The sequence below is a fragment of the Cervus elaphus genome, chromosome 3 (assembly GCF_910594005.1).
Source record: "Cervus elaphus chromosome 3, mCerEla1.1, whole genome shotgun sequence".
In the NCBI taxonomy this organism is placed as follows: Eukaryota; Metazoa; Chordata; class Mammalia; order Artiodactyla; family Cervidae; genus Cervus; species Cervus elaphus.
Genome location: NC_057817.1, coordinates 25,448,331 through 25,589,998, shown reverse-complemented (window position 1 = coordinate 25,589,998; position 141,668 = coordinate 25,448,331). Strand labels below are relative to the sequence as shown.

The window sequence follows — 141,668 nt, the reverse complement described above, 5'->3', positions numbered from 1 at the left end:
ATCCTGGGGACAAGGCCAGTCCTGGGATGCTCAAGTTCTCTTGCTCTAGGGCTCTGAACCTAGGGCTTGAGATTGTGCTCAGGTATTTCCCTTAGGGACCAAACTGGGAATTTTTCCAGGCTGGACTAGGTTTGGGTGGGACAGAGGGACAGGGATTAAGGGAAGGGCATTGATGGGAGAGGGGCAGGGCTAAGGGAACACTGGGGTAAAAAAAATACAAGACCCAGGGGTCCAGAACAAGCAGATTAATGGGAAGGAATTTCCATCATTGAAGCTAGTGTCTTCTTTTCCAAACCTTCAGTTTTTCTATTCTACTTTTTAGCCTTTTTTTTTTTTTTTTTAAGGCGACAGCAAAATGTAGCAACTTCACATAGGAAGTTAAAAGGGAAATAAGATTCTCTGGGGCGTCCTAAACAGTGGCCTCATTTTATTTGCTCACCCACCCCACCCCCATTATTTTCCATCCTTTTTCTCCCCTGTGTTGCCTACCTTTAGAGAAGAGAGGAGTGTCTGGAGCTTCTGGGCTCAAGGGCCTGGAAGCTGGAGGAGAGAGCCATCCGGGGTGGGAGCAGTGGGCGGGAGCGTCAGCTTCCTGGGATGGCCTTCCCAGATGTAAGCACATCTGGAGCCCATCAGGGAGGGACCTGGAACACCAGGATCCCCACTGCACACCCGACTGGGGCTGTGAGGAGCTGAGGATGAGCCAGGCGTTCCCTCCCACCCCCACGGTTTGCCTGCCGTTTCTAGTCCTCTTTTGGGACGGATGACCAATCTCAAACAGGAAGTTCGGGCATTGGAAGGGGCAGGGAGGAGGGCAAGAAGGCCAGAGATTGCACCCAAGATGAGGAAATACTATTTCACTAGCTTTGGCTCTTTCTGGCTCTATAAAAGTGACAGTGGGAATTCCCTGGTGGTCCAGTGGTTAGGACTCTGTGCTTTCACTGCCAAGAGGCTGGGTTGGGGACCTAAGAACCCACAAGCCTTGTAGCATGGCCAAAAAAAAAAAAAAAAGATAACAGCAATGATGGCATCCCTGATCAATTTGGAATCAGAGTGTATGTGTGTACAGCATAGGTATGCCATCTGTCCTTAAACACACAGTAAATTGACTGTGGTGTCAGGCTGGGGATGGGGGCCAGCCTGTCCTCCTTCTTGCTTTTCATGAAAAGGCCCAAGTCCTCCCCATGAGTTCTCTGGGCTTCTGGCACGTCTCACTCCTCCACCCGCAAACAAACACAAACACACTCCTTCCTTGGCTGCAAATTCCTCCCTGTCCATCGTCACCTTGTAATGAGCACATTTGTTTGCCAGGGACCGTGTACAAGGCTAAGAATAGGTCCATCCCTGGCCTTTCTCTTCAGGGACATGTAACATGTTGGGGTGCTGAATTAGAGGGTAAGCGGGGGTATACAGCGACCCCTGCAAGGCATCCAGGCATTCCCAGAAGCCAGCCCCAAGGGGACAATGAGAAGTCTCTGGGGCTGAGATTCAGGAGTTCAGTGATAGGGAGAGCTCCTCCACACAGTCCCTTGGTCACAGCCACAGCTGGAGGGAGAATCAAGCCTTAGAAGATTAAAAAAAAAAACACGATTTTCTTTTTAAACAACCTCTGGACTTCAAGGTTGTGGCTTATTGAGTTGAGATATCGATATAATAGAAGGTAGTGGTGGATACAGTTTATTAGTCTGACATATAAAAAAATATCGGACTTCTCATGGACTTCCCTGGCGGTCCAGTGGTTGAGGCTCTGTGCTTCCAATGCATGGAGCTCAGGTTCGATCCTTGGTTAGGGAACTAAGATCCCATGTTCCTGCCATATATATATATATATATATATATATTTTTTTTTTTTTAATATGTATTTTTGGACTTCCCTAGTGGCTCAGATGGTAAAGAATCTGCCTGCAATGCAGGAGACCCGGGTTCTATCCCTGGGTCTGAAAGATCCCCTGAAGAAGGGAATGACTACCCACTCCAGTACTCTTGCCTGGAGAATTCCGTGGACAAAAGAGCCTGGTGGGCTACAGTCCATGGGGTCGCAAAGTGTTGGACATGAATGAGCAACTAACAGTAATATTTGGGGAAGGGGGCTTCCTAAATTACCTGCAGCAAAGGTCTAATGGACTACGCACTTTCAGCCTCTACCTCTCTCACCTCTGGCTTCAACCTTAGATTGGACTTCAAAGCAGAAGCCAAAGGGAGGAGCTCCCTGACCTTTTGCCTTAGATCTCTTTCAATAGCTGTCCAGCTGCTCAGAAGCTGGGCCCTGGAGTCCTGTCTGGTCTAGGTTTGAGTAGATCTGGTCCCAGATGACAGAATTGTGGGGTCAGGGGTATGGCTAGGGACTTCAGGATCAAAGATGGAGGAGGAATGTGTGGTATATTGACAGGGGAAGAAGGAAAAGTTTGGGGTTTGGGTGGAGAGCCAAGTGGCTGGGGGAGGGGAAGGTGGAATGGTGCTCTAAGCTTTTACCTCCTGGAGACCAGCCCTCCCTCCAGGCCACACCCTCACACCCAGCCTGAGGCTGGCCACACCCCCACAGCTGGCTGGGAAGAGCTTCCCCCCCCCAAGACAATTGCTTACAGATGTTCTAGGAAAGGTGGGGTTGAGAGCAGGGAGGGCAGAATGGGGGTGCAGAGAAGGAAAACTGAAGGCAGGAGGGGGTAATTCATGGAAGGAGAGAGAGAGAGGCTGTGGTCAGGTGGGGAAGCCTGTGAAGATGAGGAGGAGTCAGGGGGAAACAGCTGGAGAGAAAGGCCCTCATCTCTGTGCAGGTCACCCTCCTCACTGCAGGCAAATTCATCTTCTAAAAGCAAGGCTCAGAGGATGTTCCTTCTCAACTTAAAACTTTGCCTGGCTTCAACCTTTCAATTAAGAAAAATCTGTCTACTCTAAAGTGACATGACTGAGCGACACACACACACATTTCTAGGTATATTATTTAATGGCTTCCCTGGTATAGCTCAGTTGGTAAAGAATCTGCCTGCAGTGCAGGAGACCTGGGTTCGATCTCTGGGTTGGGACGATCCCCTGGAGAAAGAAATGGCAACCTACTCCAGTATTCTTGCTTGGAGAATCCCTTGGACAGAGGAGCCTGGCAGGCTCCATAGGGTCACAAATAGTTGGACATGACTGAGCGACTAACACACAAAGTGCCCAGAACTGTGCAAAGCGCACAATAAGTGCAGTGATCCAATTCAGTGTACATGTTTGGGTGCTGTGTGTGCATTAGTCGCTCATCCGTGTCTGTCTCTTTGTGACCCCATGGACTGTAGCTCACCAGGCTCCTCTGTTCATGGGATTCTCCAGGCAAGAATGCTGGAGTGGGCTGCCATTTCCTTCTCCAGGGGATTGGGCGCTAACTATGTACAAAGCTCAGTGGGTCGTGCTGGGGGGCATGAAGAGGGAGAAGAGGTGGGGAATTGGGCTGGGATAGGACACAAATAAGAGCAAAGAGATAGGGAGAGGCTTCCCAAGAGAGGACAGGCAGAGAGTGAGCCAGGAGTGCTGAGTGGAGAATGGAGGAAGTAGGAAAGAGGGTCCCTGAAAGAGGGTAGGAGGGAGGGAAGGGGAAAAGAAAGAAGGAAAGAAGTGGGGTGGGGGGGGATGGAGGGAGAGGACCACGAGAGAGGGAGGCAGGGTGCAGAGCATGGGGGGTGAGAGATGGGTAGAAAAGGGGAACACTTCCTGCTGGCCTCTGGTCGGCAGTTTGGATGGGCAGAGAACCCACAGGCCGCCTGTCTGCTCCCCACTCCCTTCCCATTGAGGACTTTCTATATCCTTTGTCATTTTGGGGGTCCTTGAATTGACTCTTCTTTCTCTGGTTCCCATCCCTCCCACCCTCATCTCCTGGGCACAGATTTCTGAAGTCAGCTTCATTCCCACTCATCATACTGTGTGGCCCTCTTCTCTGGGTTTCTTTTTCTGAAGTGGGTGGGCAGAGATGAAGCAGAGCGGAGGTGCTTCCAGGACTGGTCTGCTCGGCACTCAGTGGCCCGCCTCCCTCTCCAAACCCGTGCAGGGCTGAGAGCGTGTGTCAGGAGTCCCTCTGGCCCCTTTCCTGCTCCTGAGTCTCTGGGGTGGTATTTGGGGGTGGGGGGAGGAGAAAGGTCCGAGGTGGAAAGTCTGACGCTGAGTCCAGGCCCCCAGCCCCACTCAGACTGGCTGAGCTCATCTCTCCAAGCAACCACAGCTGGACATTTTCCATGTGATCACCTCAGGGAGGGGAGCTGGCTTCCAGAAGCCCAGACATCACTGACTGAGTCTCATAGCAGGCTTGCGGACGGGCCACCCTCAGGTGCCTCTCACCCTACCTTTGCTGGGCTCGGCAGGGAAGGCCCTGAGGGAGGACCAAGGGCTTAGGAGAGAAAGGCCTGGAGAAGAGCCAAAGCTGGGACAGATTTTGGGCCCAAGTTGGCCCAGGTTTCTTTATCCATTCATGTGAATGTTCACCATTTGCACTGGCTAGACAAGGAAGATGCAGTGTGATTGAATGTTTGTGTGAGGTGAAAACCTGTGTGTGTGTGTGTGTGTGTGTGTGTGAGGTCTGAATGCCTGAACATGCTGGGTCCAGGTTGGTGTGTATGTATGCATGGGTGGGGGTGTCTGTCCTGGGTGGTCAATAGGCCAAAGCTGGGGTGTGTGTGTGTGTATGTGTGATCGCCTTGCTCCCTCCACAGTGCAGTGGGAGGTTAGACAGCTGCCTGCCTTGCTGTCATTTCATCCTTTCCCTAACCCATAGCCTTCTCTTTCAATCACAGATAACGGGAGGGTGAGAGAAAGCAAGCCAGAGGACACAGAGAGGAATGGGTCCCCTCCTCCCCAGTGGAAGAAATAGGGGGAAGGGGCTTCCGAGCTGGCCGAGGAGGGGGTGACCACTGGGCAATGGATGCAGAGGCGCTGGGAGAGTGGCCCCTGGCCACTTGCCTTGAAGGCTGCTGAGCTGGAAGCGTTACAGGGTGTCTGGTGTGGGTCTCTGTACCCTTTTCCTCCTTCTCCCCAGCCCCAAGATGCTGGGACAGGCTGAAGGCGGTTGGTGGGGAGGCAGGGGTGGGGGTGGGCAGGAAGCCCTTGGCTGTTTTTTCTCTCTCTTTCCTGACTCCTTTGTGGCTGCAGACGGGCTTCCTTCCTCCCCAAGGCACCTTGGCTCCCAGCTCATTTCCTCCCTTATGCCCTTAGCACAAGCTCTCTACTTGGCACAGTGGAGCTTTTCCAAGCTGGGTTTCTGGGCCTGGGGATCCCTTGATGAGTGGGAATAGGGGCTGAGGAATGGAAATGAGATGCCCATCTGCCCCTCCCTCAACCCATTCAAGGTCTGTTACCTGATTAGAGTGATCATGGGAGGGGCTCATTGGCCAGTGAATGGGAAGCGCTCAGACAAAGCAGGGACCCAGGTGTGTGGTTACCTGGGGGCCGACTCTCCTCCAGCCTGGGATGTGGAGAGAGCCAGGCTGGAGAGACACCCCACCCCCACCCCAGCCTGGCTTCCCTCTCTGCGTCCCTACTTGGCTGTCCTTGCTTCGGTCTGCCCCTGCCCCACCTCCCACCTCCATCCACTGCCCTACAAGTCAAGGAATGTAAGTTTCCTCTCTCACTCTCTCATTGATTAGTCATGGGCACCCCGATCCCCACGGGAACCGTTACTCACCCTTGGGCCCCCCTTAACGGCAGTCGTCTCCCCAGAACTGGCTGAATTCCTGTAGGAGGAGCTCACAGGGTTGGACGTGGCGGGGAGGTAGCGGTTCGGGGGTAGGGGAGGTGTGAAGGGGGTGGGGGTGGGCAGTGTCCTAGAGACAGCCCAAGCAGGAGCCCCTCCCTCCCCCCACACACTGGTACTTAGGGAGGTGGTACTCCTGAATCTAGCCACTTTAATGGCCATGGAGATTTAGGCAGAGGGGTGGGGTTGGGGTAGGGGACTGTGCTGTGACTGTGTGGAGAAGGGCCCAGAGCAACTGAGCATCTCGTCCCCTCACCGGGGCTGCCTTTGGGGCCAGGACCGGGGCCTGGGGCCCACTCTTTGGACTTGGCTGTGTGCCCAGGCCTGGCCTCTGTCTCACAGAATCAGACAGGGGCCTTTCCCAATAAGGAGCCTCAAACTCTGGGTCCACTCCCCTGCTGCCCCCACTCCTTCTCCCCTCCAACAGTTCCTCTGCCCTAAAATGGCCACGTTTTCCCTCCTTCCCTTCCCAGCACCCCGGTCTGGGCCCCAGGGGAGAGAAGGGGGCTGGTTAAGGGTAAGACTGCACAGGGGCCAGATGGGCAGGTTTGGAGAAGGGTAATGGGATCCTAGGGAGAGAGACAGGAATTGGGCCGCATGATCCAGGTATGTATGGGGGTGGGGGTGGAGACAAAGCTTCCTGGAGTTATTGTCTTTCCTACAATGATAATAATAGCATAAGCTATTTTATACATACTATATTATATATATATATATTAATATAAATATTATTGGGCTTCCCAGGTGGCTTAGCAGGTAAAGAATCCTCCTGCAACTCAGGAGATGCAGGGGATGTGGGTTCGAACCTTGGATCAGGAAGATCCCCTGGAGAAGGAAATGGCAACCCACTTCAGTATTCTTGCTTGGAGAATCCCATGGACAGAGGAAACTGGCAGGTTACAGTCGATGGAATTGCAAAGAGTCAGACAGGACTGAAGCGACTGAACACACACACACACAGACATAAATATTATTAACATAGCACATACTATGCATTCTAAGAGCTTCACATGTATTAACTCAGTTAATTGGCACCGCCACTCTGTGAGGGAGGTACCATTGACCTCTCTGCTAAGATGAGGAAACCTGGGCACAGAGAGTTTAAGTAACTTGGTTAGGGTAAGTAGAAGAGCTGGAATTCAAGCCCAAGCAATCAGGCTTCTCTTAGGAGAAACCAGCCCACTTGCGCTGTCTATGGAATAGTTGAGACTCACTGGTGGAGGCGTAAAGAATGCTCAAATGGCTTATGGGGTGGTGATACTCACAGAAGTTGCCGGTCATGTGTGCCTGACTACGGGCCCTGGGGTGTTTAGATGGATTCAGATTATTCACTCCCAGAGAGCCACTGATTCATTAAAAATAAAAAACAATAACCAAACTGAACCCAAAATCTATTGTTGGGTGACAGGCAAAGGATATGCAGGTTAGCACAGAAACTAAATAAATGTGACTGGGGGCAGGGAAGAAATGGAGGGCAGGGGATGAAAGAAGCAGTGAGAAATGAAAGTTAGGAAAGAGCTAGGGAATGAAGAAGAAGCCACAGGATGTGTGTGGAAGGACTTCCCTGAGCCCTTCCCCAGCCTTTGCTTATGTTCTAGGCAGTTAAAAATAGTGACTTACTCTCCCCACTGAGAGGGAGAAAGAAAGAAAGGGATGAGAATTCTAGCCATGAGGGCAGACAGGAGCCACAGGAACCCCCTGGGAGAAATCCAGGTATTTGACTTGGAAGTACCAGCTTAAGCAAGACTGCCCCCTTTTCTGGCGCTCCATCTGGTCTTTCCTAAGCCAAAAGGATTGAACTAGATTATCCTTGGGGTTCCATCTCCAACACATGCAGATTCCTCTATGGGAACTCAGTGGGGAAAACCAGTGTGGGGGCTGGAGTCCTTGTGTGGGGCCAGGACTAAACAAACATTTGGTAACTAGGATGAGCTCAGGGCTCTAGGGGAAAGGCTCTGCAGGGGGTGATGAGAAGGCAGCCAGGCCAGGAAAGGCCAGACCCCAGAACAGTGAATGGAGGATGAACTCATTCATTCGTTCAACTGTGTCCCTTTGAAAACCTAGAAAGCTGAGCTTCCCATTTGAGGAGGCTGTATGAGAGTATGAATTATAGATGTCTAGGAAGGGCAAACTCTTGGATCCCTCCTCTATTTCTGAGGTATTACAGGAAAAATTAGCTGTTACCAAGTACCAGGGACAGACCTAAGCATTTTACATGTATTACCTCATTTAACCTAAAAAAAAAAAAAACTCTGAGGCAGCATATCTTTCAAATTGTTGTTCCTATTTCATCTTAACAACCCTCTAAAGTTAACTTTAACAAGGCCATTTGGTTGATGAGAAATCTGAAAAAGCTGAGAAGGGGGAAGTTAGATTTCTAGGGGGATTTTCTAACGGGTAAAGGTGGGAGAGCCTGGAGTTAGGGGACTCTCACTTCCCAGGAAGATCTTTGCTGGCTCTGGGTTTCTAGACTGGTTTGGCAGGAGGGAGGGCAGGGTGTGCCTTCCAGCCCTTGACAATAGGGGGAGGAGGCTATCACCAAGGTCACATGACATGTTAATGATTAGGGAGAAAATGACACTCTGATATTTTGGAGAATGCTTCTTAGAAGTCTTTAGAGATAAAAACAACTATGGGGACGAACTTAAATCTGTGAAAGGAGCTTGAGAGGAGGCCAGAGGGAGAATTCTCAGTGAGCTATAGTGGCTCTTTGTCTCCACCACCGACTTGTCCAACAGCAGGAGAGAAGGCAATGCGATACATAGAAGGACTTCACTATTGTTTGGGGCTGATAGGGGAATCTTGTCTCCTGTGGTGATTGTAAAGTCTGCCAGAGGTGCGGGGATAGTGGTTGCAGTGGTGGTGGGGGGGGATGGTGGAGAGGGAGATGCTAGTGGATGCAGGATCCATCGCCTGCTTGACCTCTGACCAGCTAGAAGAGCCTGAGATTTCTAAGGAGGAGGAGGAAATTTGCCAAAAGGGCACTTGAGGGGAGGGTCCGTATGTTTGGGCTCCAGGGTGAAGTCAGAGACGTAAATCACGCCTCCCAGCTGCCCATTTCCTCTTTGAGCTAAGTTCCCAGCCAAAAGCCCAGCTCTCCTGCCAGAGGAGGGAGTGCGGTGATGGGGGAGGAGCCAAGGAGCTGGGAGCTGGTGGTTGGGAATGGAAATCTGCTGGGACCTCGAATCTGGTCCCCTCTGGGTCATGAAATGCACTCAGGGTCAGGGCTGGTAGGACCGGGAGGCCAGAGATCTTAACTGAGTAATAATGAGAAATGCTCATGAGGGTTGTAGATCGTCATTCCACTCAGGACACACCCACTGCACACCCAGTCTGCTGAATTCTCCCCCACAAATAAAACCACTCTGACGTGCCTAGAGGCACAGATACCTGCATAGACACGGCCCCCATCCAGCTCTTCCCCCTTCCAGCTGTTACTCACTTCTGCCAGAAAACCCCAGATCTCCCTGTGAGCTGCACTAGAAGAAGAAAGAAGTGGTGGTTGAAAGAGATAAGAGTATCTTGGATCTCCTCTAAGATCTGGAAACAGCCTCCCCTTGTGCTCTGTCACGTCTTTTGCCCCTCCGCACTGGGGACAGGCCTGGAGGATGTTCCCTCTCACTTTAGGAGAAGCTTGGCGGTCTGTTGTCCTGTATGTAGTACCTGGGGACCGCAGTGATGGAGCAGGAGGCCTGATGGGGTATGCATGTTGGGAGGGGGGCAGGAAATTGAGAAAGCAACTCAGACAATGGTGGTTTCCGCTGGCTTGGGTCCAGGTTGCTGGGTCCTGTCTGACCCTAGCAGCACCTCCTACCTTTTCCTTTGGTCAGCTTCCTATCAGTGCTTATCTGGGGGGAGAGACGGGAGAGGCAGGGTTCCTTTGGAAGAAAAGTAGCCCTCTCTCAGCCCTTTTCCAAGTGACTGTTCTGGATTAAGAACCTCATCCAGCCTGGAGCCATCCCACCCCTGTCTAGTCTTCTCTTCCATGTAAAGAAGTTTGCCATGGCCCCTCCGTGGTGTAGCTATAAGTACTCTGACATTTAACGGGAATCATGATGCTCTTATTTTGTAATACGTTTACCCCATTCCGTTCTCTGAATTGTCTGTTTGCAGTCCCATTAGTCTGGAAACTTCAGTGGAACAAAGACTGTGTGTCTGTCAGTTGGTACAGGCCCCAGACCAGCATTAAGAAAATAATATACTATACTTGGTAGGCAAAGTGACAACATGATAATAATGGGGCAGGGGGGATCTTGGGAGTGCTGGGATATATATTTTTCCTAGAAAAGGGGAGGGGTTAGGGCCATAGCTACCAGGACCACTTAAATGGGGGTAAACTGGCATGAGGCCTCCCTCCTCCCATACCTGTGAGGACCTGAAAAAGTCTCTTTCCAATACAACCTCTATTCATCACTTGAATCTCCCCAGTTCACTCTAATTTTCAATAATGTCCCACTGTTCTGAATTCCTGCACTCATAGTCTGGACTATAGTCTTGCACTTAATTATACAGGGTATTTACAAAATCTTTGTGCAATTTAGAAACAAAATACATTTGGATGTACATATGAAACCATTTATCTCAGATTGGGACTTGAATCCATGTGGCCAGGACTTGAACCTGGCCAAAACCCACGGTCTTCCAACTGAGATCACAGACCTGGTTTCAGAACCTAATGAAGCTCAGGTTCTTGATGTCTCATCACAGAAAGAATTCAGTGAGAAACAAAGGGATAGGTAAAAAGTGCATTTATTCAGAGAGAAACACTTCACAGACAGAATGTGGGCCATCGCAGAGGGAGACTGCTGCCTTGAAATGTGGCATGGTTAGCTTTTATGGCCTGGGTAATTTCATAGGCTAATGAGTGGGAGGATTATTCCAATTATTTTGGGGAAGGGGTGGAGATTTCCTGGAATTGGGCCACTGCCCACTTTTTGATCTTTGATGGTCATCCTTGGAACTGTCATGAAACCTCTGGGTGTGTCATTTAGCTTGCTGATGTATTACAATGAGCATAAACTGAGGAGCAAGGTCTATTTGCATGGTCAATCAAAGGTTAATCGAAGTTGACTTGTTTGCCATCTTGGACCCATTTGATTCTAATCAGTTTATATTGTGTCCTTGGGTTATGTCATTCTTTCAAAAGTTGTGCCCTGCTCCCTTTCCTCCTGTTTCACATATGGTAGAAACAATTAAATATATTTTATGAATGCATATTCCATATAGAATTTCTAATGCTAATGTTTGCTTTTTGTTGAGTTGGTGATGCCATCCAACCATCTCATCCTCTGTCACCGCCTTCTCCTACTGCCTCTTGTTTTTTGTTAATGTACTTCTAATTTGCAAAGGGAAAGTGCATTCTGTACTGGAAAGACCTAGGTTTGAATGCTGCCTCTCTCACTTAATCGATATGTGACCTTAGCAAGTTAACTTTCCTGGGTCTCAGTATCTTCATCTGTAAATAGAGAAAACAACTTCCTCATAGATTTATTGGAGAATTAAACTAATATACTGTATGTAAAATTACCTCCCACAGTACTTGACTGCACATATTAAAGCCTCATTCAGTTTGTCTGAGGAATCTGAAATCTATTCAAAGTCTGATGTGCTCTCTGAATGGAATGGAATGTATTTTATAGGTCAGTTCTCAGCACAGATATTTCTTCCTCCAAGAAGCTTTCCTTAATCCCCAACCCAGTACCCCCGATTTCTCTGTCAGAGCCCTTACCTCACTGTATGGTATATCATTGTTTAATTGCCACTCGCACTGGACTTAATTCTGTGGGGATCTTGTTTACTTTTGTTTTCCCATTGCCTAACACTTTGCCTAGATCAGTAAACATTATGTGAATAAACTAAGTCTTTAAAAAAAAAAGCAATGGTAAACAACACAGTGATATTATAAAACTAGTGTCTGAACTCTATGACAAATAATTTAAATTAAAAAAAATCTATTTATTTAGTTGGGTGCATTGGGTCTAAGTTGCTGCATGAGGGATCTTTAGTTGTGGTATGTGGGGTCTAGTTCCCTGACCAGGGATCAAACCCAGGCCCCCTGCACTGGGAACATGAAGCCTTAGCCACTGGAGCAGCAAGGAAATCCCACAATTTTTTTTTTTTTGACAAGATAGTTTTCCAGGGACTTCCCTGGTTAAGACTCTGCACTTCCACTGTAGGGGGAACAGGTTTGATCCCTGGTCAGAGAACTAAGAGACCACATGCCACATGTGGTACGGCAAAACAAAACAAAATAAAACAAGATAGTCTCATAGCAAGATAGTACTTCTTGAGATCCTGCTTTTAATGTACATCCAGTTCTTGATATGTATCTGAAGATGTGATCCAATTACTTGTTAACCTCAGGCACCTGACCTATCCCCAGAGAACTGTGTTTTGTAGGTGTAGCAGCACTGTCTCCAAGAATGTAGACTCCTTTTCCTTTTAATAATATGACCCCTCCACTCTGCCACCCACACAATGAGTCTTAACAGGGTACATGGCTGCTGGGTAGCATACTCTGCCCAGTCTCTTTAACAGTTAGGGGTTGGACACACAACTAATTCTGGTCAATGGAATGTGAGTAAACCAGTGTGTGTCACTTGTCAGTCATGTTCTTAAAAAGGAAATGTGATCATCTTCTACTTCCTCTTCCTTCTGCTTGCTGGGATATGGTGACAGACTAACCAGCCACCTTGGATCAGTGATGCAAGCCTTCTTCACCAGTCAAGGACTATCTACTCCATCTACTTCTGGACTGTCACTTTATCTGAACCCTTCTCTTTGCGGGTCCCTTTGACATAGCAGCAGGGCCTACATTCTTTGAATGAAGATTGAGATCACAACAAAATCATGAACTCTCTTAGCTCACTCTGAAGAATGTTCTCAAGTAGTTTAAAGGTAAAGCAGAACCGAGTTTCAATGAAAATAGAATCTCCTGAAGTTGTTAATTTAACAGCATTTTGTGAAAAACTATGAAATTTGCCCCATCACAGCATGTTCAAATTTCTTGCAGGTTTATATACATTCTATATATTCTACTTCTTTTGGTTAGCATAATATATTACTTATGGTAATTTTGAGATCCAAGATGTTTTATATAGCCAGACTCCAAGATGGCCCAAAGAGCCTCATCTCCTGGTATCCATGCCCTTCTATGTTCTCTTTCTACACTGAATCATGGCTGGCCTGTGTGATTAGCACAATACTGTGGGAGTGACATGTGTAACTTCTGAGGCTAAGTCATAAAAGACATGGCAGTTTCCACCTTGGTCTCTCTCTTGTGTTATTTGCTGTGAGGAAGGCCAGCCACCATGTCAGGGGGACACTCAAGCAGGCCTATGGAGAAATCCATATGGAAAAGAATTGAGGTCTTTCAACAAAAGCCAGCACCAACTTGCCAGAATTTGAGTTCACTCCCATGTACCGAGTGAGTTATCTTGCAGTATGCAGTGGCCAACTCCATTCAACTTTCAAATAACTACAGCCCCAGCTGATGTGCTAACTACAGTGACATGAGAGACGTCAAGCCAGAGTCACCCAGCTAAGTGGCTTCTGAGTTCCTGACCCATGGAAACCGTGTGAGAGAATGTTTCTTGTTGCTTTTAAGTCACTTTTGAGGTAATTTGTTATACGTCAATAGATAACTATTGTTGTCATTCAGTTGCTCAGTCATGTCCAACTCTTTGCAACCCCATGGACCGCAGCATGCCAGGCTTCCCTGTCCTTCACCATCTCCCAGAGTTTGCTCAAACTCATGTCCATTGAGTCAGTGATGCCATCCAACCATCTAAACCTCTGTTGTCCCCTTCTCTTCCTGCTTTCAATCTTTCCCAACATCAGGGTCTTTTCTAATAAGTCAGCTCTTCACATCAGGTGGCCAAAGTTTTGGAGCTTCAACTTCAGCATCAGCCCTTCCAATGAATATTCAGGATTGATTTCCTTTAGGATTGACTGGTTTGATCTTGCTGTCCAAGGGATTCTCAAGAGTCTTCTCGGACATCACAGTTCAAAAACATCAATTCTTTGGCATTCAACCTTCTTTATGGTCCAACCCTCACATCCATACATGACTACTGGGAAAACCATAGCTTTAACTAAATAGACCTTTGTCAGCAAAGTAATGTCTCTGCTTTTTAACACGCTGCCTAGGTTTGTCATGGCTCTTCTTCCAAGGAGCAAGCATCTTTTAATTTCGTGGCAGCAGTCACCATCTGCAGTGATTTTGGAGCCCAAGAAAATAAAATCTGTCACTGTTTCCACTGTTAAGAAATAACTATTATAGGCTATCAATTCCTTGAAAGTGAAACTCTTTTTTGGTAAATTTGTTCTTAGGGATTCATGTTTTATACCTATTTTCCTTCAAGTTATTGCATCTCCCTACCCCCTCCCCCAAAGATTATAGCATATTCAAATATGTGATGGAGTATGAGCTGTGAAGGGCTTCCCAGGTGGCGCTAGTGGTAAAGAACCCACCTGCAAAGCAGGAGACATAATGGGACTTGGGTTTGATCCCTGGGTCAGGAAGATCCTTTGGAGGAGGGTGCAGCAACCCACTCCAGTATTCTTGCCTGGAGAATCCCATGGACAGAAGAGGCTGGTGGGCTATAGTCCAAGGGGTTGCAGAGTTGGACATGATTGATTGACTACCACTCGCTCACTGACAAGGTGGAGGGGAAATCAAGAGAGTAGGACTCAGGCCTCATGTAAATATTGCTATTTGTCATTTTGGAATCTCCCCAGGCTGCCTGTTCTCCATTCTGCAAAGGAATATTTTCTTAAGTCTGGGTATACTGGAAAGTATATCTCCTTTGGTAAATGAGGAATTTCCAATATCCTATGGAAACTCACTTGGGCAAAAGGAGTGAGACAGTGTTTGAAGGGGAAGTAAAGAGGTACCTCTCTTCACAGAATAAATTCAGGCACAGGTCCTTTTCTAGGGACAAGGTGAACCCTGCACCAGCAGCCAGAGAACCAGCAGTCAGCCCAGTGAATGGGCAGGAAGGGACCTGAGGATGGGCAGTTCTGGGGGCAGTGGGGCAGAGATCAGACACTGATCTGCATTAGCTCCAAACTCGGTAGACAGTAATACAGTGGATGTCACCCAGATGAGCCGCACTTTCTTTTTGACACACAAGTTTTAGACTCTCTTAGTTACAAAGTTGACAAGAGTCTCCAGCCTTCTCAGTATACAGAAGATAGGGAGGTCTGGACCTCTGATCTTCAAGTCTCTGTGGTGGTGGGAAATCCCTGTGGCCTAGTGGTGGGAGTACAGACAGTGGGTCTGGAGGGACATTGGAAACCCAGAACTTTCACTTCCCCCTCCTCTAGTACTTGCTTCCCTTAGCGTAGACATAACTATGCCTGGTCACATGGGGATCTCTGATGCTAGACTGGTCACCCTCAACAAGGGAAAGTCAATAACTTCTTGAAATTGAATAGCACATGTTGGAAGAGGAAGATAGTCTAGATATCATCTAGCCCAACATCCTCATTTTACAGACAAGAAACTGAAGCCCAGAAAAAAAAGAAATGACTTGCTCAAGGAAATGCAGCTAATGAGGGATATAATCCAGGTGGTCCTTGTCCCAAATTAGCTCCTTCTATCACATCACACTGCCTTTACTCGACTTCCATCTTACATTGTTTTATCCTTTTAACTTCTGACTTCAAGTTCTGGGTCATATTCAGAAAGGTCCATTTCCAGACTTTCTTTTTCCAGTGGAAGAGTAAAGAGCCCCTCTACTGTTTTTAGATAAAGTAGGGCATTACCCCCGCTCCCTGCCTCCCTTTCTCCTGTTGCTCTCAGTGAGGAACTAAGTGTATGGAGGAGGGCTTTCATAAGTTCTGGGCTCCATTCAGTTTGTGTGGGGGAAGCTGACGGGCACAATGTTCTGGGATGCCCTTTGCCTTGGTAGGCTGACTGTACCCAACTGGATGTCATGGCCTAATGCCCAATGGCAGGGAGGGTGCCCGCCCATGCATTAACTTGGTGCCTGGCATGCACAGATGATAGACGATTGGTTGGATACCTATGCTGAATCCTGCCTGGTCTTCCAGTTCTTGTTTGTGTCACTTTGAGATTCATGTATGTGTGGGAGTTTTAGAAGGGTCATCCCTCCGTGAATTTAAGATACTGGCATTTCCAGATGGGCAGGAATGACACCTCACTGTCAACACAGAATCTGTGGTAAACAGCACAGATAGTGGATTTCAAATGTCTCCATGATCCTCCTCTTCCCATCTTCCCCCCACTATAGAGTTCTTCGTATCACCCCTTCCTAACCAGAAGATGACAGGTCACAGCTTCAGGCTAAAGTTTCTGTGAAAAGAAAGGAAGTGAAATATATGGGTTAGACTGGGGACTGGAGAGCAGCAAAGGCATCTTGCTTACTCCGCCACAGACTTCAGAAGACTCTGGAATGTACTTGCTGCTGCTGCTAAGTCGCTTCAGTTGTGTCCAACTCTGTGCAACCCCATAGACGGCAGCCCACCAGGCTCCTCTGTCCCTGGGATTCTCCAGGCAAGAATACTGGAGTGGGTTGCCATTTCCTTCTCCATTGGAAGGTACTTCAGTTCAGTTCAGTTCAGTCGCTCAGTAGTGTCCCGACTCTTTGCAACCCCATGAATCGCAGCACGCCAGGCCTCCCTGTCCATCACCAACTCCCGGAGTTTACTCAAACTCATGTCCATTGAATCGGTGATGCCATCCAGCCAACTCATCCTCTGTCGTCCCCTTCTCCTCCTGCCCCCAATCCCTCCCAGCATCAGGGTCTTTTCCAATGAGTCAACTCTTCGCATGAGATGGCCAAAATATTGGAGTTTCAGCTTCAGCATCCCAGTCATTTCCACTGCAGTCTCAGGCAGCCTTAGACTGTATCGCCACCTGCTGGACACCAAGGAGATCGACAACCCTGTGTCATCTCTTCAGACGGAGAGTTAACTAAAACTGCACAATTATGCCACCTTTATTCCAAGGTTAAATTCTTCCTTCTCAGAACCTATTGGGGTTACAGTTTTCTCTCTTGGAAGTCTGCCTTTTCAGGGCTGGAGTCTAGGGAGACCTGGGAGTCTCCCTAGGACTGGAGTCTCTAGGGAGACTAATTTCCCCCATGTGCTGTCCTTTATCAAAAATTCTCTCAGAGGCTGAAAACAGAGCCCTGTGCCCTCACCCAGCTGCATGAGGTGGAGGGAGGTTGAAACTTATGTCCCTCCTTATACAGGTTAACTGTGTCCACAAACAGAAAGTAGCAGGCAGATGGGATTATGCTTGGCTCTAGATCACAAGGTCCCTGCTAGCCTCAGAGGTGGGAGGAGGGGAATCATAGATTGCCCTTATTTGACTCTCCCCTGCCTGATCGAGGTATGGGGGGAAGTGGGGGAGTCCTCCACTGTGCTATTCGTACTTACTGGCTGTTCTCTTCCCCTGTCCTAGCAGAGACAATGCCACCAGAACCCACTAGCAATCAGTCAGTCCATGCTGAAATCTTGGGTGAGTTAACTCCTAGAGTCCCCAGGCTACATCTTCAGAGGTGAAGGTCATTTGTAAGCAGTGTGTGTGTGCTCAGTCATGTCCGACACTTTGTGACCCCATGGACTGTAGCCCACCTGGCTCCTCTGTCCATGGGATTTTCCTGGCAAGAATATTGGAGTGGGTTGCCATTTCCTCCTCCAGGGGATCTTCCTGATTCAGGGATCAAACCTGCATCTCCTACACTGCAGGCACATTCTTTACCACTGAGACACTGGGGAAGCCCTTTATAAGTAGTGACAACTCTCAAATGAATCTTTTATTGGTAAAATGGGACATCAATAGATACGCTCAGAATTGATCAGGACATATAATAATATCAATCTCTGGAGAGTAGAGGGCTAGGCAAACAAATGACAGCAGATCTAGAAATCTACTTTCTTTCCCCAGCTGGCATTGTGATTTACCCAGGTTAAGTAAAGAGCAGCCATTTCTTTTTTATTTTTTGGATGCCTGACCTTGACTGCAGAGAAGGCAATGGCACCCCACTCCAGTACTCTTGCCTGGAAAATCCCATGGACTGAGGAGCCTGGTGGGCTGCAGTCCATGGGGTCGCTAAGAGTCGGACACGACTGAGCAACTTTTCACTTTCATGCATTGGAGAAGGAAATGGCAACCCACTCCAGTGTTCTTACCTGGAGAATCCCAGGGACGGGGGAGCCTGGTGGGCTGCCGTCTATGGGGTTGCACAGAGTCGGACACAACTGGAAGCAACTTAGCAGCAGCAGCAGCAGACCTTGACTGAGGAGGATGTCCTTTAAGTGTCTTTCAAATTGCTGTTTCAGAAGAAAGAGATCGAGGCATTAAGGCAGTGGGTGGGGAAAATCTTGCTCTGCGTGTCGTGTTCATCATCCATGTCATCTGCGTGCTGGGTGCCCTCAGGTTACTCGTTCTGGCTAAAATGTAGAGAGTGCTGACTTAACACTCTTCAACACTTTAATGCATTTTCCATTTATATCTTTAAATGATCTTATGATTTGGGTACTGCACTTTATTATACGCTTGTTCTTAGTCGCTACTAGTCTATACTCTTTGTGGTGAATGTACAGTTTTTTTTTTAAGGACCTGGGTCCTTAAAACTCAAATAGTGTAATTATCTTCCTTGTAAATTCCTTAAAAACCTTTATTCAAAGTAATATGTGGTTTCAGAAACTTTATTGTACCTAAGAATTATACAAGGTGTATTGTGTAAAATAGATTCTTGAGTGCTGCTTCCAGATAACCTGATTCAGGAAATCTGGACCAAAGCCCAGCAATCTGCATTTTAAAATAGGCACCCAAGTAATTATGATGTAGGTGATATTTGGATTATGCTTTGAGAAACACTGCCTTTGACGATAAATGGCTTGAGGGTAGGGCTGTAACTATAACAAATCTTCATGTGTACATCCCATTTAGTTCGGCTGCATGTAGCAATAGATGTAATGCTGGTGTTTGTATCATCTGTGGTGAAGAACTAAACCCTGTTTATTTACTCTTATCTGTGTGTGTATGTGTATGTGTGCATGCATGTGTGCACACACTGAAGAGGCAGCCCTGGAGCCTCCCTGTCTGTCAAAGGCCCTTGGGAGAGAGGCTATATGTTTAGTGGCTTTTCCTTTTGCTAACCTGAAATATCTCTGGGCAAAGGTTTGGAGAAAGCTGTACAATTTGACACATTGGCCCTGCTGTTTCTGCTGCCTTCACTGGAGAGGGCTGAGAAGAGGCTGTTATTTTTCTCTACCTTTTGAAATGCACAATGCAGGGGGCGGGGTGAAGGGAGGAGAGTCTGGGGACTAAGCTAGAGTTGGTAAACAAGCTTTGAAGCAAACTAAGGAAGCATATTAGCAGGGGAGAAATGAAGGGCTGCACAGGGCTCCTGTAATGCCTCAGCATTCTCTGAAGACAGCATCAGTCACTGCCGGGTGTCTCTTATTTTGAAGGAAATAACAACAACAAAAAACATTATTGGCAACTGACCCTTGGCTAACACTTGAAGATTTGTCTGGAAATTGTGTTCCGAAAAGCCATTTACATCAGAGAATCGAGAGAATGAAGGACAAGTCTTGCAGGGAAAGAAAAAAAAAAAAAAGGCCAAAAAAATACAGCAAGCACCTCAAATAGCCCAACGGAGGTAGCAGGGACCTGGGGAAAGCTGTTTAATCTTTGGCCTAGCTACCAGAGCCAGGAGGATGCTTTTTAATGCAGTCTTTGTAACAAGCCTGCCTTTTGAGGTTGTGATGGGCCCTTCTAGCTCTAGAATCAGTGATGGCTCTTTGAAGAATTTCTTTCCCCCTTAAACTCCTGGGGACAGATTAACTAAAACTCCAAACGGGGAAATTAGGGAACCCCGAAACTGCTCTGTGTGTTTTAAAAGGCTGTATTTGATTCAATATGGTGAAGGCAAAATCCCTTCCACTTTCTAGGTTCCTTTTTTCCCCACTGCTTCTCTCCTCACATCTGGATAGCCTCAAAGAATGTTTTAAAGTTAACAGGGAAATTTTACAGAATGATCAAAATAAAGAAAGCCCTAGAGATGGTTGCATAATCTTCTTCCTCTTTACTTTAAAAATGTTTTTTCAATTGAATAACTAACAAATCAAAAATTAGGGTTGCATTGAATCTTGGAGGTCAGAGAAGAGAGGAATGAAGTATAGAGTTTAAATGACGTTTCCAAGGTCAAAGGTCTGGTCTTAGATTCAAGATAAGTCTGTGTGGACTCCTAGTTCAACATTCTGTCTCTTAACTCCTTTCATAACCACTTTACTCAACTGGTTTTTGCCTGCCCCGCCCCCACCCCCGCCCCCAACCCCATCACTCAAGTACAGTAGCAACAAAAATCTTGACTTTTTTTTTTTTTAAGAGGGGGAGAGTTTGGCATATGGTATCTTTTCCTGTGAACTTTGAAAATAACTATTTCCTTAAAAAAAAAAAAAGGGCTTACCTCAATCTTATTTTATGAAAGCAAACATTCAAAAACCCCAACACACCCTAAAGCAAACCCTCAATGCTCCAGGTTCTGATTATCCAGTTTCCTTCTTCCTCCCTCTGCTGACCATGCATTTGGATGTTTATGTTGGTCAGTAGCTCTGCAAAAAATCTGATACTATATATGTTGTGGGATCATTTGTCCTGTTTGTCAGCAGCTTCCTGATCCCTGGGTGGTACTATGGCGCTGTGTTCTCACACTCAGCATTCCACTGGCCATCAAGGCTGTAGTTCTGTTAGTGAGTTGGTTTGGTAGTATTCTGAGAGTCATTCCTAGAGGTCCCAGTTACAGCCTGCTTCTCCAGCTATTCAAAGGATTTGGTAAGCACTCCATAACTGTCTTACATTTCTGCTTAAAATACCGAGATGTTGAGAGCGGTTCCTTTTTTTTTTTTTTGGCTGCACAATGTCTTTGATCTTAGTCCAACCAGGATTGAACATGTGCCCCCTGCAGAGGAAGCTCTGTCTTAACCACTGGACTGCCAGGGAATTCTAAGTGGTTTTTTTTTTCCTACTGTAAACTGGCTGATATGGGCATTTAGAAGTTAATCACAAGGCAACACAAAACTAGTACTAACAGAGAACAGCAGGAGGCTAGGTCAGAGAGCCTAGAGGTTACTCAAATAACACTTGAGTTGGAACTTGAAGGTGGAATAAGCTAAATGGAGAATCATTGGGAAGGCGTGGGAACAAGTACATTTCAGGAAGCAAGATGTACCAAGGTGTGTTCATTAAGGAGCCCAACGTGTTAGAGAGATGGGGTGTTCACTATGTCTAGACTATTAACAGAGTCAAGAGAGATGAGGCTGGAGCAATTGTAAAATGGGGTGGGAATAAGAAATACTGCCTTTGCAGGGGAGCAGACCTGACTGCAATTCCAGTTCCTCCATGTAGAAACTAAGTAATTCTGGTCAAATCTTGTATAGTCTCACTTTCCTTATCTACCAAGTAGGGACCTAAAATATCTATTTCATAGCGGGAACCGAATGTGATAATGCATATAAAGTGTTTTGTACAGTGCTTGGCACAGACCAAGTGCTCAAAAAGCCTTTGCTATTATTATTAGGTAACTGGAAACAGATTACTAAATATCTTGAAGGCAGGTGGAAGATAAACTGAAATGGGAAGAACCTAGTGGCTAAAAGACTACTTAGGAGGTTGTTGTAACAGTCCAAGCAGGGATGATGGTCTGAAATAAGGCAGTGACAGAACAGATACAAAGAACTGGTTGGCTTCAGAAGGCATCTTTTGTACCAATGTTCCAGGATTTGGTGATTAACTGAATGAGGAATTCTGAAAAGACTAGGCAAACAGTAACATCATTAACCTAGATTATGTATGAGGAACAGCAAGTCTAGATAGTAGCTGAAGTTCAAGGCCTGTTCCAGGAAAAGTGGTCTTAAGTAATTCTTTTGTGCATAACATTGATATGGCTCTTACCACAAGCATCACAAGCAACAACTTGCTTCTCCTTGAATGTTCAAGGGAGTAGGACTAAAATAGACCACTGGTCCTGCAAATTAGTAGGTTGAGTTGAGACAGAAGAGTGGGCAGAGTGCAATGGATTAAGGAGTAAGTGGGAACAGCAGACCAAGGATAGACTCTTTTTCAATAAATCTAGCACTGAGGGGAAGAAGCAAGCAAACATTAGTTTGAGAGGCAGTGGGGAGGTTTCTACGTATTGGTTTGCTCAACATGATATTCTTCTAGTGTATGGATCTGGAAATCCGGACTACATTTCCCACAATCCCTTGTAGCTAGGATTCAGATACTATTTCAGATCTGCCAATCAGATGTATTATGTTTCTCAAGTCAGCAAGGATTAAGACAGGGTGCAGGGCATCCATTTGGGGATGCTGACAGTGGCAGAGGTCGTGTGCTTCTTGAACTGGCAGCTTCCTTACTGTAGTAGGAGCAGCACCTTCTGGAGCAGTCTTTGTTATTTCTGGAAGTCCAGTCTAGAGTTTATTTCTTCAGTCTTCTCAACAATTCTGTGATCCATTTAATGCCCTATGACAAATCCTTTCCTGCTTAGACTGGCTCAAATGGATGTTTTCTGCAACTGAACCTGATTAATATGGTGGATAGGGTATGTGTTTTTTTTTTTTTAAATGAATGTAACAGTAGAATTTTTATAGCTTTAAGAGTTAAAGACAACTTACTTATTACTGAAAAATATAACATACAAAAAGAAAGAAATAGAAGTGAGAGAAAAGAGGGAATAACTTATGGAAGATATTGGAAGACAGAAAAAGTGAGGTGAGAGAGCCATCCTTCAAGACAGCCCCAATAATTCTTGCCTCCTCATATTCATGCTCCTTTGACTTCTCCTACAGTGTAAAGGGCTCACCAGCGTAACCAAAAGCATGCTGTGGAAATGATGGAGTGTGACTTCTAAAGTTAGGTCATTAAAGAATTTATAGCTTCCTCCTTGCTTTTAACTTACTCACTCTGGGGGAAGGCAGCTGACATGTTGTGAGGCCACTCAAACACGCCATGCAGAGTCCCTTATGTGGAGGAACTGAGACCTTCTGCCAACAACCAATACAGACTTGCCAAATATGTGAGTGAGCCACGTTACAAGTAAATCCTCCAGCCTCACTTCAAGTCTTCAGAAAACTGTAGCCCTGCCTGACATCTTGACTGCAACCACAAGAGAGATCCCAAGCCAGGATTACCCAGCTAAGCCACTTGTGAATTCCTCACCCTTAGAAACTGGGAGGGTAATAATGTTCAGTTGTGTTTAAATCCAGGGGATCCCCTGGAGGAGTACACAGCAACCCACTCCAGTATTCTTGCCTGGAGAGTCCCATGGATAGAGGAGCCTGGTGGGCTGCAGTCCTTAGGGTTGCACTGAGTCAGACACAACTGAAGCAACTTAGCACGCACATGTTCTAATCCACGGTGCTTTGGGAATATGTGTTATGCCTCAACAGCAGGGGTATCCTATAGGGATGAGGTTAGTCTTGGAGATGAAGTGTGCCTCTGAGATAAAAGGAGAAAATGGACATCACAAGCATTCAAATCTAGGGGTGGGAAAAAGAGGAAGTTAAGTCTGATGACCAGTTATTTTCTCTACACAGAGGCAAAGCCATCTGCTGAAAGTAAGGGTGGAAAGTAGGGACTGTAAAGTTGAGAACAATAAAAAGAATGTAATAGTTACCAGGTAAAGCTGAAAGAAGCCAAATAGGAATGACTGCTTCAGTTAGAAAATCATACATCTGCAATGGAGTCAGTTGGTATATTATGTGATTTCCTATCACTATGCTTGATAACCCAGAGGGAATAGAGTTAAGAGATGGTAGGTTTCTCTTGATTTGAGAACTGGTGAAGCAAAGATAGCAGAAAAACAACAGGGTCAAGGGAACTCAGGGTGCTGACTTAGGCCACTGAAGTGACTAGCCATGCAGTCCAAGCTGGTAGACATGGAAACAAGTTGAGGAGGAAACAGGTGGCCTGAAAGAGTAAGAGGCTGAGTGCAGAATCAACATTGAGAGAAACATAAAGGTTATAGAAGTCCAAAGCAGTAATTCCTTAGGAATCAGAAGTCCCAGGTTATGGTCATGGCACACTATTAACAAGCTTGGTATTCTAGGCAAACAGAAAATTTTCAGGGCCTTTATTTCCCCTACCCTTGGTTAAAAATATTCAAAATGTTAAGTAAGAACAGTGCCTTGCTTACAGTAAGCCTTCTGCAATGATTTTAGCAATTATTCTTAGATGTTTTAAAATTACACTGTTTAATACACACGTATGAAGCATAGTTAACACTGGGAAATCCAAAACCCAATTAAACTGACCAGTACTGTGTTTTTTCCTGATCCCATCCTTCTGACTTCTCCCCTGGAGATAACAACTATCTTGGATTTTGTGTTTATCCTTCTTCTTCCTAAAAAAAATACGTCGTGTTCCACATTGGTACAGGGCCTATTTCTTTACAGGTAAGATGAAGCTTTAGATCCGTGCTCTCTGAACTCCCCTCCAGTTCTGAGTATATGAGGTATGACAGGTGGATATCAAACCCACACACCTAGTAGAATCTTATCAATGTTTGTTTTTCGAGGCTTTATAAAGCTAAAACACTGACTCTTCTGTTGAAATCTCCAATTCGACAAAAGGATATCTCAATGGAACTTCTAAAGATCGAGACTTTCCATCACTTTCAATTTGCATCTCTGCTATAAAGTTCTACTCTAGAGAAAACCAACACAATGAGCTAAATAATTTAAGCCCCTAACCCTGTCCAATGAAATCCTGAAACTCAAGCCTGAGGAAACAGGACAGAAACAGATGAGCTAGGGAAGTATACTTTATTTCAGTGACAAGTATTTTAATAAAAATTAAGAGGCATGGTTGGGTTCATATGTAATAGTTTTTAATACAACATAGATTTATTTCTTCCATATATATGTGTATATGTAGGTAGAATAAAGTAAAACAACTGAATGTCTTTTTAATGTTCATCAAAAGTGCTCCCTCTTTTAGTTTCACAAAAAACTGCCTTTAAATAAGGTAAACACAAATGCAAATCTGCTGACCATATGGCTTTTCTCCAGGATGCTGATCTTCTTCTAGGTGTAAACAACCTGAGATTTTATATTTGTCATACCAGTTACCAAGTTGATCAGAGTTAAGTAAACTGGACCAGGCAGTGGAATTGCTGTGTAAAGGGCAAATAAATGCTCACGCCCCCACCCCATACACAGGTCTGTGTTTTCCAGACTTCAGTATGGCTGGAGTAAGAGCCAGCTGAGACTGCTGGTACAAGGTAACAGGCTCATGTGTTTTCAGTGGCTTTTGAAGAGGCCACGCCTATAAAGTAGGATGTGAGTATGTTCTGAACCTGAGCAGTACCAGGAAGACAGTGGTCAAAAGAATGAACAGTAACTATAGTAATTTTCTCATGGAATTGAAGTCATTTTCCTTATTCTACCCATTGAACTGGTATAAGAAAATGTATTTTCTAAGAGGTATCTTCTCCCCAAGGACAGTCCTGCTTCAATCATTTAAAACATAGTATACAAATCACCTGGATTTTTATAACCTGCCTCTTTAAAAATGGTAATAAGAAGTATAATATCATCCCTTTAGTTTTTGTCTACCTTGAAGTGTAATATGAATTGTGAAAAGTACAATAAAGGACTCTTAGAATGCCAGGATAGGTGTAAGAGGCTAACACAAGCAGCTACTGTTCTGTCTCACCAATGAAAGGGGACTGCAGAGCGCTATTTGAAATTGAACCCAAATACTCTCCTTGTTTACCTCAAGTACAGCTATTAGGAGAGCTAAGCATCATCTACTACCTACATTTGTTTATTCCTGGTAAGGACATTTGCAAATCACAGTGGCACTTCTAGAATACCCACAGAGAAAGGCAACCTTCCTGAAAGCAAATGTTCTCCTTCCTGGATAAGATCAAAATGCAGAACTCAAAGGCTAAGGTAAGCTTCTGAAACATGTCTACATTTAACCTTTAACCATAACACTTGACCTTCACTGAAATTAAATTAAACCTTCACTGAATGTTCAACTGTTTACTTTCCACTATTCATATTCCAAACAGAAGGTAGCCTCTGAAAAAGGTCTCAAAAATAAGTAAGCTTCTCCTCTCAACTTCTGACAGTAGAATTCAAGGCACTTCTTTGCTCTAGTTTTTGGGAATGTCCAAAATCTCCAGCAAACTAAATCCAGACTAGTGAATCCTAGGCCCCCCAAAAATCCTAAGCAAACTGGCTGCTTTAATCATTAGTTTACTAAAGAGACAATGGGGTGGTCTATTTTGTGAGCTAACAAAATTAATATAGGCAAGTGCTTGCCTATAGTGAGTGTTATTCACACGTGGACAGGTCAGATGTATTGCTGGTTAAGTTCTAGAACTGGTGAGCAAAGAGGTGTCCTTGTAAAATAACAATGTAAGGTTTTTCATGAATGATAGATGCTAGCCTAATTTGCCTCTCTAGATATTTAAAAAACACAAAGTAACTCTTTTCTATTTAATCCCTTCTTTGAGTTGTACTCAAGTAGCTAATTCTTTGCAATAAGACTCATACTTCTGTTTTTCCTAAACTTGGTAGGAGTTCTGGGTTTCAAGTGTAGTATAGACAGTTTGCGTTGTCATCACCCAAATAAATGAAATCAAAAGGGTTTTGTATTTTCCAGTTAAAACTATTTTTAAATAAAGTTAAACTGTTGTGAGCTGTTGACTGACAAACATAAGTGACCAGAATTAGGGGCATGATGGGTGTTTTTTCCTCCTCCTTAATACACCACACCACCCTCTCCAGAAGAAATAGTTTACTTATTCAGTTATTTATACCAGTAGCAGCAGAAACTCTATTGTATTAGGGCTTATCTTGAATCTGTCTATAGAAGTTGGAACTAAATAAACAGATAGCTTTGCTTCATTAGGAGAGAATCTTGTTTTGCACGAAACTTGTGGAAGAAGCATTCCATAAGAGCCCATTTCCCCTACAAACAATGCTCAAGGGATCACTTTTGGAATTACTTGTCAGTATGCTTCCTTTGAGTCCTTATCTATTTGCGATCTATATCAGATCGCAAATCCCTTCCCATGCCAGACAGTTTTAAACTCAAACCACACCAAATCTAAAAACAACCAACCAAATAAAGAACTAGCCTGGGAGATTAAGAAGTCTCCTTTTGAGGGCCAACAAGATGCTAGGATAGCCAGAGCCTTGGGTATTTCAGAAATCTAACTTTTTACACACACGTCCCAGTGCCTTGACACATTTCAGCTTTGAGCTTAATCAAATTTCACACACAGGTGGAAAGCCTATCTCTTCTCCACATGTACACTGGTTCCTCCTCTTCATTCTAATCTTCACTCCTACATAATCCACATCTATCTTGACAGCTAGCACAATTTCTAGCTGGAATGTGGGAAAGAGAAAAGAGAGAAAAGAAACCTATCCTAAGTTAGAAAAGTTTAGGGAACAAGATGTCCTAAGGATTCTAAATAAGAATGGGGTATATTTCTATATATAAATGCTATCAACATCAAAGACTCAGCAAACAGATGCACTAATAGAAAAGGTCCATTCCTTTAAATGCTAGAAGGAATTTGGTTCATGTGAGTCAGAGAACACAAACACACAGTTACTTTTTCCAATCCAAATTTCTTGCCTGCTTTAGCTGGATCCTTTAAGGTAACTTTAGATGATTCTGTTTCATTAATGCAGAACAGGATATGAATTCTGATCTTGGGGCTGCAGGCACTTAACCAAATTATCAAGCTATCTACAATGATGGTTTACTTGAAACATTTCTTCTGAGCATGAGCGTTTTTTTCTTGCATCAAATGAGTAAGGACTCAAAGGGGGGAAGGAAAAAAAAAGGTACTTGTCAGTTTGAAAGTCACAGACAGTTTATCTTTCTATAATTAGATTAGGAGAAAAAAAAAATGAAGAACCCACTACAGCAGGAAGAAGAGTCTTCCAGGGTTTGGCATCTGTAAAGAAACAAGAAAAAAAAATAAGAGTTCTTAGTTTCTTTCAATGACAAAAGCACCAACTACATCTGACAATAGGCCACACAACTATAGCCCAATTAAAGTCTCTTGGTCTGCTGGAAGAATCTGTTGTTAAGGGCAGAACACCAAGTACCTTCTGACCCTTAGCTCTTTAGTAACACGAATCATACAGAAACTTGTTAACTGATTTAAAAACATTCTATACAGAGATCAATATACAGTCCTTGTATCAACAGTTATCATGGGTGAGGAGAAAATCAGAATTGACCATCCAGGCAACTGACTTCTCCAGACAATTCTGGGTTAATTCCAATTAAATTATTTTTTTCTCTTTTCATATACTCATTAATTCAGTAATATTTTTTGAGCTGTTACGATGCACACTGAAAGTAAAGTCACTCAGTTCTGCCTGACTCTTTGCGAACCCACGGACTATACAGTCCATGGAATTCTCCAGGCTAGAATACTGGAGTGGGTAGCCTTTCCCTTCTCCAGGGGATCCTTCCCAACCCAGGACCAGCTGAGCTATCAGGGAAGCCCACAATGCATATTAGGGAAACAAAAATGAACATGGTATTACCTGCTTCTGAGGCACTTATCTCGTAAAATATTGTTGATTAAAAACATAAATGGGATAAAACATTTAAGTGCAAGGTGAACGAACCCTTTTCATGTATGTGCAATAAAAAAAATTTTCTGCTTACTCAAGTTCCTTAAGAGAACAAGTCATGCCTTCCCTCTGTGTGTGTGTGTGTGTGTGTGTGTCTATCCAAGAAGAGAATTCTGCAACAGGTGTTCAAAAAATGATGCTTTATTTTTAACTAAGAGGATAAGAAGATCTGTGGCTATTTAAGGATTCTTACCTAAATTTTTCCCCTTATTCCTCTGTGGTAACACATATAAAAAAATTATCAGTGTGTAATGAGTTTATCACTTTTCCAAAGCAGAAAAGTGTTTAGTCTTAAGTGATAGTTTCTCCTAGGCTTTCACCGTGGAGTAGCCATTGGATAGGTAGCTATCCATACTGGATAAACACCAAACATTTTAAGCAGTGTGCCAGAGAAGGATTCAAAGTTCTCCATCTACCCAGGGCTGTGTGTGCTTTTTTGATGCACTCCAGTGCAGTTGTGTCTCTTTCCCTTCTGGGACCAAATCCAATTTTCTGGCTTCCAGATATATTTAATAATTTGATGTCAGAACCTACCAAGAAAAATGGCCGGTCCCTAGAAGCAACTGATAAATATTATTGTTCTCAGCTAAGGGGTGTTTGCTTCTAGCATATCTTTTGTTTCTAACCAGAAGAAACATCAGTTTTGGTACAGAACAAACCCGAGCTCTCAGAAGATCCATCTGCTTCACTGTTCAGAAAAGTGAATGGGCTGCAAGGCGACAAGCCAGCTACTCATCCATTCACTGAATGTTCACTGAAGGCCTACTACCTCAAGACTGTGGGGATTATCCCATTCCCAGCCCAATAATATTCCTCTTTTGCCAGAAGCCATGTGGCCGGTCAACCTCAGCCAAGGCAGCCATTTGAAGCATCAAACCTGGCTCTGCTGTGGGTACATAGGGTGATCTCAAAGAAGGGCTTCATCTGTGAAAACTAAAAGATTTTGGTCTTGTTATATAGATTTTGTGAGGTTCTGCTAAATCAAATATTCAGATAAGATCTACAGTGCAATAAGATCTACAGACTTTTAGAGACCCAAAACTTTAAAATGCTAGTTAAAAAGTATGAATTTTTTGATGAGTGTTAAATTGTACTGCACAGGGAAAGAATTGCAAAGCAGTGAAGCACAGCTGTCTGATTAATCTCAGTCCATTAAAAAGGCATGATAGATCTAGAATGCAACTTTGATTAAAAAAAAAAAGGAAAAGGCAATGTGCACTAACGTTAGGGAGAGCAACTTGGTATGTAACAGAATTCTAATTTAACTAGTAAATGTTTATTCATTAGCATGTAAAGCCATGAGAGAGTCTATATACTTAAAAAACGAAAGACACACACAAAGCTTTAATTCGGTACCATAATCTGAAAGAAAATTGGACCCAAATTGCTTTACGTCCAGTTAAATCTTGCTACCGTCTGAAAAAATTGTGAAATAAAACCGAAACACTTACTTGATGAAATATTCAGTTACTGTGCATTTCCATCTATGGAATAGAAATATTTCAAAATAAATACACCATGTCAATTGAAATTCACTCCACCCCCTAGTCTTACTAAACACAAATGATTTATTCCTGGTGTATATGGAATTATATAATAAAGTAGAATTTAAAGTTAGGGACAGGATTCTACTCAGCATGGAAAAAGAAAATAGTCTTCTACCTATCAAGACTTATGGCATACGATTAGGTAATCTCATTTTGGGGGAAATGCAACTATCCAAAGGGAAATGTTTTAAAGGGGATCCTGTAGCCACCTAAAAATTAGCTCAAACAACAACAAAGACTGAAATCAAGGAAATCTGAATTTGGGGGCAACATTAGGAAAAGGAAGTTTGTATTAAATAAAAATGACAGTATGTTGGGTGTACCAATATATGGGAATTTCTTTACTAGGGTGGTATGACATGAATTTCAGACCTGTTTACTCAGCATTGTCTCTGAAGCCTTGGGAAGACATCTGAATACCATTCGTATGCTGGTTCTTATAACATTACTTTCATTTTGTCTTTACCCATTACCTTTCAGGCCCTTGCAATCCAATTTCTAATCCCAGTTCCCTATTGATATTATGCTTTAAAAATCAGGGATGATTTCCTCCTAGCTAAAATAGATAGTCTTTTTATTGGTCCCAAATTTATCCATGGAATCCGATGCCAGTGGTCACCCTTTTTTCTTTCTCGGTTTGAGTTTTATTTGCAAAAATGTTATTTTTTAAGCCATCAGTGATTCACAATTGAAGGAGGCATTTCATAGCTGAAACCAAAGGCTTGAGATGGGGGTAGAGAAATGGTATGAGGGAGGTGGGAGTGGGCAGGAAACAAAGAGAACTAAAAAGACAGGAAAAGGAAACCAGGGGATAATTCTGGTCTTGGGAGTTAAGCGACTCATTCAGGGTCCAGATCTGCCAACTACCAGCAATGCAAACAATTTTTTGTGCAATTAGTATGTATTTTATAATTAAAAAATTTTAATTACCAAAACATTCCTTGTTTATAATTATAGCGTTCTGAAGAGCAGACAAGAATACTGATGAGAGCACACAGAGTAGAGCTTTCTACCGGGAAGCTCACTAGGATGCATGCCTGCTCTGTTGCTAAGATGTGTGTGACCCCAAGCTCCTCTGTTCATGGGATTTCCTCGGCAAGAATACTGGAGTGGGTTGCCCTTTCTTTCTCCATCACCCTGTCTTGAAAATATTCTTTAGGCTTCTGTGATCTTGTACATGCCTGTTACTAACCAGGGTTAGGACTAGGGGTGAAGTGAGTGAGGTGCTTAAGATGCAAAATCTGAGGAGGCACTCACTCTCAGGGTCATTGGGTGCAGGGTATTCGGTATTCAGACTGAACATGTCCTTGAATAATTAAGACCAACTGTATTTATTTAGCACAACACACAGTAAAAGCATTTTGCCACTCTTTCACTTACTGTTTTTCCATGGCAGAACATATGGCAGAGACTTGGGAACGCGCATGCCTGAAGCCAGGTTACTCTTATGTTCCATAACTATGTTGCTTGCAGGGCTGCAAAAGGAGAGATGAATTTGAGTATGCTGGCATATTTGCATTCTTTAGGCAGGCACACATAAAACAATCAAAATGTGTTTTTTGTAATTTTGGGAAAAACAATCACCTACATGCTGAAATGTAAACACATTTCCATCAAAACATTCTTGCAATTAGAATGATTACCACTTCTCTGGAAAGCTCACTGTTCTGTACAGGCATTAAGATGGGTTTAACCATTTTCATTTTCTAGAAATTGAGATAAACAGCAATGCCATCTACTGTTCAATTGTATGACAGGCTCATCAACTCACTCAATATACATACGAGATAAAAAATGCCAAGACAACCAAACTAAAGGCAACAAATCTCACAGAATTGAGATAAAATTAAAACTGTACCAACGGAATTCATCTTTAAGTTTTTCTATCTCAATGCATACATAAAGCACAGTAACTGTACACTTACAATAACTGACTTTAGGAGCTAAAAAATAAAAATTGGTTAAGTATTCTATTTGAGGAAAAAATGAAGTCTACTATCTAATACTTTCATTTTCTAATCTGGAAATGCTCTCATTTGGGTTTGAAATATGATCTTTTTGGCCACACTATATGGCTTATGGGATCTTAGTTCCCCAGCCAGGGATAGAACCTGCACCCTTGGCAGTGAAAGTGTGGAGTTCTAACTACTGGACTACCAGGGAATTCAGAACATGATCTTAAAAGGTTTGAAGATCAAGTGGTAACGAAAAATCTTAAGAGATTTAAATTAGATACAAAATCAGTGGGGAAGGAGAGATGAGTTTTTTTCCCTACCCAATTGGTATTAGGGATTGTCCAGTCTAAAATCAGGAACTTTTAAGATTACTTTTTCCTTAGACACTAGTTATCCAGAGCAAAAATAACACATACAGTACAGCTACATAAGTTTTTCAAAGCATTAAAATAACAGGAACTTAGCAAAAACTCTAGCTTAGACATAAGAATGGCTGGCGCCACTGTCTCCTGTGCTAGACGACAAGCTAGTATTTTTGTGTTCCCACAGGAATTAATGCAAAGCATGTGACCTTTTTATGACTCAAGGAATAAATAGAAAAAACCCACCAAAACTATATCTAGACAAATTACCACCAAGTAACATCATTGAGGAAAGAGGTCAATACATGCTTTGGAGCCTACTATTGGTAACAGAGCACTTTGATTCTGGGAGGAAGTGGTGGGAATGAGATCTTTTCATTTACCTATTGTTGCCACAGTAGCTGGCTGTGCCCCAGACAAAGGGGGTGCTGGTCTCTTCCCACAAATCTGCCAAAGGAAACAAAACACAGTTTGTGGTGCTATTAGGTAAAACACCAATTCATGCTAGTCGAATTTGTAAGATGAGAAATAATAAACTTAAGTTCAGAGAAGCAACTAAAAACTGGTCAAGTACCCTAAGAGACACAGTAGCAAGAATTTAACTGAAGGATATAAACACAAACGACATAAATAATAATAAACGTGCCTAGTAACAACCAAACACAGATGGTATAACACAATTTATGAAAAAAACAGATGTAAGTAGTGTTCTTTTCCAATCAAGTGGGAAAGGCTGTTCCACGTGTCTGCACAGAGATACAAATGTGTTTGTACTGGGGCTCAATAAGAATAATAAGGCATTCTGAACAACATGGTATGTTCATAAAAAAGGAAAACCTTCCTTCTAGCTAAAGCACACGACTCAAGATTTCGACATTGTGAGGAAACAGATGCAGAGGCCCTTCACCTTTATCCCAGTCTTCATCACAGGGAGGGCACTGCCACGTGCTCTCAGCCAGAGTCTCCTGTCCAAGGTTCCTGGTTTGGTTGACTGCAAGACAATAGAGATTCTGACTTAAGAAGGAGACACTGCCAAGTTATGATGTTTAAAGGGGTTAGTGGCTTAAAAGGTTGCAGGGTCTTTGTTTCTGAAAAATGGGATAGGATGAAAGCTAAACAGGTCTTATGTCCTTTCTGACAGAAGAAAAGAACGAGAAGCTGTATTTACGGTAATAAAAGAATTTTTATTTTTAAACGAGGTGTTAGTAAAATGAATCAGGTTGTTCAGAAGGGAAAGAAGTCTGGTACACATAACCTGACAATCTTTTGCTGCTAAGATTAAAAATCTCAAAGGCAGAAAAGTATTGTTTTTCTGAAATGATGAAAGCCAAAAATCAAGGTGATAATGTAGCATCATGTAAGTTTGAGGGAGCTAACCTCCAGTACTGAAACATCTTAGCTAGTCAGTCTTACCTACATCCTGCTCAATACAGCTTTTGTCATCACAGCTCGAGATATGATGACTGATTTCAGCCCGAGGAACCTGATGGCGAGCATTGAAGGGACAAGTCGCCAGTTTGTTTGCGACATCAGGATGATTCTGGGAAAAAAATTAAAGGGGTTTGTCAGTAAACTTGTGGTGGAACTGTGATAGGTACACTAAGCAGAACATTAAGGGAGAATTATTTATCACCTATAAAGATCGCAGAGACATTACCTCTTTGTTATGATTATAAAGACTGACAACACAGATATTGGGGTTAAAGTGGTTTATAAGGAAGTAAACAGTGAATTTAGGATTGGGTATTTGAATTCTATCTTCTCCCTGTTTACTTCTCAGGGTCATGCGAGTCTGGAGGCACAGCCTGTAACGGCACAGCTCTCTGGATGTCTTTGAAAGCGGATATTCAGGATGAACAGCAACACTAAAACACACTTTGTCTGCAGTAGCACCCCGCTACTGCAGTACAAGAGTGCAGGAAAACAGCTGTGGGAAGGGAGCTGCAGAAGAGGCAAAGCCAGTGATTTTTCAGATTAACACAGGAACACTTATTGAAAGTAATGATGCCTGAAATGAGGCTCTGAACAATTTGTCCTTTATTTCAGCTATTTCACTAAGGATAAGTCCAGATGATAGGGAGCTCTGTTGACCAAGTTCCTTATTTTAATACAAAACAAGAAAACAAAACAAAGTGTTTAATAGAACCCAAATCCTACGTTAAGTTTACCAGCAATTAAGAAATTAGGAGAAGCAAAAGATATATCACAAATGATACTCAAAAAAGTAAAAATAATGTAAAGTGGGGAGAAGGGTGCAAAAAAATAGAAGATGGAGAAAACTGTGAGGGCAGGTATCTCCATGATTTTTTAAAGGGATAGTGGGCATTCTAATGCAAAGGTTTTGTGGCTGAAGATTAAGAGCATTAGGAGAGGGGAGTTAATGATGATGTCTTTTTACCACTTGGCTCCCTTTCCCAATCTTTCTCCTTGGGACATGTCTGAGAGCCTAGAGGAGGAAGTTGTGGTGGTATCTGCTGGTCTGTAATGTCTATGTTCAACCTCAAGGAATTCTTGCTCTAGAGATTGAAAGGAGCTGAGAAATAATCAACAATGGCATTATAATCACGTCTCCAGGACTGCAAGAGAAACATCCTTTGATGAATGTTAATGCATATGTGAACTGTATGCAGGTTTGGATTAAATACCTACATTGTTTTCCAAGCATTAATCCTGGCAGAACTTTGGCCTCTGTATCTGACATTTCTATTCTAACCACCCTTTCAAACTGCCTCAATTAATATATCAGCATTAAATTAGCTTACATCAACTAAATCTACAAAAGGTAACCAGAAGGAAAACACTCTTTGAGCTGTTTTTTTTTTTCCCCTCCCCTCAAAGATGTTTACTGTTGAAACTTGGAGAAATAGTTATTTTTATGAATAATCTTTTCTTGGGTTAACCTCTAGCTGTTCAACTTCTCTAACATTTCTAAACAAACAAACAAAAAAATCAGAAATAAGTGTATTACAGTACTCAATCCTTATCAGGACATCAAGTTTACAAGGCAAGAATGATTTCTGATCACTAGTAAAAATTAGTGTTTCCTCTGTTTCACAGCGGGTAAGAAGACTGGAGAGAAACTGTTTAAGGGTGCTATGTCACTAGCTGGGGGAAAAACCAAAACGAGAAAAAACTTACACCCCCAAGGAAGAAAGAAATTCTTATCTATAAATGTTGGCATTTAACCCAAAGCAATTCTGGCATTTAATTAAAACATATATGCTAAAATTATTTGATATTTATAAAATCTGGCTTTTTAAAAGAACTCAGGAGGCCATCACTGGGCAAATTGAGAAAATAATATCGTACCTTTCTGCACTTGATAAGGTGATAAGGAAACCTGCAGGCCCTGATCTGGTGGTTTTTATCATAGGGGCATTGTAACAGCTTTTCAGGGTCCAGAGTATCGACTGAAAGAGAGAAAACATGGTAAGTACAAAGCTTAACAGGCCCTTGCAACATTTCAGCATCCCTGGCACATGGATTTTTCAACAGCATCTGTAAGAACTGAACAAGACGGCCTAACAACAACTTGAAAGATTTTTTTTTTTAAAGGGTGACTAAAAACATTTGAGAGTGTAAGATAAAACTGTGTTATTGAATCTTCATTAAGTCCAGCAAAACAAGCATTCATGGGATGGGGTCAAAGTTCACGTTTGGTTGTACATAAATACTGTTGTTTTTATTGCTGGTAATCCTTATTATAACAAAAAATTAAATGATATGTCTTTTCCTTTTCTGAAAGTGCTAATTCAGGGTCATTCTTTTCTCTAGCTAGTTCAACCAAAACTTCCAGGCAGTATACTGAAAGTTGGAACGGACAATGTATTGATATACTGATGTGGGAGTCCACTGCACAAGTGCCCCCTATTTCCCAACTAGTCTTAGGGCAAGCTGAGGGTAGTTAACCCCCTACACCAGCATCCCTATTTACTAGTTTGCCATGACATGAAAAAAGTTGGTAAGCACTGTTCTGTATCAGTTATATGTTCTATGGAAGCTTAGGAAATATCATTGATAGATTTATTTTTTTGTCTGCCTGATTTAATGTACTTCTCAAAATAGCTCCTAGTCAGTGAATATAGTTAATGAGACCAATACCTTTACCAAATTGGTAAAAGTTCCAAAATTTCATATTTTGGAACACAATGAGAAAAAAAAGAATTTTTTAATCTGATGATCATGAAATTGGCCATATAAAAAGTAGAATAAACTGCAAAAACAGAACCTCCTAAGTTTAAGACAACTGCAGACATATGGGGCTACTGTGAGAAAGCCAACCCCTAATCTATATTGTGCAATTTAAAAGTACTCTTAGAAGACTATACTTTCAGGCTCCATTTCAATAGTTTAAATAGAAACTAGAGAAGTTTCTCATAACGTGTAAAACTACTCTCAGGTTCTGTAAAATGTCCAGGCTGAGCCCCAAATTTTAAGAATCTTGGTAAAAGAAGAGAAATTAAACAGTTAAGTACATTTTGAATATATTATGAGGACAAGACACAATCTAATAAAATGCTGTTGCCACCACTGAAGGCAATAATAAAAGTGAAATAAGATAAACAATTCACATTTGATAAGAAGCTTATAAACCAAGAGACTGCTATGAAAATCAGAATCCGCAGGAATTGAAACAGTGTCCCTGGAAGAGTGGTAAACATGGGATAAATTGCTAACCATGACTGTGATGCAAATGAGCCAGAAAGGTGACTTGAAGGACAGAATGAATAGGAATGAAAAGTCTTAAAGGACAAGCAGGCTTATTATGCCAACCAGGCTCATCCTGAGCAGTGATCTTTTCACATTTCTAAAGCCTCAGGATACACAGGAAAAGTATACAGATGAAATTCTTGTTAGTTTCCCTCCATTTAATCCATTTCATCACAAGCAAATGATAGGCCATGTCAGTAGCTGACAGACTGGACATACTTTATGATTCATACACATTTTACTGCCCATACAGTGGCATACATCACAGTTAATGATAGCTTCCTACTAAAATGCTTTACTTTTTGGTCTCTGATGACAGGTCTGCTCTAAACAGGTCTTTTATTAAAAAAATTTTCATGTTTAATTTAAAAATTTTAATGGTAATAATACAAATAACATAAAATTCATCACCTTAACTATTTAAAAGTGTATAGTTTATTGGTGTTAAGTATATTCACATTATTGTGAATCTAGACAATCTCTAGAAATTTTCACCTTGCAAAACAAACTCTATACCCATTAAATAACTCCCATTGCCTCCTCCCTGAAACCTCTGGCAGTCATTATTCTACTTTTTGTTTCTATGAGTTTGACTATTCTAGATATTTCATACAAGTGAAATCATATGGCATGTGGCCTTTTTGTGATTAATTTATTTAAATTACCACAACGTCCTCAAAGTTTATCCATAGTGTAGCATGTGACAAGATTTCCTGTAACTATTTTATTTTTCTTAAAAAAAAAAAAACAAAACAAAACCTAACAGCTCCTTCTCTATCAGTGAAATATAAGAAACATTTCCCTGCTGCATATGGATGTAGCACAGATTCTTAATCAGTTCCCTTACTGATACATTTGTTTCTAGTTTTTATTATTATATAAATGCTGTGGATAGCAATCTAATATATACTTATCTGTGCACTGTATGAGTATTTTTCTTGGGCAGATACCTAAGAGTACTGCACAAAGTATTGTATGAATTTAAAGTTGTAACAAATACTATTGAACTCCTCAGCGAAAAATTTTTTTAGAATGTCCCTTAAATTGGTTTACCTGTTTTTTAACATATAGAAATTTTTAAATTTCTTTTGAATTGGAGATAATTGCTTTACAATATTGTGTTGGTTTCTGCCATACAGCAACATGAATCAGCCACAGGTATACATATGTCCCCTCCCTCTCACCTCCCACCCCATCCCACCTCTCTAGATTGTTAGAGATCAGCAAAAATCTTGAGTGACTTTTTGGGGAATATAACTTAATTTGGAAAACAAAGTAGGCCTCATGGACAAGCTTCCTCCAAAAGCACAGACTCAGATATTCCTCACACTTGGATAGGGCTCAGAACCCATGGTGAGAAAATGGAAGAAACTTCACAGAAATGAGGAACCAGACGTGACAAGAGTATAATCAGCTAAGAGGTACTGCATGAAGACAGAAGCTGGAGATCTTCAGGAATCTATCAGAGTTTAGATCAGTTGGGGGGAAAGGTCAAGTACATTCTAAACAGTATTTCTCACTTTAACTTGATTCCTGGTGTTAAATCACTTGAGGGCTGTAGATTCTGCATTCAGCACGTTTGAGATGAGGCCTGAGATTATACATTTCTAACATACTCTCAGGTTCTTTTTAAAATCTTAAAACAATGAAACTTTACCAACAGATAAACAGAAAAAAATGCTATGCTTAAAGGAGTTGATTCTTTATAAGTCAATATATTTTATTAAATTTACTTAGTCACAAACTTAAAAATAAATAAACAGTAAAATCAACCATTTTCTTCTTTCTTTAACAAACATCTGATTTAAAAAGTCTGTGCTATGTAGCAATAATTACAAGAACCAAGTGATATTTTTCTAATAAAAAAATCACCACTGGATAAAGTAAAGAGACATAAAGGGGAGATGATGCTTTCTAATTTAATAGAGTAGTAAGCTTCCAAGAATAAATATAAATCTCTCATATCTATCTCACACGGAAATCTCAGATTTTAATTAATATATTTTTAGAAAAATTAAGGAAGTGAAGGAGGGAGCCCTAAGGAAGATCAAGTAGAATCAGACTTCTAGATCCATTATGCTCAAAGTATGGTCCTCAGATTAGCATTACCACCTGGGAGCGTGTTAGAAATGCAAATTGAGTCCCAGACCTTCTGAATCAAAAATTTGGGGGGAGGGCTCCAGAAACCTGTGTCTTAACAAGTATCCTAGGTGATTCTTCTGCATGCTATAGTAGATATTTAATAAAGACTGTTTCCATGTAGTTTCTACATGTTGGTGATAAAGGTTCTATTGGACTCTTCCTTGAAGGCAGAATGGAACTAAAATATCTTTCAGTTAGAACTTAGAGATTCTGAACAAAATAGCAAAGTAGGAAACAAAGGTGGCCTTGTTGACAAGTTTCATCCACTCAGATGTTCCTCAAACTTGGTCAGGGTCTAGAAACCATACTGCCTAGTGGTATAAAGTAGGGCACGACATATAAACAACACACAAGGCTCCGGTTCTGACTCTGTCCCCAACAGTGTAACCAGGGGGCAGATCAGTTAACCCAGGCTCTGTTTCTCAGCTGTTAAAATCCTAGTGTTGAATGAAATGGCTCCTCAGGTCTCTCTCGTTCTACCCTTGTATGATCCTAGCTCTCCCGGCTCCCATTTGATTTGCTGGGCCATTGAGATTACTGGATCGATAGAGAAATAAGAATTCTCCCTAGGATTTCTTTAATCCTAAAAACTCAATGCACATCAACATTAGGTATACCATATATCCCACAGAATAGAAACCAGGGGTTACCATCCCTGTGTCACTAACAAGAGAAACTGAAGTCCTAAAGAATGAAAATTCTTCACTTAATAAATAAAAATATAGTTTAACACAGGAGTCCCAAATACAGCTTTCTCAAAGCTTGATGACTTCTCGGACTTTTAAATTTAAATTTCAAGGGTCCTATTTCAAATTTGGACATTTCTCTGCATTACAAAAACAGTCTCATTTTTTCTTCCCAGCAGTTTAGCGAAAAAGTGAATCTTTCTCAACACATTAAAAGTCTTGTCAGAGAGAAAACTACATGTTAAGTAACTTATTTTCTAAAAGCAGTAAGAAGTACTTACTGTAAGTTTCTTCCATGTTGGGATTTAAGGAGCCAAATCCAAAGTGCTGGGGGAAAGAAAAAACTGGATCAGGAAATCAGAAATAAAACGTACCAAAAGGAGCCCTAAGAAGTGGAATCAAACTAGAAGTGAGGTCACCCAAGTTAATATAAAAAACCCTTATTGCACCTCCCTCTTCCTATTAGCTTCTCCCCTTTAAGGCATTCTTTACTACTTTGAATCATTTTATCATTGCCTAACTCACACTCTTAGAACAAATTCCAGGGCTCACAGTTAAGAAAAACTAAACATGACTACTACTTAAACCGTATTCAGGTGAGAGGATGTCAATCAATTTTAAGTGCCATTACAACACCCTGTCACTATTTAGAGTTTGTCACATCTTTTGATGCTATTTAACATTAGAAGGAGCAACTCAAGCCCACAAGAATGTTATTTAAACTGCAGGATAAACAAAGAATAGGGTACTATTTTAAAGCTCTGAAGTCCTCAAAAATACAGGATGATCGAGCTGCCAGTCTTGCTTACTCCTGCCCCTGGGGACTTGGGAACGCTGGAAGCCTATGTCAGACTGTACAGTCAACCCATTCAGTATGCCCAGAGACACTCCAGTTTACTATTTCTATGATTTTTCTTAAACATGATTAGGAAGTATCACAATTTTCCCAGTGGTGCTTTATTACCTACACCCCACCCTATGCAAAACCAGACAGACTAGGTTATTTAAATTTCTCCAGGTAATACTCATTCCCTCTGTGCACTGAGGAAACACTTCTGAATGTTAGCACTCAAGAACTGTCCATTTTATAGTTGACAGAATCACAAAAGAACAAGTCTGTAACAGAAATATGGAAGATTAAAAGACAATATTTTTAGTTTGAATCCTCTTCCACCTGATTCTCCTCTACTGAGCTCTGTGATTAAACAAACTTATCATTACAAAATAGACTAAATTTATATAAAATCATCCCCATAGGAAACTTAAAACTGGTTAGACTTACAGTTATTGCCCCTAGAGCCAGCTCTCCTCATACAATTCCACACCCCTTCCCCCCATTCTATGACATAAGCGGTCTTGGAACCTATGATAGGACATACAAGTGATCAGCTGGAACTCGTTTAGTAATTTGCTGCAGAGCCCATTTGTAAATGACAATCACTGGTGAAACTGCCATGAAAAAATAATTTTCATGTCTGGGTTAAGAAATTTTGACCTTCCTTTTGATATGTTATACATAGTTACTCTATACTTTTTCAACAAAAAATAAAAAGAGAATTGCAAGAGCCAAACACTATGTTCCTTGATTTTAAGGCATTTAAAGATGCTATCGGTGCCAGATTCAGCAACTTGCAGGAAGCTCCCCTATCCTCTGGGGGCAAAAAGACTAAATTACAGTAGATTAAGGGCACTGGAAACTACAGCCTCCTCATTCAGCCCTGTCCATCTAAGTACCTTATCATTATCAAACTGTTATTACGTCTTCATGTTTTTCCTAGCACTGCTGCTTCTGCTAAGTCGCTTCAGTCGTGTCCGACACTGTGCGACCCCATAGACGGCAGCCCACCAGGCTCCCCCACCCCTGGGATTCTCCAGGCAAGAATACTGGAGTGGGTTACCATTTCCGTCTCTAATGCATTAAAGTGAAAAATGAAAGTGAAGTCGCTCAGTCCTGTCCGACTCTTAGCGACCCCATGGACTGCAGCCCACCAGGCTCCTCCGTCCATGGGATTTTCCAGGCAAGAGTACTGAAGTGGGGTGCTAGACGGCGGTAAAACGGGCACTCAGCAGTCAAGCTTGCGAGCTGGGTTGTAGTCTGAAGCAACGGGTTACACTTAACCGAGCTGGGGTCTCAGTAAAACCAACATTTTTCCTCCTTTAAACAAAAGCCAAGAGTCTATTTAAACAATGGGACTACATAGGAGAAAGTGGAGAAGGTGCCTAACTTAAAAAACTAAGGAAGCCAGGGAGGCCCTCGACGGGTCGAAGCGGTGGCAGACCCACCGGTTGCCTAAACACCTTTGCGGAGGACCCACCAGACGGGCAGAAAAGGGAATATACTAGAAGGTGAAAGTATCCCAGTCCACGGTGAGATTTTTGGAGGTCCCCAAGCCAGGACCTGGGCGTCTTTCCTACCTCAGCGGAGACACGCTCTCCTCTCCTCACGGTCGCCTTCGCTCACACCCGTGCCCCAGCAACGCTCCCTTCCGGCCCCTGACGTTAGGGGGTGGGGCCCCCACTTCCTGTGACGCAGGGCTGGGCGTCAGGGAGCGTGGTGGTGGGGGCCGCTCCGCTGACTGCCTTCTTGGCACTCGCTCCTTGGCTTCCCCCCATCCCCTCTCGGGAGGTGGTCCTGCGGCCCGGGAATGACCGTGGCTTTGCGTGGGTGGAACTCGCGCTGCCTTCCCGGCCTCTGTGGGGGCCATCTTAGAAACTAGAATGAGCGCTGAGAGATAGCGCTCGAGGAGGGGATGGGACACCTTAGGTGTCAACTGGTAACTGGTGAGAAGGAAGCCATGTTAGTGTAAGTTGTCCAGAGAGAAAGAATTTAGGTTTTGAGGGGAGGGAAGAGGAAAATTGAAAAAGAGATAAACAGAAGAAGTCCTCTCCTCCCACCCCCAGTTCCCCAAAAAACAAACCACTAAGGACAGGAATGTAGTTTTTGTTTAGCACGCCTTGTAGGTAGAATTTCAAAGTTCAAAAGTCGATAATGGTTTATCGGAGAATGCTCGGTAGGATGGATGCCCTAGTCATCTCCATTAAAGGAGATTTTTGAGTTGAGGAGAGAGCTGGCAGTAGAAAGGGCCAGGAAGTTATAAATTGATAGTAGAAAACGAAACATATATTGTGAGCATTTTTTCTGGAAACCCTGATACCAAGAAGAAAAAAAAAAGTGTAATCGGTGGTTCTTGTGTTCAAGTTGCTAGGAAAACAGCCCCCAGAGTGGATGAAAGATTAAATGGCAGTACAACAGATGCTAAGAAAGTGGTTGAGAACGTGAATTCTTTAGAAGAAAACCACTGGGGCCCAAAGTGACCCGGGGAGGACTTTGAGAAAAAGGACTTGTGGCATTTGTAGACAAAAAAAAAAAAAGGGAAAGAATTGATACTACAGGTAGATCTGGTAATAATATTTTTTTAAAAGCAAGAAGTAAAAGGTGTGATACGACGAGTTTTTGTATTGTTCAGGGTAGGAGGCAGACTGGATGGTCAGTTTGGGTGTTGAAATATTGGGGGTTTTAGACCATTTCAGTGGTTTATGTAGTCTAAATGTTATTTAGGAGAACTTATTCTAACAGCATGAACTAAATGTGGCTTTAGTGAAAAGGGTCATGGGACGTTTTTACATGAATAATATGTAAACATTATTGGATTTTTATTTCTGTCCGTGCTGCTTGTTTTGCGATATGTTCTGTCCATGCTGCTTTTTTTGTGATATCTTCGTTCCCTGCCCAGGGATAGATCCTGTGCCCCATGCATTTGAAGCTGGAAGTCTTTACCACTGGACCTCCAGGGAAGTCCTGTTTTTTTTATTTTTTAAATTATCATTCCTTGAGCTGAAGAGAGTATGCTTCACAGCCTTTGGTTCATGTTAAGATTCTAAAAATAAAAGTATTGGTGGAAGTAGAATCAAGACTTCTTAATGGTGTCTGCACTTCAGAACCATTTGAAGAGATTTGAAACATACCATGTCACTGTCCCCTTCCCAGGCCAATTAATCAGAAAGAGTTAGTTTTAAAAGCTACCCAGATGATTCTAATGTGCAGTCAGGATTGAGAACCACTGAGGTAGGCACTGTTTTGAATTTACAAAAGCTATTCTTTCACCTGGGTGGCCTGGATGATTTCTGTGAAGGAGGGCAAGCTGCTAAAGTGCTTCTTGAAAGATGATTGCTGAGAATGAACAAGCTTCATTGCAAGTTCAGCACAAACAATTTTAGAAAAGCTGTTGTTTTGCAAATCAGTTTCAGACTGTTAGGGATATCTTAAATAATCTACGAAATCCTAAACCTCTGGATTTACCAAATCATTCATGCAGAGTTAGCAGGGCCGGTGTGATTTAAAGTGAAATGTGATTTTTCAGGGTTTAAACTTCAGTAATCTGGTGAAATTGTTGACCCTGTTACTGTGACCCATCTGTTCTTTTCATTCAGATACCTGCAGGTTGAAATTTCTGGAGAAGGAAGAGCTAAGAGCTTGAGAGGACGAGTAGTGGGTACCAAACCAGAATCCAAAGTCAGACTTCACTGCATTCAGTAATATCTTGTCAAGGTGACAGGATCCTCAACTGATAAAGCTGTTCCGTTTAGCTCCAGTAAATGAGCCCACCAACTTTTAAACAAACTAAAGAACCAAACATGTCTTTCAGTGGTGGAGATATTAAAATAAAAATACACCACACGTCTTTCTCTTCTTAAATGCTTTTTTCATTCCTTCCCAACCCAGAAAGTTCCTGCTTTATCTGAGATCCCTGCTGAGTTTTCTTTCAGACTGATTTTCCAGCCAGGTTGAATATATTTGAAAAGAAAAAAAAAGAGCGAGCCCAAGGCATTTACATGGGGTCATTCTGAGGGCTAGCTGGGATTAATACCCTAAACTGAATCTGATCCATGCTGGTTCTATCTCTGAATATGCGTGCATTTAACCCTAAATTATAAATTATATTTTTAGAATTATTAGTTAAAAATAAAGACTGAACTAATGAGTAGACAGATCTGTATGCCAATGATTTAAAAAAAAAAGCAACTTTGTTCCAAGGTGAGTTTTTCTCTGCTTTCAGGATTGGAGTTCCAGTTATTCCTTCAGATTCTTTAGAGATTTTCAGTGTTTCATAAAGCCTGATAAAACTTAAACTTTTGCCCATCAGAAAGCTAAAACATTAAATTCTTTGTTTTGAGCTTAAATTTTATCCACTAAGTCCTATTTTTCTCATCTATTAATGATTTCTGATTGGTTGTAAAGTGTGTAACTTAGGAAAATTATTGAAGTGCAGTTGCAAAATATTTCAAAAAGAGGTCTCTGGGGGAACATAATAGATGTTATTATTAGTGAGGGTAGATTTTGGGAAGTATTGCTGTTGAGAGTGAAAAGTTGGGACTGGTTACAATTTTTCAGGCAAAGTAACAGGGCGAGGTGTTCCCACTAGGGAACCCTTGAAAATAAATTTATGTTTAAAAAAGTCATTAATGAGAGTTTGCAAAGAATAGCTAACACCCCTCTCTACAAACACACGATGATACAGGATAAATGAAAAACCAGTCGCGACTTTTTTTGTCTTTAAATTCATTCTGTGTCCTAATACATAAATATTACATAATTGTGTAATCCACATTGCTGTAATAGTTGCTGAGCAGTCTGTTTTCTGTGTTTTTCTTTGACTTCTAAGTAATTTCTTTCACTAGGACTCAGCAACAGTGCTTCCCTGGTGGTTTAGATGTTAGAGTCTGCCTGCAGTGTGGGAGACCTGGGTTTGATCTCTGGGTCAAGAAGATTCCCTGGAGAAGGAAATGGCAGTCCACTCCAGTATCCTTCCTTGCCTGGAAAATTCCGTGGGTGGAGGAGCTTGGCAGGCTACAGTCCATGGGCTCGCAAAGAGTGGGACACGACTGAGCAACTTCACTTTTTTTTTTAAGCGATAGTAGTCCCTTATGCCCTTTCTGATGCTGGCATCTGAGATGTAAATTTAAGTCAAAGTTTGTAAACCATTGTTAGCATTGCTTTTGGCAATGAATTCTTTACTGTGTAATGAATAGGTAGGTAAGAAAATGGAAACCTCTTAAAAGATTGTTGAAAAGATGGTAGAATAGCAAGATTATGCTGAAGAAATTTCACCTAAAAATTATGTAAAGTGCTAGTATTGAGTGGAACAGCTCTATAATTCCAATTCTACTATTCTTCTGATGTTATTTTAAGGAATGTCCAATGTTTAAACCTGAGGGTCATTTTCTTTTTGAAGCCTTTTCCTTACTTCTGCCTGGGATTAAGTGCTAATGTTTTCTTATACCCTCCTTTCCTCCCAGCACTTAAACTGTGTCATACCAGTTGTTCTCAGAGTGTGGTCTCCAGACCAGCATGATTAGCATCACTTAGGAACTTGAGAAAAACGCAAATTCTTGGGCCTTGCTACAGACCTACTTACTGAATCAGAAGCTTAGAGGTGAGATGCCCTACAATCTTTGTTTTAATAAGCCCTCCAAGTGGGAGGTGGGAGGGAGGTTCGAGAGGGAGGGAACATATGTATACTTATGGCTGATTATTGTTGACGTATGACGTATGGCACAGTGGTAAAGAATCCACCTGTTAATGCAGGAGATGCCCTGGGTCAGGAAGATCCGTGAAGAAGGAAATGGCAACTCACTCCAGTATTCTTGCCTGAAAGATTCCATGGACAGAGGAGCCTGGTGGGCCCCAGTCCATGGGGTCACGAAGAGTCAAGACTCTACTGAGCAGCAGCAGCATGGCAGAACCTAACACAAGGATAATTGTGAAGCAATTATCCTCCAATTAAAAGTAAATAAATAAAAAAGAAAGCCCTCCAAGTGATTTTGATTTTGAAGATTGAGAACTGTTGCCATATATTAACTATATTTGTCAACCTTGTTCCCTCATGGCCACTGTAATTCCTAACATAGTGTGCCAAACTTAGTAGACATTTGATTGTTTGACCTGAGAGCACAGGTATACTTTGTCAGGGCCTGCAGCACCTGTAAGACATCATCTGTCTGGTAAGAGACTCCGTGGGAAGAAGGGACTAAAATATTTGAGATTTTTTTCTTTCCCTCTTTTGTATCACAGCTGCTTGGAAAGTCTGAACAAAAAGGCCCATAAAGTATGGGCCAACAAAAGAATAAAGATGTGGAACCAAGGAGATATGTTTTGGTACTTATCTAGGATGTGAGTAATGGGCCTTCACAGTTTTTTCCCCATAGTTCATGCTGTGAGTATAAGATTAGAAACCCTAGAACCAGATTTTAGGGAAGAAACTTTATAGCCAGAAAGCCTTATTGCTGTTACATAATTTAAATTGCCTTGATGGGACTTTTCTGTGAAAATGAGTGAACCTGATTACCAAGTATTTTGAAAAGTTGATTTATTCAGTATATAATATTTGGCCCAGTGTATTGAATCTCTTTATTCCACCATGGGTATAAAGTATAGATTCTCCACATTCATCACCTTTGATTTTGTGTGGGCATACAACTAGTACATAGTGAGATCATTCCTCTCCTAAAGCATACTGTAGCTTAATAGTAATAAGTCAGACTGAAAGGAGGTTAAATGGAGATGTAAGCCACCTGTTAGGAGAGCTTGAGAGAATAGTTAGGACCTCGGAGAATCTAGGCAAGCTTTGAGGAAATTATTTTTAAACTTTGCTTTTTTAAAAAGTATTTTTCCTTAATTTAGTTTGGTTTTTTTGAAGGTTTGACCAAATGTTTTGTTAGAAGCCAAACAAATGGTGTATTTATTAACTTATATTGTGCCTTCTTCCAAGTGGCTCAAACTTCTTAAAAGTGAGATTTGAGTAGATCTGGCACCCATGTTTTGAATGACACAACTGCCTAATAAGTGATGTTTTATCCTTTTAGACTAATGTAGTCGACTTGGTTTCTCTGGTTGTTATCTCAGGAAAATTGTTCCCTGTTTTAATTTCAAGAGTATACTATTTTGGAGGAAAAATTATGTGGTCCCCCAGTTGAGACCACCTGATGTGAAGAGCCGGCTCAGAAAAGACCCTGATGCTGGGAAAGATTGAAGGCAGGAGGAGAAGGGGACGACAGAGGACGAGATGGGTGGATGGCATCTCTGACTCATTGCACATGAGTTTGAGCAAGCTCCGGGAGATGATGAAGGACAGGGCAGCCTGGTGTGCTACAGACCATGGGGTCACAAAGAGTCGGACACGACTGAGCGACTAAACAACAACAATCATTTAAGACAGCATGGTCTTTTAGGAGATTTCATATACCTAAAATATGGTAAAGGAATTTTATCTTTTAAGGCCATTTTCCTGGGGAACAGTCTTTTGTTTTTATATGGTCTGGTGTTAATATACCAAAATATAATTTAAAAAATTCAAAACATGTAGGGTCTTAGTCAAGAGACAAGAGTAAATCTTGTTTATATTGTGTAAAGCTCAGAGAGAAAGTCAGTAGCCCCCCCAACCCCTTCACTTTGTACAAAATATACTGGAATGTGCTAAATGCTAAAAGTGTCTACTTGTCCTCCCTTCTATTTTAACTGAAGAAAAAAAAGATCATTTGAAAAAGATCTAGAAAATACGTAGGGATAAGACTCCTAAGGGCAGAAAATACTCATTTGACTAAAACTTCTTTTAATTGAATGTCTAAATTTACTTGAACTAGTCAGTAAACTAGCAAAATCCCAAACTCATTGTTTTAAAAGGATTAGCTGGCTGCAATAAAAATTACATCTTAAGAGGAACTAATTCTGGCTTGTTTTAAATTGGGTGTTGGTTCTGTTTAAGCACCAAGTGAAGGGCTATAAACTGAAGGGCTCCAAAATCACTGCAGATAGTGACTGCAGCCATGAAATCAGAAGACATTTGCTTCTTGGCAGGAAAGCTGTGGCAAACCTAGACAGTGTCTTGAAAAGCAGAGACATTACTCTGCTGACAAAGGTCTGTATGGTCAAGGCTATGGTCTTACTAGCGTTCACGTACCTGGACTGTAAAGAAGGTGGAGTGCCGAAGAATTGATGCCTTCCAACTGTGGTGCTGGAGAAGACTCCTGAGAGTCCTTTGGACAGCAAGGAGATTAAACCAGTCAATCTTAAGGGAAATCAACCCTTCATACTTGTTGGAAGGACTGATGCTGAAACTGAAACTCCGGTATTTTGGTCATCCAATGAGAACAGCTGACTCATTGGAAAAGTCCCTGATGCTGGGAAAAATTGAGGGCAGAAGAAGAGGGAGTCAGAGGATGAGATGGCTGATGGCATCACTAAAGCAATGGACATAAATTTGGGCAAACTTCGGGAGATGGTGAGGGACACGCAGGGTAGGCCTGGCGTGCTGCAGTCCATGGGGTCACAGAGTGTCAGACACGACTGGGCGACTGAACAACAGCAAAGCACTAAGTATTTGAGTATCTCCTAGATACAACAGCACTAGACTAGCGGTATAGCCAGTATGTGATTCTCTATTCCTTCATGAAGGTGTGGTTTTGGTTGAGGTAGGAGACAGGGAAGATTTAAATGAGGTGAGGATTAAGAATTGGACTTTAAAAAAGCTAGAACAATGATTTGAATAGTTGAAGGGCAAGGGGTGACATTTTAATTTTTTATTGACTTTATTACTTTTTGGCTGTGCTGGGTCTTCATTGCTGTACGTGGGCTTTCTCTAGTTGTGGTGAGTGGGGGCTATTCTTCATTGTGGTGCATGGGCTTCTCATTGCGATGGCTTGTCTTATTGTGGAGCATAGGTCCCAGGGTGTGCAGGCTCAGTAGTTGTGGCACATGTGCTTAGTTGCCCCGAGACATGTGGGATCTTCCCGGATTGGGGGATCGAACCCGCGTGCCCTGCATTGGCAAGTGGATTCTTAATCACTGGGCCACCAGGGAGGTCCAGGGAGTTACATTTTGAATTTAACAGAGTGAGAAAGAATAAAACAGATTTAACATGGAAGTAAACTGACTTCTGAAGAGTTAGAAAGGTAGCTTTAGAGGCAAGTTCCAAACTCAGCTTGTCATGAAAACTCTATCCTTTAAGTATGGAAGAGTTATGTGGAGAAGTGATTGAAGAAGGTTGATATGATGGTCATATAGTAAATGACTTGGAGATAGGAGAAAAAAGTTGGGGATAAAGAATCTAACTATGTAATAGCATTATGGACCACTTGGTGACTGTAGTTCCCCTGCTAAAAGAAATAGGCAAATCAGCCATCCAGTCCTTTGGTTGAAAAATGAGGATATGAAAACAAGGAAGAATAAAAAACCAAATGAAGCTTGTCATAGGAAAAATACTCTTTATTTAAATAAATAAAAACATGTTAGTTCAGTTCAGTTGCTCAGTCATGGCATCTTAAAAACGTGTTAAGATGCCAGCAATGCCAGCAAGAGTTGTTATCTAAAACTTGACTGTTAAGATTTCCCCAAAGTTAAAAAAAAAAAAGCTTAATAAATCTTCCATCTGCTGGCTCTTTTAATCTACAACTTCTCCATCCGTTTTTCTGACCTAAGGGTAGAAGGAAAACACTGAGATAGTGTCAGTTTGATAATAAGTGTTTTTATGGAAGATCTAAGCTTGATGGGTGTTAATAGCATTTCAAATAGAGTTCTAGACAACTCTTTCAGCAAAGTCTGATTTAAAGCCATTAGGACTTTCCCTGCATTCTGTTGTCAGGGAAGGAGGATTTTGAAGAGAAAACACGTTTTTTTTTGTGTGTGTGGCTGTGCTGTGAGGCACACGGGCATCCTAGTTCCTGACCAGGGATCAAACCCATGCTCACTGCAGTGGAAGCTCAGAGTCTTAACCACTAGACTGCCTGGGAAGTCCCTGGTTTGTTTATTCTTAAAGAAGAAAAGCTTGTCTAATAATCTTTGAAGGTTTAGAATATAATGTTAGTAATATTAATTAAAAATTTTATTGTTGTTGTTTAGTTGATCAGTTATGTCTGACTCTTTTGAGATCCCGCGGGCTGTAGCCCACCAGGCTCCCCTGTCCATGGGATTTCCCAGGCAAGAATACTGGAGTGAGTTGCCATTTCCTCTTTCAGGGGACCTTCCTGACCCAGGGGTTGAACCAGTGTCTCCTTGTTTCTCCATTGCAGGCAGATTCTTTGCTGCTGAGCCATGGGGGAAGCCCACTAGTTAAACCTATGTTAATGTATTTTTGTGTGTGTGTGTGTGTGTGTGTGTGTGTGTGTGTGTGTTAATGTATGTTAAAACTATGATGTTAAATAAGTTACTGTTTTCTCCAAGACTTATGGTTGTTAGGATGTTTATCATCCAGTCTCCTTTTTTATGTTTCTTGAGTCATTGTAAAATATGACCAAAAGAGGAAAGTTAACTGGAAATTAGAACTACAGAATTAGTTTAAATAACCAGTTCTAGGAGATTAAAGTTCAGTCAGTTCAGTTCAGTTCAGTTGCTCGGTCGTATCCGACTCTTTGCGACCCCATGAATTGCAGCACGTCAGGCCTCCCTGTCCATCACAAACTCCCGCAGTTTACCCAAACTCATACCCATCAAGTCGGTGATGCCATCCAGCCATCTCATCCTCTGTTGTCCCCTTCTCCTCCTGCCCCCAATCCCTCCCAGCATCAGAGTCTTTTCCAATGAGTCAGTTCTTCGCATCAGGTGTCCAAAGTATTGGAGTTTCAGCTTCAGCATCAGTCCTTCCAATGAACACTCAGGACTGATCTCCTTTGGGATGGACTGGTTGGATCTCCTTGCAGTCCAAGGGACTCTCAAGAGTCTTCTCCAACACTATAGTTCAAAAGCATCAGTTTTTCAGCACTCAGCTTTCTTCACAGTCCAACTCTCACATCCATACATGACCATTGGAAAAACCATAGCCTTGACCAGACGGACCTTTGTTGGCAAAGTAATGTCTCTGCTTTTTAATATGCTATCTAGGTTGGTCATAACTTTCCTTCCAAGGAGTAAGCCTCTTTTAATTTCATGGCTGCAGTCACCATCTGCAGTGATTTTGGAGCCCAAAAATAAAGTCTGTCACTGTTTCCACTGTCTCCCCATCTATTTGGCATGAAGTGATAGGACCAGATGCCATGATCTTAGTTTTCTGAATGTTAAGCTTTAAGCCAACTTTTTCACTCTCCTCTTTCACTTTAATCAAGAGGCTTTTTAGTTCCTCTTCACTTTCTGCCATAAGGGTGGTGTCATCTGCATATCTGAGGTTACTGATATTTCTCCCAGCAATCTTGATTCCAGCTTGTGCTTCTTCCAGCCCAGCATTTCTCATGATGTACTCTGCATATAAGTTAAATAAGCAGGGTGACAATATACAGGCTTGACGTACTCCTTTTCCTATTTGGAACCAGTCTGTTGTTCCAAGTCCAGTTCTAACTGTTGCTTCCTGACCTGCATACAGGTTTCTCAAGAGGCAGGTCAGGTGGTCTGGTATTCCCATCTCTTTCAGAATTTTCCACAGTTTATTGTGATCCACACAGTTGAAGGCTTTGGTGTAGTCAATAAAGCAGAAATAGATGTTTTTCTGGAACTCTCTTGCTTTTTTGATGATCCAGAGGATATTGGCAATTTGAGCTCTGGTTCCTCTGCCTTTTCTAAAACCAGCTTGAACATCTGGAAGTTCTCAGTTCACGTTTTGCTGAAGCCTGGCTTGGAGAATTTTGAGCATTACTTTGCTAGCGTGTGAGATGAGTGCAACTGTGCGGTAGTTTGAGCATTCTTTGGGATTGCCTTTTTTAGGGATTGGAGATAAAAGTTACGTTAACAAAAATAGTTGATACTACTGTCCACGAGGGTAGGAATTACTGGTTTTGTGTTAGTTTCTGTTTTGCATAATCCCTTTCCACCTTCCCTTCCCCATGTGTATCTAGTGAGTAACTCCACTGATGGCTCCTCTAACTCTGGGCTGTGCCTTTGAGTTTGTGTGGTTGGGGATCCTGACCTGGTTCATGTAGAGTTCCTTCCCCTTCATAGCTTTAGGAATTGATTTTTCATACCTCAAAAATCCTACACAGAATTGAGAACCTTGTGTAATCAAGTCCTTGATGGATTAAAGTCCTAAGTGGAGCTTTAGGAAAGTAATGCTCAAAATTCTCCAAGTTAAGGCTTCAACAATACATGAACCGTGAACTTCCAGATGTTCAAGCTGGATTTAGAAAAGGCAGAGGAACCAGAGATCAAATTACCAACATCCACTGGATCATCGAAAAACCGAGAGAGTTCCAGAAAAACATCTACTTCTGCTATATTGACTACACTAAAGCCTTCGACTGTGTGGATCACAACAAACTGGAAAATTCTTAAAGAGGTGGGAATACCAGACCACCTGACCTGCCTCCTAATAAATCTGTATGCAGGTCAAGAAGCAACAGTTAGAACTGGACATGGAACAGCATACTGGTTCCAAATCGGGCAAGGAGTACGTCAAGGCTGTATGTTGTCACCCTGCTTATTTAACTTATATGCAGAGTACATCATGAGAAATGCTGGGCTGGAAGAAGCACAAGCTGGAATCAAGATTGCTGGGAGAAGTATCAGTAACCTCAGATATGCAGTTGACACCATCCTTATGGCAGAAAATGAAGAACCAAAAAGCCTCTTAATAAAAGTGAAAGAAGAGAGTGAAAAAGTTGGCTTAAAACACAACATTTAGAATACTAGGATCATGGCATCTGGTCCCATCATTTCATGGCAAACAGATGGGGAAACAGTGGAAAGAGTGACAGACTTTATTTTTGGGCTCCACAATCACTGCAGATGATGACTGCAGCCATGAAATCAAAAGATGGTTGCTCCTTAGAAAAAAAACTATGACCAACATAGACAGTATATTAAAAAACAGAGACATTACTTTGCCAACAAAGGTCCATCTAGTCAAAGCTATGGTTTTTCCAGTAGCCATGTATGGATGTGAAAGTTGGACTATAAAGAAAGCTGAGCACCAAAGAATTGATGCTTTTGAACTGTGGTGTTGGAGAAGACTCTTGAGAGTCCCTTGGACTGCAAGGAGATCCAACCAGTCCATCCTAAAGGAGATCAGTCCTGAGTGTTCATTTGAAGGACTGATGCTGAAGCTGAAACTCCAATACTTTGGCCACCTGATGCGAAGAACTGACTTATTGGAAAAGACCCTGATGCTGGGAAAGATTGAAGGTGGGAGTAGAAGGGGATGGCAGAGGATGAGATGGTTGGATGGCAACACCAACTCAATGGACATGAGTTTGAGTAGGCTCCGGGAGTTTGTGATGGACAGGGAGGCCTGGCATGCTGCAGTCTATGGGGTTGCAAAGAGTTGGACACGACTGAGAGCCTTAGGAAAGGAACGGAAGTACTCAGAGCCCATGACTACAGCTCTTTTAAATTTTGTAATTGAAGCTTAGGCATCTGCCATGATCTAGTGGCCATCTCACTCAAAGATATTCTATTGGAATAGAGATATTCTATTCTTTATATCAGTAGCTTCTATAAGATGATTTATCTTACCTTTCACAAACCAGCATTTTTGGAGTAAATGTCTTAAGGAAAAAAGAAGAAGAATGATGTGTGTTATCTAGAAAGAAGGAAAGCAGGAAGAAGTAACACAAGTACCAAGCATTTTTATGTTATTGCAGAGAAGGCTAACTGGCAGGAGATTTGAGTCTCCCTTCCATAGTTGTTGCTGGAAAATTCTGGAGACTACCTCCCTGACATAGGACTGGTCATGTGACTTGTTTTTGCTGATGGGATGTGAATAGAAATATTCTCTTCTGGGCTGAGGTGGTTAAGAGGCAGCTATACTTTCTCCGTTCTCTTTTTGTGGCAGCTTGGGAAGCCAGGTGTGAAAGGTGACAGTCAAGGGATGAAGAGCCTGTGTTCTTGAATCACCACTCCTACTGAATACTCACACTGGGTTGTACACAGGGAAATTTCTGATGTGTTAAATCACGAGATTAACACTATTTGGACTTTCTCTTAAAAGGGCTTGCATTGCTCTAACACGCATCTTAATTTAATTTAATTAATTTATTTGATAACACACCTTTATTTAATATTAGTCTACTGTACCTTATGGGGGCTTCCCAGGTGGTGCTAGTGGTAAAGAATTCACCTGCAATGCAGAAAACACAGGAGATGTGGGTTTGATCCCTGGGTCAGGAAGACCCCCTGGAGGAGAGCATAGCTGCCCACTCCAGTATTCTTGCCTGGAGAATGGACAGAGGAGCTTGGTGGGCTGCAGTCCAAGAGTTAGACACGACTGAAGTGACTGAGCAAGCCCACATCATACCTTATGAGGTAGATATTCCTTTTATAGATGAGGAAGATGTGTTTGAGCAGCAACTTTCCTTAAGGCCAGAGTAGATAGTTGAACCTAGGTCTGACTTGAAAAGCTAGTGAGTTCTACAATATAACATGCTGCATATTAGAGAAAAGATATCCTTTGAGATAGGATAAATCCTAATCTTTTAGATTACAAGTTTCAGTTTTTACCAGTAATTTTTTTCTATGGAAAGTGACTTGGTATTGGTAAGATAAGAATCTGTTAATTCCTATATGTGAATCTAATTATTAGATTTAATTAGACTCCTTTTTACTGGGTTGCCTCTCTAGAGACAGATGAAATTCTCAAATTTACTCTCTTGATTGCTCTGGTGAAGGATTTTGTGGGAGGAGTATTAAGACTTAATTACTGCAAGGCTGCTGTACTTATTGGCTCAGAGGACTTAGAGTCCAAGCATTCACTTAGTGCTCACTGTCTCACTTTGCTTACCTGTGTTCCAGACATCAGGATCAGGAATCTGATTGGCAACTTTAGAAATTTTTCATTTGGTTCCGAACTTGGAGAAATAACCTTTGGAAGATTAAAAGGCTGTCTGAAATATAGCAGACAAAAGTTACAGAAGCAGAGTGGAAACTGTTTTTTTTCATTCCTCATTTGGCTAAGGTTTCCATAGCTATCAGATATGGAGGGTTGGGGGAGAATAATAGAACTCAACTCCACCTCCACTTAGAAAATAGAAAACTCCACTCCAAATAGAAAACTTAATATCATCTGTAGCAGTCCTATTGACACAGTTAGCCCATGTTCTTTGAGCCTTTTTGTTGGAACCACATGACAAGCATTATATTTTCAGTTAGCCATCTTTTTAGCTATCTTTGGATTTTTCTAAAAGGAAGAAGTTCTTATTAAATGGCATTAAGGTTTTGCCTGAATTCCACCCTCCATTCCTTTCTGGAAATGCTGAAGATGTATCATGTTCCAACGTTAAGAACTTTCAGGTTTCATGCATAGTCAGAAGTTTGTTCTTTAAAAAAAAAAAAAGTCTTTAATCTTTAATATTCTGAGTTTGTTTTTCTCCTTGCATTGACTTAACAGTTATCAGGGAAACTTACCTTTCTGCATGATGCCAGGTGGTACTGTAACCTGCTGACTGACATCCTGTGGTTTGGGTCGTAAGGACACACTTTCGAGGCTTCTGACTCCATGAGGCCTAAATAGCAGGCAAAGAAAATATTGACATTTAAGATGAGGTAATCTTGACATAAGTCTATTTCCTGTTCTCAAAAAGAGAGTGGTGTAAAAGATATGAGCATCTCAAGTCTTACCTATGAAAGTTTCGGATAACATAAGCCGTAGCCTAGCTAGTTAGATAACAGGATTACAGGACAAATTCACTTCTTATATGCCTTGAAAGGCCAAAAATTAATATTTGTATACATATTATATAACTTGTATTAAATAGTTTATCTTTTTACCTTTCAATAGAATATTAAATAAACTGGCAGTATTCTTAAAAAAACTCACAGTATCGGGTAAAATGAAGTTTAACACCATAAGCTAGAGAGTCCTGGAGAAAACTGGGGCAGCTGGTCCCTTTACTGTTCAGCACTGCTCTCTTCCATCTCTCCACCAAACCTGTCTGAATGAAGCTCTTTTCCAGACATAGATACTACTTGTCGGATAGGTCAGCCTAACCACTTTTGGGGAGCAGGATTTGGAAGAAAGAACATTACTATGTTTAGGTTCAGGCTACTTTATATGAGAATGCTAGTCTGAAATCTCTAAAGTCGTAGGTATTAACACATGAAGACTCCTAGAAGCGAACTAAGAATACACTGTCTCAAATCTGCTGCATTATACTGCCAATAGGAGGCCTACTTTCCCTTATGGCTAGCTGTCTTTAGCAACTCAGACAGGCACTTCAAGGACTCCCAAGTTTCCAGGCAACAGCTACAGCTGAGATTTCTGCAAAGCAGAAACAGCATAGTCTGATGGGGGTGGTTGAGGGGAGAAAGATCAAGGCGGACTGGTATAAGCAGTAGGGATAGGCAAGTGCCTAGAATAGCCCATTTCAATTCTACTTTGCATCATGCCTAGGGCATAGACAAAGAGCACAGAGCTAGACTGTTAAATGTCAGATTTTCCTGAGGGCATTTAGGTGATTAAGTCTAGGGATTTAAACTCAGGTACCTTTCAGGAACCCAAGGCTTTTTTTTTTTTTTAAAGCTTACAATGCATATTAATGATTATATTAGAGCCATGAAAACTAATTGTGAGGTGAATTGGCTCCCTGAGTGTAAAGGCTGCAGTACATATAGTCCAATATTATATAGCTATCTTTAGATTCTTAAAGAATATGGAAAAGGAGCTTTAATACTTGAATGTAGTTGTCAAATAACCCTAAACCCTTATTTTTTAAAATTAATTTATTTTTAATAGAAGGATGACTGCTTTACAGAATTTTGTTGTTTTCTGTCAAACCTCAACATGAATCAGCCTCAACATGAATCAGGAGGTATATATATATCCCCTCCCTTTTGAACCTCCCTCCTATCTCCCTCCTCATCCCACCCCTCTGGGTTGATACAGAGACCCTGCCAAACCCTTATTTTTAGCAGCCTAGAAAAGTTTGAAGTTTGACTAGACTGATAAGGCTGGTCTTAATAAACAGAGTGCTTCAGAATGGGCCTGGAGTATTGGTGACCTGGGAAAGAAAAGGAAAGTGAAGTCGCTCAGTCGTGCCCGACTCTTTGTGACCCCATGGACTGTAGCCTATCAGGCTCCTCTGTCCATGGGACTTTCCAGGCAAGAGAACTGGAATGGGTTCCCATTTATCACTCACCTAATTATAGATAGCTGAATATCCCATGGAGAGAGACCAACACTATAATGGAGGTCATTTGGTTTAATACATGTTAGACTCAGCAAGCATATTCCAATCTTGATGCTAGCTTGACACTTAAACGTAGTCTAAGGCTCTTTTGACCTACCTTATTCTTGAAACAGTGTCTCTCAAAAATCCAAAGGACAGAGTGCCTTGAAGAGGAAGACCCTTCTGTAAGGCAAAACAAGGCAAATAGCTGAAGAGGGAAAGCACAGTTCCTTTCAGTCCAGGTGATGTGAAGCAACTTTCTGTTTGAGCTACCGAATTCCTCTTCTCCCACTGTATGTTCTGTGGTTTCTCAGAGGTTTCAAAGTTTTTGATGTCATAGTTAAATCTTGAGAAGTGATTCTCCATCCCAGTCGTGTGTGCCTGAGAATCACTGAGCAGTTTTAAAGTGACAGAGCTTTTGACCCCACCCCAGAACTATTGGATTAGAATCCTCATGAATGGGGTCTGGCTAACTGTGGCTTTAAAAGAGTTCCACAGGGGATTCTGATTTGTAGCCAGGGTTACTAGACCCTCCTCTGGGGTAATTAAATTACCTCTCAAAGTGTGCCACCAGTTTCCAGCAGAAACTGCCACATAATGTTTCCAGTGAGTTGCACTAAAGATTACCTGTTGGCATGATTAGTCTCACCCTTAAACCTGGCCTTTTTCTTTATGGGGTGCAAGATAGAATTCTGCAGACAGCAACATAAGCTCACTACATGTTAAAAAAAGAAAAAAATTATATTTGGTCTTCCTAATCCAGCTACCAGGTTTTTAGCCAAATATGTATGTATACTAGGTCATACAATTACTTGTGCAGTTGTATGAGGGGTTGCTGCCATTGTATAGATTAGGAAACCAACTCAGTGGTGATGGATAGCCTAAAGTTACAAAATGAGTGTTTGAGTATCATTATTAATATTATTTGATGTAATACTTGTCAAGCACTTGAAGGACCTGATACATAGTAAATAACCAAGTCATCACTTTACATGCAGTAACTTATTTAATAGACACAATACACCCAAGAAATAGGAACTATTATCAATATCATCTCCATTTTGAACTCAGGGAAACTGGATCAGAGCTGCTAAGTGATAGAGTTGGGATGTGAACTCAAATTACCTGGCTCCGGAACCTGGGATCCTAGTCCTAAGGCTCAGTCCACTGTACTCAATTACTTTGAGCTCAAATTTCTGTCTGATGCCACAATGTAGACTTTTCCCATATGTCAAGTACAGGCAAGTAAGTGTTTCCAGGCCCTAGCAATCTTACAGTTCAGCTGAGGTGGCAGTATAATATGAAATAGGCAATTAAAAGGTGAAAACTAATTTAGGTGTAAAATATGTGATATAGACCAAGTGCTGTAGAATTCAACAAGGGCTGGACTTCAGATTGTTTGTGCTAGATCCAGACGACTGACTAGGAATTGTTTAGCAAGAGGGAAAGCATAGATAAATGGGAAAGGCAGAAATGAAAAATGAACATAGGACACTGACTATAGACTGAGAACTAGGTCTCCATTAAGTTGGGACATACTAGGGGACAGCAGAATACAAGATTGGCTTGGCATGGAGTGTCTTCAATAACATTTTTAGGATGAGGATAAGAAATGCAGGTGAGAGGATGTCCCTGGTGGTACAGTGGACAAGAATCTGCCTGCCAACACAGGGGACGCCCGTTGGATCCCTGGTCTCGTAAGATCCCACATGCCGCAGAGCAGCTAAGCACCACCACTATTGAGCCTGTGCTCTAGAGCCCAAGAGTCACAGCTACTGAGGCCCACACACCTAAAGCCTATATTTGGCAACCAGAGAAGCCACTGCAACGGGAAGTCTGTGCACTGCAATGAAGAGTAGCCCCCACTTGCTGCAACTAGAGAAAGCCTGCGCACAGCAGTGAAGACCCAGCGCAGCCAAAATAAATAATAAATTTTAAAAAAGAGAAAGAAATGCAAGTGAGAAAGATCCAATAAGAACTATATTAACCTATAGGGAGGCTGCTGCTGTTATATTGCTTTTCAACTCCCTAGGTATTGGTGTCTTTCTGCCTGCCCTTTATTCTCCTCCATCAAGGTGAAAGACCAATAGAAACCTCACTAATCTCTTTAGAGAAACTGAATTTCTTTGGTAATAGCAAGTGATTCAGATATCTGGGGCCACGATCACCTTACACTAGGTCCATAGCCTTCTAGGGACTCAGTTGCAGGAAATAAACTGGAAGGCAGATTCTATATTCTGAAAATGCAAAGCCTACATTAGAGATATTTGAAATTTTATTCTGTCTTCTTGTTTCTTTGAAAAGGTTTTGGAAAGGAGGTAGATATGAAGACAATTCTGTCTGATTTAGAATTTTCTGAGGACGTTCTGCTTTTTGCCTTGTAAGAAACTTGAAAGGGAGCTGATTTTCTTGATAAGGCCTAACTTGGAATGGCAAGAATATTTTAGTGCTAAAATTTACCTAGTCTTCTAAGATTTAAAATCTGTCATTAATTTCCCCTCATTAATCTCAGTTAATTTCATTCTTCTTCATGGGACCTGTTTCCCAGGTTAGTCTTTTTTATGACATTTATTGTATTATTAATTTTTTTAAATAAAATAGATTTTATTTTTTGGCAGCACTGGGTCTTTGTTGCTGCGTGCGGCTTTTCTAGTTGTGGCAAGTGGGGGCTACTACTTACTCTAGTTGTGGTGCTCAGGCTTCTATGTCTCAGCGACTTCTCTTGTTGCCGAGCACTGGTTCTAGGCCCTTGGGCTTAGTAGTTCATGGGCTTAGTCGCTTTGCATCACATGGAATCTGGATCAGGGATCAAACGGGTATCCCCTACACTGCAAGGTGGATTCTCAACCAAGGGACTGCCAGGGAAGCCCCTAATTTAGTCTTAATAATTCAGCAAATAAATCAGCATATTTATTGAATGGCTACTGTGTCTAAGAGGTGGTCTAGATCGGTGTTTCTTAGAATGTGTCCTGTGGACCATTTGCACCAAAACGTCCTAGGGTACTTGTCAACTCAGACTTCTAGACCCCACCTATAGACCTTCCAATCCTGAATCTCAGGAGACAGGGACTGATCTGTTTCTTAAGTACCCTTAAGAAATTATTGTACTTAAGTGGTGATTCTCAAACCTGAGAGAGCATTGAAGTTAACCTGGAGGGCTTGTTAAAACAGAGTGCTGGACCCTGCCACTGCTTTGGATTTAGTAGGTCTGGGTGTGTGTTAGTCTCTCAGTTGTGTCTGACTCTCTGTGACCCCCATAGACTGTAGTCCGCCAGGTTCCTCTGTCCATGGACTTCTCCAGGCAAGAATACTGGAGTGGGTTGCCATTTCCTTCTCCAAGGTCTGGGTTAGGACCTGAGAATTTGCATGTCTGATAAGTTTCTCAGTGATGCTAATGTGACCACCCTTTGAGAATCACTATGCTAGAGCATTGTGAGGGAGATGAAGAAGTATCAGATGCAATTCCTGTCATTAAGGAACTTATGATGTAGTTGGGGAGATAAGACATACACTTAACAGTATAACAAGGAATACATGTTGTATATAATGTTTGATATTGAATAGGGTAGCTTGGAGGAGTTGGGATTTAATCTGGGCCCTGACAGGTGGATAGTCCTAAGCTTCAGGAGAGAAAAACAGGTATTCTTGCGTGTGTGTATGCGTGCTAAGTCACTTCAGTGGTGTCTGACTCTTTGCGACTATATAGACTGTAGCCCACCAGGCTCCTCTGTCTGTGGGATTTCCCAGGCAAGAATACTAGAGTGGGTTGCCATTTCCTTCTCTAAGGGATCTTCCCAACCCAGGAATCAAAACTGCATTTCTTATGTCTCTTGCATTGGGACGCTGGTTCTTTACCATTAGTGTCACTTGGGAAGCCCAGGCATTCTTGATGGGGATATAGAAGAGGGAAAGTATAAAGGTGGATGGGACTTGTTTGTCTGCTGTGGAGCTTTATATAGGACATTGTTGTTGTCTAGTTGCTATGTGATATCTAACTCTTTTTCGACCCCGTGGACTGTAGCCTGCTGGACTCCTCTGTCCGTGGGATGTCCCAGGCAAGAGTACTGGAGTGGGTTGCCATTTCCTTCTCTAGGGGATCTTCCCAACCCAGGAATTGAATCCATGTCTCCTGCATTGGCAGGCAGATTCTTTACCATTGAGCCACCTGGGAAGCCCCTTATAGGACACTAGTGGAAGGCTAAGGCCAAAAAGGTTGGTGCCAGACTATGGAGAGCCTTGAAAGCCTGCCCCTCTCCCCCACCCCACTCATTTCACAGTCTTACCAAAAATACTGCAGAGCTAGAAAGAGGAAGTGTCCCCTGCTGAGTGTGCAAGAGGAAGTACAGAAGATTCTGAGGGCCTATGAGGCGTAATGACTACTTTCAGCCACAAGCCAATTGTAGAGGTGACAGGAAGACCAGCGCACCAACCAGGCTGGGAGCCTCCGCCCAGAGGGTGTCACCACTTTAGCTGAAAGTGTTTGGGGAGATCAGGCATTGCTGTCTGGATGCTCCTGTCTCTCAGTGGCCATCATGTCTTTGACCTCTGCCTACCAGCATAAATTAGCAGAGAAGCTCACTATCCTGAATGATCGCGGTCAGGGGGTCCTCATCCGGATGTATAACATCAAGAAGGTAAGTGTGGGCAACTGGACTAGCACTAACTATTCCAATAGCAGTAGGGCGGGGACCTCTGAGACTGGCAGGTCCAGCTGTTAGACTCCCTTCTCTTTCCCAGTGGTTTAACTGGCCTTCAGTCACTCAGATTATGTAGGACAGCTGGTGCTGGGAGGCAGAAGGGAAGGCTTTTCTTCAGGGCTTCCGCCTTTTTGGGTCTGATTCTCACCCCAAAGAAAACGTCTGCTTTCTACTGGGGGTAATGGTGGGATGGGAAATAATGTTCCTAGTCGCCTGGATAAGTGTCTGGGTCTAGAATCCTGGGTCTTATTGTTTAGTGCTGGCCCCCACACTCTGCAGAAATCGAGTTGGGTGTCTGGCAAAAGTTTTTAAATTGAAGTACTTTCCCTGAAAGGAAAAAATAGATAGGAAATTTGGGTTAAAAAAAAAAGAGTAACTACCTTTGAGTTACTTGGAGTCTGAGACAGGTCTCACTGTGGTCTTATTTATGTGTGTTTAGGATAGGAACTCTGAAATTGGGAGAAGCTGGTGACAAGAGGTGGGCTAGTGCTGGGCCTAGTGAAGTTAAGAAATAAAGATGGGTGGGAGTGGGGTTTCTGGGAACGAAAATGGGGGACTTGGGGGAGGGGACCTTGGTGCATTTCATAATAAATCACTGGGACACAGTTTCATCTCCATGCCTCCTATAAATGCCCTTGGGATGATATGCTTATATAATGGACATAATTATGACACTAATTCTCCCACTAAGTCTAGCTCCTGAGCAGCTGCTTTTCTCACTTCTTCCGGCTTCGGCTGAGGGGTGGAGAGAGCTTCCTCTTTGTGCCGGGCCCAAGCAGACGTTAGACTTTATCCAGCAAGACGAAATGCCCAGGTTATTTAGCTCTTCTGATGGTTGGCTTAATGTTATGGAACTTTTACCTGACCTACTCTCTTTCTTTTATAATCCTCAGATCCCCTTTCCCTAAGAGAGATTGTGTAAGAATGCAGTGTGGGAAGAGGTATGTTTCCGAGGAACAGGAGAAAGGATTGATAAACATAATGTTATTTATCTGTGCAGACTTGTTCAGACCCCAAATCCAAGCCCCCTTTCTTATTGGAAAAGTCCATGGAATCATCTCTCAAGTACATCAACAAAAAATTTCCCAACATAGATATCCGAAACAGCACGGTAAGAATGATGTCCCTCTTCTGTCCTTTCTCCAAAATAACTGTGCTTGAATGGTTCAAGCTCTCTTTTGATGGCCTCTCTTTGAACTTGCCAGAGGATGGAGTGGCCTTTTTTTAGTTTTCCTAAGCTAACCCACAGGGCTTCAGGTTGTTGTAGTCTTGAGATTTCTGAGATAAGATGAGATTCTCCTAAGGGTAAGCTGGAGCAAAACGTTGACCCTATTCACAAGAACACTTTGTTCTTACTGAGAAGGAGAGCTCTCCTGATGCAGCAGTTGCATATATTTTATTGTTGCTCCTGTTTCCACTCAGTGTTTTCTTGTTTGCTGTCTTAGAGTTATGCATCTAGTGGCATATGCCTTACTTCTCCCTTATTAAATGTTACCCCTAGGTTTCTTACCATCTTACTTAAAACATCTTCTCATTCAGCTACTTTTGACTTAGATATGAATAGTAAACCATTTTGACTTAAAGAGACCTTGAAATTTTCTCTCATTTAGCACTCTTTATCTAGTCAGGATTACATGCAACCATAAGAGAATATGCTCTCCGAAACTTCAGAATTTGGAGATCTTTCAGCTTCCTCTGTCTGCATATTTTAACCCTCTTTAAGAATGTTTTAGGTGTAACCCCTATTGTCTTGGGTTGCTTTGATCACTTGTCTTCTTACTTTCTTTCAGCAACATTTAGGACCAGTACAGCGGGAAAAATCTGAGATAATTAGATACCTTACCAACTACTACCAGTCATTTGTGGATGTTATGGAATTTCGGGTGAGCTCTCTCTAGCCCAAGTACCCAATGTTTGGATGTTCGTGTATGTTCCTTATTATTGTTTCTTTAAAATATCAGATGTATTGATACGGAAGGATATTTAAGTTGTATTGTTAAGTGAAAGTGAGTTGTAGAATAGTGTATGATACAGTTTTATTTTGTTTTAAAAGATACATAAATTTAATACACATAGTGTTAGTATATATGTAGGAGGGATTTGGGATATTATACATTAAACTGTTAAAAATACCTGACTTTGGAGCTGGATTATTATGATTGGCTTTAATTTATTACATTATACATTTTTGTATTCTTTGAGTTAAAATTTTAAGTATTTTCCCCCCAAATTTTATTACAAAATCTACTAAAAAATTTCAAGAATAGTACAATGAATATTGGTCTATGCTCCCCCTGGATCTCCTGATTTTTAATATTTTGCCATGTTTGCTTATCTTTTTTTTTTTTCCCTTGAACCATTTGAGTTGCAGGCACCATGACATTTCTCTCCATAAATACTTTAGCATACATCTGCTAAGAACAAGAATATTTTCTTACATAACCTTAATGCAGTTATTGTACTCAGGAAATGTAAAATTGCTACAATGTTATAGTTATAGCCCATATTCACATTCCTCTAATTTTCTCAAGGATCATACATTGAATTCATGATGTTATGTCTCTTAGTTGTCATATCTTTTTAGTCTTTAATCTAGAATAATTCTCAGTCTTATTTTGTCTTTCATGACACTGACTTTTCTGAAGGGTTCAGACTAATTATTTTTCAGAATTTCTCTCAATTTGAGCTTATCTAATTATTAACAATGTTTGGTAGCATAATATATGGATGATATTTTATTTGAGTTCTAAACAATGAATATGTACTGTTTTGTAGCCATAAACTGTAAAAAAATATTTAGTGCTTTGTTTTTGAAGGGCAGATTGATATAATGTTTTAATAGTCTTAGAAAATATACTTTTAAATGTAATAATTCTAATTCTAGAAATTTGTCTTAAGGAAACAGTCAGAAGTGCTAAGGTATATGTACAAGAATGTACTCTCTTGCTTTTCTATTGCATTATTTATGATAGTGACAACTTGATAATTGATATGTTCAATAACTGGAGGCTTAATTAAAAGTTCAGAGTATGTGTCTATAAGTGAATATTATACAGCTGCTGAAGATGATACATATTTATATTACTTGGCATGGGAAAAATGCTCTTCACATGTTCTTTAGTGTAAAAGCAAATTACAACGTAGCTTAACAGAGGAGATGTCCCTAAAATGTATATTTTCATAGATAAAAATGCATATGAAGAAGGTTAGAACTTTGTATGGTGAGATTATGAGTGGTTTTAAAAATGAGTTAAAATTATGTTTGTGTTTTCTGATTTTTCTACAATGAACACATTATTTGTATATTCAAGAAATAAAAAATTTTAGTTATTTGAGTCATGTAAGTTTGTGATGGTATCACAGTATTTCTTCAGCTAGTACAAGAGTATGGAGCCCTGCCTTGGCTGTCTAGGGAGCTAATCCAGTCTGGTCATCAGATCATGCAATGAAGATAGAAGCGGGGACACAGAAGGTCGTAGGTTCTGAAGGAGGGTCAGGTCAGAGGTTATTCATTTGGAATTGAGAGTCATGGTTAGGAAGAAGGTAGGCACTGGTGGAGGTAGTAGAAGATTGCTGGAAGCATATAAAAAAGTTTTTCACTAGGAGTCCAAAAGACACCTTCTGGTTGCTGCAGTGGTAAACTTCTGAGCCCAAGGAGTTTAGTACAGCTCATTCAGGGCTGGAAGGGAAATAGACATACAGGTATTGTGTGTTGTGAAGTAGGTAGGCTCTGAATCAGACAGACCTGGTTTCAGCTCTCAGCTTTATCACTTATAAACTATATGACTTTGGTAAGAAACTCTTTGAATCCCAGTTTCTTTATCTTGTAAAATGGGAAATAAGATTTACTACATGGGGTATTTGTAAAAATTAAATTAGACAACACATTGAAAACACTTAACACAGTGTTTAGTGTATAATAGAGTAGTAGGCCAACAGATGTTAAATCTATTCCTTTCTGACTCTGTCTTTACAGTATAAAATCTGGGTAGTGACATTGGTTGTGTGAGTGGCTGGAAGCAAACCTCAGTTATATTATCCCTTGGGAATTTGGTTGCAGCAAGGAGTTGTAGACTGGCCCTCCCAGCAAAGGAGGCAGCATAGACCTAGACAGAGGTCTTGAAGTCATGTAGTACGAGAGAAGATCATGGGCTCTGGGTTCTAATTCTGGTCCTTACTAACTTTGTGATCTGTGGTGAGTTTCTTAACTGCTCTCAGCCTCAATTTCCCTGCATGTTAATTTAGATACAGCCTTTTGGGGAAGATAACTTGGAAACATTTTTTTCTCATACATTTAATAAATTTGACAAAGGTATACACCTGTGTAACAGCCAGCATAAAATATGGATAATTTTCAGTAACACAAAGGTTCCCTGCACCTTTTTATCCTTAGTCAATCCCAACTTATCCTGTCCCCAGGCAACCACTGATCTACATTCCAGATTAGATTTTTCTTTTTTAGAGGTTCATACATGTAATTAGGATCTATATACCATGTTTTCCTTTGTGTCTGGCTTCTTTCACTCAACATAATGTTTTTAAGATTTATTTATGTTTTATGTACCTGCAAGTCATTTCCTATTTTTGCTGAGCACTATTTCATTGTATGGATACAATCTATTTATCCATTTTCCTGTTGATGAACTTCTGGATTGTGTCCAGTTTTTGGCCAGTATGCATAAGTTGCCATAAACATTTGAGTACAAATAATTGTGGGGACATATTTTTCATTTCACTTGGATAAATACTCTAGAAGTTGAATTGCTAAATCATATGGTATGTTTATGTTTAATTTTATAAGAAATTGCCAAAATTTTCTCCAAAGTCATTGTTCCATTTTCTCTTCCCATTCATAATATACTAGTGTTCCTGTTGCTCCACATTCTTATCAAACTTGCTTTTAGTCATTCATGTCATTCATGGCCATGCGCTGTGTGGCATGTAGGCTGTTAGTTCCCTGACCAGGAATTGAACTCATGTTCCCTGCATTAGGAGCAAAGTCTTAACCACTGAACTTCCAGGGAAGTCCCTAGTCATTCTTCATTTGTTTTTTTGGCTGTGCTGAGTGGCTTTCAGAATCTTAGTTCCTTGACCAGAATTGAAGCTGGGCCACTGCAATTAAAGTTCCAAGTCCTAACCACTGGACCTCCAGGGAACTCCTGAATTTTAGTCATTCTAATGGGTGTGTGAATCTGCCTGCCAATGCAGGAGATGCAGGTTCAATCCCTGAGCCAGGAAGATCCCCTGAAGGAGGAAATGGCAATCCACTCCAGTATTTCTTGCCTGGAAAATTCCATGGACAAAGAAGCCTGGCAGGTTGCAGTCCATGGGTTGCAAAGAGTCAGACATGACTGAGCACTGCACTGCATTGGGTGTGTAGTGGTATCTTCTTGTGATTTTAATTTGCATTTTCCTGATGATTAGTATTATTGGACATTTTTTCATGTTCTTATTGGTCATTTATATGTATATATTTAAACTTTTAATTTTGTGTTGGGGTATAGCAGGCTAACAATGTTGTGAGTTTCAGATAACAGCAAAGGGACTGAGCCATACCATTTTTATATTTTTAATTGTAAAGAGCCTATTCAAATCTTTTGGCAATGTGTTTTAAAAATAAATATATATATACTCTTTGATCTAGTAGCTCAACTTGTGTAGAATTGACAGTATCAATGTGCAGTGACTAGGGCATCAGTTGGGAAAAGATGGAATGAATTGGCCATATCATGGACTACCATGCAGCCATTAAAAAGAAGTGCATTAGGGCTCTACCAGAGACTTGAGGACTTTTAGCAGGTATGATTGAATAAAAAAAGTAAAATGGTAATAAGAGTGTGATATTATCTCAAGTTTTTAACACAAATGATTTTCAAAAAAACCCTCTCTCTTTTTCTCCCTGCCTGAATAGGATTATATAAATAGGGTGAAAATTAACAAAGGACATACTAGGTTGTTAAACTTGTCTACCTGAAGGTTGGAAAGGATGTAGAGCCGGTGCTGATGTGAGGGAGGAGAGACGTATCCACAGTAAAACTGCTTATTATTTAGGCAAAATTAGGTATGAAAAGAAAAGAATCCCTCTCACACTGGAATGAGGGTTAAATGAAGTATATGCAAATGACCTAGTAAGTACTTAGCATATATTGTGGTAGGTGATCAGTAAGTAGAAACATGTAGAAAGTTTGGTAGTATTCCCATTTGTTAAAGAGAACAGGAGATAGAATCATAGAACAGACTGATTTTGGGATTCATCAATTAAAAAAAAAGGGGGGGCATCCTGATTTTTGGTATTTTAGAAACAAACAATCAGATAATCTGCATTTTGTAACCTTTTTGTGTGTGTGTGTGTGGAGGAGGAGGGTACCTGGACAGTAAGATGATGGAAGGCGTGCATGGTGTAGTAGGGACCTGTGCCTGTGGAGACATGGGCATCCGGTAGGGTAGCCTGACCGGGGCCCAGCGACAGCTTATGGAGGAGGAGCTTCCCGAACTCAGCAAGCCTCCTGTACGTTATTTAGTGGCTCCTTAGGACCTCCAAGGCAGAGCGCCTTTCCCTCAAATTCCGGTAGTTCCTGTCATCTTCTCTTTCTTCTTCATTGATTCTCATCTCCAATTCTACCCCCAGGATCATGTGTATGAACTTCTCAACACCATTGATGCCTGCCAGTGCCATTTTGATATCGTAAGATTCTTTGCAATTCTCTTCTATCCCAGAGCCATGGAAATGGTCTCTGTTGGGACAGTGTGGGGTGAGATGGGACTAGAGGAATGGCTGTTCCCCCAGGAATATAATATAGTATATACTGTATAATGAATGAATGGCTGTTAATTCAGGACTATACTTCTGTAAAAATGTGGACGTTAAAGTGCATTTACATGTTAAGCAGATCAGCATTGTGATTTTTTTAATACAAAATTCATGTAAAATTGTTGTTATTCTACCTCATCCAACACCTAATTAGGCCAGCTCTAATTTCCTGGCCTCCTTATATCTTGAGTTCACTTTTAGCCCCTGAACTTGTTCCAGTTTTCTTCTGAATTTGCAGTCTTGTCAATTTCTTCTTCTTCTTTTTTTCTAATACATATATTTATTTATTTGACTGTACCAGATCTTAGTTGCGGCATGTGGGATCTAGTTCCCTGACCAGGGATCGAACTCAGACCCCCTGCACTGGGAGCTCAGTCTTAGCCACTGGGCCGCAAGGGAAGTCCCCAATTTCTTCTTCTAAATAGACCTTTCATAAATAAATACATAAATACATAAATACACAAACAAACAAACAAACAAACCTTTCCAGAGTCTGGTTAGCACTGTCTGGAATGATTGGGGAAATCGAGTTTAATAGGCCTTGCCATTCTTGGGTTTCTATGTATTTTCCTTGTAGAATCTCAACTTTGACTTCACTCGGAGTTACCTGGACTTGATAGTGACTTACACCTCAGTTATTTTGCTTCTGTCACGGATTGAGGATCGACGGGTACTCATTGGCATGTTCAACTGTGCCCATGAGATGCTGCATGGACACAGGTGAGTTAAGGAGATGTATACAAGATGATGACTCTCATACATGGTGCTATGAGGTAAAAGTGGATACAAAGGAAGTAGATGGCATGTTTTCTCATGTGAGAATCTATAATCTACATGACAACACAGGCAAAATAAAACAATTTAGAATACTTATAAGGGCATACACTAAGACGTGCACGTCTACATATGGTTAACTCTTGAATATCTGCTAGTGGGCTATCCAGTCTACATTATCTCTAATGAGTTTTTAATCCTGGGCTGAGGTTATTGCAGAAAGCAAAGAAAACATTTTTTAATATTAGTAGGAATAATATTAGTAAAGTTAAAGCCTTTAGAGGCAAGTAATGTATGATAATACATTTGAAGCCAAATATAAATGGATTTTGGATTATGTACAATTCTTTGCCTTTCTGTTAGTGCAAATAAAAGCATTTAAGGGCTGAAAAAAGTGAAGACCAGAGAGATCAGAGTGGGCTGTTGAACATTGTTCTGTGTATGATGTAAAGTCCTACGTGCCTACATGAGTACCTAGGCACATGACTTACGTTTGCTTTGAATGTGTGTGTGTATATCCTTTTGGTCTGTATACAGATTTGAGTCCAGCAATAACTAATCAACATGAATTTGTAGAGTACCTATCGTGTGTTCAACCCTATTTCAGTTGCTTGTAAGGAAGAAACTTTCATGGACCAGCCCCAAATCATGTGATTCTGCCTTAGTATTCCTGGGCCTAGGGTGGGTTATCTTTATATGTAACTTACAGTTTAGTATCTTTACAGGTGGTAGAGAATACCAGCTTATGTACACACCTTTAACCTATATGCAAACATGAGAGTTTACATCATGCTTAATGGAGGGCTGTAAGCATTTTCCCTATGCTTTCTTCAAGTGACTCCAGTTTTGCCCGTCTGGGTCAGATGGTCTTGGAGTATGACCACCCTCTGAAGAAGCTGACAGAGGAGTTTGGGCCTCACACAAAGGCAAGTTTCTTGAGAGATTGGAGAATTTCTCAGGCAGAAGTGGGTTGTCCCCATCATTGACTTTAAGGATTCATTTGTTTTCCCTCACAGGCTGTGAGTGAAGCCCTCCTCTCTTTGTACTGCCTCTTTGTCCGAAGGAACCAAGGGGCTGAGCAGTGGCGCAGTGTCCAGCTTCTGAGTCTTATTGGCACGGCCTCAGCCATGATTAACCCTGCTAATTCAGACACAGTGAGTTCTCTTTTCCTCCTCAGTGAAAGCATGCTCTTTCCAAGGCCATTGCTGTAGAGGCTTCTTATTTTCAAGAAATATCAGCCCTAAGAGTCCTTTAGCCCTCTGCTAGGATATGCCTCTGTGTTGATCACCTTATGTGGCTAAAAAAAATCATGGTTAGGTTGAAGCTTTTTTTGGATCAGGATAAGGAAGTGCCTGCCCATAGAAGGAAGTTAATAAATATTCACAGAATGAATGAATGGATAAAACTGAGTCATTAGGCACTTATTTAGCCCAGCAGGAACTTGAGCATAGATGTCAATTAATTAACAAATGTTTTTATTCAATTACTATTGGCCCAAGGTCCTTGATGCAAAGAATTTCTCGTCTAGTAGGAAGATACGCCATGGGGTCATAAAAATAGAACTGATGGTATAAGATGTATGAGAAGCACCAGACAAGTGATTTATATCTTACATGGTGAAAGAATCCAAGGGAGGGAGAAATCATAAGATTTTGAGTATTACTATCCTGAACTGTTGAAGAGAAGTTGTGTCAAACCATTTATTTGTCCTGACTTCTAGCCTAAGTTCCTTTCCCCCCATCAAATATATTTTCCCCTCAATCCACTTCTAGTGCCTCACCTCCATTATAGGCATGTTTTCCCAGGTATTGACTTATCAAAGTATCCTGATCCAGTCTGGTAAAATAAGAGTTGTGTTTGATACTCAGATTCTAGCTTGACTGCCCTTGTCTTGACCGCCTTAGTCTTTAGACCAAGTTAAATAGCTGTTAAACCATCCCTGCCTCCCTTCTCGTAGATGGCCTGTGAGTACCTGTCTGTGGAAGTGATGGAGCGTTGGATTGTCAGTAAGTTTTTTGTGGGTTGAGGTGGGACTAGACCTAGCAGCATGTTACATGGAGATCTAGTCCTAAAAGTCTTTCTTTGCACTATTTTACCCACCTGCAGTTGGGTTTCTTCTTTGTCACGGGTGCCTCAACTCCAGTGCCGACTGCCAGAAACTGTGGAAGCTGTGTCTGCAGGGCTCCCTGTACATCACCCTCATCCGGGAGGATGTGCTCCAGGTGCACAAAGTCACTGAGGACCTGTTTAGCAGTTTGAAAGGGTGAGACCTGAGAGCCAAGCTAATCTTCTTTGGGGATTTTTAGCCCGTCCTAACATCCTTTTCTAGTCTCCATGAGTGTCCCGAATATAGGTATTCAGGAATAGTTCTAATTATCGAAGAAATATTTATTGAATACGTACTATTTACTAAGTACTTCTCTCGATAGAGTAACTAATAAGATAGTATAGAGGTTAAGATCATGGACCCTGAAACCAGATTACCTGACTCTGAATTCCAGCTCTGCCACTGATTGACTATGTGATCTTGGGCAAGTTACTTAACTTCTCTATGCCAGGCCTCAATTTATCTATAAATAATGATAATAATTCCCTATGACCTACCTCCTAGGGTTGTTAGGAGGAATGAAAAAGTAACTATTTATAAAGCATGTAGAAAAGTGCTTGGTATGTTGTAATGCAATCTGTGTGCTTTTTAAACAAAGACAGAATCTCTGCTCTCAAAGAGCTTGCAAATTAGTGAAAAATAGATAAACTGTTGTAATATAATAAGGGATTATAATGTATAAACACAAACTGCTTTAAACTGGCCTTGGAGGAGCAGCAAAACCTGGAGACAGACCTGAAGAACTAAACAAGTGAAGTGTGTGTGTGTGTGTGTGTGTGTGTGTGTGTAGGAGTCGTGGGAGCGTGGATGGAGAGGCAGGGAAGTTGCTTAAGGCAGAGAAAGATACTTTAGGCAGAGAAACTGTCAAGGTTTTGAGGCAAGAGGGAGCATAGCATTTTCTAAGAAATTCATGTAGCTCTGGTTACAGAAATGAAGAAGTTGTCAAGACAAACTTGGAGAGGTAAGTTGGGGCCTTGGATGCCCTGCCATCTATTCTATTTGAGCCTATTCTAAAAGGAATAGGGAGTCATTGAATGATTTTTAAACAGGGCAGTGACACAATCATATTTACATTTTAGAAAAAGTCACTCTGGCTGCAGGGAAGAAAAGAGGTCAGATGGAAAAAACTAGAGGCAGAGATTGATGAAGTGAATTGGGAGAAACTGTGGATGAAGTTAAGGTTTCTGGAATGGATACTTGGCATTCCTTAAGATAGAGAACATGATAAAAGCTAGTTTGTGAATATTCCATAGGACCCTGTACTTGGCTGGGCTCCATCTATATATATTTTTTCCATTTATTTTTATTAGTTGGAGGCTAATTACTTTACAATATTATAGTGGTTTTTGCCATACTATTCCCAGAATCTTTCACTTTAGGTAAGATGGAAAATAAAGAGTATTAAAAAATAAACAAACAAAACAAAAAGCTAGTTTGTGGGAAAAGATCGTGAATTCAGTTTTGAGCAGTTTGAATTTGAAGTATTTGTAGAACATTGAAGATAGATGTATGTTAGACCTTTTATCTTTTGGTTGTGGAATTTAGGAGAGAGATTTGGATTCAGATTAAGTTTGGCAAAATGGTGATCAAAGCCATGGGAGTAGGTGAGATTACTCACAGAGAATGTGTGAAGTGAGAAAAGACTGGGATAGAACCTCTGAGACATTGAAATGTAAGGGCCAGCAGAGACAGAGAAATCAGTGAAAGGAATAACAGAGACAAGGGAAGAAGATATGTCGAGAAGAAAGGACTAGTTATCTGTGTTTGACAGTACTGAGAGGTCACATAAAATGAGGATTGGAAAATATTTATTTAATTTGTTTGTAAAGATGATCTTAGTCCCCTTCTTGTTCAGTTCAGTTCAGTTCAGTCACTCAGTCATGTCCCACTCTTTGCAACCTCATGGACTGCAGCATGCCAGGCCTCCCTGTCCATCACCAACTCCCGAAGCCTACTCAAACTCATGTCCATTGCGTCGGTGATGCCATCCAACCATCTCCTCCTCTGTCATCCCCTTCTACTCCCGCCTTCAATCTTTCCCAGCATCAGGGTCTTTTCCAATGAGTTGGCTGTTCTCATCAGGTGGCCAAAATATTGGAGTTTCAGCTTCAGCATCAGTCCTTCCAATGAATATTCAGGACTGATTTCCTTGAGGGTGGACTGGTTGAATCTCCTGCAGTCCAAGGGAATCTCAAGAGTATCCTCCAACACCACAGTTCAAAAGCATCAATTCTTCTCACTCAGCTTTCTTTATAGTCCAACTCTCACATCCATACATGGCTACTAGAAAAACCATAGGCTTGACTAGATGGATCTTTGTTGGCAAAGTAATGTCTCTGCTTTTTAATATGGTGTCTAGGTTGGTCATAACTTTCCTTCCAAGGAGCAACCATCTTTTGATTTCATGGCTGCAATCACCATCTGCAGTGATTTTGGAGCCCCCCAAAATAAAGTCTGTCACTGTTTCCGCTGTTTCCCCATCTATTTGGCATGAAGTGATAGGACCAGATGCCATGATCTTAGTTTTTTGAGTGTTGAGTTTTAAGCCAACTTTTTCACTCTCCTCTTTCACTTTCAAGAGGCTCTAGTTCTTCTTCACTTTCTGCCATAAGGGTGGTATCATCTGCATATCTGAGGTTATTGATATTTCTCCCGGCAATCTTGATCCCAGCTTGTGCTTCATCCAGCCCAGCGTTTCTCGTGATGAACTCTGCATATAAGTTAAATAAGCAGGGTGACAATATACAGCCTTGACATACTCCTTTCCCGATTTGGAACCAGGCTGTTGTTTCATGTCCAGTTCTCTGTTGCTTCCTGACCTGCATATGGATAACTTCAATTGAGTATTGAGGTCAAAACCTGGATTGCAGTGAGTTTAGGACCAAATAGGAGATAAGAAATTTAGTTAGTAACTCTTTTAAGAAGTTTGATCTTGAAGGGAAGAATAGATACAGGGTTATAATGAGAAGGAGGTAAGGGATTAAGGAAGGGGTCAAATACCTTTATTATCTTTGTAGTTGCAAAACCAACACCAGAAATGTAAAAAATACCAAGAGGAAGTTGACTACAATCTCACGTCCCCAAATATTCTGGTGCATGTCCTCTAGATGCTTGTGTATATGTATGAACATGTAGAGGGGTGTGTTTATTTTTAGCCTTATATAAGCAATTGATAAAAAGCAATGGATCCACATTCTATATTATATTGTGAAGTTTTTTTAAAAAAAAACTTACTGTATTTTGTATATCTTTGCATATCAGTCTATAGACACTTATTCAAGAGTCAAATAGTATTTCCTTATGTGATTGTAACATAATTTATTAATCCAATCCACTATTGATGGACATTTGAACTGTACCCCTCCCCCACTTTTTAAAAAGCCTTTACAAATACTGTTGTGATGAGTATCTTTGTGATACTCATTAGACATGTATCTTTGTGAACATTTCTATAGGGTAAATTCTTAGAAGTGGATTTGCTGGGTTAAAAGATGTGCATATTTCAAATTTTAATAGCTCTTGCCAAATTGTTCTCCAAATAGATATATTATCAACAGTCTGTGAGAATAATTATTCCTCATACTTTCAACAACTGAGTATTATCATTAAAAATTCATTGCAAGATTTGAGAGAGTAAATCTAAGATGAATAATTAGAAGTTACAGGAGGTAAATTGATACTAATATGCAGAAAAACTTTCTAATGATTCCTGCTTCTAGGGAATGGAAGGGATGTTTGAAGGGTATTTAGTTTCCCATCGTTAAGAACAACAGTAACATGTAAGATTTATTGTTTAGGGAATTCTTTGACATAAATGATCTAATTTGATCTTCATGTTACTTATACTCAGGCATATATATGAATATTTTCCTTCTTTTTTTCTGGCCATGCCACACAGTATATGGGATCTTAGTTCCCTGACCAGGGATTGAAACTGCACCTAGACTCTGCAGTAGAATGATGAAGTCTTGACCACTAGACTGCCAGGGAAGTCCCATTATCTTCTTTTACAAATGAGAAAATGGAGGCTCAGTCTCAATGTCACTCAGTTAATAGGAGATGGAATTAGGAAATCATTCCAGATTTTTTTGACTCTTAATCCTCTTGCTTTCCATCATACCAGGTAGAGGATGAAATAACTGCCCACCAGGAATGCTGTGGAGTTGAATCCTGATTTGATTAATATAATTTCCTACTCTACATTTTTTTGATTCTGTGCTAAGCTCAATAATGAGGTGGTCTGGAGAAGAGAAATGAAAGATTATAAATTCGACTAACATGGTGGCAATAGATGCAGGACAAGAGAAGACAGATCTAAGGGACATAGAGGGCACAGAGCCTAAAGTGATGTGGGACATTGGAGCATGGGTCACTAGTAGAGAGAAAGAGAGATAGTCAAGAGAGTCAGATATTGCCGATAAACAAAGAACAATGAAAAGGCCATTGAATTTGGTGATTCAGAAGTTGATGGTGACCTTAGAGAGAGCAATTTGTTTATTGTCTGAGGTCATATGGGCTTCAAGGGTCAGTGAAAGGTGAGGTGAAAAAGAATAAAGGTGTCTCTGGAGGAGACTGGTGGTATAAGGGGAATGGGCAGAGTTCAGTAGATGGTCAGGGTCAGTTGAGGGTCCTAATTCTTAGGGAGGCATGTTGGGAGAAGAGAATAAACCAGTGGGGAGAGTAGGGGGGTTACAGTGACAAAAGGATAATTGATGAAGTTAAATTCTAAGAGGAGGTGGGAAGGGGACCCAGCTGGAATAACTACTTTTACTTGAGAGCAGGGCCTGTGTCATGTTGATGCACTGCTTCTTTGTATTGCCTTCAAACCTGGAAGGGTCCTTTGGCCTGAAGGTGTCAAGGCAGGAGCAGAAGACAAGAAATCTATTCTCAACTTCCTTATTAAAACCCTATGTGACTTTGGGCAAGCCATTTTCCTTTCCTAGGTATATTTTCTTCATCAGCAAAATAATGATGAGAACTAGATAATCTCTAAGTGACATAACTATGCCAAAGCCTTTAACTGTGTGGATCACAATAAACTGGAAAATTCTGAAGGAGATGGGAATACCAGACCTGACCTGCCTCTTGAGAAACCTGTATGCAGGTCAGGAAGCAACAGTTAGAACTGGACTTGGAACAACAGACTGGTTCCAAATAGGAAAAGGAGTACGTCAAGCCTGTATATTGTCACCCTGCTTATTTAACTTATATGCAGAGCACATCATGAGAAATGCTGGGCTGGATGAAGCACAAGCTGGAATCAAGATTGCCAGAAGAAATATCAATAACCTCAGATATGCAGATGACACCACCTTTATGGCAGAAAGTGAAGAGGAACTAAAGAGCCTCTTGATGAAAGTGAAAGAGGAGAGTGAAAAAGTTGGCTTAAAGCTTAACATTCAGAAAACTAAGACCATGGCATCCGGTCCCATCTCTTCATGGCAAATAGATGGGGAAACAGTGGAAACAGTGGCTAACTTTATTTTTCTGGGCTCCAAAATCACTGCAGATGGTGATGGAAGCCATGAAATTAAAAGAGGCTTACTCCTTGGAAGGAAAGTTATGACCAACCTAGACAGCATATTAAAAAGCAGAGACATTACTTTGCCAACAAAGGTCCATCTAGTCAAGGCTATGGTTTTTCCAGTAGTCATGTATGGATGTGAGAATTGGACTATAAAGAAAGCTGAGTGAGAAGAATTGATGCTTTTGAACTGTAGTGTTGGAGAAGACTCTTGAGAGTCCCTTGGACTGCAAGGAGATCCAACCAGTCCATCCTAAAGGAGATCAGTCCTGGGTGTTCATTGGAAGGACTGATGTTGAAGCTGAAACTCCAATACTTTGGCCACCTGATGCGAAGAGCTGACTCATTTGAAAAGACCCTGATGCTGGGAAAGATTGAGGGCAGGAGGAGAAGGGGACAACAGAGGATGAGATGGTTGGATGGCATCACTGACTCAATGGACATGGGTTTGGGTGAACTGCGGGAGTTGGTGATGGACAGGGAGGCCTGGCATGCTGTGGTTCATGGGGTCGCAAAGAGTCGGACACAACTGAGCAACTGAACTGACTGAACTGAAGTGACATGAGTCTCTTATTAGTAGGCTGGGGTTGAAAGTAGTGTTTAGAAAGATCCTGAATGTGAGCGCTGTCCATGCTTCCTGCAGACTAGTTTGGAATCTCTGAGGACTGGGATGGTGGGATGAGGACTCTAACCGGAGGTGTGGCCAACCCTTTTGTGCTTGTGTCAATTCTCAGGTATGGCAAGCGAGTGGCCGACATAAAGGAAAGCAAGGAACATGCAATTGCAAACAGGTAAAGGCAAAGAATGAGCTCTTCCAGAGGGGATGGAGTAGGTATCTCTCCTGACCTTTGCTGTCACCGAAGCCACCCCTATTTCTGTACAGATTTATTGTCTCAACCCAAGAACTCGCTGTTGCCCCACAGGGTCTTGTTTTTTCTTACTGAGTCTAACTGTGGCCTTGAACCTTCCTCCTGGCTGACAGGTAGATCTCTGGCTGACAGGTAGATCTAAAGGTAGATCTCTTCTGCTCTGCGTTTGGAGGATTTTTGAGGGTAGGAGGGGCAATATTCTCTAGCTTCTGCTTTCTTTCCTCAGTGGCCAGTTTCATTCTCAACGGCGCCAGTTTCTGCGAATAGCTGTGAAGGAGATGGAGACTGTGTTAACCGATGAACCAGGACTACTGGGTCCCAAGGCAAGAGAAAGAGAGGAAGGGAAACATGATTTGGCATTCCTGAGTTTTTGCATTTCTAAGTTTTTTGTTCCGTTTGTGTGTGTATATGGTGGTTCCCTTGAATCTTCTTGGAGTACCCTAAAACTTGTTGTATCTCTCTTTTGGGCACTATCATATAGTATCATATGTTATAGTTATTTGTGTACTTGTCTTACCCTCTATTTGAGTGTGAGCTAATTAGAGACAGCTTGCTTTTTTTTTTTAAACCACATAAATACCTAGTAAATATTTCTAAAATTTAATTTGATAAGTTGGTATTGACCTAGTAAATATTTCTAAAATTTAATTTGATAAGGTGGTATTGACCTAGTAAATATTTCTAAAATTTAATTTGATAAGGTGGTATTGTGAGCTAATGTCAATGTATGTAGAGGTCTGATTCTTGTAGGATGCTTTTTTTGTGGGTCTCTGTGTTTAATGTTGGACACTATTGTCGGTATGGCTACACAGTTGTATCTATAAGCACATTTTCATGATAGTTTTCTCTGTGCTTTGAAATTCATTTCTAAAGTTGAAAATTCTCATAGTCTCTGTCCCCTCCGTAGGCCCTTTTTGCTTTCATGGCCCTGTCCTTCATTCGTGATGAAGTCACTTGGCTGGTTCGCCACACAGAAAATGTCACCAAGACGAAGACGCCTGAGGACTACGTTGACTCGTTAGTTCTTGGCATGGTTACGAATCTCGACTTTAGATGGACTGGGAAAAGGGACGGGGAGCGGTGCATCGGATGACCTCGGAGGGGTCTCAGTTTCTGCCCCATTGTCACTGTCTTTGTCTCAGGTCATGTTTTCAGTCTCACAGTGCTCTCTGTTCTCATGCTTGACTTTGTAGGAGCATTGCAGAACTGCTTTTCCTGTTGGAGGAGGTTAGGGCTCTGGTCCGAAGACACATCAAGGTGATTCAGCAGTACCACCTTCAGTACCTGGCCAGATTTGATGCCCTTGTGCTCAGTGACATCATTCAAGTATGTTTAATTGATGATACTTTGGAAATTTGGGGGTGAGCCCTGGTCATTTTTCTCTGGGGGTCGCCTTGACTGAATCTCATGCTCTGTAGATTGTGTGTCAAAAGCCCAATTTCCTCCTTTACATTTGTTAAAATTTTAAAAAAAAGAACTAATAATCTTAGTAATTTTCCTCCCAAGTGATGCTAACAGGAGAGAAAATAAAGGCAGTTGGATGTTAGCATTGAACTCAGGGTGTTCCTGCCATGCTTTACTTGCCTCTTTTTGGTTGGTTTGTTTGTTTATGACACTCGGCAGTTCCTTCTACCTTCATACACTGGCCCAGCCCTGTGGGCCTCGTTTCTCTCCTGGTGGAACTTATGCCCCCTTGACTCCACCTTCTTTTTTAGAACCTGTCTGTGTGTCCTGAGGAGGAGTCCATCATAATGTCCTCATTCGTCAGTACTCTCTCCTCTCTGAATCTCAAACAAGGTAACTGGAGGGAAGTGGGGGAGAAAGAGTGAAGGCGAACATTTTTTTCTCTAGAAATATGGGTCTCTTGAGCCAGGGAGTAGCCAAGATGACTTTGAAGAGAACCTACCATTCCATGCAATTGGATAGAGGTGCTGTTTTATTGTTTCCTTTTAAACTTCTGTTTTTCTTGCAGTTGATAATGGGGAGAAATTTGAATTTTCTGGATTGAGACTGGACTGGTTCCGTCTACAGGTAGGTCTGTTTCTGCTAATGGTCCCCCATTCTCAAGGTTTTTCCTCCCTCACAATCCCCTCCCTCTCTTCTTTAGAATTTTATTTATTTTATTTTTTGGCTGTGTTGGATCTTCATTGCTGGATGGGTTTTTCTCTAGTTGTGGTGTGTGGGCTTCTCATTGCAGTGGCTTCGCTTGTTGCAGAGCACGGGTTCTTGGGCACGTGGGCTTCAGTAGTTGTGGTTCCCAGGCTCTAGAGCACAGGCTCAATAATTGTGGCGCATGGGCTTAGTTGTTCCATGTGCGGCATGTGGGATCTTCCCAGGCCAGGCATCAAACCTGTGTCTCCTGTATTGGCAGATGACTTCGTTACCACTGAGTCACTGAACCACCAGGAAGCTCCCCTTCCTCCTCTTTTTAACTCCAAAGTTCTGCTGTATGGAATAAAAACTGCTGATTGGATGGGACAAATCCCAGTCAAACTGTAGTTCCAAGACTGGGGAGTCTTTTTCATTTATCTTGTTTTCTCCCCCCTTTTCCCACCTCCAACCATAGGCATATACCAGTGTGGCTAAGGCTCCCCTGCACTTGCATGAGAACCCAGACTTAGCCAAGGTGATGAACCTCATTGTCTTTCACTCCCGAATGCTGGACTCAGTAGAGAATATGCTGGTGGAAACTTCTGATTTATCTACTTTCTGGTATGTCCTGAGCTCTTTATCAGTTGACCTAATCTCTTGCCTGGCCTCTGTGGAGCAATCTAATTCCCCCAGACACTGGGAAGACTTGTTTTCTTTGAGATCTCCTTAGAGGCAGATGCTATAACTCCACAGTTTCTTCATTCCAGCTCTTATCAAGTGGTAGGAGTTTGAAGCTGATTCCCTTTTGTGCTGGCTTTCTTTAGGAAAGCCAGTTGGACTTCACACAGTCTTGCTTTCTCTGGGATAATTCATCAATTGTCTGTTCTTCACTGTTATCTTTGGAAACTTCTTTAGCATCTTTTTTTTTTTTTGGACCTTGTGATTTAAAAGAGACATGGAAAAGGTGGAAATTTAGTGGAGATGACTGAAAATAATTGGGAGGGCTGGGGAACAGGGCCTTTAGAGAATGCACATAAGTTTGTCTTACTTAGGTATCATTCGGCCTTTACTCAGTGACCACTGTTGTGCGTAACTCTACCCTTTGAGGAATCAAACATACAATACAGTATGTTGGCTCTGCTGTCTGCATTCTGCATGGTTAGGAACATATAATACCCACATGTGAAAAGGACATAATAATGGCAAATGTGCATGCCGCTGAAAGGATACAGGATTGAGGAAAGATCAGTCTCATGGAATTAATGAGAAAGTTTTCTGGAGCCTGAGTGTCAAATTTTGGGAGGGATGTGAATTAGTAGTATTGAGAGACTTCTAAATCAGGGCCGAAATCATGCAGAGGTTCTTGGGAAGAAATAGCAATTTTGTACAAGAAAAGGGAAGGAGACATCACTAACCTGCCCTGGGATCCAGTTAAAAAAAAAAAGACTGAAAGGGTTGAGTTTCTTGGTTTTCTCTCTACTTTAAGAGTAGGGAATTTAAAGAGGGAGGGATGCATATCAATAAATATTTGTTTAGGGAGGGGAGTTTGGGGGTGAATGGATACATGTATATGTATGGCTGAGTCTCTTTGCTGTCCACCTGAAACTGTCACAACATTGTTAATTGGCTATACACCAATACAAAGCAAAAAGTTTTAAAAAACTTCTGTCGAAAGACTCAATATTCTCTCCACCTCAGAGGAACTAGCTCCTAAACCCTGGTTCTGAGTCTCCTTGTCCGTTCCATAGCTTTCATCTCCGTACCTTCGAGAAGATGTTTGCTGTGACCCTGGAGGAACCTGCCATGTTCCGTTATGCCATTGCTTTCCCCCTGATCTGTGCTCACTTTGTCCACTGCACGCATGAGATGTGCCCAGAGGAGGTGAGTGTCCTGAGCTCCAAACCCTGTCATCTCTCTAACCACGTCTCATTATTATTCCCTCAAAACACAATTTCAGGGATTGATTTTGGCCCCAGGAAGGGTACCCATTGATACCTGGGTATCTTTTGGCCCCATAGATTATCTGGTGCAAGTCCCTAAATGTCTCAGCTTTATGTGCAGTGTGTCCTCTCTCTGGGTCTCATTTTCTTCTTCTGTAGAAGTGGGTGGCTCCGGCTGGGGTCAGAACAGTATTATGTGGAAGACATGGCTGTCTTGGTGATGACACTTTCTTCCTTGGGTCCTCTTTGCCACAGTACCCTCACTTGAAGAACCACGGCCTTCATCATTGCAACTCCTTCCTGGAAGAGCTGGCCAAGCAGACTAGCAACTGTGTCCTGGAGATCTGTGCTGAGCAGCGGAACCTGAGTGAGCAGGTGGGTTCAGCCACCTCTGTTTCAGTCTCCCCTCTGCTGCTCCGCCGTGCCTTCCCCTCTATCTGCCTCTGTCTTCTTCTCAAACACCAAGTTCTCTGAGCCTTTCAGGTAGGGCTAGGGCTTTTGTATGCGTGAGTTTATGGCAGGCTCCTTTTCTTAATGTCATCCCTTTAGTCTTTACTCCCTTGGGACTTGATAGAAGTGTCTAAAAATACCCTTATTTGAACAGTTGCACTTCAACAAAATCTGGTCTTTCATCTGAAGAGTTTCAAGAGATGAGTTAACTTTCTCATTTACTTCTCCTCCTCTCTCTGCCCTGTGTACACATACTTAGAACAGCGGCCCCCAGATCACCTGTCTTGTCTCACTGTTCTGTCCATCTGCACCCTAATCTGTAGCTATCTGAACACTTTCAGGCACCTCCTCTGTGTTTATCCTCTGGGTTGCTTTTATGTCTTTGTCTGTTGTTTTCCCCTCCCCTCCCTTGACTGACTCATAGCACCTGGTCATGATTAGCTCAACCTAAATTTATAGAACATTTGAAAATGAGGGACTCGTTCTGCTGTTGCCCTGGAGTCCTTCAGGTTTCCTAGACTACCCAGGCTTTCTGGGTTTGAGTCAGGCTTTGTAGCAACTTTGGTAGGAGGGAAGTCAGGGTTTGTGTGTGTGTGTGCATATGCCCAGTTATATTATTACTTAACCTTCTCATTTTCTCATATGTAAAATGTGGATAAAAATAGTTTCTTAGTAGAAATAGCATTAAGATGAAATGAAATAGAGTATGTTAAATATTTGGTATGTAATTCTCAATAGATGTTAGCTGCTCTATTATTTGGTATTTATTGGGCACTAAGGCCTGTGCTGGGGTTTTGGGATGGAAAGGTACACAATTCTGGCCCTTGGGGAATGTTCCAGTTTAAGGGAAAAAGGAGTACAAATACATGTTTGAAAGACATTTAAATAATTAATGCAAAGAAGATAGGTAAACAAGTACAATTATGGGTATATTCATCACTCAACTTGAATACCTACTATATATGCAAAAGCACACAGTTAAAGATATTTGCTTAGTGCTGGGTCAGGGTTGACTAAAACATAATGTGAGTATTATTTTCACACACAACAAAACTTTCGCAAATGAATATTGGCCCCTCCAAAGATGTCATTTTGTTTTTTTTTTGTCATTTTGAATAAATAATTAATGATGTTGCATTACTATTGGAGTTACATTTTTTGGAATTACTTTCAGAATCTACCCACAGACCCTTTTGCATAATTTCAAGGTTGACACATCTTTGCCCATCAAGGTAGACCTGATTTTTTTGGAAATAGTAGGAACTTGAACTTTAAAAAAACCCAATTGTGACTATAAAGTAAGAAGACCAGCTTACTCCTGGCTATTATCCTATTGTAAGAGTAATTCCAAATGAGGAGTTTCCAGTCTTTCTCTGCACATAGTCAGTGTCACTGGACTAAGTGGAGAGAATTCCAGAGTGATTATCTTGAAGGAGAGATCTGAATATATAATTCTATCTTATATTTTCTGTATGGCTAATGGGGGTATCTTGTTAAAGAGAAGCGATGCAGGATTGATGTTTAAGTAACAAGAAATATAGTATCTAATTTTTTTTTTTGTAAGACAACCAACACTTTTATTTGCATTTATTTTCTGTGACATTTATTCCCGGGCCATAAGTTTTGGCTTCTTCAGTTTCTTCTGGGATATTTTTTTCTTCTGTGCAACCTCCTCTTCTTGTTTAGGAACAATCTGTTCTTTTTCAGTAAGGATCATCTCAATGTGGCAGGGAGAGCTCATGTAGTGGTTGATCCGACCGTGAGCTCTGTAAGTCCTGCGCTGCATCTTGGGGGCTTTGTTCACTTGGATGTGCTCAATGACCAGAGAATCTCCATCTAAGCCCTTAAGTTCAGCATTACTCTCTGCATTTTTGAGCATGTGTAGTAAAAATTCAGCACTCTTTTTGGGCCACCGACCCTGCATCCAGCCCCACTGTTTGGCCTGTGCACACCTACCAACTCCATCGTTGTAACGACAGAATGGCACACATTGCTTCTTTAAAGTGACATCCTTCAGATACTTGGTGGCTTTTCGGATATGCATACCCTTTATGGCCTGGGCAGTTTCACGAGTGTTCTTAAAGTGAACACGAAGATTTGAACCTCTTGATTTGCATGATTTTGTGGGGTTTTCTGGGTCAAGCGAATAGCACGCCATTGTTAGGGGTCAGCTCAGGCCGCCTACCGGAAAAGCAGTATCTTATTTTTTAAAAAAAGAAGTGGGGGCTTCCCTGGTGGCTCAGTGGCAAAGAATCCACCCGCCAATGCAGGAGACATGGGTTCAATCCCTGGTCTGGCAAGATCCCACATGCCTCAGAGCAGCTAAGCCCATGCACCACATCTATTGAGCCTGTGCTCTAGAGCCCGGGAGCCACCATTACTGAGCCCACGCCCTACAACTACTGGAGCCTGAGTGCTCCAGAGCCTGTGCTCGGCAACAAGAGAAGCCGCCACAATGAGAAGCCCGAGCACCACAACTAGAGAGCAGCCCTCACTCCCCACAACTAGAGAAGAGCCTGTGCAGCAACGAAGACCCAGCACAGTCAAAAATAAATAAATAAAACTGTATAAAAAAAGAAGTGGGAAGAGTGCTGGCCACATTGTGAACTCTGAGCCTCTGGAGGGTTGTGGTAGTGTGGGTGTCTGTCCATGTTCCATATCCATGGGACAGGCTGTGAAGGAATATAGCAAGTGAGATGGTAGTTCCACACTAGCAAAAAACAAACCATCTTCCTAGGTTGGAAGACCCCTGAAAGCACAACTGAGTGGAGCTCTTAGATTGTTTCTACTAGAATTTTTCCACTAGGAAAGACTTTCTCTCAGGAAGTGGATGGGGGAATTGGTGATCTGGTCCCTGAAGGACACTGCCATCTTGAAACTCTGAAGCTAAACATGGGTGGATATTTAATGAAAACTAACAGAGGTGAGCATATGCTAGGTAAGCCCCCACTAGAGAAAGAGATGCATGGAAGGAAAGAGAGAGAAAGGCAGAGCAAGCAAAGAACAGGCCATAGTGGAAGGACCTACTTATAACTGTCAGATGGATTACTACGCAGTTTGAGGAAGGAATCTCATTTTTCCATTCATGTGTGTTTGTTTCTAAAGCTTCTTCCGAAGCACTGTGCCACTACCATCAGCAAGGCCAAGAACAAGAAAACCATGAAGCAGAGGCAGGCTCCCAGAAAAGGAGAGCCTGAGAGGGACAAGCCAGGAGCGGAGAGCCACCGGAAAAACCGCAGCATTGTCACCAAGTGAGGCCCTGGGCTCTGAAGGGCCAGCCAGCGCTATCTCAAGGAAGGGAGGGCAGGGAAGAGAGAAAGTGATGCCAGCAAAAGGGAGCGGAAGTGGTGGTGGGGAATGACAGACATGGAAAAGCCATTCAGTGTGAATTTTCTCCTTTGTGTTTGAAGTCAGCATTAATGTGTACTGTTCTAGGATGAGTTTTTTGAGAAGATGAAAGGGATCCAGGAGTGATGGGCCTGACAGATCCTCCCCAGCTACTAGCAGGCAGGGCCAGACCTGTAATGAGGCTCATTTTACTTTCTTAATTTTCCCCAGCATGGACAAGCTACACCTAAACTTGACGGAGTTGGCACTGACAATGAATCATGTACAGAGCTTCTCTGTGTTTGAACACACCATCTTTCCTTCTGAGTATCTCAGCAGCCATCTGGAGGCCAGATTCAACAGGTATCACTCTTTCCTTGTCTTCTCTTTGCTTAGTATGGTAATTCTCAAAGTTGGGTTCTATTAGCTCCATCTTGATGGTCATTCTGAAGCAGCTAATCTGGCATAGGTCCTAGGCATCTCTATTTAAAACAAATAAATGAAGAGAACCCCAAACCTTTTTAGGTTGTTTTGATAAACAACCAGAACTGGTTTAGTAGAGTGAGTGGGGCCTCTGCAGTCAGCAGATCTGTGGTGATGCTCTTTGCTAAGACACCAGAGCAGGTTATCTATCTTGTTTGAGCCTCAATTTCCTACTCTATAAAGTAAGGATAATGGTATTTACCTTGTTATGAGAATTACCTGTAATAAAGAATCGGTAGAGCATTAAAGATAATCTTGAGTGACATATATAGGCCTCAATGAAATAAGTTCCCTCCCCCCCCCACTTTGCCTCTTGTTCTGTTGCCCCCTAAATTTGCAGGAACATTCCTTGTATTGAAATTGGGCGCTATAGTCAGCAAATTAGAGAATGAGGGGAAGACTTTTTTATGAATAATCTGCTAGTCTTCTGTGTTTCTTTTTGCAATATGTATACTAGTATATTTACACATTCATTCAACAAGTATTTATTGAACATCTATTGTGTGTTGGCAGTGTTCCCTAAGCTGTAGATACAGCAATATACAAAAGAAATGAAGATTCCTGGCCGCATAAAGTTTCCTTCTAATGGGAGAGATAAACAAAATAAGAACATAGGATATATAGTATTAGATTAGAAAATGATAAGTGCTAGAAAGGCAGGAGAAGGTGATAGGAAGGGCATAGTGGCGGCAGTGGTGGTAGAATTTTACACAGGGTGGCCAAGACAGCCCTGCTTGAGAAAGTGACATTTGAATGAACTCCCTGAAGGAATTGAGAAAGCTAAGTGGGTGACTGTCTGTGCAAAGAACATTCTAGGCAGAGGAAACAGCAAGTGTGAAGGATCTGAGGTGGGAGCATGCCTGGTATGTTCAGCGAACATGGAGGAGACCGGTACCAGCAGGGGGGAAGCTGGTAGGACGTGAGGTCAGAGAGGCTGGAGGAGTGGTAGACAGATAGAATGTTCATGCCTCTGTGCCACCGCAGGACTTTGGCTTTGATTCTGAGTGAGACAGGGAGGCTTGGCAGGGTTTGAGCAGAGCAGGAACGCGATCTCACTCAATATTTCAGTAGGTTCACCCTGCCCTAGCGGGGCAAGGACAGAGTAGGGAGAATAGTTAGGAGTCTGGACCTTGATTGTAGGAGAGGCAGGCTTGTTTTTTCAATTAGGTTTTTGCCTTGGTGACAGTAAAATTAATTTGTTTTCATACCTGACACTTTAGCTATATGGAAGGAAGTGTCTCAGGCACATACAAAATGTCAAGATGACAATTTGATAATCATCATGTGCAAACCTTCGGAAACTGGCAGTGGTTTCTAGGCCCTGGAGCAGCATGGGTGTGATATTTTAGTTTTTCCTGAACAGCTCTAATACTTTCTTCATTGACATCTTTGCTCCTGAAGCCCCGAAGTTGGCCTAAAGATTTGGCCTCAATGAGAACTCTAAAATAGATTGGGCTTGCATCCAGTCTGTCTTTTCTGTAGTATTTTCCCTCAAGTGGTTTTCCTTCTCCTTTTCATCCAGGAAGCAGGTGCTCCTGTTCCTCCCCTCCCCTCCCATAAACATTTTTCCAAAAATGCAAAACAAACAAAACTCCCAAACACCTGTGGCTTTAGGGAGAACCTGATGGACTCATTCATATTGATGTGCTGATGACTGACAAAAGCTTGTGTTGACAAGGTCTGATGTTCCTTTTTCTCCTACTGTTTACATTTTTTATCATGGTTGTTTTTATAGTTATTTATTTATTTAATTTCTGGTCTCCATTGCCACGCGTGGGCTTTCTCTAGTTGGAGCAAGTGGGGTCTACTCTTTGTTCTGGTGTGAAGGCTTATTGCAGTGGCTTCTCTAGTTGTGGAGCCCGGGCTCCAGGCATGCAGTCTTCAGTAGTTATGGCTAAAGAGTGAGAGCTCATTCGTTGTGGCACACAGGCTCTGTCGCTCTGCGGCATGTAGGATCTTCCCGGACCAGGGATTGAACTGGTGTTCCTTGCATTGCAAGGCGGGTTCTTAAACACGGGATCACCAGGGAAGCCCCCTGTTTACATTTTAACAAGGAAGAAAGTCTAAAGGAAGAGGACTGACTCTAACTGAATTCTCAGGTTCCCGGGGAAGGTATTTTGGGAGGATCTGGGAGTCCAAGGGGAAGGGGGTGTTGCTGATGTGCCCCTGAAATAATACAGTGTTAACAGTTCTTCTTCCTTCTCTAAGGTTGGCTATAGCTGCGTGCCAGCCAGGTGTACTCTCTCTCCACCTGGCATCCCATGGCCACTCAGGATTGCACTGCATGTCTAAGGATTTCTGGGTGTGGTTTTCCATTTCTGACAGTGACTGGAACTAATTCTTTTCAAGGAGAAAAGACAAATGCTGGCCCTGAGAATACAGGAGGTTATGAGAGCTCATACAGTTAGATGACATTTGGGAGCCTAGATCTTTTACCGCCTGATCTAATTTCCCTAGAGGAGGCAGAAGAACATGGTGATTGAGAATCAAATGTTATTGGCGTCAAGTCCTGGCTCTGTGACTTGAACTTCTCTGTGTCTCAGTTTCTTCACCATGAAATGGGGATGATAAGTGTACCTACCTTTTTGGGTTGCTGTGAGGTTTACATGAGATGATGTGTGTAGTTAAAGCATAGTGCAGCACCTCGAACACAGTATAAGTGTGATAACTGTTACTATGTTTGACATTATGACTGTGATTATGGTTTTTGTTACCCAGAGCCATTGTGTGGCTGGCTGGCTACAATGCCACAACCCAGGAGATTGCCAGGCCTTCTGAGCTGTTGGCAGGAGTCAAAGCGTACATCAGTTTCATACAGTCACTGGCCCAGTTTTTGGGTGCAGATGTGTCCAGAGTCATCCGTAGCGCCCTTCTGCAGCAGACGCAGCCACTGGACTCATGTGGGGAGCAGACTATCACCACTCTCTACACCAACTGGTCAGTGTTGTTTATCCTCTCTCCCTGCCTTACTCTTTTCATTAGCACTTTTTCCTTTACAGGGTAGGACCTCGGGACCAGTCATTTTAGCTCCTAGGGTCATAGACCCCCAAACGGAGGCTTGTTTCTGCCCAAGGACTAGAGCTATAAGCTGGAGCAAACTCAGATGTCCTCTCTCCACCATGAGGGTTCTTTCCAAGCTTCCATGTGACACCCATTGACCCGCCCCTTTCCTCTTCATCTGCAGTTCCTGACCTTTCTTTTCTGGATTCTTACTGTTTTCATCTCAAATGATCTTTCTTCCTCTTTCTGAAGTTCTCTTATTTCTCTTTTCATCCAGCTTCTCCCTCTGAAGACCATTCTGTCTCATACCTTCTCTCCAGAGCACTGTCTCCTCATCTTCCAACAGGAGAGCTTCTATTTTCTCATTAATAAAATCCTTTTAATTGTTAAAAAATACAAGTGTGATTGTATACTTATGATATGTCATACTAACAGAGGCATAAAATATGTTACTTCACTTTCATCTCTTCATATCATTATTATGTGACTCTAAGGTTTTCCCCTAGCTCTTGAGCAAATAGTACTATAGTTAGTAACTCCTGTGCCCTGGCTAGCCTAATGTGTGGACTACTATTAGTAGTCCTTAGGCATGCATGCATATGCTCAGTCATGTCCAACTCTTTGCCACCCCATGGCCAGGCTCCTCTGTCCCTGAAATTTTCCAGGCAAGAATATTGGAGTTTCATAGGGAAAGGGGCCTCCTCCCCCAAACTGGAGGGGGCAGGAATCAGCAATACTTCCTTTGAGGTTTTAAGGATGGAAAGGAGCTGGATTCCTACCTCCCTAAGCCACTGGGTGGCGCTCTTAATCCAGTATCAGCTTAGTATGAGTCAGGCTGCAAAGAACCCCCTGAGAAGGAGGGTAAGCCTGAGACGGGGTTTGCAATACATATATCAAGATGGGCCTGGCAGGTAAGGGAAATGGGTCTTGTGGGCTGGGTGGGAACTTTGAGTAGTAAGGGCATGCCCTTCTAAAGGGGCAGCCACCACTTAGTACCATCTGATTGCTGCCTCACTAAATTATTATTTTTAATATAAAATCTCCTAAAAAAATTTGACAGCGAATTCAAATTAAAAGGGAAAAACCCTCACATTGAGTGCTGGTTTTGACTTACCCGTGTTAGCTTGTGACTTCTGTAAGCCCTAGGCCTAGAGCTAGTGCCTGGGTGAGTGACAGGGGTTACCAAGCCCTCTGCTGTCATTGGCTGGAAGCCTTCTCAGTTTGCCCAGAGGTCAGGAGGGGATATTTGGAGACTGGATGACAAGTGTTCACTGGGCTTCTCTCTGCCCAGGAGGTTTGACTTGAGACTCACTTCCAGGCTCCTAAGCTCTTAGTCTAACACTCTCATTGAGGAGGTTGAGGCTAAGTATATTTTGGAGGAGCCCAATTAGTAGGAATTTTTGTCTTGTCAGCTTAGGCTTGTCTTACCTGACAGAGAAAGACCAAGAGTGTGGGGTGTGCAATAGCTGGAAAAGGCGGTGGGGCATGTCCACCATTACATTTGACAGCACAGCCAGTGTCCAACAGAGTAGAGGCAAAGCGGAATCACGTTACTGCCAGTTGTTTTTGAGCCAACAGCCTGGGATGTTTATTAGAGTGCTGTACTGTCTTCTCCTCCCCACGCCCGTCTCTCCTCCCCACCCCAGCCTTTCGTGGAGTTCCTCTTCCTGAGCCCAGTGGTGGTGGTAGGAGGAAGGGATTGAACACTCATCTTCTGTACTCTCTTGGCCAACCCTGTAGGTACCTAGAAAGTCTGCTTAGACAGGCAAGCAGTGGGACCATCATCCTCTCACCAGCCATGCAGGCCTTCATCAGCCTCCCCAGAGAGGGGGAGCAGAATTTCAGCGCAGAGGAGTTCTCTGACGTCTCTGGTGAGCTCAGAGCCTGGTCTCCTGTCAAGGAGCCGAGCTTTCCCCTCGGTACAATATCCCAACTGATGGACCCCATCTATGTTCTCCTACCTTCCCCGAGCCTCATTCTATACTCTTCTAGATCTCTGCTAGACTCTACCTTAGGGACAATAGGAGAGAGATTTCAAGTGAGACCCAGAACTGGGAAGTAGCTTGGGGGTTGATGGTGGAGACAGAGGATGAAGGGAGTTAAGAGCTAGGCAGGGGCACTCAAGTCATTGAAAGGACTTACTCTCCAAAGGGTAGTATATGGTTATTTTCCATTTCTACAAAGAGTAGAGAGTAGGACATATGATGAAGGGTAAAGGATAAATGTAAGGACATTCTGATGCTTGGAATTATTAAACAGTGATCCAATGTCATGGCATCTTCTTCCTGAGGGATACATTTTAGATAACTGATATTTAATAATGATGATGACATAACCAATGACGTTTAGTGTGGGCTAGGTTCTGAATGTTCACATTTGTTAACTCCTTCACTCCTCACAACAGCCTTGAGGTTGTTATTACCCCCATTTTACAAATGAGGACACTGAGACACAAGAGGTGACGGAGCTTAAGTTTGCACATTCATAAATGGTAGAACTGGAATTTCATCTCAAGGCAGTCAAATTCCAGAACCCAGGTGCTTCATCACTTTGTCGTGCTGCTTCCCAGTGTATAGACGTGCTTTAGTGTCTCAAGGCAGGCAGATGAGGAGTCATGAATGAATTGGGAAGATATTCTCTTTTTAAAGAGGGCTTGAAGCCGTGCAGATCCTTTTTAATAGATTTGTTTTACTGACTGATTCATGAACTATCCAACTGCTTCCTCCTTCCTCTCATGGACCCCGCATGGGATCTGAGACAGGTAGGAGATGTTTCAGTGATGCTGCCCCCTCCACTCTTCCCCTTCCTTGGAGGGGGTGTTATGGAGGTCAGAGCACACGGCTCTATTCTCCAGCTCTGCCTTCTTCTTGCCCTCACACTGACTCCACCAGTGAGCTGACCCTACTCTCTACCTGCTGGAGGCTTCAGATGTCCCCTTCTCATCAACTCCTCCCACAAGCTGTAGGCAGCATCTAAAATCAGCTTTAGGTCTTGCTGACAACTGACGAGCAGCAGGAGGTAATGTTGATTTCCCCTTCTACCACCCCCACCCCAATTTCCCAGGGTTACCATGGTGATGGGGCAATGCTGCTGCAAAAATAGATAGATGGATAGAGAAGGATGCCCTAGGGTTACTAGCCTAGAGAGGACTAGAGTAAAGTGGATCCAAACTGGTGGATCAGCGTGTCTTTTCTCCAGAAAGGGTAGTTCAGCCGATCTGCCTGTCAGCCATTTTAGCATTATCTAAGGTGACCAATTAGGAAATCCTTTCCTAGTTCTCAGCTCAGTTGTTCCTATTGTAAATAGGTGACTCTAAAAATGTCTAGTATTTTATTCCACATGAGACTCCATGTCAGCTGCTGTGACCAGCTCCACTGCTTTTGTCAGTGGTAGAGGTGGAGATTGGAGAAGGCAATGGCAACCCACTCCAGTACTCTTACCTGGAAAATCCCATGGACGGAGAAACCTGGTAGAGTGCAGTCCATGGGGTCGCTAAGAGTCGGACACGACTGAGTGACTTCACTTTCACTTTTCACTTTCATGCGTTGGAGAAGGAAATGGCAACCCACTCCAGTGTTCTTGTCTGGAGAATCCCAGGGACGGGGGAGCCTGGTGGGCTGCCGTCTATGGGGTCGCACAGAGTCGGACACGACAAGCAATTTAGTAGCAGCAGCAGCAGCAGAAGTGGAAATCAACTGGTCCTGCCTTTAAACCCTTGAGTATGGGGCCTCAACTTCCCTTTCCCTCTGAACTCTTATTAACTAGGTTAAACTCACCTTTCCTTTCTTCATCTCTTGTTACTTCTGGTCTTTATGGTTTTCTCTGCTGGGATGGCCCATAGCCAGAGATCAAAGCTAGAGCTCTTTCCTGTCTGAATTTGTCCCTCAGGTTTCTAACATGGGATTTCCCAGCCAGGCTTTAGTTAATTCACAAAGGGCCAGAAGCAGGCTGGTTAGGGAGGGATAAGGTAACGGAGCCGACTGGAGGAAAGAAGGGTTTAGAGGAAAAAACAATTGGGATAATGGGGGTGTGTGTTGATTATGCTCTCCTAGCAACTCTGTGAGGTATTCAGGGTGGACTTTAATTTCTTCATTTTACAGAGAAGGGAACTGAGGTTCAGAGATGGTCTTACATCTCATAAAGCTAGTGCAGCTAGTACAGCAAGAGGAAAGTCCAGATACCAGGTAAAGGGACTTGGCAAAGTCCAGATTCTTGTAAGAATGAAAAGTAAATAGATATCATTTGTGGTACATCTTGGTGTGAGTACCAGTGGGTAGAAGGTTAACTGTCCCACAGGCAGGCCAGACCTGTCACCGGAATGCAGGATTTCAGGCCACATTTTCTCCCTACTTCCCTTCCTTGCCATTTTCTTTCCTTGCTGAAAAACATTAGAAATGTTCAGACTATCCTATAGCTATTGTGCAAATGCATCAGTGCCCTGGGTCCTACTTGGGGCCTCTGTAACTCCATTCCAGAGATGCGGGCCTTGGCTGAACTCTTGGGCCCGTATGGCATGAAGTTCCTGAGTGAAAACCTGATGTGGCATGTGACTTCGCAAATTGTGGAGCTGAAGGTACTGTGGATACAAGGCCCCGGGAAGAAGGTCCAGCCTCCGGGGAAGTGGGGTAGGAGTAGGAGATTGTGGAGAGATATACCATGGGTCTCATTTTTCTTGCTTAATGTCTCTGTCCTGACTGCAGAAGCTGGTGGTAGAAAATATGGATATACTTGTTCAGATCAGATCCAACTTCAACAAGGCGGACTTGATGGCTTCTCTGCTGCCCCAGCTGACAGGTGAGCACATCCCCTAAAGGGAGAAGGGACTGTGGGAAAAGCACTGTGGACCACAAGGGTTTTTGGAGCTATGAGGCCTCAGCTGGGTCTGAAGAAGCAAAACCATTGCCATTTCCCCACATTCTCTTCTCTCATGCTCTTCTTTCTCCTCAGGGGCTGATAATGTGCTGAAGCGCATGACCATCATTGGAGTTATCCTCAGTTTTAGGGCCATGGCCCAAGAGGGACTTCGGGAGGTGAGTGGGGGTTGGGGGTGCCACGGGATAAACAGAATAAAGTGCTGGGTGGGGCTTGTGTGAGAAGTTGTGGAAAGGGTTGGTAAGCATTGTGGAGAAAGGAGCTTAATCCAGTAGAAGTCCTGGAAGATCTCTGAGGATAGATGAGCTGAAGAAATCTGGACGTGTAGGAGGGAAGTAACACAGAAAGTTGGCTAAGTTCTCATCTAAGCTGAGGACCTGTTTTGCTTTGTTTGTTTCCACCTATGTTTGAAGGTGCTGGCCACTGTCCTTGGACTCATTTGTCTTCTTTCCTCCAGGTTTTCTCCTCCCACTGCCCATTTCTCATGGGTCCCATTGAATGCCTGAAGGAGTTTGTCACTCCAGACACAGATATCAAGGTATCGGGGAATGCAAAGTGGAATCCAACCAGATTTCTGTTGTTGACAAAGGATAGAGCTAGGATCTTGGAAGGGAGGAGCAGGCTCTGAAGAATACCATAGGAAGAAGATCCAGGTTTTCAACAGAAAAATATCTGGGGAGGTGTTATGGAGGGAGGGGTTTTGGTCAGAGAAGAGAGTTCAGAGTAGGGAAGCCCTGGGGAGATCCTGTGGGGGCTGGGGAACATTACTGGAGGGAGAGCAATAAGGGCAAGGATAGTAGTATCTGTAGGTTTTCTCCTAAGATGTGCAAATTAGATTCTGAATTATGTGCAGAGAAGTCCCCTCTTTAGTCAGGAGCCTGGGAACTTTCTGTAAAATTTGGTTCTTCCATTCCCACCCACCCTGCCGGCCCTTAGATTTTCCTCTCCTTTTCTGGCATGATCTTGCTCCTAGCTCTGAAACTTTCTGGTTTGTTTGTGTGTCACCTGCCTCAGGCCTCATTTCCTATAGGCATGGGGAAAGGGGGAGGGACCTCGGTTAGCACCCCATTTAAACATCCGTTTCCCCTCCCCCTCCTCACGTCAGCTTGCCTTTTGAATCACCTGAAGCAAACAAGTATGTTTTGCAGGAAATACAGCTGCACAGTGCATGGGGCAGGGTACTTCTCTTATAACTGACTTCATTAATGGAGGGAAGTCTCTGAGAAGAGGATATTGGTTAACAGGAAGATGTTCAGTCGCTCAGTCGTGTCTGACTCTTTGCGACCCCATGGGAAGTAGTTAGATGCTAAGAGAAAAAACAGCTTCCCTTACCTTGAGGTCAGAAGAATCGTGAAAATTTCCCCTCTCTCTGCCTGAAATCAGATGAGGGCCAAGTGGTCATGGGCCATGAGGGGTGATTTTTCACTGGATGGCTGCTCCTTCAGGCCCTGGCTTGGATTTCACTGTGGGCTCCGGGTGTCTGGCAGCTGTTGATGTTGGGGAGGAATGCTCTGGTCTGTTAGGAGTGTGTCTAGCTGGTATCTTCCTGGCAGCTTTGAGCTTTAGGCTCTGCCTGCCTGTGAGGATAAGCAGGTGTGTGGAGATGGGGCTGGCCTGTCCATCAGAGATTCTGTTACCACCTCCGAGGGGCGAGAAGATGAGAAGAGAAGAAGGTTAAAAGGTGAAGAAGTTTCCTTCAACCATCACCTTCTTCCTCCAGAAAACCACAGATTATGGACCAAATCCCCGATCTCCTAGGTCACGGTTGCCACTAGCAGGGTTATTTAGTTAGTAGGGAATTTAAACAGGGTGGAGCAGAATGCTGAGGTTTACCTTCTGTGTCTAGCATGGTAGGCGGTGTGTGTTTACTGTTGTATCTGTGAGGTTCTTTGCATAAGATACTCTACTTAGTTGTCTACTATTAAAACAGTTATCCTTGTTCTCTCAGAACATTTTGAAGTCTTTTTTCTTAACCTCAAAAGTCCAAGTACTTTTGTGGGTGTGGGTGTTTGTAGCTACATCTTGGGAATCTGATTCTAAGTACAATGAGGGATACAGGAGTCAATCGATAGACATTAACTAAATGCCTTCTATGTGCTTAGCATTGTGTTCAAACCTAGAGAGGATGAAAGAAATGCAGAGCTCCTGGCTTTGAGGGAAAGGAAGCAGAGAGAAAGGGACAAGGTTTATTAGTCTCTCAGTGATTCTGTGAGTCACTAGGGTAATAAAGTGAAAGTCGCTCAGTCATGTCTGACCCTTTGTGACCCCATGGACTATACAGTTCATGGAATTCTTCAGGCCAGAATACTGGAGTGGGTAGGCTTTTCCTTCTTGATTCCCAACCCGGAATCAAACCCAAGTCTCCTGCATGAGGTCAGAAGAATCGTGGATTCTTTACCAGATTCTTTACCAGCCGAACCACCAGGGAAGCCCAATTAGGGGCAGATGTGTTATATGTAAAAAGTGAAAGTGAAGGTCAGTCGTGTCCGACTGTGATCTAATGGACTGTAGCCTGTCAGGCTCCTCTGTCCATGGAATTCTCCAGGCAAGAATACTGGAGTGGGTAGCCTATCCCTTCTCCAGGGAATCTTCCCGACCCAGGAATTGAACCCAGGTCTCCTGCATTGCAGGCAGATTCTTTACCAGCTGAGCTACCAGGGAAGCCCTTTTACATATGTGATCTAATTTAATCTTCACAGCAACTCTGTAAGGTGAGTATTTTTATTCCAGTTTTACAGGTGAGAAAATGGAGGCTCCGAGAGGTTAAGTAACTTTTAGCCAAGGTCACGCAATTAGTAAGTGGTGGTGCTAGTATTTGAACCCAGATCCTCTCACTCCAGGCCTTTCTCTCCCCTCTTTATGAGTTTAAAAACATATTGTAATCTTGTTGGTGAGATAAGCCATACATCTTTCCTCCAATCTGAAAAGATAACCGATGATACTAGGTGCTGCCTGTGATCAGTGCCGAGTAAGTGGTGCCAAGTTAAGGAGGGAAAGATGAGCATGAGCTGCAGTCAACAGGAGGGCTCTACAGTGAATGTGAGACTCAAGGTAGGCCTCAAGGATGGGTGTCAGTTGGATGTAAGCAGAAGAGAAGTAAATAGGAAAAACTTGTCTTTTTCCCTTCCTATTACAGAAAAACCCAGTTCTCCCCTACTGTGTGATTCTCTCTTGAGAGTCTCCTTTACTCTCACATAGAACACTTCACTTCTGACACTTCTGGTCACCAAGTGTTTGGAGGATGTCCCCACACCAACTCCTGTGACACCAGCTGGATGTCCTGCAGCTTAACTCAGTTCTGACACTCTCAACCTGGAGTTGGTGTCAGATCACACATGTTTAGAGCTCTCTTCCACAAGTCTGCACCTACCACCACCCCCTATTCAGAAGCCAGTTGCAAACCTGTGCTTCTGACCAACTGGCTATAGGTGAGAGGTTCCAATATCTACCTCCTTAGGTTCCATTAATTTGCTAGAGTGGTTCACAGAACTCAGGGAAACACATTGACCAGTTTATTAAAGGATGTGATAAAGGATATAGAAGAACAGCCATATGGACTTCCCAGTGGCTCAGAGGTAAAGAATCTGCCTGCGATACAGGAGACCCGGGTTTGATCCCTGGGTTGGAGAGATCCCCTGGAGAAGGGAATGACCACCCACTCCAGTATTCTTGCCTGGAGAATTCCATGGACTGAGGAGATATGGTGGGCTACAGTGTATAGTGTCCCAAAGAGTCGGACATGACTGAGCGCCTAACACTCACTTCTACCTTCAGACCAGCCATATGGAAAGATACACAGGGCGAGACCTGTGAGGGTCCTGATGACATAAGCTTCTGACTCTGGATTTGGGCTGAACATCTTCCTGGTCCGTGGATGTGTTCCCAACCTGGAAGCTCTCTGAACCCCACACTGTTGGGATTTTATGGAGGCTTCCTCACATAGGCATGATTAACTCCATTTCTAGGCCCTCTCCTCTCTCTGCAGAAGTGGGTGGGTGTGGGGGGGTGGCGTGGAGCTGAAAATTCCCAGCTTCTAATCAAGGCTTGGTCTCTCTGGTGACCAGCCTCTATCTAGGAGCTGGCCAGGAGCCCAACCAGAGTTGCTGCATAGGAACAAAAAATGCTCCTACTGTTTTTATCACTTAGGGAATTATAAGGGTTTTAGGAGCCCTGTGTCAGGAACCAGGGGCAGAGACCGATATATTTCCTATGGTCTCTCAAGGAGAAAGGACACTCCAGGAGAGGGACACACAGGAACCAGAGTATGAAAAGAAGAAAGTAAGTTGTAGCTTAGAGACGGTGAATACATCACTCTGGCTGCATTGCCTGTAGAAAGTGTTTGAGGAAATAAAGTTGGAAAAGTAAATTTGTGCTGTGGAGAATCTGAAGGCCTGGCTAAAGCCTTGGGCTTTTTTTTTTTTTTTTTTCTTTTCCCTACAGGTTAGGGAGATCTATGAAAGGAATACCTAGAAAAGATGATAGTACACCAAAAGTTTAAAATCTGTGATCCAGGGGTCTTAACCACCTGTAGCTTCTGCCAAGTACTTCTCTCCAGGGAATACTCTCCAGAATGTTGTTTTCTTCTCCACCAGGTGACCCTGAGCATCTTTGAGCTGGCATCCGCTGCGGGGGTGGACTGTGACATTGATCCAGCCCTGGTGGCTGCCATTGCCAATCTGAAAACTGGTACGACTGGGGAACAGGGGCGACGGAAGGCCTGGGCCCTGTTTTGGGGTGGGAAAATGTCAGTGTCAAAGAAGTCTTTATTTGGGACTGTGAATTCAGAGTGTAGAAACTGGGAGCTAAGGAAAGACTTAAAGCACAGTCCCTAATCCCCAGAAAATACTTCCACAGGCAATTTCGATTTCTAGTCAGGTTCCAACCAGTTGATCTGTCAATCAGCTGAAAAGTATTAAGCGAGTCTGGTACTCAGCAAGTGCTCAAAGGAACTTACAATCTGGTTGGGGAAATAAGATTAATGCAGATGAAACAGCAAGGGAACCAGACATGATTTCATGCTTAGTTATGTGGTATATAGTGTCCCAGTTCCCCAGAATGATCTTACTTTCTCCCCTCCTCTCTAATCACCTTGACACCATTCACTTCTTCCCCTGGTCTCACACTTGTCTCTTATATTTCCATTACACTTTTCCTCTGATTAGCACATTCATACTTGCACACACTCTGAATAGGATGAAACCAGGGGGTTGGTATGAAGCCTTTTTGAATTGCCAGACTGGCTCTCCCTCTTCTCTCTCGGTTTTGATGAGAATCTTTCCTCTCCTTCCTGCCTCTCCACTCTGTCAGGCAGCTGACAGAGTGCCCTCAGCCTGCGTGTCAGCTGAGCCCTTTGCCAAAAGCTCTGCTCAGTCACCAGTGGAAGCCTCCGGGACTCAGGCCTCTCACTAGCAGCAGTAATGACTTGCCTATAACGCTCTACAAAGTCTTCTCACAGATATTTTCTCATGTGACCCTCCTAGGAATTCTGTGAAGTAGAGCTCCTGTGGAAGTAGAGCTCCTGTGGAAGAGAGCTCCTGTTTACTGACCTTACTCTCTTTTCCTTTTCCCAGATTTGTCATCCCCTGAGGAAGAATATAAGGTGGCCTGCCTGCTCTTGATCTTCCTGGCTGTTTCCCTCCCCCTCCTTGCCATGGATGCTGCCTCCTTCTACAGCATTGAGAAGGATGGTAAGTAAGGAGGAGGTTTAGGCTAGTGTCCTGGGGTCAGGAGGTGAGACCGAGCCATCTATCTGGAAAATACACACTTCTGACTCAGATGCAAAGTTCTGTTTCAGAAAGCTCTTGAGAATGAAAAATCTGTAAAATTAAATTCAGGTGAAATTTCATCAGACTATCTATCTTTCTCCTAATCCTCGAATGGCTCCTAGTCCTTTGGTGTCACATAGGGCTGGCCCAGACTGAAAAAATGGGAATTCACCAGTTGGGGTCACCTGGCGTGGTTCAATTTCCTTTCCTCTCTCTCCCCCTCTGTCGATAATAATCTAGGTTACAGCAACAATATTCACTGCTTGACCAAAGCCATCATCCAGGTATCTGCTGCCCTCTTCACAGTCTACAACAAGAACATTGAAACTCACCTCAAGGAATTTCTCGTGGTGAGTGGGTCTAGGTTATAAGGAATGGACGATTGTGAAGTCTGGTGGCAAGTGGTTTGACTTAAATCCATAGACAGTTATTATTGAGCAGGCCTCGGAGTCTAACCTCCCATCTTATTTATTAAGTAGTGAGAGACGGCTTTGTGAAAGGCAGGGTCTAAATTCCCCAACAGCTGGTATTTCAGCCTCTGCCCAATACTTGAAAGGAGTACTGGACTAAGAGTTAGCAAATCTGAGTTTAGTTTTGGACCTGCCACTGAGAAGTTGTGTGGTCTCTGAAAAGCCAAACTTTTGAGGCCACAGTTTTCCTACTTATTAAATAGAGATATTAAACCAAATCCGTGATGTACTTCTTTGGTGTGCATTACAATATCCTGAGGAGTTTGTTAAAATATAGACTCTTGAGACACTGAGTTTTATCATCTATGAGGTTCCTTTCAACTCTAATACTGATAAAAAGTCAAACTTTTTTCAAATTACCACACTTCATTGTGAATCAGAATCACGTGGAGAATTTCTGATTCGGTAGGTTAATGGTGGGGTTGGAAAATCTTGCATTTCTAGCAAGTTCCTGGGTAATGTTGGTCCTGGGATCTTACTTTGAGAGTCCCCTGGTCTAGATTTCTAGGGATTGGAACTCACAGTCAGGAAGCTGATTTTACTGTAGGTTATGTTCAATTTGTTTGAAAGAAGTTGTTAAAAATATTTTTTAGCTGAAGTTTGACTCCCTGCAACTCTCACTATTGATCTAAGCTTTGCCTCTGGAAAAACACAGAATAAGTAATCTCTTTCCATTGTTCAAAGAGGTCCCAGAGCTTTCCATTCTAAATCCTCCATGGAGGAATCCATACTCTTTGATACGTGGTCCAATGCCCACTGACTGCTTGAGCATTCTCAGCAATAAGGAGCTTATTCTTTTTTTTCAAAAAAAATTCATTTGTTTTTAATTGGAGGATAATTACAATATTGTGTTGGTTTCTGACATACATCAACATGAATTAGCCATAGATGTACATATGTCCCCTCCCACCTGAACCTCCCTCTCACCTCCCACTCCCTCCCATCCCTCTAGATTTTAACAGAATACCAGTTTGAAGGGAGCTTATTCTTTTGCAAAGCATAGTCTGATTTAAAAAACTAGAGCCTCATCTGTCTCCTTTTAGGAGGAAACAGTAGATCATATTCTCTAGGGAATCACACCCTGGTCCCAAGAAGTACATGTCAGGAACTTGGAAGCTTAGTGAGAGGGTCTCTCTTTCAACTGGGACAGCAGACCAGACAGAATGAGCTTCGAGCATCTGAGATATACAGAGGATTCACACCAGACCTCTAAGATGGGGTTAGAAGGGAGTCACCCCCCTACTGCCTCTTTTACCCTCTCTGTTTGCTAAACACAGGTAACCTGGGTCTGGGATGCAATTAGTCACATTTCTTTTTTTCTCTTTGATCTACTGGGGACCTGAAGGTGAATGGAGAGGACAGCCATTTGGGAGTTGACAGAAGGAGAATACCAAAAGCACTGTGTCTGAGTCAGAGGCCCAGCTCTGTCTCTAGTCGGGTGGGGAGTCAGCTGTAAACAGTCTGATGACAGTGGTGTCTGGAGGCCGCCTCGGGAAAGAGATTAATCTCCTGGCATACAGTATTACCTGCCTCTGTTGCAGTTTCTTTCTTCGCCTCTTACTACCTCTCCTCCAGCATCCTTGGCAACCGCCTGTTTGTCTGCACTGGCTAGTTTGGAGGCAGTGTGTGTCTCTGAAGCCTGGGGGATTCACCGCTTTCCCACCCTGAGCCTCCTAGCACTTCTTAACTAACCTCCTTGATCTGCTCGTGACTTCCTGTAGCCTGAGGCTGTCCTACTCTGACCTTCATAAAAATCTGCTTCCTTACAAATTTTTCCCTTACAGGTGGCTTCTGTCAGTCTCCTGCAGCTGGGCCAAGAGACTGACAAGCTTAAAACCAGAAACCGGGAGTCCATTTCTCTGCTCATGCGCTTGGTATGTATCTGTTCTAAGTTGGTCTAGAGGAAGGGCCAGAGGGAGGATCCTCTATAGGGTCTTTGGCTCCCTACCGTGGTTATCACCCGAAAACATTAACTAAGAGCTTAATTCTGCCGATGGGGTCTAATCCTCACATTCTGGTTAACATTCTAGACTTGTTCTGTCATCCCAAGGTAGCATCTTTGAGGATTTCTCTGCAGGGCAGTGTCTTCCCCGCCCCTAGCTGACTGGGCCCCTTTCCCTGCGGTGTTCTTGAGTCTGATATGGTGGCACAGCTCACCCCCACCATGGGGATGAGCTCATGGATGGCGATGTCCCTCATCCATAACTACCTGTCCAGTGCATCTTTGATTTTACTTGGCCACTTCCTACTGCTGTATTTCTTGTCCTTAAGAGAACCATGAAGAAGGTTCAACTGGGGGAGTTCAGCTGTGGGAGGAGGAGGGGAGCCCAGAAGAGGGAAGGGATTTTTAGCTGAAAAGCTGTAAGGCAGGGAACTGGGTGGGACACGAATCAGGCAGCTCCTGCTATCTCTTCTGTTTCCTAAGCTCTGGCCTTTCCCCTTCTTTGGTAGAAAGTTCTGGGAACTCTGACTCAGTTAACTTTTAAAAAATCTTTTACTCTTGATCCTGTTTCCCTCTTCAACGTGGTTACTCACTCTTGTTCTAAGGTTTGATTCCCCAGGTTAGCTCTGTACTTAAAGGCGGGCAGGAGGGGCTCCTGCTCTGGGCCCTGGGTTTGAGTGACCCTTCCTCTGGCCTGTGGGGAGAGGACGGGCCCACCTGGAGCCTGCGCCCCACCTCAGAGCCCCCACTGAAGACTTCTCGGGCCTCAGAATTCTTTCCTGAGCAGCTCCAGCCCACATGTAGAGCTTGTACTGTACTTCCTCGAGTCCATCCTACTGAGGCAGACTGTGCTCTAGAGCCCATGGAATATATGGCTGGAGTTTAGGTGTGCAGACAGGAAGATTATGTGTGTCTACAAACCCCCGAAACTGGGGTGGGAGGAGAAGGGGTGCCAGGCTGGAGGCTGATTCCCTCCCTTCTCCCTGTTCTGGTACAGAACTCTGAGGGGTCTAACAATTCTTAATTCACACCTGTCTTCCATGAAACTGTAAACGTACACTCAGCCCTCCATATCCACAGGTTCTCAGCTATGGATTCAACCAACCATGGATTGAAACTGTTTTAAAAAACATTCCAGAAAGTTCCATAGAGCAAAACTTCAAATTGCCCACACCAGCAACTATTTACATAGCCTTTATATGATAACTGTTTACATAACATTTATGTTGTATTAGGTATTATAAGTAATCTAGAGATGATTTAAAGAATATGGGAGGATATCCTAGGTTATATGCAGGTACTATGCCTTTTGGGCTTGCATGGTGGCTCAGATGGTAAAGCATCTGCCTGCAATGCGGGAGACCCAGGTTCAATCCCTGGGTGAGGAAGATCCCCTCAAGAAGGAAATGGCAACCCACTCCAGTACTCTTGCCTAAAAAATTCCATGGACAGAGGAACCTGGTGGGCTACAGTCCATGGGGTCACAAAGAGTAGGACACGACTGAGTGACTTCACACTCACACTCACACTCACTATGCCTTTTTATAAAAGTAACTTGGGCATCTACAGATTCTGGTCTCTCCCCTGAATTGGTTCCACAGGCGGTCTGGGAACTAATCCCCTGCCAGTGCCCATGGATATTGAGGGATGAATACATGTTGCAAATATTGCAAGAAAGAATATAATATTTTATCATGTGGTATATGGGCTTCCATTTGCACTCTTGGCCAGGCCCAAGTGTGCAGGGGTGGGCATGCCTGGGACTCCCTCTGGGTCTCCTTCTTTAACTACACAAGCACTGAGTGCTATCTGTGTCTCAGCTTCTCTAGCTTGAAAAGGCCTAGGTTGGGCTGATTAAGGGTCATGATGAGGAAGAGAAGAGAATGGACCTGAGGCTGTGGGGGTGTGGTGAGGAGGTGAGAGGGCAGAGGAGGCCAAGGAGGGCCAAAGGAAGGCGACAGAGCACAGTCTTCAGAGCAGCGTGACCTCTGTGTGTGTGCACGCTAAACCGCTTCAGTCCTGTCTGACTCTCTGCGACCCCATGGACTATAGCCTGCCAGGCTCCTCTGTCCATGGAATTCTCCAGGCAAGGATACTGGAGTGGGTTGCCATGCCCTCCTCCAGGGGATCTTCCCCACCCAGGGATAGAACCCAAGTCTCCTGTGGCTCCTGCAATTGCAGGCGGATTCTTTACTGCTGAGCCACCTGGGAAGCCCAACATGACCTGGGGCAAGTAACCTTTCTGAGACTCTGATTCTTTAGCCTTAAAAGTGGGCAGTTATCCTTATGATGGGCTTCCCTGATAGCTCAGGGATTCTTGGTAAAGAATACACCTGCAATGCAGGAGACCCTGGTTGATTCCTGGGTCAGGAAGATCTGCTGGAGAAGGGATAGGCTACCCACTTCAGTATTCTTGGGCTTCCCTTGTGGCTCAGCTGGTAAAAAAGTCTGCCTGCAATGTGGGAGACCTGGGTTCGATCCCTGGGTTGGGAAGATCCCCTGGAGAAGGGAAAGGCTATCCACTCCAGCATTCTGACCTGGAGAATTCTGTGGACTGTATAGTCCATGGGGTCACAAAGAGTCGGACATGACTGAGTGACTTTCACTTTCACATCCTTATGCTAGAGGGGTGAGGGTTCATGAGACAGTTTATATAAAAGTGCCTAGTACATAATAGATGCTAAACAAATGTTGCCCCTCTCTGCTGCTCAGTTTAGTTTCTTGATGATTTAGGCATGCCTGTTCCATTTCCTTGGATGGTTTCCACCTCTGTGAGGTTGGAGGTGATTCTGTACAGCTGCTTAGCCCTGCCTCCTCCCTCTGCTTTGCATTTCCCCCTCCCCCCCAAGTGTGGCAAGGTGTCTGCCCCTTGTGGCATCACAGGCCTGCAGAGTGGCTGGAACAGCCCTAAGACCAGGCACTTTTTGTAGGAGGGAAGAGACAGAGGGACTAGCTGCTGCAAAGCAATTTAAATGCAAATGTTTCCACAGAGAAATTGGAAATGACTGAAGGGAAGGAGCTGTGTTCTGCGTAAAGAGGCTATTCATGTAGCCCCAAATCCTGTTCAGGCACTTCTTTCCCTGGGGTCTGTCTTGGCTGTCAAGCCTGGGCAGTGCCCACCCCCACTATTGTCAGACTTCCTGGTGTGGGTTTCACGGGGGAAGGAATGACTCTCTCATAGGCTCATGGAATCCTAGGTGTCAGAAACAGATCAGATGCTGACGGTTAGTCCAGTCCTCACTGTTCCTAGGCGAGGAAACCGAGGAGAGGGAGGGAAAGATAACATCCAAGGTCTCCCCCAAAATACATGGGCAGATTTGGGACTAGGACCCGTTTCTTGGCTTTCACTCCTGAGCTGTTTCCACTGCTGTGAATTTCCTCCAGTTGGGAGCCCTGTGATTTTCTGTGCTTAACAGAGCAGAGAATAGAAGTCTTGGGCCAGTGGATCCTTCTTGAAGCCATCACTCATTTCCCCATACCCGAGGGTCATATTCTGGAAAAGAGATCTTATCTCTTTACTGGCTTAAGGTTTTGAAAATCTTGCTTAGCAAGAAATTCTTTCTGCCATCCAACCTGAGATCACAGCTACAGTTTTACGGGCGGATTTTCTCTCCTCCAGCCTGTGGTGTCCGCTCTTCTGAGGCTGTTGTGTGGATTGTGTGTGCATGGTTTGAGTATTGCAGCACCTTACAAATTTTAAAAATTGAAAGGACTTCAGAGATAGAAAAACGTTACAGTGGAGATGGTAGATCTCTTTCCTGAGTGAATTTTCAGGACTTGAAACCCCAGACATATTTGGGAAGGCCCATCTGTGTGAACTGCCAGAGGATATGGGACACTTCTCTCCAGAGTGTTTTTTAGTCCCACAGCCTCTTGGGCGAGGAGAGTATGGAAGGAAAGACACCCCGCTCCTTCTTCAGGGAAGGAAACCCTCCGGTCCAAGGCTAGGCTGTACGGCTCTACGATAATATCCCCCTGCCCCCTACCCTCCGTCTTACCCAGGCATCTTGATCTATCTTTCTGCTTGGCTGTGGGGGCTGCAGGGATTTCCACAGCACACAGGCCTTCTAATTAAACTAATTAATCATGCCTGCTCCTTTATACAGCATCCATACTGTTCCCCAAGCACTGTACTAAGGGAGGGAGGAGACTAAACCGTGTGGGTTCTGGGGCTCCTCTTGCTTGGCCTGCAGTGGTAATTGTTTTTTTCTCCGCAGAGCTTTGTCATTAGCACGTTTATGCATTCTTACCTGCATCTGTGCTGCCCACTCACATCTCATTTAGCGCCCAGAATGAGAGAGAACGGAGTTTTTCTGCCCTAGAGAAGTGGTTCTTTCCTGCCTTCTGCTTCTGAGCCCTGCATATAACCCTGAGGAGGGGTACAGGGGTCATTATAATGGAGCTGAAGAGAACATTGCTTTCTGAGAGTGAAACGAAGTGAGAAGTGCCTTGGTACCCCATTTACTTGCAACGCTAAGGGCCTCAGAGGGCCCAGGGAACCAGATGAAGAGGGACAGGGTGTCACAGTGGATGCTCCACCTGGGGTCCTCATCTCCCTTGGCCCTTTCTTTTCCAGGTGGTGGAGGAGTCCTCTTTCCTGACCCTGGACATGCTGGAGTCCTGTTTCCCCTACGTGCTGCTTCGAAATGCTTATCGGGAGGTCTCCCGGGCCTTCCACCTGAACCGAGTGTCGGCCAGTACCCACTGAAAGGCCTTTGGACCTACCTAAACCCGTGCTGCACTGGAAGCTGTGGCTATTTCTCAGAGGGTGGGAATGAGGTGGGGTCACTAGGGAGAAGATCAGCCAGAACTGGTGAAGAGCGAGATGGAGAAACAGCCCAGGGCTGAAAAACCATAGAGAATTGGGGCCAACTGGGGCAGGGGGTGGAGGACTTTTTTCATGGAAAGGAGTTATGGTGTTGGGGCCAGGTGTATGAATTTTTACAATGAAAAAAAAATGTGACCCTCAAGTATGTTTTCTATCTTCTGGGGACTAGAGCTTGAGCTCTGACTGGCGTGGGTCTCTCCGACCTTCATCACTATTCTAGGATAATGCTGGCGGGCAGAGATGATCAATCATCATATTAAACCATAATGAGCTTATAACCCTCCCACTGGAGCTGCTATTGTCTCCTGCACATTCATTAGGACGATTATCTCCTCTCTCCCTTTTCCAAATGTGTTCAGCAAGCATTCAGCCCGCTCCTACTGCACTGCCAAGTCGTAGCAGAGGAACCCCTTTTTTCCTTTGTGGGGGCTCTTTTAGGAGTCATGGGTCTGTTTGTCTGCCTCCAACTGTCCAGCCTGCAGGGGCAATGAGGAAGTGCTCTTGGGATCCCGATTTTCACTGCCCCAACTCTCCCCCCACCTCACCTGCCCTACCACACCTTGTAGGTAACGAGTAAGTTCTCACATCTCTAACTCGAACCCCTCCTTCTTTTCCTTGACATCGCCACAAACCAGAGCAGAGGGTCAGTCCAGAGTAATTCTAGGACAACTAATTGGTCCAGTGTCACGTGAGTTTCCATCACATACCATTTGGGGGTATTCTCCCTCCTAACTGGAGGGACTAACTTAACCCAAATCCCCTTGTCATCCTGGGTACAGCTGTTGCTCCAGGCAGGGATTTCTCTTCTGGATCTTAAATTTCACAGACCTCATTAGGTTACAGGGCCCTGAGAGTGGGTATACTTGAGGGAGTACAAGCTGTTTCAACCTAGCCCTTTCCTGCACTAATTAGAATTTCAAGTGTCACAAAGCCCCAGGCGTTTAAGATAGCACTAAACTAGGTTTAGTTAACTCCCTGGCAGGAAACAGTGGCCCCCTGCATCCATCACTTTTATGTCAGGCAGGACTGGAGGACAGATCATAGATGTCACAGGTCTGGAGTGGTTGGAATGGGCAAATAAAAGTAACTAATTGATTAATTAGGGTCATGTCTATACTTCCAGGATAAAAGGGAAGCAATTTTTGGTTTTCAGCAAATCCATCCGGAGTTCATTAAAGCTATTTGTTAGCTGTTTTTAGATATGTGTGTGTTTGATCTTTATTTCTTGAGACCCAGGCTTAGTCAATCCTTATTAAACTTGGCACCCATAATTAATACACAAGTTTTTCTTAGCAACAATTGTCTACTCTTTAGGATAGAAGCATCGGAGGGTCCTGTGCCATGCATCAGCTAATTGTCCTTCCGCGCTATGGAAAAAATGTTAGGTTCTAAGGAGTGATCGGGGGTCAGGCCTCCTGAGACTGAGGGAAGTGTTGATGAAGAAGAGAAAGCTCAGAAGTATCTGAGCAGCTCCCCTTGCACTCACTTATATCTCTGCTGGGATCCTCTGTTTGAGGAGCCAAGAGATCCCTTTTCCATATGCATGAGGAATGCTTAAGAGGAACGGCCCAGAGGACAGCAAGACAAGTTGCTGCAGGGGAATAGAGAGTAGACATATAATACCTTTTTTTAAATTACAGTTTTTATTGAGAAATAATATTGGGTGATCCTGTGTACCTTTCCCAGTTTTCCTCAAAGACAGCATCTTTCTAAACTGTCCTATGCCACTGTAACCAGGACTTCTTTTTTTTCATGTTTATATATATTTTTTAATCACAAGTTGCCAACAGCACTTTATCAACCCCAATCTCCACATTTATCCCCTGTCCCTATTGCCAGGATATTGACATTGGTATAATTCATTGATCTTGTTTAGATTTCTCCAGTTCTACTTATACTCATTTCACTGTGTTTTTACTTATACTCATTTCACTGTGTGTATTTAGGTCTATACAGCTTTATCATGTGTAGGTTCAGGCATCTGCCACCATGGTCAGGATATAGGACGGTTTTATCACTACAGGGCCTTCTTCATATTGTTCCACTCTGTCCCACCCACAATCCCCTTTCCCTTCCCTAGCCCTTGGCAACACAAATCTGTTCTTTTACAAAATTTTGTCATGTGACATAATGTCTTTTCATAAACATGTCATTACACACACACACTTCTCTATCACATATAATTTTTCAAAGTGCTCTCACAACCTTAAGACAGTTGTGCAGGGTAACCAGGGAAGGCTTTCCTAATTCAGGCCAGAAAGCAGATTCAGAGATGTTAAATGACTTAATGAAGGTCACATGCTTATCAGTACATTCGGAACTAGGACTCAAAGATGACATTCAGCCCTGGACGTTTGCTACCTGCCCCGACTGCCTCTTCATCGGGAAGACTTAGTTGTTAGAATCCAGAGACCCTAGAGTAAGAAAAATAGAAGAGGGTGAGGATGTGCGGCCTTGACCACCTTAACAAAAGGTGACTGTCTAGAGGTGAAGGACGGCTCAGTTAACAGGACCCATTGGCATTTTAGGCAGTTTCCTTCCTCAGCCAGGAGGGTCTTTGACCTCTTACAGTCTGGGATGCAGTCCATGATGAACTGCTTTCTATGCTCAGATCCCCAGCTCACTTTAGGCCTAAAAGGAACTGCGGAATGAATATCAAGAAGAAATTCTGACCCCGATTGTTTTGTCTCGCAGGCACAGAGTAGGTTCTAGCCTCAGCATTTTCATTAGTGCAGTGTTTTCATTAAAAACTCCATTAACTTGTTTGCAGCAATGAGACAGAATTAGCCCTCCCACCAGACCTGGGGGTGAGATGCTTGCAGGGGAGCCCCTGTTCCTCTGGGCAGTAGAGACAGTGTTTCCCTCACCACGCTGTTCAGTCGGGTGAGTGGGTGAGGGTAGCCTTCATGTGCAGGGGGTGGGGGTGGGGGGACATCCCTGGACCTGGCCAAGGGGAAACTCACCCTTTGGCACTTGGCCAGGGAGGAAAAGAACACATGTGGTTTAAGCATGTACACTCAGGGGGGAAGGAGGCCCCCGCTAGGGACAAGAGTTCCGGAACCTTAGATTCTCTTGCCTAGATCAGTTCTCTTCCAACAAAGTTTGAGAAGAAGCTGGCACGTGGTTGAAGTCACTCACATGGTTGGGGGAACAGTGTTCTTCCAGTCTTCCGCCCCACAGGGCCTCCTGCTCCTCCTAAGTACCTGTCATCAAAGGAGACGAAGATGAGTCCCCCCTCGGCCCCCACACCTCAGTTGTCAAGTCCTCTCCCTCCCACCTGAATAGGAAAAAGGAGCAGCAGGCCAGGGTGCAGGTTGAGGAAGTCAGAAGTTAACTTGAGCTGAGTTTGCAGCTCTGGAGAGATTGAGGAGCAGGCTTTTCTCTTGTCACTTTGGAGGGAGTGGATTGTGAGGCCGCCCCTTTAAATAGCATTCCTGTAGGAGGCAGATCACATCCAGCCTTCACCCGCTGCCAAAGCATCTGGGTTTTTTTTTTTTTTTTTGGTCTCTATCAAACTCAGAGATTGTAGGAAGGGGTTGTGGGGTTAGGGGAGTGAGGAGGAAGGGTCTCCAAGAGGCAGGGGCAATTTGGAAGCTGAAGAGAGAGGGCTGAGGTTGGGAGAAGCCTGGGAAAGCTGGGGGTGGGGAACAAGGGGAAAGACAAGGAGAGAAGAATGGTGGTCTTTTGAGACAATAAATGGAACAGACATATCCTGTTCTTACCTCTCTAGGGGTAGAGTAAGGCAGAAATGAGACTGGATTAAAACAAGACGGATGAGCTTGAGATGAAAAGCCAGGACTGGTGATTAAAAAAAGCAACACAGAATGGAAAAGGGTTAGGAGACTTGGCCCTGGCTTTGTTACTCTCTGTGCGTAAGTGATCAGTCTCTTAATCTCTGTGGGACCACATAACTTTTCTAGACTTAGTTTTCCCACTTTAAGAAAATTATTTATTTTATTTCTGCGCTGGGTCTTCGTCGCTGTGTGTGGACCCTTCTCTAGTTGCTGCAAGCTAGGGCTACTTGCTAGTTGTGGTGCACGAGTTTCTCATCACGGTGGCTTCTCTTGTTGTGGAGCACAGGCTCTAAATGAATGGGCTTCAGCAGTTGTGGCACGTGGCCTTAGTTGTCAGGAGGCATGTGGAATCTTTCTGGATCAGGGATCAGACCTATGGCCCCTTCATCGTCAGGTGGGTTCTTAACCACTTGACCACCAGGGAAGTTCTTTCCCATTTGTTAAATAAATGGGATTAGACTAGATGGACTCTAAAGTATCTTTCATGAACTCTCTGTGTGTGTGTGTGTGTGTGTGTGTGTGTATGAGTTTTCATTTTCTTAAAATGGGCTAGAAGTTGGGGGCCTGGGAAGGCAGGGGTGAAATATGTCACTGTGTTGACAAGAAACATTAAGGGGAAAAAAGAAGAAACATGGAGAGATCCCTCTCTTAATGGAAGCCTCTTTCCCACCTCTTCTGGTTGAAACATCTGCCCAATTTGGGAAGCTCCTTAGCTCTAACCCTAATTTCCTACTTAGAGCTCTTTAGCTCTAATTTTATTTCACAATTCTTTTTCAACCCATTCTTTCTCAGTTGATAAGAAGGTGATTGCCCTCAAATTTTGAGGACCGAATTGTGAAGGAATCTGGTTCACATCTCAGAGGCACGCATGTCTTGGCTAGGACAGTTCCACTGGTCAGCACAGGAAATGGTGTGTGCTAAAGTTATATGGACAGAGCGGCTGAAGTCCAGTGTTCTCTCTGATTTTGTCTCCATCTCTGGCTTGCTGTCACCTTCAGCCTCTGTACTTCCTTGAAGCTGATTCAGCTGATACTTCTCTGTCCTGTCAGATCTGAAGGCCTGACCTAACTTAACTGCCTAAAAGGCAATCCTTCTATGTTGAGAATCTTCACCCTGTCAGTTTACTTCTGTTCCTTTCTCTTCAATTGCTTGGGAAGGAGGGAGTTGCCACTTGATATGGAGTCCACACCTTCTCCTCATCACTCATCCTTCCAGCCTCCAGAGTTCTTGAAATTAAAACTCACATTCTTTAATTAGTTAGCGGGTCATGGATTAGTTAGTGAATACACATCCACTTTCGATTCACAGAAGATTTCCACCAATGCCAAAGTAGGTGGCCATTAAGGAGGAGACTTTAAAGGAATCCTAACTTCCTGCCAGAGTCCTAGGTAGGACTTACTTTGATGGAAGAGGCTTTGCCCTGCTACAGGTCTTTAGTTCAGATTCCAGAGCATTCATTCTACAGATGTTTTAAGCAGCTAATTTTTTTGTGTTGGGCCTTTAGCCATTGGATTTCTTTCAGAGAAGACAGAATAAGAGGAAAGGGGTTGAGATGCAGGGGTTGAGATGAGACAGGAATGATTTCCTGGCCCTTATGGAGTTACCTATAATTAAGTCAAGACAGGGTGCTTCCTGCTCTGGTCGGATTCTCTCTGGAAAGCGTTAGGCTTCGGAGAAACTCCCACCTGCCTGAGGCCCCAGAGGGAAGGACACAGGCTGGAGGAGTGTCGGGAAGCCCAGCTAAGGGAACTGGAGAGAGGAGTGGGTGACCATGGCCACTGAGAGCAGACGCTGTACTTTTCCGTTCAAAGGCAGGAGCACACGTGTGAGGGTCCCGTCTGGGGCTGGATGCTGGGGGTAGGTGGCTTCCCTCAGCGAGTGTCAGGACTCCTCCCCGACCTCTCCCTCACGCCTGGGACGCACCGGCGACTAGGCACGCGGGGGATACATGAAAGGACTGGCACATACACAGAAACTCCAAACACACTCCCGGGGAGCCCACATCACCGCCCACAGCGAAGTCCTGCCGCCCGCCGCCTGCGCTGCGCTGTCAACACGCACTCATCCCCACCCGCGCGGGGCACACGCAGCCTCCCGCACCCGGCGCCCGGGTGCGTGCGCTCGCCCTTGGGCGCTGCCGTCTCCGTGTGCCCCCGGCTGCCAGGCGTTCCTCCGGGAGGGGGAGGAGAGGCTGCGAGGAGTGAGAGACGAGCCGGCAGGCCGAGGAGAAGGGAGGGGGAGAGAGGGAGGGGAAGCCGGCCCGGGGAGGAGGAGAGAAGCGAGGAGGCGGCTCCGGCAGAGCGCGGCGGCGGCGCGGAGAGCTCGGACTGGGAGCCCAGAGCTCGGCTGGGCAGCGGGAGCGGAGGAGCCGCAGGAACTGCAGCTCTGCCAGCTTGGGCCGAGCCTTAGAGACCCCGGCCTGGCTGGTCCCTGCCAGCCGCAGGTGGGAAGGGGCTGGGCTGGGGGGCGCGGGTCTGCCAGCTGGGGGCTGAGGCTGAGCCGCGGTGCTGTCTCCTCCCCCGGTTCCATAGACGGAGGCTGAGCATGGAGCTGTCCCCCCGCAGCCCTCCCGAGATGCTAGAGTCGGACTGCCCTTCACCCCTGGAGCTGAAGTCAGCCCCCAGCAAGAAGATGTGGATTAAGCTCCGGTCTCTGTGAGTCTCCGGGCCGGGGGGGATTGGGGGAAGGGATCTCAGGGAGCCTGAAAGTGGGGAGGGGGGGTTTAGCTGGAGCCGGGCCGGTGGATTCTCTGGGGCACACATGTTGGCAGGTGCGAGGACGTAAGCTGCCCGGACACGCGTGGCCAGGCCACATGTGCAAGGCATGTGCAAAGCAAGCCGGCCGCTTGGAGCGGGTTTAGGAGTTGCAGAGCTAACGAGGTGCTTGCGGAACCCCCCGGTGACACATGCGGCGCAGAGAGGCGGCACAATCTTTGCGGTGTTGGCAGGGCTGCCTGCGGACAGGCAGCTTTCAGGAGGTGCCAGGCTGACTCACACGTATCCATGTGCAGGGTTGGGTAGATGTGAGGCACATCACATGTGTGTGCATGAGTGTTCCAGGGTCACAGAGAGGTCTGTAGAGTGACTGCACACAGATGCAGGTCCAGTGCATGGGGATACTTGTGCCAACCTGTGGGTCATACGTATCTCGGCTGGGATTGGTGGTTTCTGCCTCCTGCATCCTACAGAGGGTGGGGGTGGGGGTGGGGGGGTTGCCCCTTTCCTAAGCTGCTCATCTCTCTTGGGGCCTGGAAACACACTCTGCATATTAATGATGGGGGACCCACCTAGAATCTAGAGAAGGGGGGAACCCTGTCCTGGGGGAGAGGGCGTGGAGCCCCAACCTGGGAGCTGGGGTGGTGGTGAGGGGAGATTGGTTGACTGGGGCAAGGTAACTGTCAAAGCCTTTTTGTCACTGTAGGGTCTCCCAAGGATCTCCAAGCACATCTAGGCATCTTTTCTTATTTTTGCAGGAAGAGGGCATGTGGAGAGGAATAAATGGGAAAGGGAAAGATTCAGGTGTCCCATACTCCAGTTCTAGGGAAGGAGAGGAAGTTTTCTTCCTGCTTATCAGAGAAGAAGAGGATTGGTTCAAAGACAAGCCATGTACCATGTTTATCTCTCTGTCAGCTGCCACCCAATAATCTCTGCAGTCTGTTGATCCTTAACCAGAAAACAAGAGAAAGTGCTGCTCTCCCTGCTATGACTCCCCATGGCCCTAGGAGAGAGGCTGCAGATGTTTGGTGAGGAAATACAGGGAATACAGCCTCAACACGCAGTTGCTCCCCAATATTCTCATTGTGAGCACTGAAGCTTTTCATTTCTAGGTTCTGGCAGAGGAAGAGATGGGCATAGAATATGGATAGATGCTTACGAGTGTGTTTTAAAAATACTTCACCTGTGGCGATAAGATGATGCCTTTATGTTGGGCTGGTGGGTCTGATTTACATACCAGCTGCTTAGAAAGGCCTTAGGGAGAATGGAGGCACATTGGGCAACAAGGCTTGGAATCCAAATGTGCTTCTTGGTCCCCTCCTTTGCTGCCTCTGGCCAGTGCAATTTGCGGGCTCCATGAATCCTTGGAATGAGGTTCTGGGATGAAGAAATGGAAAATCATGTTGAATCAATTTTTGCTGGGAGGAGCACCCGGGTGATTCTTGATAGAAAACCTTGCTCTGTTGATGGTAACTAAGCTGGCTAGAAGGGTAGGTAGGAAGTGGTTGAAAGGCAAAGAAGGGACCTCAGGGTCTAGAAACAGGAGAATCCAAACATCCTAGGATGCTTTCCCACAGCATGAGTGGCTCATCATATCTTCCCCTTGCCTCCGTTCCAGGTAAGGGGCCCTGCAAAAGATGTGGGTCTACCCATTTCACTCTCTCCCATACCTTTCTAACCACAAAGCTTTTCTGGAAGCAGATTGCAATTTCTTCCTTTAGGGTGAGAAGTGGTCTATGGCAAGAAAACAGGACCCTCAGAAGGAGGCACTGAAACCCAGGGGAGGAAGGGAGTGGAGGCAGCTGCCCCTACAGAGCCTGTTAGCTGAGACATCCTTGCAGGAGATCACAGTGGACAAGGATCACTAATCTTATTGATGAGATTGTTCTGGTTTTCACTCACTTCAGCAATCTGGTCCTTAAGAGCACCAGCTACATGTCATAACTTATCCAGAGAAGTACCATCTCCTCAATATGAATTACCAAGGATAGATTCCCAGTCTCAAAGCAGAGGAAGATCTTGATACCAAGGTAGATCTGAAGTTGATAGCTTACTGGATTTGGCCCTGTTTGAATCCTGGGGAGGCTTTGCCAGTCAGATGAAGGGAAAGCAAAGGATTGAGGATTTTTGCTGGGTAGGAGAGGGAGATAGCTCTCAGGGTTGAGTTGTTTCTGAAGAGGTGAGCAAAGAGGGCATTTCCACCTTAAATAGAAATAGAACTCCCACCCCAACCCCATTCACCACCTGTACCCAAAAAGGCCCAGGTGGGAAGGGGCTATTTAGTCTGGAAACAGGGAGATGGGCATGATTATCTCAGGACTAGATATTGAATGGGCTTCTCTGGTGTCTCAGACAGTAAAGAATTTGCCTGTAGTGCAGGAGAGTCCAGGTTAGATCCCTGGCTTGGGAAGATCCCCTGGAGAAGGGAATGACAACTCACTCCAGTATTCTTGCCTGGAGAATCCCATGGATAGAGGAGCCTGGCGGACTGCAGTCCATGGGGTCGCACAGAGTCAAATGAAGACAGATGGGATATATATGCTCTGCTGCTCAACATGTCCTATCTCCTCCATCCCAACTACCCTTTTGATTTCTAATCTGGGACACTGAGGGTCTCTTCAGGGAAACTGGGCCTGGTGTGTTTTCTTCTGGTTAAAAAAGCCCATATGAATATAATAGTGCAGGGCAATTTCTTCTTGGGAAGGGCATCCAGGAATTCTGTTTTCCATATTAGCACTCTGCCAAAGATAAATTCAGAATCTGGAGCATATTAGCTGTTGGATTTCACCTCTACCTAGGGGAAATTTTCCTAACTAAGCAGACTCGTAAGCTGAGGCATGAGAGACACTGAGCCAGGCACTTCAGGGATAATGGGTGAACCAGGACAAATTTCAGCATCTCTAACATTAAGATGAAGGACTGGGCTAGTCTGCCCACTCTTTTTGGAGACCAGAGAGCCTTGAGGAATGTGGGGGAGGGCCAGCAGAAATGGAAAGGTTTTTCGGTGTCTTTTGCAAAACAAGAAAAACTACAAGTGGAGATTGGTTTGCCATCCTTAGCTCATTCATTCAACAACTCTTAATCGAGTGCCTCCTGTGGGGCAGGTGATGTGCTGGATGCTGGGGGTATGGTGGTGGGCAAAATGGACCCAGTCCCTGATTCTATGGAGCTTGTCATATGGTTCAACTCCATCAAAGAGAGTGGAGAGTAGGGGAGGTCCCCTGCTCCTTGTTTTATGACACCCACCCAAGTGGTAAAATTCAACATCCTTGTTTCTGCTTCATCGCTTACTTTGGAGGGGGGTTATACACAGTACAAGCATATATATGAATTCTTTCTCTCTCCCAGGATAGGACAAGCCTCTCTCTCTTCTCTTTGCTCCAGTTTCTTCTGAAATTTTACAGACAAAACTTCCCTCTTCCTTGGGATAGTATAAACCAATCCCTTTCTCTTTTCCTTCTCCACATGGTGCATGCTCAGGCTTCCGTGGTTTAGACTCAATGTCCTAAGCTGCAGTTCAAGGTCATTTCCGGGGAGCTGGAGCAAGGACACAGTTGGGGATTATTTGTGCCCATCTTTGTTGCAAGGGAATCTAGTGTGGTACCCGGAACATAATAGGCACTCAGTAACTGCTCTTAAATAAAGGAATGAACAAACGAATGAATGGATATACCTGCATATGTCACAGAGCCCAGTTCTGTCTCTGATTCTGTTGCTGTGTGCAGTGGGGGAGGGGAGTAGGCGTGGGAATTGGAGAAAAGGAGAGGTCGTTTTTGTTATTGTTTTTAGAGGGTGATGCTCAAAAGTGATGGGATTTGAGAACCTCCGAACAGAGCCTGGAACTGAAGGAGTTACAGAAACAATCTGGATATGTGAACAAGATGTATCAGAATGAAACTGTGAATGCCTGACATGTATACGTATGTATCTGGGGTATCTAGGTAAAGGCTGATGTGTGTGACAAGGACAGTTGGTGAAGTCAGAGCTCCATACTGATGTCTCTTTGTATGTTTATAAACAGTATGTGTGATAATAAATATGCACTTACCTGAATACCTGAAATTGTCCTATGTATGAATGAGATGATGTATTTGTGTATGTGAGTGTGTGTCTAGGTAATGGAATGGTATATATGTGTGATCTGCATATGTGTTTGTGACACACTCAGATTTTTGGACAGTCCTGGGGAGATCAAATGCACAGGAGAAAGAAGCCGAAGGACCGAACTGGTTGCCTCATTGATTTATTCTACCTTTTGTCCTCATTTTGTATATGCCCCATGGAATGATCTTCTGTGGCTCTTTACCAGTTTTGAAAACTGTGCTGCTGTCCTCCTTTCTCTGCACATGGCTGTGGAGCTGCCATGAAGACTGCGGGATAAACTGCGGCTTCTTGGACCTCTGGAGAAAAAGGAGCATCATTTCTCTGAGGCCTCGGTGGGAATGGTTTTTAGTTCCTTCCTCCCTGGATCGACCCTTCCTCCTTTATTTCCAACCCTGGCAAAGGGAATCTCTCCTCCCTGGGTTTTACATCCCCTCTCTCATCAGAGGTTTCTACTTCCCCCATCAACTTTGTCTTGAATGAGGCATCTCTTGATAGTTGAGTGTGGAAAATTCCTGCAGTAAGCTGAGGGGGATGTGCAGAGAGAGGGGGAATTCAAATTCAGACCAGTGGAAGAATGTCACAAACCTCTGGTCAGAATTGGTGGCTTCAGGGGAGAGACCAGGGAGGCAGGATGGTGGCAGTGAAGGAGCAGAGGGAATATTGGGAGGCTTGAGTTCCTGTTCCCACTCTGCCAAAGGCTAGCTGCATGATCTTGAAGTCACGTAGTCTCTCTGCGTCCCTATTCTTTATTTGGTATCATCCATATAAAAGTGGTTTTTAAATGATAAACTCTGATGCTCTTTCAGCCTGGGAGAGCTTGCTGGGTGAAGAGGCAGCAGAATAGTAATAAATGGGCAGTCATTGGCTTAGATGATGAGAAAAATCAAGATTCAAGAGGCAGGAATATGAATGCTATAGTAGGTTTGAGTCCTGGTGTCTGGGGCCTGATTTGCAAGAGTCTTGGTGATGAGTGGTGAGGCAGGTGACTGAGCTTAGAGAATAGGAGGCTGGGTGGGCTTGGAGGAGGGCTGTCCCACAAAAGGTGTGGGCCTCTGAGGTCAAAAGAAAAGATGACAGACTTACTCTGTCATCTTCTTTTCAACTGGGCAAACTAGAAGAGAACGGAGCAATTGCCCTTGTAAGATGTAGTGGGTACAGGGCGCCTAGGGACTGCTGTTGGCGAGTTCCAAAAGCACTGGGGAAATTCCCCTCTGGCATTTATCCTAAGTCTCTAGGCCTGGGGTGATATGATCAGCTATGACACATTCTATTTTAAAGAATCTGTGTAGTCCCTTAGAACCCAAATACCACTCTGCTTGCCCTGGAGGCTGGTTAAAAAGACCGTGGAGATCCCACATTTGAGGTTGCACTTAGCACTTTTGCCAGGAGGAGGGTGCAGTAGGTTGGGGATGAAGCTGGGATTGGAAGGCCAGGTGAGAGACCCAGGGGGAGGGAAGCATGGATGTCTCTAGACCCCTTCCACTTGCCCCCTATGCAGGGAGCTCCTGAAGTCCATGCAAGCCAGGGGTTGTCTCACATCTTCCCCCTTTTTTTTCAAACACCCCCATCAGACTGGGATGGAGGAACTGGGAAATTTGAGAGCGATCTTTCCTCTTGTTTGTGTCTTTAAAGGGATCATCAAGGATTTGCTTTCAGCTTTTCTGTTCCCTCTGTTTTCCTCTTTGATTTTTCCTGTGTCTTTTCCTCTGCCCTTTCCCTCTGTTGTTTCCATCTCTCTCTGGCTTCTCTTTCTCTGCGGGGCACTATGGTGCTCTCCTCTCTCATCCCTCTTCTTCTCTCTCCCTATTCCCTTTGGCTTTTACCCCCTCATTCTGGCCTTCAGTGTTCCTAGTCCCCACTCACCCTGGCCAGGAGTTTGGAAACATCCCTGCCCACCCCGGGGGTGGGGCTTCTCCAGGCCCAGGTGTCCTTGTGATGGTTCAGGGCAAGTTTGCTGCAGGCACACTTTGAGGCCACCTTAGGAGTCCAGCCTCAACTCCTGTATTCTACAAGGCCTTTCTTTTGCCTTCTCAGTGACCTCATCCTCCCAGCTCCTCTAGGGAGAAAGCCAGGTAATTGCCTTTGGGTCTCAGGGGACTGATTTTCACAGGTATGGAAGTTGAGTAGCTATTTTCCAACTGTCCCCAGGACAGCAGCAGAGACAGGGGGACAGAACCAGGGCAGAGGTGGGCTGCAGGCGAGACCACTGGGAGACTGAAGGTTGTTAGATAATGAGATTGTCCCCTAAGGGAGGAAGACTTAATGGTCCAAGAGAACTAGGAGAGAATCCTGGGAACAGTGAGTGAGGCCAAGAGGAGACTTCAGGGGGAAGAAGGGCTACTCAGAAGGGAAAAGTAGAAAAGTGAGTTGTGACCCACCCACTGCAGGGAGGTCCCTAGTGCCCATGCCCTCGCCCCTCTGTCCCCAGTCCTACAGTTGCTCCTCTCCCCTCAGCATCTTCTGCTACATCTTCTCCCTGTCTGGGAAGAAAAGAGCAGGTCAGGATATGACTTCAGCATCCCAGACCTGGCCAAAGTCCACTGAGGGAGCTGGGATGGGGTTTTGGTGGCTAAGCAGGTGTGGTGGGGAAAAGGGCATATCCAGGGAGAGGCCTGGGGGCTCAGGGCTTGGAGGAAAGCTGGGAAGTGGGTGCTCAGGTGGTACCATGTTGGATTCAGCCAAGTCCCCAGGTCAGTTGATTCCACAGCTGCAAGGGAGAAGTCAGACTTGCAAATAATTACAATGGCTGCAGTGGGATAATTAGGTGGCCAGCTGGTGTTGGCACCGTTTAGGCTGAGAAGGGAGCTCGCCTTCCAGGGGGGCTTAATGATTCTCTGGCAGGCAGGACCTGGGGGCCAGAGAAGCTTCTTTCCTTCCTATTCCTTGGCTTCTCTGCTTCCCTGTTTATCGGCTCTTGCACATCTAACTTGGCACCATCCTCCTAGTTCTCTCCTCTGTGCCCACCTTGTTTGGAAACTTCTCGGGTTGAGTGAGCACACATGCTGACAGTGTTGCCAGGCTCCCTAAACCCCAACCTCCTATCTACAAGCAGTAGTTTTAGCAACTCCAGTCTGAGAGAACTATAATAAATCAAATTGCACCAGACTCGTCCCAAACCCTTCTTTGTCCTGACTGCTCTCTTCCTTTCTACTCTTTGAAATGCCAAGAAAATTTGCTGTTCTTTTCACTGAAGCAAGATGGACTGAAGATAGACATGCAGGAGAACTTCCTGGAAAGTTCATGGAGGCTAGAATATAATCTCCCTATGATAAAGAAGAAAGCCACACTCTTCCTTTAAAGCATCAGCTTCGGGCTAAGTTGGGTGAAGCATTGACCAGTCAAAAAAGATAAACTCCTACTCAGGCACCCTGTTTCCCTAGTGTCTCTAACCCAGGCACTGAATCTGAGAACCATAATGTGTTACAGAGAGGGAAACTGATGCCCAGAAATAGTTGGTAAAGTGGGAGCAGGGCTGGGACCAGACCCAAATCCTGCTGATCCACAGTCTAGAGCTACTCCCATCGCATTGGCGGTCAGTCCCTTGCCAAGCTTCCAACTCACTCTCCCATCTCAGGCCACCTTCAACATCTGTTAGGTTCCCCAGAAGCAGGGCATCTGCTGGGAACATCTGTTGGGATGTGGTTCAGAGGGCTGGTGGGGTGGTCCGTGGGGAGGTGTTTAATGAGCAGAATTAAATCATGCAGGGAGGGAGAAGAGGTGTGGACAAGTGAACCAGAGCCAGAATTCTGAGCTGGGTTCAAAGTTCAGAGTTCTTAGTCTTCCCCTTACCTTCCTGCCCACCGTCTTATTCCCTCCCTCTTTCAAGGGCTGAAGCCTAAGGGAGAGGTGACTCATCTGTGTGCTGGGCAGGGAGCTGGGATGTCTGGGTTCTTGTTATTCTGGGCTAAGGCTCTAGCTACTTAGATTGCCCACTTCCTCACTGATCTGAGCTGCGCTGGGCTGTTGCTAGGAACACCTGTTAGAAACGGTTCTAGGCAGGAGGCAGAGGGGGAGTTGCCTGCACACACACACACACACACACACACACGTGTGTGTGTGTGTGTGTGTGTTGACTCTGTTCCCTCTTCCTCAGTGTTTCCCACTGCGCTGGGCTGTTGCTAGGAACACCTGTTAGAAACGGTTCTAGGCAGGAGGCAGAGGGGGAGTTGCCTGCACACACACACACACACACGCGTGTGTGTGTGTGTGTGTGTGTGTGTGTGTGTGTTGACTCTGTTCCCTCTTCCTCAGTATTTCCCACTGCGCTGGGCTGTTGCTAGGAACACCTGTTAGAAACGGTTCTAGGCAGGAGGCAGAGGGGGAGTTGCCTGCACACACACACACGTGTCTGTGTGTGTGTGTGTGTGTGTGTGTGTGTGAGTTGACTCTGTTCCCTCTTCCTCAGTGTTTCCCACACATTCTTCTGCAGCACTTTTCAAATCTCCTTTCCTGCCCCTTTCTCCTGCCCCTCTCCCTCATCTCACTCCACTTGCTGGGTTTCTCTCCTTCCCCACCAGCCTTCCCAGGTGCTGCCCATCCACCCTCCACCCTCCTTCTGTCAGCTCCTCTGTCCCGTGCCTAGAGAGCTCATACCACTGCTGCCGTGCCCACCTGAGGATTGCTGCCTCCAAGGATGGCACTCCAGCTCTGTCACTACGGGGGCTATTTTTATCTCTGGAGCCACCCCTGCCACTGTGCCAAGCCAGCTGCCCGAACCAGGGCTGCCTGTATAGCAGTGTGAAACCAGGGGAGTGAGGGGAATGGCAGTGCTTGGGAAAGGTGGGGGTCTGGCTGTTCCTGGTTTCTGGAGCTCCGTGCTCTGCATGTTCCCAGTTTCTGCTTCCCTGGTCTCTGTGGAATAAGGAGCCAGGGAGGAGCCCCTGACATCTGGAATGGTGGTGGTGGGGAGACAGGGCTTTTCTATTTCAGGGGCCCTGGGTACAAGGGTGGGCACAGGGGGCTTTGTTCATGGAGCACTTGTAATGAACCTTTGCTGAATTAACAAAAACAAAAATAAAATAGTAATATTGTGCATTTACACATCACTTTATAGTTCCTAAAATGCTCTTGTATGATCTCTTGTGAGAAGTCCATGAAGCTTGAACTTACTCATTTTACAGACAAGGAAAATGGAGCCCAGGGTGTCTTGTTCAAGGTCATACATAGTGCTAAAAGGTAGGCAAAATCTCCTGATCTTAATTAATATCCTCTTTCTATTGGATTTAGATGATTTCCTTGATTTTTTTCAGTCTGAGATTAAGCCTTTAAATCAGCCAATTAATCCATTCCTCAACATCCATCCATCCCTCCAGCCACAACCCCTTATACCCCTCTTTTCTGACCAGGGGCAGAGTCACCTATGCTTTGCTCATCCCTTATCCCAACTCCTATTCTTCAGGGCAGGTGAGGAAGGGTGGGGATAGACCAGGGAGGGAGGCATGATAGTTGGGCTGCTTGCTATTTTAAAACTACATTTAATGGCTAGAGGAAAATTCACACTGGGGTCATCACATCTATGCTCTTGCTCTCGCTCAGTCTCTTGAACTCAGACAGAAGTAGAGTGTGGCATGTGTGTACATGTGTGGGTGAGTGGGTATGTGTGAAATTTTTTTCCCTGGGAAGGGATGGAGGTTGATCAATGTCCTTTCTAATTAGGAAGAGTTAATAACAGGCTGGTATGAGCGTGGTGGGATGCACACTGGGATGATGCAGCATGTATGTACTTGGGGTGATGTGGTAAGCCGTTATCTGTCCAACTAGTTTTGGTTCTACTGGGCAAGGGAGCAGAGGGATGGACAAGATCTCCTCTCTGGAGCTTTTCTAGTCTAAGAAATCTCTTACCTTCCAGTAGGAGGGTTGGGGTTGGTGCCAGTTGGCTTGGGGGCTGGGCCTGGAGTCAGGTGAGGAGGCGGCAGTGGCCTGAGTTGGTGTTTGCTGGTGTACCATCTGCACCCACTCCCACCCGGCCTCTATCTCTTCAAAGGAGCTTTTCTACAGAGCAGGCCGGATGACTTGTCCCTTATCCCCGAGAGCCAGTTCCAGGTCTCTGACTCCAGGACTAGTCCTTTCTCTAAAAACACCTGCTTCATGGCTACCAAGAGTTTACACAACTTTGTAGACATTTAACCTCCGTTCTGCTTTGCTGCTGAAGCCAACTTCCACTCGTCCCAGTAATTTCCCAAACTTCATTTGGTTATAATCCTTCAAGGCTATAGCACAGTGACAAGGTATTTTAGTTTCTCCCTGCTTTTGGTGGGTAGGGGTGCGGTGGGCAAGCAAGACTTCCCATCATAAAATCCTGGGTCCCGTTTCTTTTCCCTTTCTTCTGTCATACACATCCCCTCTAGTCGCTTTTCCTCACCCCTACATCAACCCTACCCTTCACCAACCGTCATCAACCCGTCGATGAAGAAGATTGTGGTTGCGCGGAACCCTCTTCACCCGCGGCGCTAGGCGTCACTCCCTTAGCCCCGCCCAGCCCCTCCGCTGACCAATCGCAGCTCCCATGAGCTTGTATTGGTGACGTCACCCCATAGCCAATCGGGAGGCGGGCTGGGGCTGTTTGCGCACATCCACTTCGCACCGCAGAGGCCGGGTTCTTCCTTTCCTAACCTGAGCGGGACCAAAGCCTGGAAGCGAGAGATGGGGCCTTGGTCCCGCAGGCTCTTCGTGGGCTATCCCGTCACTTCTCCCTCTGGGCTGGAAAGACCTCTCTCCAGTCAGTTCACGGTTATTTCCCAGTCCCCGTTTGACAGATGAGAAAACTGGGGCTAGGAGTTTTCAAGTCGCCTAGCTTCTTCGGTTTCGATGAGCAAGTCCTGACTTTCAGTCACTGCTTGGGTGGGGGCTTTCCTCCTTGTTGAGTGGGTCTCTGGCTAAGGAGACCCGGATCCCTAGCTTCAGCAAGCCCCTTTTCTGCAGTTTCTAGTTCTCTTCCTGTCTTGTTTCCGTCCTTGCAGGTGGGTTAAAGCTCATTTTGAAGAGTGGCCCCGGAAAAAAAGATCCTGGGAGGGAGCCAAATCTGCTTTAGCCTAGCTGGGGCGCTCTTGGAGGGCTCCTTCCACTCCATGGCAGATTTCCTCTTCAGGACAAAGTCAGGATGGCTCCCTGCCCCTGTCCCTGTCCCCTTAAGCCTCCTGCTAACCCTTTCCTTCCCCCGAAAGAGGAGCCCCACCTCCTCAGAGCAAGGGGCTGGCTTATGCTATTTCTGTCCTTTCTGGGATTCTTCTGAGAACAGATTCTTGTTTTTAGTCTGATTCAGATGTGAAACTTTTCCCGCGGCCTCTCACCCAGTTGTGGGCTGAGTCTCTGCCTCATCACTCCTTCCTCCAGCCAGGCTCCTCCTGTTCCCCTCCCCTAAATTCTCTCTGTTCAGTCAGTCAAAGTCACTTTTGCTGAGACCTAGAGAAGGAAGTCAGGGGCCTAAAAGGGAACCACTCCCCTCAGGAGCCCAGGGGCCTGGGGGGGCAGCATTCTGATACTCTGAAGTAGAGAACTTTGATTCCCATGGCCAGCCCCGTTCCTGTGCGGAGGAGTCACCTCCAGGGGCCCATCCTCAGGTAGGCTCCAGGGATGAGGAAGGGAGAGGGGAGGAGGAGGACCGGATGACAGGCTGCTGCGGGTCTACTACTTGTAGTTTGGTGGAAGAGCAGGATCAAGACTTGACAGTCCCATATGGGGGTGTGTGTGTGTGTGGTGTGTGTGTGGCTAAGCAGTGGCAGGTGACTTAGCAGTATTTTCCCTCTTTCTCTCCCTCCTGAACCCCAGCATTCTTAAGACCTCACATTCCTCCAGTATCTCCTCATCTGGTCTTAAAAACCCAAAAGGGAGTTAGGATTCTTCTTTCAACTCCCAGTCCCTTAGCTTGAGGCTACTCTGTCCTAAGCTCTCTACTTACAGTGATCTTTCAGGGAGTGTGGGTGCCGGAAATCACCAGATCATCTGATGGGGGCTGGAGAGCTGCACTTGTCTGGGGCATTGGGATTATTACTGACCAGAAGCTACCTTTTCCAGCTGGCTACCTAGAGCTGGGAGAGACTGGGGCCTCCAGGGGTCAGGACCTGAGACTTTCCCATGGTGTGGGGAAGGTAAAGGAGAAAGAAGTGGAGATGGTGAACCAGCACTAGGAGTGAAGTGGGAGGACTCTTGGGAAGCTTCCAGTTTTCCTTAGGTCTGGATGAGGACTGGACAGGGGTGAGCATCCTACCCATCCAAGCAGACGAATGGCGAGGTGAGGACTTTGGGTGGGTCTGGGGAGATCCTAGCAGGCCCGGAAGTGTCGTGGAGAAAGTTATGTAACTCCAAGAGGGGGAGGTTTAGCACCTGGATCCTTCCAGCTGCCTGAGTCCAGGCCCCCTCCTTGGACACCCCGCTTGTCAAATTTATTCTTTAATCTTTCTTTCCGTCCCTCCCCTCTCCTTCTGGTATCTGGATCATGTTGGGTTCAGATTTCAACAGGAGCTGTAAAAGAACTTCTGGACAAGATCGAGAGGTGGAGGCGGGAGGAACTTGGGGGGAGGGGTGTGTTGAAAGCCAGCCTACAACCACGCTCTTCTCCCTAGGCTGAGATCTCAATTGTGAGCACTGGCAGATAGCCCCCCACCTGATTAATCTGCCCCTTTCCCTTTTATTTTGTTCAATGAACATTTACTGAGCACATACTATGTGCTCTGGGCACAGCTGCCAGGACAGACAAGTCATTGTGAGTGCTATCAAGACACCCCCAGTTTCCTGTGAGTCTGATGGTATCCTCAGACAACATCACCCCATGAAGGACAGATGACTGACACTGCAGAGCTATGATTCAGTGGGGTCCAGCCTCACTTTTGGTGTTTGGAGCACAGTTAGGCTCCAGTAGAGTGAGTTTTAGGCTGGCCGGCCTGATTGAGATTGACAAGCTGTGTGACCCTAGACAAGTCATATAACCACCCCCATAAGGTGATTGTGGTATGTAATTATAAAGGAGAGATCATGGTCATTATCATCCTCTCTTTTCCTCTGCTAGGGGGCTTCCTAATTACCAGCCTCCATCCAAATTTGGCTCACTGTTCTTCACCTGGACTTGGGATCAAGAAGGCAGGTGCTTGCTGGATTCGAAGGGAGTGAGGTGTGAGCTGGGTGGGGGCAGGCATGATGCTGGTCAGTTAAATTTAGTACAAATCATGTTTATAGAGCCTCATTGTATATGCTAGGCTTTTTGCATGCATTATTTCATTTAATCCTCTTATTAACAGCTCTCCCCAGGTGGCTTCCCTGATGGCTCTGCGGTAAAGAATCTGCCTGCCAGTGCAGGAGGTGTGAGTTCGATCCTTGGATTGGGAAGTTCCCCTGGAGAAGGAAATAGCAACCCACTCCAGTATTCTTGCCTGAAAAATCCCATGGACAGAGGATCCTGGCAGGCTGCGGCCCATGGGGTGGCAAAAGAATCAGACATGACTGAGCGACTAAACAGCAGCTCTTCACAGGTGGTTTAGTGCTGCCCACGTGAGCACCACAGGTAGTTTATTATAATCCTCACTATTTTACAGACGAAGGAATTGAAGGTTGAAAATAAAGATTCTCAAACTTTAGGGTGAGTTAGAATTATCTGGGATGTTTGTTAAAAACACAGATCCTTGGACCCAAACCTTAGAAAATCTGGTTAAGTAGGTGTGTGGGGAGACCTAGAATAAAATTTTTCACCAGTATCCCAGGTGATTCTTAAGTCAGTGGTCCACAGGCCACACTTTGGTAGACATTGATGAAGTAGTGACTTGCCCAGGGCTCATATCCAGGAAGTGAAAAGTTTGAATGTGGGCTTTCTACCTCTCAGAACTGTGCTGAGATCCTGCGTTTCTACACTGGAAATAGGGTTGCACAGCCTTCCTCCCCTCCCTCCCTCCCTCCCTCTAGGCCCATTGTGAGGATAGAAGGAGATAATGTAGGAGAAAGCACTTTTTAAAATGTAGAGCTGGCAGCATTGTTAAGAGATTATGCGAATACATGCAAATGAGCACCCATGGGCTTGGCTGTTCACTTTGGGAGCTTGTGCTAGGATGTGTTTCCCAGGGTGGCTCAAGAAAGAAGGCAGAACTTTGGTGGTGGGCATTGACCCCTAGTGGGCAGAGTTTTCCATTGTAAAAAGGGCTGATTGAAGTGGAAGATTCAATCAGCTGGGATGGGAAAAGATTGGAGCAGGGGCTTTTCCTTCTTCCTGGGTTGTGTCCCCAGACTCAAGGGTCCCTGGCCATGGAGACTGACTTGGGAGAGGGCAGCCCCAGCTTGCGCCTGGGCCCTAGGGACAGCGGTACCTCTTTGCTGTGTGATCCCTGGTCGGCTCTCAGTCGCCACTTTCCAGCTCATTGGCTGGAAAGCCTTTATGTTGTCGGCCTCTACTCCTCCTCCCTCATGAAGCCTGAGCTGGGGCTGGGCTGTACGGAACCAGGGCCCTCCCTCGTGGAACAACCTGCTCTTTTCACGTGGAGAAGGTGCAGCAGGGAGGGTGGGAGTGCAGTTTGAAGATAACCCACTGAGGAGGCAGCAGCCTCACCCTCCAGCTTCTTTCCCCACCATTTTCCCTCTTTCCCTTCTGCCTCATCTGCATTCAGACCTGTCTTTGGCCAGGACTGCTGGTCCCTGGGGTGAGAGTTGGCCGGTGATGCTTCCTGGGCTGGCTATTTTGGGCACCCCTATTCCAAAGCTGCTGAGACCCCAGGATTCTAGAGCTGCTTCTGTTCAGGAATGCCATTGTTCTCCCTCCCCCAGCATCCCTGGGAATCGATGCTAATTTCAGCCTCTGGTCCCTGACTCATACTCTTCTCCCTGACTCATAGGGTGACCTTGGGTTTCCGAAGCCCCTCTCAGAGGTGGGGTATTGTGCTGGCCACTGTTTCACCTCACCTTGCTTTTAGGTGGGGTGGGGCAGAGCTGGGAGAAGGAGCCAGAGGGGAATGTTTCATTGCTTTCTTTAAAATCACCACCTAAAGTCAGAGAGCTTTGTGTACCTATGACTGCCTGGGCTGGTCTCCAGCAGTCATAAAGCAGACTTTTAAGAAACCACCCAGTTAATCCCCCAGAATTCGTGAGTGCAAAATATGAGGGATGGTCCCTTCAGGCAAAGCATCCACTAAGTGAGACCCCTGACCCCACCCTCACCACTTTGGCTCTGGGGGAAGCTGCCTCATGGCAGAGGTAGGGGAGGGGTACAGTCACCCTTTGCCAGAGGCTCTCTCTGGAGCGACACCAGGGAGGCAGGGGTTAATCTTGCTTTGTCCCGGTTGATGGATTCTGGAATCATAATCCATTAGCTCTGCCTGGATGGAGTGAGGCCAGGCAAAAGCATTCAGATTGGTCTTTGTTCTGTGTCTTCGCCATCCCTGCCAGGGACAGAGGGGCTGTGGACATGTACCCCCTCCCTACCCAAACCAAGAGACTTAATGAAAGAATGCTGGGGGCCCTTTTGATGGCTGTTGTTCCCAAAGTCCTCTATCAGAGGGAAAGAGGCAGTTTCATCTCTTGGTTATTCAGACTATGAAACAGATCATCCTCAAAACATCACCCCAGGGGCTTGTACCTGCCTAATTCTGCTGGGTCCCAGGCAATCTAAACAAGAGTTTACAGGAAATACTGACTAAAGGGAAGGTGTTGAGAGGTCAGAGGTGGGTGGGGACTGTGGAAGAGCCTGGGGTTTAACTTTGGGGGGGTAGATAAACTTAGTACAGGTGGTGGCAATGGCCTGTGATGAAAAACATTAGCTGCTGTTATTCTGTTAGAAAGATTAATGCGTTATAGAAGGCTGCGGCTGTTTCTGGAACATGCATCCATCCTATTAGAGGTATCGTGTTCTCTTGACAAGGTAGCGGCGCCTAAGCAGGTTCTCTGTACCCACCCCATCCCCCCCCCCCCCCCACAGGCTGCGCTACATGGTGAAGCAGTTGGAGAACGGGGAGGTAAACATTGAGGAGCTGAAGAAAAACCTGGAGTACACAGCTTCTCTGCTGGAGGCCGTCTATATAGATGAGACTCGGTGAGAGTGGTGACGCGGAGCGGCGGGGAGAAAACCCACACACAGAGGAGAAAGATGCCAGCCAGACACCGTGATCCAGGGATGGGGAGTCAGACAGAAAGCTGGGGATAGACACGCATGACAGGGCCAGAGGAGGGAGGCGGCGAGTGAGGACAGATAGATCTATAGGTAGAATTATCAGCAGAGATGAGGAGGCAGAGGAACAGAGACTTGCAGAGAGAGACAAACACAGGTTATCAGGAGGAGGAGACCTTTCCAGAGCTGGGAGGGGCCTTAAAGCTCAGGGCAGAGGCCTTCCAGACCTGTTCTGCCCAGGAGGGGAGCCACGGGTCACATGTGGCTAGTGGGGCTTCAAATGTAGCAAGTGTGAACGGAGATGTGTATGTACAGACAAAAAACATGCTGGATTTCAAAGATTTGGAAAAAAGAATGTAAAATGTCTCATTAATATATTTTATATTGATTTCATGTTGAAATGATAGTACTTTGAGCATATTAGGTTAAAGGAAAGTTATCATTTAAGGAGGTTTCACCTGTTTCTTTTTACCTTTTGAATATGGCTGCTAGAAAACTTGAGCTTTCCAGGTGGCGCTAGTGGTGAAGAACTCACCTGTCAATGCAGAAGACATAACAGACATGGGTTCAACCCTTGGGTTGGGAAGATCTCTTGGAGGAGGGCATGGCAACCCACTCCAGTATTCTTGCCTGGAGAATCCCATGGACAGAGGAGCCTGGTGGGCTACAGTCCATGGGGTCGCAGAGTCAGACGTGACTAAAGCAACTTAGCACGCACACAAGCACTAGAAAACCTAGAATCACTTACATATGGTTTGCATTTTATTTCTGCTGGACAGCATTGCTGGTATGAAGCATCCTCGACAGGTGATATCCATGCCACTGGCTGCTTGAATGCTCTCAGAATTGGGGTGCTCACTCTCACAGAGTGACCTGTTATAGAGAAACAGAAGTAAAAAGACTTAGCAAAAGACAGAGTCTTTTTGCTAAAAGGGAGAGTCAGTGAAGGGAGAGGCTGGTGTGAGAGTTTCCAGGGTGTGGGGTGTGGCTGGGCCCAGGGTCTCCAGGCTGTGGAAGCACCTGCAGTCTTTCCTCTGTGACTCCCGCTCTGGGGCCTCAGGCAAATCCTGGACACGGAGGATGAGCTGCAGGAGCTGCGGTCTGACGCGGTGCCTTCGGAGGTGCGGGACTGGCTGGCCTCCACCTTCACCCAGCAGACCCGGGCCAAAGGCCGCCGAGCGGAAGAGAAGCCCAAGTTCCGGAGCATCGTGCACGCAGTGCAGGCGGGCATCTTCGTGGAGCGGTAAGGCTCGCCGCGCCCTGCCTCCCTCGGCCCCTGGCTGTGGCCCGCTTTCCCTGTGGGGTCTTCCAGGACTCCACTGTATCACCAGCTGCATGTGCCCCTGGCCCATCCACCCAGCCCCGCCTGATCAGACCCCATGATCAGACCTCACTCCGGGGCTCCTTTCCTTCTTCTCCCTCAGGATGTTCCGGAGAACATACACCTCTGTGGGCCCCACCTACTCCACTGCGGTCCTCAACTGTCTCAAGGTGATTCCGGGGAGAAGGTTGTGGGGGTACAGAATAGTCCTCAGGACTTTCAGACTTCTATGGGGTGATTTTTACTTCCTCTTTTAATTGTCATTTCCGTTTTTCAAAACAACTTTGACCCACTTGAGAGGCAAACTCCTGACTTCTTATCATTCCCATACTGAATGATATCTGGGAAGAAAGAAGCCTGTTTACCATTTCCTTATTTTCCTGCATCCCATGCGTCTATAATAATTGGAAAGTCCTCCTTGAGGTCTAACTGCAGCCCTTGCTGCTGCTGGGATGTCCCTCTTGGGAGTCTCCCTGCCTAGTTCCTTGTTTCTCCACAGAACGTGGACCTTTGGTGCTTTGATGTCTTTTCCTTGAACCGGGCAGCAGACGACCACGCCCTGAGGACCATCGTTTTTGAGCTGCTGACTCGGCACAACCTCATCAGCCGCTTTAAGGTTGGGCAGCCTCCTACCTCTGCCTCTGGGCAGGGTTCCCCACTCCCACCAACCTGCTCCTACAGGTGGATTCTGTGGGCTTTCTGGCTCGGTCTCACTGTTGGGGCAGTCACCCTGTGCCCACCCCAGTCTGGCCTTTACTCCACTTGCTGCGGTCCCAGCCTCTGGCTTCATGTATTGCTTTCCAGGGGAAGGTTCTAGCCTGTGGCTGTCCAGCCCAGGGTTCTGGCCTTTCCTCCTTTGTCCCCTAACTTGTCCTCTCCAGCCTGGCTGCAATTCAGCCCCATTTCAGCCCTCCTGCCCGTGGACACTGGAGTCCTAGGGTCCAGAGACTGTCAGCTGGTGCCTTGCAGGATTAATGTGTCTCCATCTGTTTTTTTTTTGGGGGTGGGGAGGGGACCTCTCCTCCCCTCCCCCTCGGGCTCCAGTCTCTGTCCAAGGAATTTTATGGAGAGGATCAGCTCTTGGCAAGGCTAGGTAGGGCTGGAGGAGGGGAGGGAGGGTGTAAACTCCACTTGCTCTTCAGCGTGGCTGGCCGGGAAGAATATGGGATTAAAATCTTCTTCAGATCCTGTGCCAGGAGAGAGCGTCTTTGGGGAACAGGGGCTGGAAAAAAATCACTTCCTTGCGGAGAAACCACAGTTGGAGGATGAGGGGGATATTAGGTCTGCACTTGGATGGAGTGACAGTGGATGTTAGGTCGGAGAGAAAGTGTGTGTTCTGAGGGGCATGCGTGCCTGTGTGCTCAGTCGCTCAGTTGTGTCTGACTCTTTGCGACCCCATGGACTGTGGCCCACCATGCTCCTCTGTCCATGGAAATTTTCAGGCAAGAATACTGGAGCGGGTTGCCATGTCCCATGGAGGGGCTTGAGGTGTGGTCAAAGGAGTCCAGTAGAAAGGCCCTCCCAGAGGGCCCTGGAAGGTTCCCCCAACACCCTCTGCTTCCACCTCCCTATAATAGAGTATTGGTGTGTGAGAGCCTTTCCTTGACCCTTGACTCCTCCTTTTACAACAACTCTCAAGGGAGTTCCCAGAACTTTTGTAAGATGCTCTGAGATTCTCTTCGGGCCTCCCTAAGGCCTGTTCTTCTGCCGTTTCATTTTCTTCTTTCCAATCCTGCCCTCTCCAGGACAGAGAATAGCAGGGTCTTCTTTTTCCTAAGACTTTTCTCAGCTCACATTTCTCCAAACTGGCTCTCAGACTTCCTCCAGACACCAAGGAAGGATGGTTCTGGGGTACCCCAAGAATCACTACATCAGGTTGGGTTTGGCCCAGCCCCAAACCGCCTTGCTCCAAGGCAGTTAGAGAGAGGAGTCTCCATGCTCTAGGGTCCTTGCCCAGTAGAGACCCCAGCTGGAGCAGCTCTTTTAAGCTCCACATTCCCTTTCTGGGCACCCGGCCCCTGTCCTGCCCCTCCCCTTCCCTTCCTTTCCTCCAGGGACGCCATGGCAACGCAAAAGCAAGGGCAGTTGTCATGGAAACAGTCCTTTAAAATTCCCTGAATTTGGGGCACAGCCCTCCAGGGGTGGGGGCGGGGGATGTCAGGGTCTGACTGACTAGTGGCACCTTCTCTGTGTCTCGGCACCACTGCTCATCTCTACAGAGGGTTCCCCAAGCCCTGAACCCCGCTCTCCTCACAGCCTCAGAGATCCAGCGACAGGTGCAGACACCAGCCTTGCCCTCTGGGGGCCTTGGGCCTTTGAAGGAGGTGAACATGTCCCAAGGCATATGCAGAGACCTAGACAGGATTGAACCTGACAGAGCTCTGGCTCCTGGTGCATGCGTGTGTGTGTGTGTGTGTGTGTGTGTGCGCGCGCGCGCGTGTGTGTGTGTGTGTGTGTGTGTGTGTGTGTGTGTGTGATGGACAGAGGGTGGTAGGGTCAGGGTCTCAGGGTCCTCCCTGGGTCTTATTCTTTCCCCTGCTTCTGAGCCCCTCTCCATGGTATTGGTTTGGGGATGGGATGGGGTGATTGGAAGGTAGGAGGGAAGTTTTCTTTCCTCTTCTTAAAAATCTCCAGGGAAATAACAATAATTATAGCTACTCTTGGGAGAGCACTTGCTAAGTACCTTGTACTGTACTTATCTCATTACATTCAAGGTAGGTGGTAGTATCTTCATTCTTCAATTAAGCATCAGAGACAGGGAGGCACGTGACTTGCCCAAGGTCACACAGCCAGCGGGTGTAGAGCCAGGATGCCAGCCCAGTTCACTGCAGGGCCAGTGCTCTCCTAGCGCTGTTGTCTTCTCATGAAAGGGCCTCACTGACCTCTGTCCTCGGTGGCCTGCCATTTGCACATCCTCCACAAATCTCAGTTGCCCCTCTCCCACTGCAGATTCCCACTGTGTTTTTGATGACTTTCCTGGATGCCTTGGAGACAGGCTATGGGAAGTACAAGAACCCTTACCACAACCAGATCCACGCAGCTGACGTCACCCAGACGGTCCACTGCTTCTTGCTCCGCACAGGGATGGTGGTAGGTGTCCTGGAGGTCACTCTTCTGGGATTCAGGGTCTTACGGCTGCAGAACCGGGGAGTCCAGCCTACAGTCGATACTCTGATTTCCTTTTTTCTCTCTTCGGGTCCTCTCCTTTGGCATCCCAAAGTCTTTCCAGAGTTGGATTGGACTTATTCACTCTAGAGAATTCCTGGGTGCACCGTAACTTCCTGGGCAGCACTGGGGCTGTATGGCTAGATGCAGAGGGAATATTGTCAGTAGGGATGGAAGAGGGTCTTTGGCAGTTCTCGGAGCTGAGAAACCTGACTGCATTTAGCCCAAGAGCTGGACAGGAAGCATGGTGGGGCTGGGATGAGCAGTCCAGCCTGTGTGTGGAGGTCTTTGGGCAGCCGACAGGGGTCAGCCCCCTCTCGTTGCCTGTCTCCTTCTCCCAGCACTGCCTGTCGGAGATTGAGGTCCTGGCCATCATCTTTGCTGCGGCCATCCATGACTACGAGCACACTGGCACCACCAACAGCTTCCACATCCAGACCAAGTGAGGGCGGGGTGTGGCAGGGGCGGGGTGGGTGGGCAGCAGCGGCGGTCCAGGGGGCTGGGCCTGGTGACCGTGTGCTTTGCAGGTCGGAGTGTGCCATCCTGTACAACGACCGCTCAGTGCTGGAGAATCACCACATCAGCTCGGTTTTCCGAATGATGCAGGACGACGAGATGAACATCTTCATCAACCTCACCAAGGATGAGTTTGTGTGAGCAGAAGCCAGGCGTGGGCACCCCGGGAGACCCCCTCACCCCAGCCCCCTCTTCCCGCTTCCTAGGCTTCCTGTCTAGCAGTGCTGATCACTCCTCGGGTTCTGTCCCTTCAGAGAGCTGCGGGCTCTGGTCATCGAGATGGTGTTGGCCACAGACATGTCCTGCCATTTCCAGCAAGTGAAGTCCATGAAGACAGCCTTGCAGCAGCTGGAGAGGTGACATCTGGTGGGGTGTGGCTGGGGTGAGGCCAGAGTGAGGGGTGTGTGAATTGGAGGGCATCCACAGGGTAATGGGTGTGCTAAGTCTTTACCAGGATAGAGAAACTCTCCTGGCTCCAAGTATCTGAGGGTATCTGGTGTATGTGACGGACGTGTGCACCTGGCCTTGGGTTTGTGAACAGCCCAGGCAGCCAGACTACTGGAGAGCGTTTGAACTGGGGGTCTGAGGTTGGTGTCCTCAGGGAAGCTTTAGGACAGGCATACTCTGGAATGTAATGGAAAATCATTCAGCCCTCTGGACTCGTTTCCCTATGTGTGAGAAGTGAAAATGATATGCCCCCATCCACAACAGCTCACTGCCAGCCCCCACTCTAACAGGGCTACTGGGAGAGTTGTGTGAGGTTAAAAAAAAAAAAAAAGCACAGAACAAATGTCGCAATTACATCTAATGTTGCTTAAAAGTGGGTGGGAGTATATAAATGTAAGAGAGAACAGACGGTGTTTGTGCGTGTCCTGAAGGTGTGTGTTAATGTACAGTTGTCTGTGTGTGGGAGAGTGGGCAGGGTCAGAGCGTGTCATTGTTGGCGAATCATAATAATAATTATTATAATAATAATTATAGGTAACGTCTACCGAGCACTTATTAGGTGCCAGACACTATTCTAAATACCTATATGTTGTATGTCATTTAATTCTCAGAACAACTCTCTGTGGCAGATCCTGTTTTGATTTCTACTTAGAACTGGGGAAAATGAAATATGGAAATTTTAAGTGACTTGCTGTACATCACACAGCCAGTGTGTGAAATGTATAGTGAGGATTCGATTCCAGGCCGTTTGATTCTGAGAGCTTGGGCTGTTTTCTATACATATGTAAGAGTGTGTGTGTGTATCTCGTCTCAGAGGGTATTTGACGTTAGATCTGAGAGAGGGAGTGTGATGGGAATTTAGGAATGGTCCAGGCTTCCTTTTCCTAAAGGATCAGTCTCCCTTCCCTTGCCACCTGCCCCGACAGGATTGACAAGTCCAAGGCCCTGTCTCTGCTGCTTCACGCTGCTGACATCAGCCACCCCACCAAGCAGTGGTCGGTTCACAGCCGCTGGACCAAGGCCCTCATGGAGGAATTCTTCCGCCAGGTAGGGGGCATCTTTGCCTGCCCCTGCCCACAGGGCCTTCTCTCCCCCATGTTTTCCAAGTTCCCCATTCCTCCTCCAGCTCCTTGTTCAGCTGCTTGCAGCTGCCAACCTGATCCCAGACCCATGGGATAGAATGTCATCTCCGAAAAGCTTAACAGTCATTACTGGCGGTGGCATTTGCATGCCGCTCACTTCCAGGTCAAAGGCACAGAGCTCCCTCTTCTCCTCCTGCAGCCCCGCTACCCACAGCTGCACCCCAACCAGGTAGACTGAAATAAGTCCCCACCCTGTCTGCTCCCCCAGGGTGACAAGGAGGCAGAGCTGGGCCTGCCCTTTTCTCCGCTCTGTGACCGCACTTCCACCCTGGTGGCGCAGTCCCAGATTGGTGAGTGTCCCTTCCTGCAGGGAGGAGAGGGTTGGGAAAGGTCAAGGATGCTGGCTGGGCTGGGCCGGGTCGGGACGGCTCCCAGTCCCCATTCCTAAAGCTGTTTTTCCTGTCAAGGCAAGCTGCTGTGCTGGAACGTGGAGGGCTGGGGTGGAGTTCTCTGGGGTCACAAAGACATCATCACAAAGGTTGCCCCCACTGGGAACCTCTGAGCCCCAGGTGACTGTGTTCCATGCGGCTGGAGGCACCGGTGTGCCGGCCGTGTCCTCTGCGCAGCTCCCCAGGTCAGCCTTCTCCCTGTTACATGCACCGCAGGCTTCATCGACTTCATAGTGGAGCCCACGTTCTCTGTGCTCACCGATGTGGCTGAGAAGAGTGTCCAGCCCACCGGGGACGACGACTCCAAGTCTAAAACCCAGCCCAGGTGAGTGAGGGTGGCTGGGGTGGCCAGAGGGCCCACAGAGAGAACCGACTGGTGGGGTGGTGGAGAAACAGTGACTCCTCTGCTGTGGGTCAGACGTCGGGGCGAAAGGATGGGGGCAGAGGGTGTGGCCTGCACCCGCGTCCCCTCCACCATATTTTAATCTCTCCCATTAGCTCTGTCCTTATTGCCTTTCTGGCTAATGCTGTTTTCATTTTCCTTCTAGTAGAAGGGAAGGTATGGAGAGAGGTGGGGACTGGGGGGGTACCCAGCAGAGAGAAAAGAAGAGGATGAGGCTTCCATCCTCTCTACTCTTGAGGGCTCGGAGGACCGTCCTGGGGTGGGCAGGGTCTCACCGCCACAATGTGGGCGGGGTCTCACTTCCACAATGTGGGCGGGGTCTCACCTCCACAATGTGGGCGGGGTCTCACCTCCACAATGTGGGAGGGGTCTCACCTCCACAATGTGGGCGGGTCCTGCTTATAGCTTCCAGTGGCGCCAGCCTTCTCTGGATGTAGAAGTGGGAGACCCCAACCCTGACGTGGTCAGCTTCCGCTCCACCTGGACCAAATACATTCAGGAGAACAAGCAGAAATGGAAGGAACGGGCGGCAAGCGGTGGGTCCACTGGGAGGATAAGGGCCTTGTCGGGAGGGCGGCTGATAGAACAACTGTGCTGTGCTTAGTCGCTCAGTCTTTTCGACCCGGTGGATTGTAGCCCGCCAGGCTCCTCTGTCCATGGGGATTCTCCAGGCAGGAATGCTGGAGTGGGTTGCCATGCCCTCCTCCAGGGGATCTTCCCATCCCAGGGCTCGAACCCAGGTCTCCCGCGTTGCAGGCGGATTCTTTACCACCTGAGCCACCTACCAGAGAAGCCTGAGCAGCAGTGGGTCCATTTTCCCGAAGCCCCTTGAGCAGCCCTTTGTCCGACGCCCTCCCTGAGTTGGGAAAAGGGATCAGGCACAGGCTGACCCACCTGGAATGTTCTAGAATGGGGGCTGGAGAGAGGATAGGGACAGCAGTATTCCACCACCCGAGGGGCCCCGTGCACACTGGCGGTCTGTCAGTGGTGTGGCTGGGGTAACCAGTGGCCCTGGCTGAGGCGTCTCTTCCTTAACGTGGGGGCTGAGGGCTGTGCATTTTAGCAAGGCTGGGGAGCCTCTCCCCAGGAGGGCACAGGTTGAACGTAGCTCAGCTTGAAGGAAGAGGGTGCGTGGGAATCACTTCCTTTTCTCCACATATCCCTTGGGTTCGGGGAAAACCTACTGCTCGGCCTGGTCCCAGCTTCCTCTCCGCTCTCCTACAGGCATCACCAACCAGATGTCCATTGATGAGCTGTCCCCCTGTGAGGAAGAGGCCCCCGCCTCCCCTGCCGAGGATGAGCACAACCAGAACGGGAATCTGGACTAGCGGGGCCTGGCCCCGGTGAGCCTGTGGCAGTGGGCGGGGAGGAGGGTGAGGCGGGTGTCGGACAGGCCTCTCGGAAGGGGCATCTCTGGGCTTCCGTAGAGGTGAGGTTCTCCCTTGCTCCTTCCAGGCGGGAACCTGGCGGAAGTGAACACAAAGACCCAAGCCGGGGCCCAAGTGGGAAGCAGGGGGTGTCCTCCTGCTTCTTGGTCCAGACCCTCCAGGAAGAGAGGGGGCAGCTCCTCAGTTCGGGGTGGGGCTGAGCAGCTCTGAGTCAGGGTCAGGAGAAGCACAGCCAGGCCCCAGGCTCCGGAGCTCATCGCCGCATGACTTCATTCCAGCACCAACCCCCCCCACCCCCAACCCCCCCAATGCCCTTCTTCTGCAGGGCATTTTTTTTGCAGCTGCACCCAGCGCTGAGTGGGGTCGGACCTGAAGAAGGTAAGGCAGGCTGGAGATGAAGGCAGAGATCAGAGCACTGAGGGGTCCTCTGTTCCCTTAGGTCTTCACTGAGTCCAGAGTGTTCGATGTCATCAGTACCATCCATTGGGACTGGCTCCCCCATCTGCTCCGAGGGAGCATGGACGTCGAGGAACAGAAAATCCACCCAAAGGACGAATGCCAGAGATTGTGGGGTTGGGGGAAGGGCCCCTCCCCACCCGACACCCATTGGGGCGCACTTTACTCTCCCGGTGGCAAGACTGGGGAACTTCGGGCTCCCAATGGTCACTGTGTCCATCCCCCTGCCTCTGGACTCTCCCCGTGGCCAGATGACTGGTTGGAGGGGAGCTTCCTGGAGGTTTCCCAGGGCTTGGGGGGAGGGTCGGAGATGCCAGCCCCCTGGGCCCTCCCCTATCCTTTTTGCCTCCAAGTTTCTAAGCAATACATTTTGGGGGTTTCCTCAGCCCCCCACCCCAGATCTTAGCTGGCAGGTCTGGGTCCCCCTTTTCCTCCCCTGGGAGGGGCTGGAACAGGATAGGAAGCTGGGGGTTTTCCGAGCTCTGTGCACAGGGGCGTGGGCTCCTTCAGGGCATGGCACCTTTCTAGGGCCTGGCAATGGGGCATCCTCTGTACCCCAGACCTGCACTGCTTCATCCCCACCCCCGCCCAGACTCTGCAGTCTTCCCTCTCTCCCCTTCTGGAATGGTGACTGGGGGAGGAGGTGCCATAGCCACCGGGGGCTGAGAGGGGGACCTCTCCTGGGGTCCTCAAGGACTTGGGATGGGTCTCGGCCCTGGGGCTTGTCACCTGCCCTGGCCGAGTCCTGAACCTGTCACCTCCTTCCCCTCCCCTGGGGCCAGGAGGCTCCCATCCGACCAATGTCTGTAAAGTGCTTTGAGGTCTCCCCAGAAAAGCACCTTCAGGATGCATCCTAGAGCTCAGGCAGGAGAGCTGGGTTGGGTTCAGGGCGCATGGGGAGGGTGAGGTGTCCTCAGTAATCCTGCGTTGCTGACAGAGAGGGTCCCTCCCCTCCCAGCCCCGGCCCAGGAGGCCCTTTCCTGGGACAAGTGGGGAGTAGCAGGTGGAAGGCAGCTGGGCAGGGGCTCCCGAGTGCTGCTGTCGCCGCCTCTGCGGCCAGCCCAGCCAGGCCCCCGCCCCTTCCTCTCCTCAGGCTCCTCTGGCCCCGCTCTGTCCCAGGAAAGGCCCATGTCCAGTGACTGCCCTCCTCCTTCCTTGTAAATACCAGACATGCATTTGTACAGTGGGCCCTGTGCGTGTGAAGTCGTATCCACGGTCTTTCAGACCTGCCACCTGCCACTTGTCCCTCCTACCCCACCCAGAGCGGGGTAAGACGCATGTGACTGACCCTTGTCCACGGTCTCTCGGAACCCTGCTATAGCCAGAGATCAATAAAGAAGGGAGACCAGGCCTGGCTGTGTGTGTTGTTTGCCGGGTGAAAGTGCATCGGGCGTCTTCACGTGCACTGTCTCTTCAAGCTGATAAAACCCTGGTGCTGTGTGTGCCCTGTTATATGCGGAGGCCAGAGAGGTGAGGTTCTGCCCGAGGGTGTGCAGCAGGGCTGGCAGAAGGGAACTTCCACTTCTGAAGTGCTTTTTATTCTCGCCAGCATACTACTCCTTCTGAAGAGGGGTGAATCTTGCCTTCCCTCCGCTGCCTGGAAAAATCAGAAGCGGTGGGCAGGAGAGGCCTGGCTGTGGAGTCTGAGAAAGGTTATTCACCTCTGCTCAGCTTCTGTCCTTTACCCTGGCCCCTCAGTGTCAAGGACAAGGGGAGAGGTGACCTTTCCAGTTCCCGGCAAGGGCCTCTTCGTGAATGCCCCCCATGGCCTCAATCTAGCTTGGCTAACAGGTTGGAATCTGGGTGGTGGTCTCCTCCCAGCTGCAGAGGGAACACATCCTGAAGTTTGGGAATCACCAAGTCTCGGAGGGCAGGCAAGGAGGCATGGAAGCAACACACCCTCTCTTTCCCAAGGGCCAAGCGCCAGGGTGCAGCTCCCCGCTTTTTCCAGCAG

At 45.0% G+C, this 141,668-nt stretch overlaps 4 protein-coding genes across 11 annotated transcripts; 2 read left to right on the top strand and 2 right to left on the bottom strand.

Annotated features, from left to right (window-relative positions):
* Positions 1 to 26,157: 26,157 nt before the first annotated feature.
* GTSF1 (gametocyte specific factor 1) lies at positions 26,158 to 42,275 on the bottom strand. 2 transcript variants are annotated; one of them, XM_043878358.1, is made up of 9 exons: positions 42,187 to 42,275; positions 40,053 to 40,098; positions 35,543 to 35,643; positions 33,647 to 33,773; positions 33,141 to 33,224; positions 32,617 to 32,680; positions 31,297 to 31,391; positions 29,821 to 29,853; positions 26,158 to 27,678 (listed from the first exon to the last, which is right to left on the bottom strand). In XM_043878358.1, the coding sequence occupies exons 2-8, from the start codon at positions 40,066 to 40,068 to the stop codon at positions 29,837 to 29,839; spliced, it is 504 nt and encodes a 167-aa protein (XP_043734293.1). In that variant the 5' UTR covers positions 40,069 to 40,098; positions 42,187 to 42,275; the 3' UTR covers positions 26,158 to 27,678; positions 29,821 to 29,836. The 2 variants fall into 2 exon arrangements, with proteins under 2 accessions (XP_043734293.1, XP_043734283.1); XM_043878348.1 differs by having other exon boundaries at positions 29,821 to 29,839.
* Positions 42,276 to 62,319: 20,044 nt separating this feature from the next.
* Positions 62,320 to 108,994, top strand: NCKAP1L (NCK associated protein 1 like). Of its 2 annotated transcripts, none has more exons than XM_043881795.1 (31): positions 62,320 to 62,480; positions 63,544 to 63,654; positions 64,334 to 64,426; positions 69,172 to 69,228; positions 69,932 to 70,074; positions 70,964 to 71,054; positions 71,145 to 71,282; positions 72,086 to 72,134; positions 72,235 to 72,391; positions 78,494 to 78,550; positions 78,855 to 78,951; positions 79,536 to 79,645; positions 79,822 to 79,954; positions 80,344 to 80,425; positions 80,601 to 80,659; positions 81,195 to 81,340; positions 82,468 to 82,600; positions 82,915 to 83,034; positions 86,215 to 86,360; positions 86,668 to 86,799; positions 89,638 to 89,856; positions 91,660 to 91,790; positions 94,395 to 94,492; positions 94,620 to 94,713; positions 94,867 to 94,949; positions 95,249 to 95,329; positions 99,384 to 99,477; positions 100,362 to 100,478; positions 100,797 to 100,906; positions 102,811 to 102,900; positions 107,545 to 108,994. In XM_043881795.1, exons 1-31 carry the CDS (start codon positions 62,379 to 62,381, stop codon positions 107,674 to 107,676), a joined length of 3,405 nt encoding a protein of 1,134 aa, XP_043737730.1. In that variant the 5' UTR covers positions 62,320 to 62,378; the 3' UTR covers positions 107,677 to 108,994. The 2 variants fall into 2 exon arrangements, with proteins under 2 accessions (XP_043737730.1, XP_043737737.1); XM_043881802.1 differs by having other exon boundaries at positions 62,352 to 62,480; positions 63,437 to 63,654.
* LOC122680448 (60S ribosomal protein L17-like) lies at positions 84,683 to 85,296 on the bottom strand. Its single transcript, XM_043881815.1, has one exon. The coding sequence runs from the start codon at positions 85,265 to 85,267 to the stop codon at positions 84,713 to 84,715; it is 555 nt and encodes a 184-aa protein (XP_043737750.1). The 5' UTR covers positions 85,268 to 85,296; the 3' UTR covers positions 84,683 to 84,712.
* A 4,721-nt stretch (positions 108,995 to 113,715) lies between the features above and the next one.
* PDE1B (phosphodiesterase 1B) lies at positions 113,716 to 141,064 on the top strand. 6 transcript variants are annotated; one of them, XM_043881747.1, is made up of 17 exons: positions 114,020 to 114,033; positions 114,122 to 114,244; positions 118,094 to 118,224; positions 130,299 to 130,412; positions 131,548 to 131,730; positions 131,912 to 131,978; positions 132,308 to 132,424; positions 134,758 to 134,898; positions 135,315 to 135,415; positions 135,501 to 135,626; positions 135,744 to 135,845; positions 136,863 to 136,983; positions 137,287 to 137,368; positions 137,684 to 137,792; positions 138,276 to 138,406; positions 139,095 to 139,213; positions 139,698 to 141,064. In XM_043881747.1, exons 3-16 carry the CDS (start codon positions 118,208 to 118,210, stop codon positions 139,196 to 139,198), a joined length of 1,515 nt encoding a protein of 504 aa, XP_043737682.1. In that variant the 5' UTR covers positions 114,020 to 114,033; positions 114,122 to 114,244; positions 118,094 to 118,207; the 3' UTR covers positions 139,199 to 139,213; positions 139,698 to 141,064. The 6 variants fall into 6 exon arrangements, with proteins under 6 accessions (XP_043737664.1, XP_043737682.1, XP_043737689.1 ...); XM_043881729.1 differs by lacking the exon at positions 118,094 to 118,224 and having other exon boundaries at positions 113,716 to 114,033; XM_043881721.1 differs by lacking the exons at positions 114,020 to 114,033; positions 114,122 to 114,244; positions 118,094 to 118,224 and adding exons at positions 125,145 to 125,967; positions 127,413 to 127,514.
* The last annotated feature ends 604 nt before the right edge of the window (positions 141,065 to 141,668 follow it).

Excerpts from the sequence above, each read along its gene's own strand:
- GTSF1 (XM_043878348.1), bottom strand. Across the intron at positions 33,774-35,542 it reads ACCTTATCAAGTGCAGAAAG|AATCATCCTGATGTCGCAAA; the intron begins GTACGATATTAT and ends TTTTTTTCCCAG. Across the intron at positions 33,225-33,646 it reads CTGTATTGAGCAGGATGTAG|TCAACCAAACCAGGAACCTT; the intron begins GTAAGACTGACT and ends ATTGTCTTGCAG.
- NCKAP1L (XM_043881795.1), top strand. The coding sequence starts at position 62,379 with ATGTCTTTGACCTCTGCCTACCAGCATAAATTAGCAGAGAAGCTCACT. Across the intron at positions 80,426-80,600 it reads CTCTCTGAATCTCAAACAAG|TTGATAATGGGGAGAAATTT; the intron begins GTAACTGGAGGG and ends TTTTTCTTGCAG. Across the intron at positions 81,341-82,467 it reads TCTGATTTATCTACTTTCTG|CTTTCATCTCCGTACCTTCG; the intron begins GTATGTCCTGAG and ends TCCGTTCCATAG.
- LOC122680448 (XM_043881815.1), bottom strand. The coding sequence starts at position 85,267 with ATGGCGTGCTATTCGCTTGACCCAGAAAACCCCACAAAATCATGCAAA.
- PDE1B (XM_043881721.1), top strand. The coding sequence starts at position 125,915 with ATGGCCAGCCCCGTTCCTGTGCGGAGGAGTCACCTCCAGGGGCCCATC. Across the intron at positions 131,731-131,911 it reads GCGGGCATCTTCGTGGAGCG|GATGTTCCGGAGAACATACA; the intron begins GTAAGGCTCGCC and ends CTTCTCCCTCAG. Across the intron at positions 131,979-132,307 it reads CGGTCCTCAACTGTCTCAAG|AACGTGGACCTTTGGTGCTT; the intron begins GTGATTCCGGGG and ends GTTTCTCCACAG.